Below are 144179 nucleotides of genomic sequence, written 5' to 3'. Positions count from 1 at the left end.
CGCCTTACACTGTTAAGATGGAAATATTCTCCAAACTGATCTACAGAGTCTACAAAATTCCCATCAGAAACCAAACTAACTTCTGTGTAGAAATTCAGAAGCTGATTCCAAAATTCATATGGAATTCTAAGGGACCCAGACTAGCCAAAACAATATTAAAAACCAAAAACAAAGTAGGAGGGCTCACACTTCTTGATTTTAAACCTATTACAAAGCAACAGTAATCACAAGGATAGACATAGCTAAATGGCATAGAATTAAGAGTCCAGAAATAAACCCATGTATCTGTGGTTAACTGATTTTCAACAGAATTCTTTCCCCATGAGGATGGTTCTGGGGAAACAATCGTCCTTTCAACAAATGATCCTAGGACAAATTGATAGCCACCTGCAAAAGAACAAAGTTGGTCCAGATACATAATTAACTCTTACAATTCTTTATCTAATACAGACAAATAACCCAATTTAAAAATGCATCAAGGAATAAACATTTCTCCAAAGATGACAAATGGCCAATAAGCACATGAAAAAATGTTCAACGCCATTAGTCATCAGGGAAATGCAAATAAAAACCATAATAAAATACCACTTTAACACCCACTAGAATTTCCATAATCAAAGAGACAGATAATAAAAAGTGTATTATTAGTCACCTAGAGCTACCGTAACAAAATAGCATAGACTGTGTGGCTTACACAACAAAAATTTATTTCTTATAGTTCTGAAGGCTAGGAAGAGTTCAAGATCAAAGTGCCAGCCAATGTGGGTGATGGTAAGGGCTCTCTTCCTGGCTAGTGGACAGCCACTGTGTTCACATGGCCTTTCACCAGTGCATGAAAGTGGGGGCAGAGGGGAAGCAAGCTCTTTGGTGCCTTTTCTTATACTGGCACTAATCCCATCATGACGGCCCCACACCCATGACTGTATCTAACTCCTAAATACTTCCCAAAGGCCCCATCTCCAATGCCATCACATTGGGGGTTAAGTCTTCAATGTATGAATTTAGGGAAATACAAACATTCAGTTCATAACATGGAGAAACTGAAAGACTCCTCTATTACTTGTGGGAATGTAAAATGGTGCTTCCATTTTGGAAAACAGTTTCTCAAACAATTAAACAGAGTTACCGTATGAACCAGAAATTCTACTCATAGCTATGTCCCCAGGAGAACTGAATATACATATCCACAAAAAACCTATACACCAATGTTCACAGCAGTATTAATCATAATGGCCACAAGGTGGAAACAAGCCAAATGTCCATCAACAGATGAATGATAAACAAATTGTGAAATATCTATATAATAGAATATTATTCTGCCATATAAAATACTAATGCATGCTACAACATGAATGAGCCTTGAATACATTACACTAAGTGAAAAAGTCAGTCACAAAAGACCACATACTATATAATTCCATTTATATAAAATGTTCAGAACAAGAGAATTAATACAGACAAAAAGAATAATGGTTGCCTAGGGCTGAGGGAGGGGGACAGGCCGATAGAAGGGTGAAAGCTAACAGATACGATTCTTTTTGAGGCGATGAAAGGGTTCTAAAATGGACTGTAGTGATGGCTGCACATATCTGTGAATATACTAAAAACACTGAACTGTACATATTAAAGAGGTAAATTGTATACGTGTACTGTATCTCAATAAAGCTGTTGATTAATATAAAGTGAACATAAATGGCAAAATAAAGCACTCTGAGTAACCCTTTCCTCACATAATGATCATCACTGCATTATTCCGAGAATATATGCCATATTAACTTACAGTTATTTCAAAATCCTTTCACGGGGTTTCTTTTCCTACTGCGTAGATTGCAAACTCACTGAAGTTGGACTAGAGTGTCCATTTTTTTATTTCAATTCCTAAGTTATACAATATGCATAACATAAGTGGTAATATAACATGGAGAGAAGAGAAATACGGACTATTCTAGGTTTGTTGTCAAGAGGAATCTATAATCTGTTTATGCAAAAATTCATAATACATTAGAAATAACAGGGTTCATAACATTAGAAATTGGAGAAATGGAAAATGTATCTGAGATGTGGAGCTTTAAAAACAGAAGTACATAAAGTAAATAAGGAAGATTTTTTTTTAAGTTTAAGAAATATATATTTTCTTTTTTGAAAAGCAGAATGTTTGATTTTCTATAAGGAAATATATTTCTAAATGGGTCAGAAGGAGAAATGTATTATCTTCATCATTTAAAAGTATCTTTTATTTCTCAAGTATCATGTATGTGCTATACTTGAAATGAAAGGTTTGAAAAATTTAGTTTTGGCAAACTGATGTCATTTGTTAAATTTATAGCATAGCATAAATCTACTCATAAATATAGACCAACAAAAAGTCATCAAACTTTCCTTTTTTCACTCATGAAAATTAAAATATGCTACTTAAAAATATTATAAAAATCATTTAAACCTTTTCAAGCCATTAACAAAATTGAATGATCCCTAGTGTTGATTTCCTTATTATTTATGGCTTTTCAATGATCTTCCAGTTATGAAACATTGTTTACTTATTCTAGTTTATTTTCTACACAAAATTAGAAACAAGGAAGACTCTGCATCTCTTAATAGCTGTTCTTCACTCATACAATACTTTTCTTTCTGAATATGCACTTCATTGGATGAAGACCAATCCTAAAATTCACTGGTGAATATGGATTAAAAAATATAGGAAAAATGTGGAATCTTGAAAAGTACTTCATAAAAAATTCTTAACAAAATAGTCAAGGAAAGCTTATCATCAACACAACAAAAACTTAATTATTGAGCTTAAGTCTGCCCTTTTTTTTTTGTTTAAATTTCAGAATATTATGGGGGAATAAACATTTTGGTTACATATAATGCCTTTGCCTCGTCCAAGCCAGAGCCTCTCTAATCATCAGGAAATGCAAATCCAAACCACAATGAGATATCACCAAATTCCAGTGAGAATGGCTTGTATCAAAAAGTCCTACTTTCTGAAAATTTGTTCTTTTTGTTGCCCTTAACATCTTAACATAAGACAGCAATGAAGGTTTTCCCCATTGACTGACTCTTTCTTTGGAGAAAGAATTCTCTGTCTCATGTGCTAATGTTTGATAGCATTTGACCCACTGTAGAACTTCTTTCAAAATTGGAGTCAGTCCTCTCAAATCCTACCACTGCTTTATCAACTAAGATGATGGAACATTCTAAATAGTTTGTTGTCATTTCAACAATGTTCACAGCATTTTCACCATGAGTAGATTCTATGTTAAGAAACCATTTCTTCACTCATACATAAGAAGCAACTCTTCATCCATTCAAGTTCTATCATAAAGATCACAGCAATTCAGTCACATCTTCAGTTCCCACTTCTAATTCTAGTTCTCTTGCTGTTTCCACCACACGTGCAGTTACTTCTCCCACTGAAGTCTGGAACCCCTCTAAGTCATCCATGAGGGCTGGAATCAACTTCTTCAAAACTCCTGGTTGTGGCGATATTTTGACCTCTTCCTATGAATCAAGAATGTTCTTAGCGACATCTAGAAGGGTAAATCCTTTCCAGAAATTTTTCAATTGACTTTGCCCATATCCATCACAGGAATCAGTGTCTATGGCAGCTGTAACTTTACAAAATTTATGTGTTAAATAAAAAGACTTGAAAGTCAAAATTACTCCTTGATCCATGGGCTACAGAATGGCTATTGTGTTAGCAGCCATGAAAGCAACATTGATCTCCCTTGCACATGTCCATCAGAGCTCTTAGGTGACCAGGTGCATCGTCAATGAACAGTAATTTTGAAAGGATTTATTTTTTTTCTAAGCAGTAAATGTCAACATTGGGCTTAAAATATTCAGTAAATCATACTGTGAAAATCCAGGCTTTGTTGTTACATTTCTAGAACATAGGCAGAATAGAATTAGCATAATCCTTAAGGGCCCTAGGATTTTCAAAATGGTCAATGAGCACTGGCTTCATCATAAGGTCATCAGCTCCATTAGCTCCTAACAAGAGAATCGGCCTGTCCGTTGAAGCTTTGGCCAGGCATTGACTTCTCTCCAGCTAGCAAAGTCCCACATGGCATCTTTTTCCAATAGGAGGCTGTTTCCCCTACATTGAATATCTGTTGTTTAATTAGCCACCTTCATCAATGAGCTTACCTAGGTCTTCTGGATAACTTGTTGCAGCTTCTGCCCCTGGCCCTTTTATGTTATGAAGCCAGCTTCTTTCCTTAAATTCCAAGAACCAACCTCCAACTTTTTTCCTGCAGCTTCCTCACCTTTCTCCACCTTCATAAAATTGAAGAGAGTTATGACCTCATTCTAAATTGGACTTTGGCTTGAGGGAATGTTCTTGATGGCTTGATTTTTCTATCCAGACCATTAAAACTTTCTCCACATCAGCAATAAGGCTGTTTCACTCTCCTATTATTCACGTATTCACTAAAGTAGTGTTTTTAATCTCCTTCAAGAAATTTTCCTTTGCATTCAAAATGTGGCTGTTTGGCGTAAGAGGCTTAGCTTTCAGCCCATCTTGGATTTCTTCTTAATTAATCTAAGCTTAATCATTTCTAGCTTTTGATTTAAAGTGAGAGAGGTATGACTCCTCCTTTCACTTGAAAACTCAGAGGCCACTGTAGGGTTATTAACCAGCCTAATTTCAATGTTGTTGTTTCTCAGACAACAGGGAGGTCCCAAGGAGAGGGGGAGACACGGTGGAATGGCCAGTTGGTGAAGAAGTCAGAGCACATATATTTATTAAGTTTGCCATCTTATATGGGCATGGTTCATGGCACCCCAAAACAATTACAATAGTAACATCAAAAACCACTGAACACAGATCACCATAATTGATGTAATAATGATGAAACAGTTTGAAACATTGTGAGAATTACCAAACTGTGACACAGAGACATGAAGTGAGCACATGCTGTTGGAAAAATGGTGCCAATAGACTTACTTGATGCAGGGTTAGCACAGACATTCAATATGTGAAAAACACAGTATCTGCACAGTGTAATAAAGTTATTAAAGCACTATTCAAAACAACAAAGATATGAAATCAAACTAAGTATCCATCAATGGATAAATGGGTAAACAAAATGTGGTATATATACACAATAGAATACTATTCAGACATAAAAACGAATGAAATTATGTCATTTGCAGCAACATGAAGGAACTGGAGGTTGTTACCATAAGTGGAATAAACCAGGCACAAAAAGACAAATATCCCTTGTTCTCCCTTACATATGTGAGCTAAAAAAATGTGAACACATGAAGGTAGAGAGTGGAAAAGTAGGTACCAGAGACTGGGTAGCGTGAATCAAGGGTAGGTGAAAGGAGAGCAGGAGGAAGAGAAGTGGGTTAAAGTGTACAGACATACGGTGAGATAGAACGAATAAATTCAATGTTTGATAACAGAGTAAGATGACTATATTTAGCAAAAATGTGTTGTACTTGGGTGATGGACACTCTAAATAGCCTGACTTGATCACTACACATTATACAGATGTGACAAAATTTCTCAGCTACCCCATAAATTTGTACAGAACAAAAATAAAATGAAGCGCAAACAAAACAAGCCATCTCTGTAATAAAATTGTGCTGAAATGAACATACTAATTATTTTGATTTAATTATGTACACATTAACAATGCCTCTTTTATTTTTTTCATTTTGGCTCTATATGGGATATGTGCTTCATTTTATAAATTGAAGATAATTTTTATGTGCTATGTGTTAGGTTTCTATGCTATTTCCTGGATGGAAAAATGTTATTCCTTAAAGTAAATCTAGCAAATTAAAATAACATATATTATGTTTAGTTGATGTTACTGGAATATTAACTTTTATAAGCACCAAATATTTTACCATTATTTCTATGCTATCTTAGCATTATACCATTATTGCTATGTTATCTTACCATTATTATCGAGATATGTAGGCCTATTTAAATATAATTAGGAGTCTACATTACCTGGTGTCCTTATTATCATACTATTTTTGTTGCCAATAGACAATCTGCATATGTGTTTAAGATCCACATAATAGGAATGCTTTAAGATCACTGAGCCCAATTTCCCCATGCTGTAGTCGGCTGGAAAATAAATAAAGCAGTATCTTCATGTGGCTTTCCCAATTAGGAATGAGTAATATTTTCCCTAACCACACATACCATGAAGATGCTTCTAAGGAATAGTCCTTACTTGTGTCGTATTTAACCACTATCCAGATATTTTCTTATTTATATGTGTTTAATAGAACATAAGATCCATGAATAGAGATCTTATGGTGTCTTTTTCATCATTACATAACTCAGTGCTCTAAATAATGCCTGATATATAACTGCTCAATAAATATATTTAATAAATGAGTAAATCCCGTATGGAAGCCTTTGCCTTGATGGATAGGCCCTGGTCCCACATACTCAGCTACTAATTGGACGCACAGCAGTGAGTCCAAACTCAGGTGATCAATAAGAGGTATAAAGGAAGGCTCTGTTGCCCTAAAACACACAAAATTGAACTTTCCAATTTTGACAGTGGAAACTGACATAAATGTACAGGTTTTTTGATAATCCTAAACAAATGACCAGCATTATCTAATCTAGTTGTAAGACACAAACAATAATGAAATATTGCCCGTAACTCTTTTCAGTGGCATGATAAAAGCTAATGCAAGAATAAAGCACACTGAGGGCTTCTTATCATTGCTTCCACACTACCGATTACTTCTTAGAGCTAAAATCAATAGCTATAAATTTTGTAGCTAATTCACCTGTCACTGCAGATATGCTCAAAACTTGCTTACATATATAACAAATATTGAATAAAATTCTTTGGCTTTAAAAATAAACATTTCAATACATACGGCCATTTCTTACTTCAACAAAAAGAAATAAGCATAAAAATAAATAAAACACATAAAAAATAGATTTTTAAATTCTCTCCCCTAAGTATCAGAAGAAGGAATCAGTGTGGAATTGATATACAAAATGGAAAACCTTTTCTTCTCCCTGGTCCTATTCTCAGTCTAGTCAATTCTGTTTAAGTGTGCATCACTTTCACACTTGCAGGACTCAGCTGCTCAGTATGCGCAACAGAATTCTGGGACAGCACTGCCCCTGACCAGGCTAGTAATAGCACTAATGAAACTCAATCTGTAGTTTGTTTTTTATAATAGTTTCTGCTATCATCAGGTATTCTACTACCACCATGACTTTTTTGGTCCCATTAGAACTAAGGAAGTCAGAAGCTGTCCTAAGACCTCGACAGGATTCAATTTCCAAAGAGCCAGGCTGTCTATGAGCCTAGACCTCCCCAAACTCCATGATGCATTCCATTCAAAGAAACCCTCAGACCTCCGAAAACTCAAGAAAGCAGTCAACTTGGAGTCCAGATAGAGTTTGTCAGTTTATTTATCAACTGAAGAGGAAAAAAAAGGAAGACAGTAAGTTTGAAAAACAAGAATTACGAAATAGCACACAAAGTACCCCTAGAGATTTAAAAGAAGAAAAAAAAGTTTCAGCATTAAGACACTAAGGAAAATCAACTGTGTTCCTCTGAGAAAATAGCCCTGGAGTGGAAGGTGGAAGTAAGAGCACAGTATGAAATCTAGGACAGTCATAATTTCCATAATGAATTTAGTTGCAAATAAGACAAAAAAAAAAAAAAAGATCCTACAGATGTATCCAATGGACATAAAAACAGAGGTATTCAAAAGAAAACAAGAGAACTCAGGCTAGTTTTTAAATAGTTCGGATTCTTTCAAGTGCTTATATAAACTGAAATTTGGAAGTCGGCAATCACTGATCAAATCAGCCTTATTTGTACTATGGCTCAAATGCTACATCTCACAGTTATGGACTGACAGTTTTCTCTCAAATTGGTGCCTTGCTAGATTACATAAACTTTTATATTAACAATTATTTTATACCAAAATTTAAATTATCATTTACATAAAGCATTTAAGATGTATTAAGTATTAATACATGCATTTTAAATGTTCATTTTGTGGCTGGGTCTAAACCAAAAAGATAAAGAAAAGCCATTATGTTCTGCTTAACCCCATGCTGCCTGCACACTCAAGTGATGTTTCAAATAAGTAATAATGTATAAATACTGTGTTTTCATGAAATGCATGTTAAAATTATGTCAATAAAATATCTCCATCCTAGAAGCGAAGTAAACCATTTTGATGTATGCTAACATAAGCCTTTATAAGGGATATTAGTCATATACTCATATTTAGTTCTGATTACAAAACAAAAATATGCTGCAAAGTCCATAAAGATCAAACTAATTAAGGTACTTAATTGCCTCTGACTAATTATGGCAATTGGCAAGCTCAGTAAGGAAACAAGCTTTTTAAAAGAGTTTATATTTTAAGCCATGGTTTCCTCAGCTTCTTATTACTGGGAGTCACTTGTATCATTTCGGATCTGATATTGCAAACTCTGTCCATAGAGAGTTATAAAGGGAAATGACTACATATGCATTCAGAGCTTAACTGGGACAAGCAGAGCTATATTCTCATACTTACAGCCACAAGTTGGGTTGGCACTTTCCTAGACAGCTATGTTGTACACTGTTTGTCATTAGCATGACTTCTCTCATTTACAAATTTTTTTTTTTTTCGTTGGGAGAGTCTTCCACAAGACCTATTTGTAGATCACTGAGGCCCTTATAACTCAAAGAGGCAAAATGCCTCAATCAAGTAACTGCAAATCTCTGTGAAATATTTGCCACGGAACGAAAGACTACAATTTCAGGCACAAAAGGAAGAACATAGACTCCATAATTCAACTGATAATGTTTTTTTAAAAGCCATTTCTGCCACTTAACAGTTATGTCTGTAAGAACTTGGGAAGTTACTTAATTTCTCTTGGTCTCATTTTCTGGATTTATAAAATGGAAATAACACCTATTTGCACTGTTGTCACAATAATAGAGAAAAATATAAGGTGACTAGCTCATTTATGGAAATAAAAGGTGCCCATAATTGGTAGTTAGTATACTTTATATTCAACAAAATACATTTTTTTAATATTATGAGTCACCACTTATTACAGGTGTATGAGCAGTTATGAAGAATCCAAGAGTACTCTGGGGTCTTCCTGTGACAAATTATAATTCTGCCTTAGGAATCTAAGAGAAATAGAGAAGAAAACAATGGAAATAAATCAATAAGTAAATGTTCTTCTATATTCTTTAATCTTTACCTTAAATTACTTGAGGTGCCAATTTCCATATAAAATGACACCCTCAAAGGTACCATTCTTTACAAAAGTTATCTTGTACAGAATTATCTATATACTACAAAGTACATATCAATAATTTGAAGACACTGACGGAATTATAAATATTCAATTTCTACATATTCTATTAAACAAGGATGAAATCTATTTTCTCTCTCAAGCATTGAAAAGAACTTCCCTTACCTTTTGCTTCTCTAGAGCTCTTGGTCTCACGACTGCTACAGAGACCATCAGGAGCAGTTGTAGCAAGCAGTTCTTACCAACCTGCCTCAAAGTTGGTGTAAAAACACTGTGAAGAGGAAAGTTGCTGTGCTAAGTAATGTTAGAACCATGATAGCAGCTGGACTTCTGGTGTTCCATCCAGCAAACCCCAGACACTGCCATTCAAAGGCTATGCCACCATTCAAAACTACCCATAGACGTGTAAAAAATGTGAGTGTGTGGGGATGTGTGTGTATGTTAGGAAGACATAAAACCTGAATTCCGAAGTATTCAATGGACAGAAACCACTATGGCCATACCCCCCGCCAAAATTATCCCACAATGGTATTTTTATGAATTTTGTATACAAAGATGTTCTCCTTTAGGCCCTATCAATAAGTATATATTAAAGTAAGAAGTCTCTGTCGAGATGATTACTGTTTTGTTTTTAAGTAGCTTTATTGTCGATCTGTACATGAATGCCATCACTGAATGGAAGCAGTCCGTGAGACTCCCATCACTCCCGCTAGAAGAGGAAGCTTCAGTAAATCTCTAAAGCTATGGCAGTGGTCCAGTCCCTGTGCCATATGGCATTCCACCTGTCCCAAGAAGTTTTATTAATGTCTTTTAAAGCTCCAAATAAAAATACTGAGACATAAACAATCAAGCCTGCTTTGCAGTTGGATTTTTTGAGCTCTGTGTGATAGCTGCAAAAATTCTCCATGCTGTGTGTGTTAATGAGCCCCTCCATAGGCACCAATGATAACATAAAAGCAATCACCCATATAGCTCACAGGCCTTTTCCTTCTGACTATGTGTGACTGTATTCACTGCATTTGGCAACTGGAAATAAAATTTACCAACAGTAATCAGTCTGGATTGTCAGGAGGCATGATGACTGAAGATCTGAAAGCAACAGCAAAATAAGAAAATATATAGGTTCTAGGCATGTTTCCTCCAAGGATTTATTTCTAAAGGAAACAAGCACTTAAACACAAAAATTTATTAAGTTCAATATATGTAAGTAAACAATTACCAAAACTGAAAACTCACTTTGAGTATATTCATATAGATTAGAATAGTATTAATAATAGAAGACTAAAATTTCTATAACCTAATGAAAAGAACAGCAAGGAGATTAGAGCTATTTGCCACATCCTTTTTGAAAGTCCAACCACTTTGTCATTCAATTCTTTATTTCAATGGAGGTAAGTATTTTAGAAGAAATAATGAGAAGTATAAACAGAAATGAGTGATTAGCTTGCTTAGCTTTTGGACACGTAGGGAAATATACTTTATTCTAAATCCCATGACTTGGTCCCCAATAGAAATCTTACGTTTTTTCATATCATATTCCCATTGTTTTATATATCTTGAAATATTTTTTACTTTAAACACTTCTTTGAAATTATGATTGTTTTTAGACCCAGTGACAGAGCACATAGATTAATACCACTGTGAAGAAACACATTTATAGTACATCACAAACTTTGAAATATTTTGCTAAATGTATTCAATAAAACTGGTTTGTTTTTTTTAATTCTATATATTTCTATTTTATGCATTTAAAAATGTATTCTGAGAAGATGTCTACAGGCTACAGTAGATTCCCACCAAAGCAGTCCATGCTGCAAAGAAGAGTTACAGTTACCTTTTCTAAAGGAAATGCCACGCAGAGACACAGACTGTGATGTCAAAGTATGTGCTTCTGGCCCATGATTGTCACATCTACAGTTATAGCCGTGGGACTGCTTACATCCTCCTGTCTACTCTGGTCTTCTTTATTCCTCTTTTCTGCCTAATATATATGTGACTATCATTCCACTCAATTGTTTTAAGCGTCAAGGGCCATATCTCAACTTTCCTCAGGCAGGTTGATGAGGAAATCAATTTCAATATACAACCTGAGAATGGTTCTTACTACCCAGTTCTTCAAGAATCTCTGGGGTTTGTGAATCAAGGACAAGGTCAGATCAAGGCAACACTGAGAAGAGGCCACATTTGTTTTTTGAAAACTCTCCCCCTACAATTTTCTGTAGCCTTTCCCTCGTTTTTCAGTTTTAACATCTTCTTATCTCCCTGACACAGTATAAACTAGCCTACCTACTAGGTAGTTCCGGGAATAGAATTAGTAGTATGCTTTTTTTTTTTTTTCTGCTAAATGAATATACTTTTCTACAGAGAAAAAAGACTCCAAAAGTATGAGTAAAATCGAAGTAAGCATTACTGTCATCTAGGACCACTGCACACATGCAGTGCATGGTACAAAGTGGAGTAAGAGAAGCAGGTAAGGTGGCATTTAGGAATTTAGCACCTTCTTCTTCTGGTCAAGGGGGTCTCAACCCTTCTAACAGTGGATCTGGGGAAGCAGAGTAACTGCACAGATGAGGGGTAAGTTCTGCTGCCTGCGGACAGGGCCCCCGGGCTCTCCCCATCAGGACCAGCTAACTGTAATCCTGGTACTCTGGAAGAGAAACCGGACCTTCGGGGACGGTATTACCAAAGCCCAAGTCACACACCTAACCTTCTAAAATAAACAGCTAGAAACCAATCACATTCTTGTATTTCAAACACAGTACTGCAGCAGGAATTCAAACTGCTATATTCCAGATAAGTTCTGGCCTTATAGTATAGAGCCTGTTGGAAATGAAACAGATCGAATACTGTGCCTAGCACGTAGTATGTTCTTAATAAATATTTTCTGAATGAATGAATGCTGTCAACAAAATTATATTTTGAGTAACAATCATTATCATAGCAACCACTTAAAAGCTTATCATATAGCAGATAATGTTTTAAGTGCATTACAAATACTAACTCAATTAATCCTCTACAAGGCCCACATGGATTATTTACAGAAGCAGCAACTGAAGCTCAGACACCTTGAATCATCTGCCCCAAATCACTTAGGCAGTAACTGTAGATCTGGGAATCAAATCCAGGCACTTTGGCTCCAGAGTCTGAGGCCTTAAACACTTCATCATACTGCTAAGTCACGGTAAGGTTTACATCTGTATTGATGACATTGTCTCTAAAGGGAAAATGAAAGTATTTTTAAAAAGTGGGCCAGGGGATGGAGGAAGCCAGGTTGACTTAGGACATGTCGGAGGACGAGAAGCATTAGTTGGAAGAGTTGGACCTGCCTGGCAGGGTCCCTCTGGAGAACAGCAGCAGAGGTCAATGCTGATACTCCCTTGCCAGCTCCTGCCTCTCTTGCTCCCTCTACTGTTCCTGTCAGCCTCTGCCACGGTGTGGCTTCAATTCTCTGTTGCTCTTTTAATAAAAGCTTAAATAAAGGCTGCATCCCATATGCGTCAAGTCAGTGCATGATGTACCTTAGTTCAGGCTCATGTTAGCAAAGTATCACAAACTGAGTGGCTTATAAACAACAGAAATTTATTTCTCACAATTTTGGAGGCTGCAAGTCTGAGATCAGGGTGCCAGCATGGTCAAGGTCTGGTGAGAGACCTCTTCCAATTTGTAGACTGCCCTCTTCTCGTTTTATTCTCACAAAGCAGAAAGAGGGAAAGAGACCATGCCTGAGTCCCTTTTATAAGGATACTTAGGTAATTAGGGCTCCACCCTCATGACCTAAATATCTCCCAAAGGCCCCACTTTCTAATATAATCATACTGGGGATTTGGATTTAAACACATGAACAAACATTCAGTCCGTAACAGCTTTAGATGGCTCTGCCTGTAGAAGTTGCGCCCTGTTGTTTAAGGAAAGAACTATTTTGTCCTGGGTGGATCCAGGAGTGAATCTCCCAGTCCAAGTAATAGCCGGGCACCTGTGCACAATGGAAAGGTACCCAGAGAGTGGCCATTTGACAAACTTGGTGTTATACTTCCCAAAAGAGGGAGACTTAGTTGCTCAATCACATTAGCTTGTAATTTAGCTATTATTCCTGTAGAATAAACATCTCCTTACTCAGTAGGAAGATTTCCTACCAACTAAGATATTTTTGAGCCAAGGACCTTATTCCAACTTAACTAACTTCATGGAAGACCAGACCTATAAAAATGGCTATAATAAAGTTCCTCAAGGTCAAGCACCATTCCAATATCATCAGCCAGCTCCACTATCACACCCACTAGGAGTATTGCTGAGAGAAAACTGCTCTCAAGTAGCAAACCAGAGCAAGATGTAGAAAGTGGCCTACATGTACCACAAGCTAAAGTGTGCTACTCAGAAGAAAGAAAATCCATGTGTGCTTTTATTGTGACCGCTCTTTAATCAAGGTTCTATAGTATTACAGTCTTTGAAACCAGAGCTTTCTATTATAGTAACAAAACCAACTGGGGGAAGCAAAGGGGCAGAGAGACAAAAATGTTCTCCTTTAGGCCCTATCAATAAGTATATATTAAAGTAAGAAGTCTCTGTCGAGATGATTACTGTTTTGTTTTTAAGTAGCTTTATTGTCGATCTGTACATGAATGCCATCACTGAATGGAAGCAGTCCGTGAGACTCCCATCACTCCCGCTAGAAGAGGAAGCTTCAGTAAATCTCTAAAGCTATGGCAGTGGTCCAGTCCCTGTGCCATATGGCATTCCACCTGTCCCAAGAAGTTTTATTAATGTCTTTTAAAGCTCCAAATAAAAATACTGAGACATAAACAATCAAACCTGCTTTGCAGTTGGATTTTTTGTCTAGAGCCGATCCCATCCCAGTCGCGGCGCCGCCGCCGCCTCAGCCAGCCCCGTTGCCGGCGGCCGCCAGCGCCACCGGCTCCTGCGCCCCAGAGCCGGTCCCATCCCTTTCGCGGCTCCGCCGCCGCCTCAGCCAGCCTCGTTGCTGGCCGCCGCCGGCTGTGGGCAAGTGGGCAGAACGGAATAGAGACACAGTGGAAGCTGCCGGCTCCTCAGGGAGCCGGACGAGGAACACCTTTCGGCGCTAGTCCCCTAAACAGGGAGAAATTGGGGCGTTGCGATGCGCAAGAAGAGGAGACCCACAATGCCTGAAGAAAAGAGAAGAAAACAGGAGACCGAAGAACGGGCGGAGGTGAGAGAACCCGACTACACCCAACCAACAGGGCAGAGGCGGCGCTGCTGGAGAAGAACAGCGCAGGGGGAAGAGAGAAGGGCTTCCAAAAAGGCTTTCCATCGCCGAGCCGGAGGGTACCGCCGCATTCGCTCTTACTTTCCTTACCTGACAACCCGAGGCAAAAAGAGGCCTACCACTGGACGCCAGGTCTGTTTCCTACTACCGCTCCGCGACACAGACGCCAACACGTTGTCACGGACTTCGCTCGGGGCTCTCGGCAGGATATTTATAGACTTCCATATTCAAATAAGGTTTTCTGGACTGTACATTCTGATTGGATAAAAAGAAAACCTGATGTCTAATTCTGATTGGATAGTCCAATCCAATCAGAACGGGTATTCTAGAAGAGGACGTTTGAAAAGAGAAACTCATAGACCAATTATGATTGGATAATGACACCCAATCAGAATGGGTATTCCAGAATACTTCATTTGAATACAAGAGGCTATAAATTCTCTGCCGCCAGCTAAAGCTGTGGCTTTTTTCGCTTGCACCTAGCTAGCGTGCGGCGGGTTTTCGGGGGTGTGGTCGCCCTCTCAACGTCGGGACTGCTGGTTTTTTTTTATGTTTTTGTTTTTTTTTTGCTCCGGTCGATTGATCTGCGTTGGTGAGGGCTTTGTGGCCAGAACCGCCTCCCAATCTGTTGGAAACAGAACGTCTTGTAGTGAGCAACACCCAGGAAAGGAGCGACCTGGGACGTGAGAGGGACTTCCAGGTGAACATCCGTTCGTGAGAGGCAAGTAAGCAAGGACTCACCTGGCACATGGGAGGGACTTGGTCCTTGGTAGTCAGAGGCTTTGCGGATCGGGAACGGGCGCCTGAGTGGGAAGGGGCACCGTGTGTGGGTGGCACTGTGCCCGGGTTCTGCTTTTCCTCCCTGTAGCGGTTTCTGTAGCAGCTGGGTGGAAGAACGGCAGGACCTAGATTAGGGATGATGTTCCCTAGGCCCACCCATAGGTGGGCCCCAGTTGTCGGCTGGTTTCCGGTGGAGTTTGCAGAGTGGTGTGAGGGCGTCAGGTGAAGTTCAGCCTCCGTACCGCAGATGTGAGGTGATGCACTGTAGCACCACCACGCTCTCCAGTCTGCTTTCATGCCTGGTGGGCTTAGGTTTCTGTTCCCAGGGATGCGCGTGCAATACAATGTGAATGATGGTGAGTGGCGGATGTCCTAGGCTTGTGCAGCTGCTGGCATTGAATGTGCAGAGGAACGGGAAGACTGTTCTGTGAGGGGCTGTGGGGCAAGGACAGGAGAAGGGTGTACAAGCACCGTGGTCGCCAGCCACACCCTGCACTGTACTCCTGGTGTCACCGACCCTTCACAAGCTGCCAGGTTCCAGGCAGTGTGGTAGAGAGGCGGTCGCCCCCAAGTCAGCAGCAGAAGTATTTGGTGATGTGTCCACCTGCGTCTCCCACCCAGCCCCAGCCCCCGCTTTTCCTGCTGTCACCCTTAGAGGGATCGATTGGCCCTTCTGGTCTCATCCAGGTGCCTGCAGTTAGTAGCGTCTGCGAGAGTAGGCTTCCCCCTACATCTGCCCTGTTGATATGGTATTCAAATTGTGGAGCTTCAGGAAAGTTTTTAAAGTGGAGATGACAGTAAGTTGGTAGGTGGAGGTTTGTGGAAATGCACTGATAGTGAAGTCAGATTCAGCGAATCAGCTGAGAGAGTATGTATGGAAGAGGAGGGCTTAGTGGTTTATGGAGGAGGTACGGAGTCACGGAGGACTAGAATGAGTGGAAATGGGAAATGTCACTTTCAGGCCCACTGGAAGTTGGGGATCACGAATTTATATCAAGAACAATCAAGATGAGTCTTTTCTACTGATATCTGTTTATTTCTTGTCTTGCAAATATGAATTCTGGAACTGTAGCCCCACACTGTGCTTTTCTTTGGGCTTTCCCATCATGTCTGCTGGGTTGTATTTGATTCTGCGAACTGCAGAGGCTGGGTAATTGTCTTTCAGGAAGGTTTTGGAAGACATTTTTCCCACAGGAGGGATTTGAAATACATGATCTAAGTAAGGAGTAGCTTAACTCTGAAGAGGCTGATGATATAATTTCTGCTTTTCCTCTTTACATATTCGTAACTCTATTTATAAATAACCATATTTTTTTAACCTTGACTGTTGGGGAATAAGGTATCAGAAATCATTATGGTAGTTTTACCAAGCAGCCCTTTCCTTTCCTATTAAAATGGCTGTGACCCCTGTTGGAATTGTAAAAAGGGAACAATTAAGGAAGAGGTTGACAACAGTGATTACTAGAAAACCTGAATCATCAGTGTGGGCTCTTCTCATTCTGTCCGAGGTCTGCAGTCAGAAAGCCTGCTCTAAATCGAACCTGCATTAAGGCTGTGGTCAGCTAGGGCGTGTTTATTTTCTTTCTGTCTGCATGGTATTTACTTACTGAATATTTCACACTACTTTTGGGATAGGATTTCTGAGTCCAAAACTAAAGACATGCTGATGACTAAACATTAGAAAAGCAGACCTCAGAATTAAGGAAGATCCTTACAAAGTTTTCCATGGTGAAATGAATCAATTTTATAATTGGTATAAAATCTAAGTTTACACAGAGCAAGGGTATTTTAAATAGCATTTAGTAGAACAGGGTTGCCATTAGGTAGTTCTGTGATCAATCCTTACTGAGTCTTAAAGAGCTTATGTAGGAATGTCATTTCATTGCCCGGTACTTTGGACTACACAGCCATGGTTTTATGCACAGCCTTAAAAATACTAATAGGGATTATTTATAACTTTGTCCATTATCTCGATCACTTAACTGTATTTTTCTGAGTAGATTTTCCATTCTTCTGTCAGGAATTCTCCTGCCACAGCAACTGGGCAGAGACTATGGTTCATCTGAGTAGTGAATGATGTTTAATCTCTTCTGCTTTATTCCTGCAATTTAAAGTATTAAGTCTAGTATTTGGTTAAATGTATTTTAGTCTCTGTTTAGTATATGGATATCTTTGAATAATTTAAAAAGTGCTCATCTAATAAAGCCAGCAGTAAATTTATTTTAATTATAAATTTTATTGAAGTTTGGCATATTCACACAAAAGTACATAAATCATAAATGTGTAGGTCAATCCATTTTCACAAAGGTAGTACACTTACGGTACCAATACCCAGCTGAAGAAACAAACATTACCAGAAACTCCTTAAGGCTTCCTTCTAGTTACACTCTCTCCCTGTCCTAAGGGTAATCATTGTGCTGTCTAATACCATACATTAGTTTCCCTTGTTTTTGAATTTTGTGTAAATATGATCCATGGAGAATAGGCTCCTTTGGGTCTGACTTCTTTTGCCCAACATGGTTATGTGATTCATCCATGTTATTTGAAGTTGAACCTGTTTTTATCCTCGATGCATAAGTAATCTACTCAAATACCACAATATTCATTCTACTTTAAGTGGACGTTTGGGTTGTTTCTAAGTTTTGGCTCAAAGAGTAGCTAATGTGAATGTTCTTGTACACATTTCTCAGTGAACATATGTACACATTTGTCCCAGGCTGAGGGGCGGCAAAGATTTATTTTTAACCATTAACTTGATAAAAATGTTAGGAAGTTTTCAATGATTTAATCAGAATAACATTCAAAGGCCATTCCAAGCCTAACCAAATAACCCCCAAAACTTTGGTTTTTAATGATTTTGGTATATTCTGGAAATATTTCTAGTAAGCTTTGTAGAAATACAATGTAATCGTGATTTTAATTTCATATTTTCAGAATGCTCTTTGGCCTAAAGATGTGTTCTATGTTTCAGTCTGCTGCTTTCCAGGTAGTTTCTTTTTAACCTTGCCCAATGTATTTTTCTGTTTTCTCACTGAGAAAATGGAAGTTCAGAATGATTTCTGTCAGGCTAGTAAGGAGACAGCATAATTGGAAAATAAAGATCAGGAGAAACCCCACTGTGTGTTTACAAGGGAGCATTTTTGTATACTCTTTTCCCTGAAACAAAGAACAAGGCAAGTTAATTCACATGCAAATTAAATTTCAGATTTTCAAATATGAAGGCTCAATAACCTAAGCAAATTTAACCATTACTTAAAATTATTTAGTAAATGGTGTTGGTTTACATGAAGGAAGCTATACAAGAGTTCCAGAAAGTTATTGAACTCTTGAAAAATCCACAAAAAATTTACTGTTGTTGGAGGTAAACCTCCAAAAGGTAAGATAGCTTCCCATTAGAATAATTTGATGTCAAAAAAATATACAGGAGGGACACAGTGTTTGGTGGTGTCATGGGGCCAGTTGGGGCTGGGTGGTCTAAGTCACAGCTAATGAATGGAATCTGGTGGTGCTGTCCCTTGTGCAGTCAGTGGGAGCCGCGTGCCCAGGAGAGGGCACTGAGATGAGTGTGGGGCCAGCCTGCTGGTGGGCCAGCCTGCTGGTGGCGCAGCACAGCCTGACAGCAGTGGCACTGCTGATAGGGCAGCCTCCTCGGGGGTGACCCAAAGTTAACATACCCCAACTCCAGGGCCTCTTGCAGACCATGTTACTTTCCATCCCGTTTCCAGGAAGAGACCAGCCAGGGCCCATGTTCAGATGGAGGTAGGAAGCCAATGAGGTAGCAAGAAAGGAAACTGTGTATGCTATCAAGATGGTAGGGATATTGTCATTAAGACAAGAAGCAAGTCTCCACTGCATATGTTTTTGTCTGTGTCATGAAGGGAATCCCCTCCTGGCGACTCTGCATCATGATGAAACCATAGACAAACGGTAAGGAAAAACTTAACCACTTCCAAAGAGCACAGCTGGGTCCAGAAGATCTTCTGTCTAGAAGCACTTCGGCCTGTGGTTTCTAGAAAATTCTTAAGCTGACTGCATTCACTGCATGAATGAGTTCAGCAAAGCAAAGGATGTGAAGGATGTGGGTACCAGGTGTCTTATCAGGAACATGTGTAAAGAGCACAGTGCTCCACTGTGGTGCAGGAGACTGTGGACCCAGGCATCCTGCCTCTGTACTCCACCCACCCAAACCAGGTACCCTCTCTACTGTCTCCAGAGGAGGATCTAAGGTCTGTGTAGTCATCTCCAGGAAAACTGGTCAAAGAGTCCCCTTCAGCTACCTCCTCCCCTGATCGGCTGACTGAAGACCTGCCACTGCATTTGAACCCTGGAGATGTGCTGATGGAAGCTGTGTTGGTGTTATCATCCTCCAGTGATGTTGGGGAGGCTGTGATGTCCTCTCCTGAGAAGCATCAGTCCCACAGGTTGAGGTCTGCAATGTTTGAGTGTGGTGCTGTCTTCCAGAAGAATAAAAAGGTCATGAAAAGACTGAAGTCAGAAGGTTGGCATCATTTTCATGGACAGTCTCAAGGCAGTGTGCAGTACTGCAGTTTTGTCATCAGTCTGGGGAAGAAGGGTGCCCTGGGCAGAAGGTCTGATGAGAGACTCAAACAGATGGCATCCTGAAGTTGTCAGGAACCAAAAGGGCTTTCTCTGTGCAAGTTTGGCAAATTCTCTGTATGCCACTGGGTTCTGCAGAAAGTTCCTCCTCCAGATGAACTGACTTGGGAACAATGGTCATGAGGTATAATCAGGTTGTGTCTCTTATGGATAGCAAAAAGACCTCAAAGCTGTGGAATCATTTTTCTCTTTGCTCTGCAGATTGAAGTCGTGTGATTACGCTGTGGCCAGATCAGCAGAGTCAAGAAGCCAACTACCCTGGGCACCCGTTGTCTTCTGAGACGTTTGTAGAGGTTCCACAGCAAGGCACTGAAGACCGATGTCTCAGAGTCAGTGCAGCCCTCTTCTCTGGACATCTGTGTGCCACTGAGCACAGAATTATGAGGACCTCCCTCCTTTGATGACACCAATGACACGTTTTATGATTCTCACCCAGTTGCAAAAGAAAGATCACAAGTCTCATAGATGAAATGATCATACTTGACCTTCCACCATCTTTGTAGACAATGTTGGCTCTAACAGACTGCTCAAATACTTGAAAACTCCATGTTCCTTACCCTCCCGTCTGTCTTCTCTAGAATACTATCCCAGGTATGTGTGATAATGTGAAGTAGATAATTGTGTCACTTCTTAAGAAAGGTGAGATTAGGATCCAATTCACTTGTGGAATATAGGTGAGTAACCAGACTCCAGAGGACCTGACCCTTCAAAGGCTCACTGAATCTCCTTCGAGTCATCAGTCTAACCACATTGTGAGGACCACTATTGTTCAGCACTTCATAGATGTGTCACAGATTGTGTCTGTAGCAGCAACAGCATTCAAAAGCAGCTGGAATGTTGGTGGGAAGCCTGGTGATGTTCCTTGGCCTTCAAATTGGTATTATGGTGACCGACAATCCAAGCATAGGAAAGACATTGAATAAAGGGGAGCACAGGAGTGTGCAGTGCTTCAGCCGCGTGATCAACATGATTGCAAATAGGACAGAAAGAGCCACAGAATGGTGCAGAACTTCCTGCACCACTGGTTATATAAAAACCACAAATCAGGTGCTGGATTTTAGTTTAGCATTGCTTTAATTGCAACAAGACAGCTTTTGTGCCTGTCAAATGAAATATGTAAATAGGAGGGTGGAGGTCAAGCTATCCAACCTTAGGAGTTTTTACTGCAGACTCTAAAGCTGTGGTCCCCAACCCTAGGTACTGGTCTGCCCCCGTTAGGATTGAAGCCACGCAGCAGAAGGTGAGCGGCAGGCAATTGAGTGAAGCTTCACCTGTATTTACAGCTGCTCCACATGGCTCACATCACTGCCTGAGCTCCACCTCCTGTCAGATCAGTGGTAACATTAGATTCTGATAGCATGAATCCTACTGTAAACTGCACATGTGAGGAATCTATGTTGCATACTCCTTAAGAGAATTTAATGCCTGACGATCTGGGGTGTGGCTGAGGTGGTGATGCCAGCACTGGGGAGTGGCTGCAAGTACAGCTTATCATTAGCAGAGAGGTTTGACAGCACAGAGACCATAACCAATTGCAGACTCACATCAAACTTTGTCAGTGAGGATATTATAATGGTATAACAATAGAAATAAAGTGCACAATAAATGCAATGCATGTGAAACATCCTGAAACTATACCCCTCCCCCAGTTCCCTGGTCCATGGAAAAATTGTTTTCCATGAAACCAGTCCCTGATGCCAAAAAGGTGTTGGAGATTGGCGCTCTAAAGTATGTCGAGGAGTACAGAGAATATTCTGGAAGGTAACTGTTTGCTACAATAGAGACAGGGCATTTGAAAACAAAACTAAAATTAGATGTATCATGGAGTGTCAGTTACATGGTTACTTGATCCCGAAAATTTTCCCATTTCAAGTTTTTGCGTTCAAATTTTATGTGGTCGGTTAACTCGCAGAGCTCACAACTGTTTAACATGAGCTCCTTTGAAACTTGCTGCAAGTCTGTCAATTCATGTTCGTTGTGTAGCCAGTGCTTAATATGACAGGTTTCCAGCAGATGGTCTGCTGCTTAAATCTCCACGCCTGATTTAGTGCCTCTATACTAACGAAGCTATCTTGTAAAATGTCTGTATTGATCCTCTTGTTTGTTCAAATTATATGTAAAATTCTTTTAAGAGAAGATGGCTTATTAACAGGGAAGAAGCTCATAAAACAGTTTTAAGAATAGACTTAGGTGTTTGGATTTTTTTTTTTTTTTAATGGGGGGAAGATTCAGCCATTGTTGGGATATTTCAGAATCCCAAGGACATTAGAATGAAGTGTTGATTGTCAGATTCTTTCAACGATTATGTCGTTGTTTTTGTTTCATCTTAAAAAGGTGGTTTCTCAATCAAACCAATTAAATGTTCTCCGTGAGACAAATAACTCATTTGCCTATGACCTTTTAGAAAAGTTGCTGTTCTGTTAAAATACTATAGCTTATGCTTAATCAAAATTGCATTGGCTTAGTGTATTTATAAATTATGAACTCGATTTCTGGAATTACTTATTTACAATTTCAAAAAATACTGTAATATATTATTAATTTAATTATGTAAGACTTCAACTGATAAAAAATTTAGTTCTTAATGACTTTCTTGACATACACACTCATTTTACAATGTCATTTTTGGAACTTAGAATTTTTATATAATTCCAAACATACAATGAAGTAAAACAATGCTGCAAAGGATGCTTCTCATACCCTTAACCAAGACTCACCAATTTTTACCATTTTGTTCCACTCACTTTATTATTTGCTCTGTAACTCTTTACAAACATACTTTTTTTTTTTAACCATTTGAGAGTAAATTGTAGACATAATCACCCCTAAGTGTGTATTTCCTAAGAATGGTTCTTTTTTTTTTTTTTTTTTTTTTTGAGACAGTCTCACTGTGTTGCCCAGGCTAGAGTGAGTGCCATGGCGTCTGCCTAGCTCACAGCAACCTCAAACTCCTGGGCTGAAGCGATCCTCCTGCCTCAGCCTCCAGAGTAGCTGAGACTACAGGCATGCGCCACCATGCCCGGCTAATTTTTTTCTATATATATATATATTTTTCAGCTGTTGAAATCATTTCTTTCTATTTTTTAGTAGAGACGGGGTCTCGCTCTTGCTCAGGCTGGTCTCAATCTCCTGACCTCGAGCGATCCTCCCGCCTCGGCCTCCCAGAGTGCTAGGATTACAGGCATGAGCCACTGCAAACGGCCTAAGAATGGTTCTTCTACATAATTCCAGAATAATTACTAAAATCAGAAAACGTGTATACAAAATAATCATGAAATTCACACTCCATATTGAAATTCTAGCATTTATCTCAATAGTATACTTTGTAGTGTCGCCTACACTGTGGTTCAGGACCTAATCCAGGACCACACATAATACTTTTTTCTCTAATATGAAACTGTAATTCAGCCTTTTTGCAGGGGCAGGGAGAAGATGATCTTTCATGGTCTTTAAAATTGTGAGGAGTAAATTGCTAATTATTTATAAAATATTCCTTAGTTTGGCTTTGTCTGACATTTTCTTACAGTTAACATAATTCTCAATGACTTTATGATTTAGCCTTCTAATGTATGGTTATATCATAATTTAACCATTTATATTGAACTGTTACATGGTTTGCAGGGCTTTTTTTTGGTGCTAAAAATAGCACTGTGGTGGTCATGTTAACTCAAAACTTTGCCCAAATGCTTAGTTACTTTCCTTAGAATAAACCTCTAGAAATGGAATTGCTGAGTTTTGGAATGATATTCCTTTATATGGTATGCTTTGATACTGACAAATACCTCTTCTGAGAGTTCAGCAGTGAGATAGTTTGCATGAACCTTTGTTAATTTGGGGCACACTTACTAAATTGATGCTAGTAGGTAACAGAGTGAGTGTTTAAAACCATAAAATTAGTTACACTCCTCTTTCTAATCACAAGGGGTATTTGGTAAATTTGTGGAAAAATCGTAAGGTACCAGATACAATCTATGGAAATCAATGTGATTTAAGCCAGATAGGTATGACTTAAACATGGCAGTGCTAGAATAGTTTTATGACTATTTTTCAGCTTTCCTTATTTTCTTATGTTAAAATACGGCATTAATACAACTTTGTTGTTTTCATAATGTTGCCTTTATATTTACTGGAAAGTATATATGAGTCATCTAATTCTGTTTTTCTAATAAGGCTACAGTCATGCCACCAGTGTCAACACTTGGAGGTGTAAGTTGTTTGTAGTTTTCTCTTTGTTTTCAAATAGAGGCTTCCAGAAATTTACATAGGAACTTGCTGATTAAAACATTTCTCAAAAAAAATGCAGCTACTTCGTATGTTTTATACTTTTTTATTTCACTTCCTGAATCATCTTCAAAACAGAAATGTTAGTGACATTTTTTCTGTTAGTAAAGAGTATTTTCTTAATATATGCTACATTATATATTTATATTATGAAATTTAGTTAAGTGATTCTTAAATGTATAATTGCTCTGCCCCCTCCCCTCCCCAAGAGAGAAATTACATGTCATAGTAACTGATTTAATAGCTTTGCTAAGATTTTTCTCGTTTGGTACAAGTTTCACCATTATACCATTCCAAATATAGACATTTAAAAATTACCGTGTGACTGGGTTGGGGAACAGTTCTATTTGAGCATTATCCACCTATTGGTTAAGAAAATGTACTTTTGCCTCATGAGGAATTTTCCTCCTAAATTGCCAGTTTTATCTTCAGTCACCCGATGGTCATCTATATATAATGTCTCTCAGCTTTCGACATCATGGTGTTAAATACTTTAGGGAGAGCTAAATGATACTGATAATGGTTTTTTTTTTTGGAGACAGAGTGTTACTCTGTTGCTTGGGCTAGAGTGAGTGCTGTGGCATCAGCCTAGGTCACAGCAACCTCAAACTCTGGGCTCAAGCGATCCTTCTGCCTCAGCCTCCCGAGTAGTTGGGACTACAGGCATGCGGCACCATGCCCGGCTAATTTTTTCTATATATATATATTTTAGCTGTCCATATGATTTCTATTTTTAGTAGCGACGGGGTCTCTCTCTTGCTCAGGCTGGTCTCGAACTCCTGAGTGTAAGGTTTCTTTAAAGTGGCCGGCACCAGAGAAAGACGAGCAGAGTTGAAAGGGATAAATAAAGAGGCTTTATTGGAGCGCTCCCGGGTGGGGGTAACGAGTCCCCAAGAGAGGGACCCAGGCGAGCCTCACGGCACCCGCGGAGTGGGAACCAGAGAAGCCGCCCCGCCCAGAAGCCTGAGTGGGAGTTGATGTAGGTTTTTAGGGTTGGGGGATGGGAGCTGCTTCGGTGGGAGGAGTGAGGAATTTCTATGTTTCAGCTTTGGGGCGGGTATTGAGGGGTAGGAGGGACTTCTTCTTTTTTCATTAGGGAAGGGAGGGGTACCTGCCACCAGCCTTACACTGAGCTCAAGTGATCCTCCCACCTCGGCCTCCCAGAGTGCTAGGATTACAGGCGTGAGCCACCGCGCCCGGCCGATAATGGTTTTTAATGTAACTATTTCAGAATCGTATCTGAAGTTGTTTCTTATTATTTTTGAATTTACTAGGTGTCCCTGTTGTCTGAGAATGTCAGGCAGAGTGAAACTAGAGCCCAGCTGCTTGTACAAATCAGTGCTAGTATGGGAGGAGGAGCGGTGGAGGAGTTATTTTGAACTGACCGTATTGTAACAGCTTTGCTTAAAAGAATGGTTTTAGTTCAAACTGTATTTGTAGGATTAAACATATACTTAAAATCTGAGAGGTGTGTGTGTGTGTGTGTGTATTTAGTCAAGAGGGGACACAGGAGGGGCCTCAGGGCCAAAAGCAGTCACAGTCAAGGGAAACCAGGGAGCCAGGAAAGGTCTCAGAGCCAGGAGGGGCCACAGAAGGAAGAGGAATTTCAGGGCCAGGAGATGCCTCAGAGACAGGAGGATCAAAGAGCCAGGAAGGGCCTAGACCAAGAAGGGGAGACAGAGAAAGGAGGGGACACGTGGAGAGGAGGGGCCTCCGGTCCACGAAGGATTACAGGGCCAGGAGAGGCCTTAAAGCTTGCTGTGGGCACTGAACCAGGAGGGTCCTTATAGCCAGGAGAGTTCACAGAGAAAGAGATAGCCTTAGGCCAAAGAGAGGACACAGAGCCAGGATGGATAATACAGGCATGAAGGGCCTCAGGTATGACCTCAGAGACAAGAGAGGACACAAAGGCATGAGGGTGCACAGAATCACCAGGGGCCTCAGGGCCATCTGAGGACACAGAGTTTGCAGGTGGCTCAGGATCATGACAGTCTATGCAGCATTTAAGGGACTCAAAGCAAGCAGGGGGCACAGAGCCAGGAGGGGCCTCAGGAGGGTTTATAGAGCCAGGAATAACCTCAGGGCCAGGAGGGGTGTTAGAGCCAGGAGGGAAGTCAGGGCCACAAAGAGACCTGGGTTGCTGTCAGAGAGCAAGGAGGGGCCATATAGCAACAAGGACAAACTGGGCCATGAGGGGCCTAATGCCAGGTGTGGATTACAGGGCCAGGAGGGGAGACAGGACCGGAGTAGCCCCACAGGCAGGAAGGGACAGAGAGCTGGGAGGAGTCTCAGAGCAGGAGAGTGGCCTCAGGGCCAGCAGGGGATACAGAGCCAGGAGGCAATACAAAGTCGCACGGTGCTTCAGGGTCAGGAAGGGACACAGAGCCTCAGAATGTTGACAAACTATGGAGCCAGGAGGGGCCTCAGAGACTGGAGGAGATACAGGGCAAGGAGGGGGCCATAGAGCCAAGAGCAGCCATGAAGCCAGGAGGGAAGTCGGTTTCAAAGGCAACCTGGGGTGCGGTCACAGAGTTAAGAGGGACCTCACAGTCAGGAGGATCCTTAAGGCCAGGAGAGGCCACAGAGCTTGGAGGTAACACACAGCCAGGAGAGTCTTCAGAGCCAAAAGGGGGGACATAAAGCCACTAAGTGCCTCATTGACAGAAAATGCCACAGAGCCAGGAGGGCACTCAGAGTTAGCAATGGCCTCAAAATCAGGTTGGGACACAGAGCCAAGAGGAGACACAGGACCAGGATGGGCCTCAGAGTCAGGGGGGATATAGACACAGGATTGGGCGTCAGAGTCCAGAGGGGACACACAGCCAGGAGGGATCTAAGGGCTAGGAGAGGCCTCAGAAACAGGAGGGTCAGAGAGGTAGGAAGGGACGCATCCACAAGGAGCCTGAGAGTTAGGAGGGGACACACAGATCAAAAGGGGCCTCAGAGCCAGAAGAGGACACAAAGCCAAGAGTAGCCACACTGCTATGACGTGACACAGAGCCAGTGCAGGTGACTTAGGCAGCAGGAGACAAAGCCTGGAGGGGCCTCAGAGGAAGGAGGGGCCACAGAGCCAGCTGAGAATACAGGTCCATTAGGAGCACAGGTGCTTTAGGGCAGCAGTCCCCAACCTTTTGAGTACCAGGGGCCAGTTTAATGGAAGACAGTTTTTCCATGGACCAGGTGTGTGGTGGGATCTGACAGAGGTAGCTCAGGGGGTGATGCGAGCGAAGGGGAGCGGCTGTAAATGCAGAAGAACTTCACCTGCTGCTCACCTCCTGCTGTGTGGCCTGGTTCCTAACAGGCCACGGACCGGTACCAGTCCACGGACTGGGATTCGGGGACTGCAGCTTTAGGGGACACAGAGCAAAGAGGAGGAGTCACAGAGCCAGGAGGGGCCTCAGATCCAGGAGGTAACAAAGAGTCAGGATAAGATTGTTAGGGCCAGGATGGGTCACAGAACCTAGAGGGGTTTAGGGCCAGGTGGTTTTTCAGGGCCTGGAAGGACCTCAGGTTCAGGAAGGGAAGGCATACATATCCTAGGTGGGGGACTGGGTGTGGGGGTGGAGTTCATAGATCTGCAGAGGTGACACAGAGCCAGGAGGGCCTTAGAGCAAGGATGGGACTGAGTGCCAGGAGTGGACACAGGGCCAAGAGTGGACAGAGTGAGGAGGAGCCTGAGATCCAGGAGGGACCTAAGGTCCTGGAGGGGGAAACAGGGCTTCTAAATGCCACTGGGCCAGTAGGGACCTCAGGGATTGGGGGAGCAGAGTCAAGAGGGGCCTGAGTGTCATGAGGGGCTTCAGAATTAGATGGGGGACACCAAGCCAGAGAGTGACACAGGGCCAGGACTGGTGACAGAGTCATTAGGGGTCAAGAGCCAGGTGGCCTCTCTGAGTCAGGAGGAGAGACAGAGCCAGCAGGTGCCTCAGGGTCAGGACAGGCTACAGAGCCAGGAGGGGTCTCAGACTCAGAAATGGCCTCAGAGTTAGGAAGGGACACAAGGCCAGGAGGGAACACAGAGCCAGGAGTGGCCTTACAGCCAGGAGAGGACAGACAGCTAGGCAGGAAGAACCTCAGAGTCAGAAGTCACAGCACCTGGAAGGTCCTCAGGGCCAGAAGTGGCCACAGAGCCAGGAGACTTCTTGAGGCCATGAAGGGGCACATAGCCAGGAGTGGTCACAGAGTCAGGAGTGGCCTCAGGCACAAGAGGAGACAACAGAGGCATCAGGTGCCTCAGGGTCGAGAGAGGCTATAGAGCCAGCAGAGGACACAGGGCTAGGAGGGTCCTGAAAGCCAGCAGGGACCCCAGAGCCAGGAGGGAACACAGATCCAATAGGGGCCTCATATCCAGGAAAGACCACAGGGCCAGCAGTGGCCTCTGAGTCAGCAGTGACCTCAGAGTCATGAGGGGGCATAGAGCCAGGATGGGCCTCTGGACAAGGAGGATCTTCAGGGCTGGGAGGCAAAACAGAGCCAGGAGGGGACAGAATCATGAGGAGCCTCCAGGTGAAAAGGGCATCTTGGGGTGTGACAGAGCCTGGAGTTCTGTCAGAGCAAGGAGGATAACTTGGGGTGGGGGCACAAAGCTGGGAGGGGCCTCAGGGTCAGAAGGGGAAACAGAGCCAGATTGGGCCTTACGCAGGAGTGGTCATAAAGCCAAGGAGGTGGTCACAGAGCCAGAAGGGGACACAGAACCGGGAGTGTCCTCAGGACCAAGAGGGGAAACGAGACGGAGTCACAATGGCAGGAGGAACTACACAGTCAATATGGCTGTCAGGGCCAGGAGGGTACCTGGGGCTGGGGTCCCAGGGCCAGGAGGGGCTGCAGAGCCAGGAGGGCCCTCATAGTCCATGTATTTATTATTTCAACCAATAGTTATCGAATGCTTAGCTATATGCAAGGTGCCTGTTAAGGCACTGGGGATTAACTAGTGAATAAAACAAAAACAATTCTACCCTTACAGATCTTACATCCTAGTGGAAGAAGATAGCAAAAAAAACCAAGTCAATGGGTCGTTCAGTGAATTCATCTTGTATGACAAATGATGATAAATGCTGGGGGTAGAAGGGAACAGGAAAGCTAGGCCTTAAGGTATGGGATGGCAATTTGTGTAGGATCAGCTGGGGAAAACTTTCGCTAAGATAGCATTTAAGAGAACATACCTGAAGGACGTGGAGAGCAAGCCAGTCAAAAGTATCTTGTGTCGCGAAGTAGGACTGAGCATGTAGCATTTAATAAATATTGAGGAGGACAGTGTGGTAAGAGGAGGGGGGAGCAAGAAAGAGATGGGAGGAGATTGGTCAGAGAGTTAAAGCGAGTCTGGAAGTCAGATCAGTGAGTGGCTCATGTTGTCAGCTCGTAGTCCAGGTAGGGACTTTGCCTTTCACTCTGGGGCAGGAAGCTATTTTGTCCGTTTGAGAATGGGTGTTACTGAGAACAGGACAAAACTGGAAGCAGGAAGACCTTTGAGGAGGCTGTCACAGTATTTCAGGTAGGATAGGATGATGATGGCTTGGACCCAAGAGTTGGTACAGCAGACTTGGGTAAGCAGTGGTCTCACAAAGTCATATTCTGCATAGATTCTGAAGGTAGGTCTCAGAAGAGTCGGGGATGGATTGGCAGATGGCTTTAGAGAAAGGTAAGATCAAGAATTCAAGAATGACTCTACATGCATGAGTCTGTGGGACATAGTGCTGAGTGAAATATGCCAGACACAGACTGAGTACTGTATGTGCTCACTTATCTGTGGAATGTAAAAAAGGTTCAACTCACAGAGGCAAAGCGTAGAACATTGGTTGCCAGGGGCAGGAGGGTTGGGGAAATGGGAAGATGTTGGTGAAAGGGTACAAATGTCCAGTTACAAGATGAATAAGCTGTGAGGATTTCATGTGCACATAGTAACTGTAGTTAGTAATACTGCATTTTTTTCTTGAAATTTGATAAGCGGCAAGATTTTAAGTGTCCTGAATACAAACACACAGAAATGGTAACTGTGTAGTGAGGGTTGTGTTAGTTAATCTGATTATGTTAATCATTACATAGTGCATATTAGTCATCATGTTATGTACCTTGAATATATCCAATTGTTATTTGTCAATTAAATACTTTAAAATTAAAAAAAAAAAAAAAAAGAATTCCTCTGTGGCTTTGGCCCAAGTAGTTGCCATTCTCCTGAATTGGGGGAAGACAACAAGGAAGTCTGGTTGGGAAAGGATAACTGAAATGGCAAGTGGAGAAGTCACTGTTTTCCTTTTGTACAAGGTTGAAAACAAACGGAAACAAAATGAATTCCTTTTGAGAGTTTATTTCAACCTAAATATTATGCAGCACTTTGCTTACACTTAAACATTTGTATTACATGAATTTGCTTAATTTACCTTATATAGGGCTAACCATCTTTCTGGTGTCTGTTTAAATAAGTCACTATTTAGGAAAAAGACAGGTACATTAGTGGGTAAATAAATAAAATTATATTCTCATAAATTGGTTTCCAAATACTAAATACTTAAAAAAGGTTCATTTATCATTTATTGAATAAATATTTATCAAACGCTAACTATGTGTGATCCTGTTTTGCCAACAGGGCTATAGTAACAAAAGCGACAGATAAGGTTCCTGCCCCCATGGAACCTACAGTAGGAGAGCCAGGCAATAAATCATCACCAAATATATACTAATACTTTTTTATAGGAATCAAAGACCATGAAGACAGAGCAGAGTATAAAGGTGGAGTGTAATCCTTCAAGGAAGACCTAAAGAAAGAATAAGTCTTGGGTGAAGATTTCATGAAATCTGTTAAGTGTTGGACAAGTAGGTATCCTATTGGTATATTTTTATTTTTGTTAAGGTAGTATAAGGACATCTCATATTTGAAGAAATAGTTGATGTTTATCTTTTTAGCATCCCAAAGAATCCTTTGCCTCAAAGATTGCTCTTATGTTTTTGTTCTTTACTTTTGATGAAATTTTGTAATGGAGTGGATATGCCCACATTTATTAATTTTACAGAGATTCAACATAGACAATGATAACTGCTGCCTTTTACTTAATGCTGCCTGTCTCAGGTACTTTTTATAAGTATTGGACATATATTATCTCTTAATCCTTTTTTGGTGAAGTGGTTACAATTATAAATTCTCATTTAATAAATTTCTCATGAGTAAACTGAGGCACAGGTCATCTTGCTGAAAAGTAGGAGAACTGAATTCGAACCTAGGCAATCTGTCAGAGCCTGTGCTCTTAAATTCATATAAATAATCACGAAGATATTCAGTAGTTATTTATTCTCTAATTTTGTTGAAAACAAATATTTTAAATATGTGTGTGATGGTTCATTTATAGCTTCCATGTGTAGTGTGTACAAAAGGATAGAGCCAACATGGACAACCTAAAAACTGTGGATAGAGAAGCCCTCTGACTGCAAGGTTACGCAGACAACCCTTACAATACACGCCAGAGTGCAAGAAGACTGAACACCGTGAGTCCTCAGTGTTTTTCCTTCTTTCATAAGTCATGAAGATAATTTGCCCTCTGAGATTTTATAGGCTTATACCTGAATAATTAGTTTCAATAGATGAAATTGGGCTGAGGTGAATGTTCATTAATGTGAAGGTTGTGTCCTCATTTTTACGAATGATTGACTTGTGTTTGCTATATATTCTGTGGAAAAATTGCCTTGAATCTTCAGGGGCTTATAAAAATTGAGTTTACACTGTTCAAAATGTTACTTGGCTGCTATTCATGTTAGTGAGCTTATTTGGCATTGTTCCCTCCCCCAGATACAGCCTCATTATTTTTTTGAAAATCATAAACAAACTACCACCAGAGAAGTTCTGGCTATTTAAAGAAAAAGCCAGAAATAAAGTGGTTGGTTGGTTGTTCTTGAAAAGAGAAACAAAACTCCAGGTTCTCAACATTAAATTGTGTCTTTTGCAAAATCAATTAGGTTAATGAATATTGGCTTAGATTGCCTCTGGTAGAAATAGAGAATTATAACATTTCTGTAACATCCTGGTTTAGGGGGACCAACCTGCTTAAAGTTGTAGTTCTCTGGCCACCCCGCTATCCCCAGATGATTAATATCTTAGACCTGTAATAGATTGATGGGACATTGTTGTGGTGGCTCAGAAGTTGGGAAAACTCTGGTTTAGAGCACCTAAATAATAGCAAAGAAATGTACATTTAAATATTTATGTTAATATCATCCTTGATTAGAAATGGAATACATATTTTATCAGGGTCAGAATCATCCAAGGTCAGTTATGTTCTGAACTGGCAGTAATGGGTAAACAATTTCTGCACTAGGTGAACTGATTTTCTGTGGTTGTTCCAAGTTGCAAATTTGTGATAGTTCTTTGACTAAAACCATGTGCATAGTATTTTCTCTGCCTATCATTATTTAGGTATTTATGCTTAATAGAATAAAGAGTATTTCCAGGGTTACCGTCAGTATTTTATTTTATTTTTTTATTTATTTATTTTTTTGAGACAGAGTCTCACTGTGTTGCCCGGGCTAGAGTGAGTGCCGTGGTGTCAGCCTAGCTCACAGCAACCTCAAACTCCCGGGCTTAAGCGATCCTACTGCCTCAGCCTCCCGAGTAGCTGGGACTACAGGCATGTGCCACCATGCCCGGCTAATTTTTTTTTTTATATATATATATATTTTAGTTGGCCAGATAATTTCTTTCTATTTTTTAGTAGAGACGGGGTCTCGCTCTTGCTCAGGCTGGTCTCAAACTCCTGAGCTCAAGCGATCCACCCGCCTCGGCCTCCCAGAGTGCTAGGGTTACAGGCGTGAGCTACCGCGCCCGGCCTAGTGTCAGTATTTTAAAAAGCCGCTTTAGAAGGCCAAATAGTGTCTCAAATATGGCTTATTTTGATACATTGCTAAAGTTATACTTGAAACAGGTATTACCAATACTTAAGTCTCATTGGGTATTGATGTTGATAGAATCCAAAACCATCACGGTTGTTAATGGATCTCCTTCTTATAATTACGTTATTGGTGGCAATGTCTCTGAATTCATCATCAGATAGGTTTTACTTCATTGTGGTAGCATTCCTTTGTCTATCCCCTCCCCAAGGAAATGTTTACGGGAGAAAACTGTCAAGGTATCTGTAAGGTTTCTTTGGAGTAGCCAGCGCCAGAGAAAGAAAGACAAACAGAATTGCAAAGGGGAAAGCGACGAGGCTTTATTAGGGTGCTCCCGGGCGAAGTTCACAAGCCCTGTGAAAGAGAGACCCAGGAAGTCGCGCCGCACAGAAGTTTGAGTGGGTTTACATTATGTCCTTAGGGTTGGAGGATGGAAGCTTCTTCAGCCAGGAGATGTCGGTGCCAGGAGTAAGAAATTTCTTTCAGTTTTGGGGTGGGCACTGAGGGACAGGAGGAGCCTCCTCTTTTTTATTAGGGAAGGGAGGGGTGCCGGCCACCAGCCTTACATTCCAGCCTTTTAGTGATAATAGGGCGCCGTGGTCTCTCTGGCTACTTCCTGCTTTTGAGGGGTGTAGTTGGGGCTATGGGCCGGAGTCGGCTGGTGGGGCAGTGACTGGAAGGGGAGAGTAGGGATGAAGAAACATCCCTGCTACTCTGGATAATTCCTGCAGACGGCGTTGGAGAAACTGTAAAAGACAGGGGGCAAAGAGAAGGCTTAGGCAAATGGTGACAATGGGTCCTATTAAGGGTAACAGCCAGATGGCTAGTGGGGACTGTATTCATCCGAAGGGGGAAGTAGTCCACCCGTGGCGATTGTGTAGCTCTTCGCTCAGGGTGTCGAGTTTGTTTATGTTTTGTTCTATAAGGCCTAACTCGTTGATGTAGCAGCAGCAGCATTCCTCGCAGAGGAAAATGCAGGTTCCTCCTTTTTCAGCTGTTAATAGGTCCAGGGCCCTCCGGTTTTGTAGAGCTACGTGAGCCAGAGAAGTCATTTGTCTCTGCAGAGAAGCTAGTGACGCGGACGTGGTTTCCAGGGATAGCTGTAGGCGATCTGCAAAGTCTTGGGCAGAAGTGACACTGTGGCCCAGGGCGCCTCCCGCAAGCCCTGAGGCTGCGATGGAGGAGACCACGCTGAGACCCACCATGAGCGGCAAGAAGATGGCTCGTTTTGAGCGGGGTCCCTGGAGAAGCCACCTGAATTCAGACTCACACTATAGAGTTAATTGAGGGACGACCATGACAGGGAAACGAGGACCCGGGGTGGATGTATTGACGTAGTAGGTAAGTGTTCTATTGCACCAGAGCCAAGAAGGTGGTCATGGTCACAGTATGGTTGGTGAGGCAGTGTCCATGAAGTTGTAGGTTGGGGTCAGTGAGGGTGGTGAGAAAGCACACGCGATCTGCATAAGGTTGGCCTGTGGGCTCAGGTTCCCATAGGGGAACTCGAGGGAGTGGAGTGGAGCATGAGGGACCCGATGAGGGAGTCCTCTGAGGGTTAGAAAAGTTTAGGGGGACAGCAGCCAGTAGGGGTCGCTGAAGAGAGGCACAGAGGAAACAGTGGGAGACAGTAGAGATTATTTTGGAGGAGTTTAGGAAGGTGAGGGTATGTTGAATAATATTTAGCCAGGAGGTAAGAGGGGGATGTTTAGGGTGGGAGGAAAGTTGCCCTGCTAGAGTTTGTTTTGCTTCCAGAATATTGATAGATATTTGAACCTGTGTCTGGTGGCCCAGGACGTATTCACGGCTGACGTGAATAGTCTCTGAAGGGTAATAGTCGTGCATTTTCCAGTATACTTTGCCTGTGACTCCAATTTCCCAACGCTGGTCCCAAGGGTCGAGGATGTCTAGTTGAAGTTTATTTTTGTCTGAGAAATAGAATGTGTTAGGTCCCCAACCATATTTCCTATAATAATAACCCCGCCATCCCTTTGGATATCTAGTATTATGGAAGTGGCATGACAATTGAGGGCACCCCCCCATACACGTCAGACTGCACCCGACAATAGTCAAAAGTTTGGTCATACAGGTAGCATAGAACCGGGAGTGGGGCACCGTCAACGGATGTCAGGGACGGGAATGGTAAGGGCCATTTGGCAGCCTTTTGGAGAGCAGTCAGCAGAGCCGGCTACACGGGTGTCTCCTGAGGGGCGGGTTTCGCGTACCTTAAATCTCCAGACATATGTTGAATCAGGAGCCGCTGTTGGAAGGGCCAGGAGGCATAGAAGCCCGCGTAAAACGGAGTTTAGTGGGACCCACCTGGTGGCAGGAGTAGGACAGGGAAGCATCTTGAGATGAGGACCTTTTGATGCGTGAGATGTGATGCCAACAACCGGTAGGGTTGTTTGGGAGTTTTACAGCCGTAGGTGTTGTCAAAATGACCGTATGGGGCCCCGTCCACCGGGGCTCAAGGGGCTTGGGGTGAAGACTTTTAAGAAGTACCGAGTCGCCGGGCTGTATACCTGTGAGAGAGATACCTGAGTCGGTCTCCGGAGGCTGAGGTAGGTATCTGTCCACGTGGGCCCGGAGAAGTTGCCTGAGGAGGGAGAGCTATGGGAGATACGAGGCCAAAGGTGGGGGCTGGGCTGGAAGATGGTGGTTAACGAGAAAAGGCCGGCCCTACATGAGTTCAAAAGGGCTAAGGTAGGTAGGATGCCGAGGGGCTGCCCTGATCCAGATGAGAGCTAAGGGCAAAAGGTCAAGCCATGATTGGTGGGTCTCAATAATGAGTTTGGTAAGGTGGTCTTTGATTAGTCTGTTAGCCCTTTCAACCTTCCTGAGGACTGCGGCCTGTAGGGAACATGAAGTTTCCACTCGATATTGAGAGCCTCACAGACCTGATGAACAACCTTAGAAATAAAAGCAGGGCCATTGTCCGACGGAATGGAGGAAGGAAGGCCAAAGCATGGGATAATTTCAGTAATGAGAGTGGAGGCAACAACAGCAGCAGTTTCACTGGCAGTGGGAAAGGCTTCAACCCATCCCGTAAAGGTATCTACCAGTGTTAAAAGATATTTGGAACGCCTGTGAGGTGGCATATGAGTGAAGTCGACCTGCCAGTCTTGTCCGGGGAGGTGACCATGCATCTGGTGGGTGGATACAGGGGGTTTGAAGCCCCTTTGAGGGTTAACAGAGGCACAGATGTCACAGTTGGAGCAAACAGTTTTGATGAGAGAATATAGGGCAGGGTGTGAAAATAGAGGCTGTAAAGTGGAAGAGGCCCTTAGTGCCAATATGAAGTGAGGAGTGGACCTGGCCAACGAGTTCCAGGGCCTGTGCCTTAGGGAGAGCCAGCTTGCCATCTTTCAGAAGGACCCACCCTTCGGTGGTGGTTGATCCCCCTTGGGCAAGAAGGCTGTCACGCTCCTCTGGAGTGTAGTGAGGCTGGAGGGAAGGAATGGGAAGGAAAAGAAGAGAAGCCGGACTAGGATGTTTTGGGGATGTTAGACTACGGGTAACAGTGTCAGCATAGTTGTTTCCCTTGGCAACGGGGGACCCGTCCGTCCGGTGTCCCTTGCAGTGTATGATAGCTAATTGGGTGGGTAAGTGAAGGGCCTCGAGGAGATGGGCGATAAGGGTGGCGTTAATAACTGGGGAGCCCTTGGTGGAGAGAAAGTCCTGTTCTCTCCATATGGCAGCATGGCAGTGAGCTATCATAAACACATATTTGGAGTCCATGTAAATATTTACACTCCTGCCTTGGGCTAGGTGTAAGGCTCGAGTGAGAGCAATGAGTTCTGCCTTTTGGGAGGTGGTGCCCTCTGGAAGTCGGGAGGCTTCTATTACCTGAGAGGCAGAGACAATGGCATAGGCTGCCCGGCGTTTGCCATCCTCACCTGTGACAGAGCTGCCATCAACAAAGAAAGTTAAGTCTGCTGTAGGAAGTGGCTTATCTGACAGGTCGGGTCTAGGGGTAGTGGAGGCTTCAACCATTTCTGAGCAGGAGTATGAGGACAGGGTTAGGCAGGGAATGGGGAGCAGAGTGGCAGAGTTTAGAGTTGGGGATTGAGATAAAGTAATAGTGGGGTTTTCAATAAACAACAGAGATGGAATTCCTGTAGTCTAGATGGAGTGAGGAGGGCTAAAGAGCGGTGAGTTAGAAGGTCCTGTAAACGGTGGGTGGAGAAGACATGTAAGTTCTGTCCCAGGGAGAGTTTCAGGGCCTCCCTGGTGAGAGTAGTGGCCGCTGCTGAGGCGCGGAGACAGGGTGGCCAGCCACGGACCGTGGTGTCTAGCTGTTTGGATAAGTAGGCCACTGGGGTGGAAATGGGAGTAGGTCCCAGAGGTTGGGCGAGGACGTCTAGGGGCAGGCCCTGGCGCTCATCCATGTAGAGGTTAAAGGGTTTTTCAGGATGAGGGAGTCTTAGAGGGGGTGCTTGTAGGAGAGAGTCGCGAAGTTTTAGGAATGCGCGGCAGACAGCCTGAGGGCTTAAGAGAGGGCCAGCAGAGGCATCATGTGCTGCCTCATAGAGGGGTTTGGCAAGGAGAGAAAAGTTAGGGATCCAGTGTCGGAAGAAACCAACAAACCCAAGAAAGGATAGAATTTGTTCTGCAGCGGTGGGAGGCTGGAGGTCGCGGAGGGCCTGCTGGCGATCAACAGTGAGATGATGAGAAGTGGGGGTGAGACTAAGTCCAAGGTAAGTGACAGTAGGCTTGGACAGCTGAACTTTGGAGGGGGACACCTGGTAGCCCTTAGAGGCTAGGAAGTTGAGTAGAGAGGCAGTTTGTGTGCGGCTGTCGGAGTATGAGGGGCTGCAGAGTAATAAATCATCCACTTATTGGAGGACAGTGCTTGGTCGTAAGGGGCATTGAAGAAGATCTTGGGCAAGAGCCTGACCAAAGAGGTGGGGGCTGTCCCTGAACCCCTGGGGCAGGACAGTCCAAGTGAGTTGTCGAGACATGTTCGTGTCAGGATCTTCCCACGTAAAGGCAAAGAGATTGTAGCTGGCTGGGTGTAGAGGAATGGTAAAGAAAGCGTCCTTGAGGTCCAGGACAGAAAAATGGGCGGTGGAGGGTGGAATATGAGAGAGTAAAGTGTAGGGATTAGGCACTACAGGGTGTATGGGGACAACTGCCTCGTTAATGAGTCTGAGGTCCTGGACTAACCTGTAGGAGCCATTTGGCTTTCTTACCGGGAGAATGGGTGTGTCATAGGGAGAGTCGATGGGAATTAAAAGTTTTTCGCGCAGAAGACGTTCTGTGATGGGTTTTAGACCTCTGCGGTGGGTTGGTGAAGTAGGGAACTGTGGCCGGGAAGGGAAGAATGAGGGGTCTTTGAGTCGAATGAGGACGGGGGTGTGGTGTGTAGCCACCACTGGGGTGGAGGTGTCCCAAACCTGGGGGTCTACGAGTTCAGGCTGGAGGGGGTACGTAGGACTCGGTAAAGCTGGAGAGGCTGTGGGTGGAGCTGAGGAATCTAGAGAGAGAGAGAGAAGAAGGAGGGTGGAAGTTCCAGAGGAAAAGTGGAGGGTGGTGCTCAGCTTGGTTAATAAGTCCCTTCCCAATAGTGGAGTGGGACAGGAGGGCATGATAAGGAAGGAATGGGTGATGGGACAGTCATCTATTAGACAAAGGGGACCGGTGGTGGGAGGTCGAGAGGGATTGCCATCAGTACCCACGACCAACACCTGGGAAGGATAAGTAGGGCCTGAAAAGGAAGGCAGGGCCTGAAAAGGAAGGCAGGACAGAGTAGGTAGCCCCCGTGTCAACCATAAAGGACACTGCCTTACCCGCTACCTTGATTGTTACCCTGGGCTCGGCGAGGGTGATCGGGGTCACCGAGTCGAGGCCTCTTCAGTCTTCAGCAGCCAGACCCAAAGCTGCCATCGGCAGGTCTAGGGATGGAAGGACTGACCCTCCAGACTTCTGTCCCAAGGGGCAGTCACTTTTCCAGTGTTCCTCTTGACCACATGCCAGGCAAGGATTGGTGGGTGGACGTGGCTGCGGACACTGTTTGTCCCAGTGGCCTCCTTACCACACTTGAAGCAGGTGCCTGGTGGAGCGAGGCTGGTCGCCTTAGACGAGGTTGATGATTTCGCAGGTCCCGCCGGCCTCGGCTGCCACCAAGGCTCGGGCCTGCAGGTGTGCCTTTTGGCGGACACGGGCCTCCCTTTGGGCCTCTACCTGTTCATCTCGGGAATTGAAGACTTTAAATGCCATATTCACCAGGTCTCGGATAGGGGTCTGAGGGCCCTCCTCTGCCTTTTTAAGTTTCTTTCTGATGTCAGGGGAGGACTGAGTAATAAAGTGGATTGCAAGGACAGTAGTCCCCGAGGAGGAGGTAGGATCTAGGCAGGTGTATTGGATAAGGGCGTCCGTAAGGTGGCTGAGAAAGGCTGCGGGGTTTTCGTCTGCGCTTTGAGTGATTTCCCTGAGTTTGTCATAGTTTACAGGACGGTGGGCGGCAGCCTGGAGGCCGGCAAGGACACACTGCAACATGCGGTCCTGTTGTTTCCTGCCCTCCTGGCCGGCCGGGGTGTCAGGTTGGTATTCCCACTCCGGCTCTTTCGAGGGACAGCCTCGGCCCCCACTGGCATAGAGCGGTCTGTAAGATGGGCGTTGTCAGTATGTTCCTGGGCTGCTGTCCAGACGCGCTCCCTTTCATCAGTAATAAGGGTAGAGGACAGTATAACAAAAATACCATGCCAGGTAAGGTCATATGCCTGTGTCAAGTAACGGGATTCTTTGGTGTAGGCTGTAGGGTCATTAGAAAATGAACCTAGGCACTTTTCAATCTGAGAAAGGTCAGAATGAGAAAAGGGATCATGTATGTGTCCTCGGCGCCTGCCCCCTCCCGTAACAGAGGAGGGGCTGGTCTGAGGGGTTTGGTGGGAGCGAGAGTGCTGGCTGACTGGAGACGGCGGCAAGCAGCTGGGTGGTGTGGGAGGACGGGCGGGCGCCTGTGAGTATGGTGGAGGTTGGGTGGGGGGAGGGCTGAGGGAGTCGGGTGGATCGGAGAAAGCAGAAGGGGCCTCTGAAGAGACATACAGTGGAGAGTTAGAGGGAGAAGAGGCAGAGAGGGGTGGGGGATCCAGCACAAGGAGGACTTGTGCGGGGTGGCAGGTCAGACAGAGAGAAGGACAGGAGCGCTAACAGAAAAAACCTTGGACATACAGGATCTCCGAGCATTTGCCATTCCTGCGACAAAAGTTATCAAGGTCTTGTAGAATATTGAAATCGAAAGTCCCATTTTTAGGCCATTGGGAGCCATTGTCTAATTTATACATTGGCCAGGCAGTATTGTAGTAAAGAATGAGGCACTTGGGCTGGATGCCTAAATCCAGGGCCTTCAGATTGGCCAGCAGACACCCCAGGGGTGTCTCGCGGGGAATTTTGGAATTTTGGTCACCCATGTCACCTCAACCCGGATGGGGAAACAGCCAGGAACAGTTTCCTGGAGGCAGCAAAAGTCTGGGGGGGAACGTCTCCACCCAAGACTAGTGTGCTGGCACGGAAAGGGGTGAGAGGAATTCAGGCGTCCCCGAATAGCCTCAGTCCCTGGAACGGGGGAGCCTCCGATGTGGGCCCGCGGTTGAACGGACAGGGAACAGCTTCCTGGAAGGAACGGAGGCTCCTGGGGGATCTGGGTTGGGAGAACACGGGGTGACTCACCCAGGCCGAGGTAGTCAATAAGGGACTCCTAAGCAGTCAGCGGAGGTCCCGGTCCGGAAAGTGAGAGTTCTCGGAAGGGGGTGGTGCAGCCAAAGGCCTCAGAGCGGGCGGCGCAGCCAAACGCCCCTTCTGGGTTTCAGCACCAAATGTAAGGTTTCTTTGAAGTAGCCGGCGCCAGAGAAAGACAAACAGAATTGAAAAGGGGAAAGCAATGAGGCTTTATTAGGGTGCTCCTGGGTGAAGTTCACGGACCCGTGAGACAGAGACCCAGGAAGTCACACAGAAGTTTGAGTGGGTTTACATATGTCTTTAGAGTTGGGGGATGGAAGCTTCTTCGGCCAGGAAATGTCGGCACCAGGAGTAAGGAATTTCTTTGTTTCAGTTTTGGGGTGGGCACTGAGGGACAGGAGGAGCCTCCTCTTTTTTATTAGGGAAGGGAGGGGTGCCGGCCACCAGCCTTACAGTATCTGAAATTAGTGTGAACTAAAATAAAATCTTAAGCCCTCCAGGTGACAGGATCGGTGCCCTCTTCGCCATGGTGACCCTAAAAAATCCCTAAAGCTGAGTTGCTGGTCTTGAGAAGGGAGGTCATACTGGACTCCTCACTCCCCTACCCCTTGTAACAGTAAGATAGAAATCGTTAAGAGGCCTAAGGCTACGGGAGACAACCGCTTGCACCATGCCTGCAAGTCATCAACGTAGTTAACAGATCACTTGAGTTTCAGCAAATGTCTGGTGGCTTCTCTATGATTAATAGACATCCTTATCTTAAGTTAAAACATTCCAAGCCTTTAGACACATCTTCATTTCATTAAACTATTACAAATCAAATAATCTTTAAACCCACTTATAATCTATAAGCCCTCCCTCACTTGAAGATGTCCCACCTTTTCAGGCCAAACAAGTGTACACCTTCCACATACTACTTTAGGGTCTTACAAGCAATTCCACTCTCCAGGCTTGTATCAAACTGAACTGTAACCCAGCTACTGCAGGCACATTTTCTCAGGACATCTTGAGGCCATGTGCTCCCAGCCTCCTTAAGTTATGTTACAGAGTTTGGGTCTTTTTCCATTACCATTAGTACCAATTTGTTTTAAAAGCGTGGATGGAAACGTTTTTGAATTTTAACTGCTTAAATGAACAGAAGCAGTGAACCTATGGTTTTTATATTCATCTCATCTTGTTCATATGTCCATTTTCAGTGTTAACAGATCTCTTGTATCAGTGTGCCTTGTGCCTCTAATCTGCTCTGTGTGTACACAGATCTCTAAATCATTGTGCCTGTGGGTGAATCTAACCTTTTCTATGAAGTATGAGCCCCAGTTAACTTCAACACTCAGGGCTTTCTGCTTGGGCAATTGCCACCTTTCGGTCAACATTCACTTTCTGAATCATCCTTAGATATTATAGAATATGCCATTTGTAGGTTGCACACTTTTCTAACTTTGTAATTGTTTTAAATTTATTGCTAAATAAAACCATTCTATAGTATCATAAGCTTGGAGAGCAACACAAGATAGTTGAAATCACGTTATCCTCAGTGCCCTCCTGGGTCTGCAGTCAGGAAATCAGAGGTGAGAGCGAGGGTGGGTGGCCGAGTGTGGAGGATGCCCCTAGTGCCTGCAGCCACCAGAACACAGGGTGGCAGCCGGGCCAGTGCCAGGGCCAGAGTGTCTGCAGGAAGGGCAGTGAGAGACCAGGCCAGCTGCCAGGATGGGCCTGTCGTGTGGGTGGTGGAGAGCAAGATGGTGTTGTCTGGGGCTGTTTCTGTGTGCTGAGAGGAGGAGGAGGGGACTGCTCATGTGTTGGGGGCCTCCAAGGAATGCTTCCCAGGACAATCAGTGTATCACATCAGCTAGATCCAGTGGATAAAATAGAACACACTCGTTACCACCCAGAATGAGAAATGGACCCTGTCCTTTGCTGGTCAACCTTAATGTTTTGTTCCCGGTCTGGAAGGCAAAACGTCCACCAGTGATAGAAGCCATTATTGTTGAGCAGCTGATGGAATATTAGGAGATTGCATGCTTGATGCAAAGCCAAGAAAAATTTCAGAAATTCAGTGTTTACATTATGAACAGAATATGAATGGTGCTGAGGCAATTTTGCACAGATAGTCCTAGATGTCAGTGTAAGGTTCACTGGCATTTGAGTGTTTGAATATACACCCAGATGCATAGTGTTTGGTCTTCTTGATACGCACTTGTACTTACAGCTCATTAGTGGACCTTCAGATTGATGACACGTAAAGGTTGTTGGTAACTGCAGCTACAGCAAACTGGTGGAGGAGGTCATAACTTGTAAGCATTCAGACATAGTGAGCTGGTTAGGGGAGGCTTTGTACCCAAGCAGTTCTAAATACCGCAGCCACTCAGCTGACATACCATAGATCATGTGAACTAACCTCAAGAGTTGAGGAAGGAGAACTTGGTATATTATTTCAGAATAATCATTTTAGCATCATGACCAAAAACAAGGGTCAGCTGTATTTACTGGTAACAGATCAGGAGTTTCTTAACTGAAGAAAAAGTTGTTTGAGAAAACATACACAATGTAGATGGTGATAGAAATTTCTGTGACTAAGAATTTCATCTGGGGCCTCCTTCAAGTCCTGAAGCTGTATACAAAGGACAACAGGATTAAATATACCAGACTTATCTCGTGGAATTATTTTTACAAGCACAGCAGAGCCAGGAGATCAACTGGGAACAAATTCAGGAAGGAATCACTGATGGGAACCAGCGAAGAAACTCCCAGAGCAGGGAGGCCAGATGGGCTTCTCAATGGTAGGAGGACCCCAGACAAGCAGCAGCTGTTCTGCTTCTACACAGGGCCAGGCCCACCCAGCATCAGCCTGTCCATCCAGTGTAAGACAACCTGGGTATAGTGAATGTGAACACAGGGGACCCTGGAGAAAAAGATAGAATGTAAAATAGCTCTGTCATTTTGTAACACGTGTTGGATTCTGTTGGAAGCTCCTATAAGTCTTGAGAAACAAAACTTGCAGGAGGAAAGCAGGAAAAGTAAAAACCATTAAATACTGTCTGTGTCTGGGTGCCCAATGGATTTTCTGCATGTTTTCCAGGGGAAAAGTAGTTATTCAGTTACAGTCACACGATACAGCGTTTATGAGTACAGTTGAATGTTACAAGTTGGAAAAGCTGTGTGTTGTCATTCATCAAAAATACCACACTTGTAGATAAATAAGAAAATTGCAGCAAATTTTGTCTCATAGTGACATTCATGACTCATATCAATTAGTTTTATTATCTTCTGTTTGGACAATGAATGGAGGTAATTGATTTAGTCTGACCCCTTCCTGAAATCTAAATATTACCACAATAGTTCCTGAAATTTTTATGCTTTTAAATTATATTTGATCTATGAGAAACCAGGGGTAAGTAAATACAGGGATTTGAAAAGGAAAAAATAGGCCAGGCGTGCTGGCTCACGCCTGTACTCCTAGCACTCTGGGAGGCTGAGGCGGGAGGATCGCTTGAGGTCAGAAGTTTGAGACCAGCCTGAGCAAGAGCAAGATCCCATCTCTACTAAAAATAGAAAGAAATTAGCTGGACAACTAAACATATATAGAAAAAATTAGCCGGGCATGGTGGTGCATGCCTGTAGTCCTAGCTACTCGGGAGGCTGAGGCAGTAGGATTGCTTGAGCCCAGAAGTTTGAGGTTGCTTTAAGCTAGGCTGACGCCATGGCACTCTAGCCAGGGCAACAGAGTGTGACTCTGTCTCAAAAAAAAAAAGGAAAAAATATTAAAAAAAAAAGCAGGAACAGTTCTAATTTAATAGTGAAATATATACATGGTATTTGTTTTTCTATTCTTGTGATACTTCACTTAGGAAAATAGTCTCCAGTTCGATCCAGATGGTTGCAAAGGGTATGAATTCATTTTCTGTGGCTGAGTAGTACTCCATGGTATACGTGTACCACATTTTAATAATCCACTCATCAATTGATGGGCACCTGGGCTGATTCCACCTTTTTGCAATTGTGAATTGTGCTGCAATAAACATTCTAGGGAAAATGTCTTTTTGATAAAGTGACTTTTTTTCATTTGGGTAAATACGTAGTAGTGGGATTGCCAGATCAAATGGTAGTTCTACTTTGAGTTCTTGGAGAAATCTTCATATTATTTTCCATGGAGGTGAGGTACTAGTTTACAATCCCAGCAACAGTGTGTAAGTGTCCCTTTCTCTCCATATCCGTGCCAGAATCTATTGTTTGGGACTTGTTGATAAGCCATTCTCAGCAGGGTTAGGTGATACTGTGGTTTTGATGTGCTTTTTCTGATGACTAGTGATGTTTAGAATTTTTTCATATGTTCATTGGCCATTAGTTTATCTTCTTTTGAAAAGCTTCTGTTCATGTTTTTCCCTACTTTATAATGGGGTTGTTTGATTTTTTTCTTGCTGATTTGCTTGAGTTCTTTGTAGATTCTGGTTATTAGCCCTTTGTGGGACATACAGCATGCAAGTATTTTCTCCCATTGTCTGTCCTGTCGATTGTTTTCTTGGCTGTGCAGAAGCATTTTAATTTAATCAAGTGTCATTTATTAATTTTTGTTGTTGTTATGATTGCCCTTGGGGTCGTCTTCATAAATTGTTTGCCTAGGCGATATCTAGAATACTTTTTTTCTAACGTTTTCTTTTAGAATTCTTACGGTTTCACATCTTAGATTTAAGTCTATTAGCCCTCTTGAATTAATTTTGTGAGCATTGAGAGAGATGGATCCTGTTTCAATCTTCTACATGTGGCTACCCAGTTTTCCCAGCACCATTTGTTGAATAGGTATTATTTTCCCCAGTGTATGTTGCAATATACATTGTCAAAGATCAGATGGTTTTATATCTGTGTTCTATGTTTCATTGGCCTATATTTCTATTTTTATGCCAGTACCATGTGTTTTGGCTACTGTTGCCTTGCAGTATAGTTTAAAGTCTGGTAAAGTGATGCCTCCAGATTTATTCCTTTTGCTTAAGGTTGCTTTGGCCATCTGGGCTCTTTTCTGGTTCCAAGGGAAGCATAGAGTTATTTTTTTCTAGATCTGCAAAAAATGATGTTGATGTTTTGATGGAGATTGCCTCGAATCTATAAATCACTTTGTGTGGTATGGGCATTTTAACAATGTTGATTCTGCCAATCCATGAGAGTACTCATGTGCACACTTCGAAGTAAAAGTGAATGGTAACCAAGCAGGTGGGAGGGATGAGTAAGACAGGGAGTAACTGGCAGGTGCCCCTTTGGGTATGGCACTGCTGCAGACAATGATCTGGGCACTTCTTTGTACATTGCTGTAGGCATTGCCTAACTAAGTCAGGAAACCTACAAGTAAAGTTTCAAATTGCCTACGAGGAAGCCTACAAGTAACGTTTCAGATTGCCCTGATCAAAACAGGAGGGAGTCCGGGCAACCTCCAACCAGCTTTAACCAAGATGGTGGAGAAACACCACCCGACCCGTGAATATTCCTCCCCCTATTCAGCTTGTTGCTTAAATAGAAAGGCAACAGGAACCAGGGGGCTGGTTCTCTTCTGCAGTGGGTGGCTCTCTTCTGTAGGGAGGGCCAGCCTCTAATCTGTCTGTAGAGTAGACTTTCTATAGTTTATGAATAAATCACACCTTCACTAAAAAAAGATGATGATGAAAGAAAGTGAATCCTAATGCTGGGAGCCACTTGAAGTCTAAGCCGGTCCTTGGCTTCCTGCAAGAATGAATTTAGGAGCGAGCAACAAAATAAAGTGAAAGCAAGAATTGCTTTATTGGTTACAGGACTTTTTTTTGGTGGTGGTGGTTGAGGCTTGCGGGTTTTCTATGTGTATGAATATGTCAACATCTGAAAACAAAGGTAATTTTACTCACTCCTTTTTTACTTGTATGCATTTTAATTATTTTTTCTTGCCTGACTGCTCTGAATAAAATTCCTAATACTCTATTAAATAGAAGTGATGAGATGTTGAGCACTTTTTCATATGTTTATTGGCAGTTAGACTGTCTTCTTTTGAAAAGTTTCTGTTTATGTCTATTGTCCAGTTTTTAATGTTTAATTTTTTCTTGTTGTTTTCCTCATTTCTATATAGATTCTATTTATCAGCTCTCTATTTGATGTGTAGCATGCAAATAGTTTGTTCCATTCTGTAGGTTGTTCATTTGCTCTAGTGATAGTTTCTTTGGCTATGCAGAAGCTTTTTAATTTGATCAGGTCCCATTTATTCATTTTTATTGTTGTGGTAATTGCCTTTGGGGTCTTCTTCATAAATCCTTTCCCTAGTCCGATATCTGTAAGAGTTTTTCCAACATTTTCTTCTGGAATTCTTACAGTTTCATTCCTGAGCTTTAAGTCTGTTAGCCATCTGGAGTTGATCTTTGTGAGAGGTGAGAGGTGTGGATCCTGTTTTAGTCTTCTACATGTGCCTGTCCAATTTTCCCATCACCATTTATTTAAATAAGTACTTTTTCCCCGAGTTTATGTTTGGTCTGCTTTGTCAAAGTGTAGATGACTGTATGAGAATGGTTTTATATCTGACTTCTCATTTCTGCTCCATTAGTCTATGTGTCTGTTCATGTGCCAGTACCATGCAGTTCTGGTTACTATAGCCTTGTAGTAAAAGCTTTCAGTCTGGTAAATTGATGCCTTCTAATTTGTTCTTTTTGTTTACAGTTGCTTTGACTATATGGGGTCTTCTATTGTTTTGTACTAAGTGTAGAATTCTTTTTACTAGGTCTGCGAAACGTGATGTTCATATTTTAATAGGCATTGCGCTGAATCTTTAGATCACGTTGGGTAGTGTATAGACATTTGAACAATGTTGATTCTGCCTATCCATGATCATGGTATGGTTTTCCCTCTGTTCACATCCTCTGCTATTTCCTTCCTCAGTGTGTTGTAGTTCTCCCTTTAGAGGTTTTTTTACCTCCTTAGTTAAATATATTACTAGTATATTATTTTTTGTTGTTGCTGCTTTTGTGAAAGGTATTGTGTCTTTGATTTGGTTTTCAGTTTGATTGTTGTTGGCGTATTTGAATGCTACTGGTTGGTGTACATTGATTTTGTCATGTGAAACTTTGCTGAATTTGTTTATCAACTCTAGTAGTCTCATGGCAGAATAACTGGGGTTTTCTAGATACAAGATCATATTGTCAGGCAAAGCATGATAGTTTGGCCTCTTCTGTCCCCATTTGTATGGTCTTGATTTCCTTCTATTGTCTGATTGTTCTAGCTAGGATATCCAGCACTATGTTGAATAGAAGTGGTGAGACTGGCAAACTGGCCCCAGTCCTAAGAAGGAATGCTTTTGATATTTCCCAATTCAGTATTAACATTGTCCTTGGATTTGTTATATATGGCTTTTATCATTTTGAGGTCAGTCTTACGTGTGCCTATTTTGTTAGGCATTCTTATAATAAAAGGGTTCTGAATTTTGCTGACTGCTTTTTCTGTGTCTATCGAGAGGGTCATATGGTCTTTCTTTTTACTTCTATTTATGTGGTAAACTATATTTATGGATTTGCATATATTGAACGATCTCTGCATCTCTGGTATGAAGCCCATTTGGTAATGATGGAACCCTGAATTAGGTTTGCTAGGATTTTATTGAGAATTTATGCATGTATATTCATAAGTGATACTGGACCTGTAGGGTTTTCTTTTTGAGTCCTTTCCTGGCTTTGGGACCATGGTCATGTTGGCTTTGTAAAATGTGTTGGGGAGGATTGCTTCTCAATGTTGTGGAATAATTTCTCATGGAGGGAAGGTTTGCAGGAATCCATCGCGCGCTTGCTTGGGGCCTGGGTCTCAGCCTCTTGCTCTGTTTCCTGTGCCTGACTGTATTCTGTTGTGTATGTGGGCTGTCAGCCTAAAGGGAAGAGGCTAAGGCACAAAATATAGTTTTAAAGAGCTTACTGGAGCCAAAGTGAGGACATCTGCCCGGAGGACTCAGACACAAGTGACCCTGGCTATGAGCCCCGTTTGGGCTTTGATACAACCAGGTTTTTAAAGGCAAAAATGGGGGATGGAGAGGGCTGATATGAAGTCTTTTGTCAGGAATTCTCATTGGTTTATAGAGATAACATCGATTAGTAAGTGGTATACATTGTTAAGTTATAGGCTGTGGGTTATAGTGCCCGAGCGGTATTATCAGTTTAATTTGTATCTACTTGTGGCAATAGCAAGCAGTTCCAAGAGATGATACACAGCTATACCACAAAATGAGGGGAGTAGGACATGATTTCTGCCTCTCTGGGCCTGATAATTTAAAATGACACACATTCCTCAGATAAAAGCTCTTTTCTTTACTCAGGGCACATTCCTGTGTTCCCCTGGGGTACAGGCAAGAGTGCTTCAGTCTGTGGGTCCCAGTGAACACTGAAACCCGGGTGGACTGCCCTCCAGGGCTGGGCCAAGGGGCTCAGGGCTCAAACTGGCCCCTCTTTCCTGGGCTTCTCGCTTCTCACTTCTCCCCTCTCCCTGGCTGTTAGAGGTGGACAGGTGTGTGGGCAACGTGCTGCTGGTTATGTTTGTCCACCTGGAACCTCTGAAGTGAAGACAGCAGGTCCCAGGCAAACCCAGACACCATGTCTCTGTAGATAGCTGTGTGCAGAGCAGTGCCCACTGTGTAAAAGCCCTGCATTTTGCCTGTGGATGTGAAAGAGGCACAGGACCCACTCAGGCAAAAAAAAGTTTAATTGTCATAAGCAGACAAAAACTGTGTGACCCCAGTTGTACTTCTTATATGTGTATGGACATGGCACCCAATGCAATTCAGATAGAGACTGATTGACAGACACACAGAGTAAGTGGAGCCAGGACTAAGGTCCAGACCTCTCAACTCCTGGCCAGTAGAAAATCCCAGGCTGCCCCTGGACACGGGTCCCCCACAGTCCAGGCACTGTTCCGACCCTGCCTTCCACAGGCCTCAGTATGACCCCCTGTGCTGTAGGTTTTTACTGCCCAGAGAGCAGTGGAGAACCCAACTTGTGTCCACGTCACACCTTGGCGGCTGCCCCCTGCAACCAAGAGGAAATGTTACTGAAAACTCAGCACTTGTTCCCAAGGCCACATCAAAAGAATGAGGACAAGTGATTTGAGGAGAAGGAAAGAGAGATTTATTAATTTGCCAGAAAATGAGGATAGAGACTACTGTTAAAAATGTCATCCTAATAATCAGAAATACAGGTCTTGGGCAGGAGAGGGCAGATGCTGTGAGAAGATTCCAGGGACTTGCCATTGTTTGCCTGGTGCTTTTCTCTCTGCTGTGGAAAACCACGTATGTCATCCAGGCCACTAGTATCCAGGGGACCCGGATCACTTTCTTTATCCACTTGGCAGCTTTTGTTCTGAGCCAGGGTCGTAAGCATGAGGGGACTGTAAACCCTGCCTTCCCGGCTTCTACTGCCCCAAGGCAGAGCTGAGGAGCCCACACAAATGTGTTTGCCATCCCCTGCAGAGCTAGATGTGAGTGTGTGGCAGGTGAGATTGCAGGATGTTTCCCAGCTTCAGCTCCACTCTCCAACCCTCACCCCTGAGGCTCAGGCCAGGGCCTCAGCAAAACACCCTCACTGAGCTTGGACCACAAGTATGGCATGGCCACCTGCTCTCCCTAGGAATTCTCCTGCCCATCTTCCAGGTGGCTCTGCCAGTGTTTGGTGGTGTCCCCAAGACCAGGACACTTTTGAGCCCCCTCTTCCTCCCTTTCTAGATTAGGGAAGAAGCCGGACAGAGGTTTAACTAGAAATAGCAAAGTCCAGTACAAGGTGTTCTGTGTCCTCCATGTCTCAAGGTACTACAGAAAGCTCCCTCCTTCCTTCTGAGAGCAGGGAAGTGTGTCCAGCAGGAAAGGAAGGGAATTCCTAGGCATCCAGGTTCCCACTGATGCTGAGCAAGGACGCCAGCAAGCGAGTGGGTGTGAGAACTGGTGCAGAGAGGCTGAGCCACTTGCTCAAGCTGGCTTAGCTGACAGGGGCCAGGCCCTGTTCTGAGACTGTAGAGCATGGCTGAGATGCTGCATCTGCTCTGGGGGCAGCAGCCTCGGCCCGCTCTCCCTAGTCTGTCCCTAGTCCTAGGATCAGGGCAGAGCTGCAAGTATAGCTCCAGGCTCCTTGGGCCAGTGGGTCCCTGCTGATCCCTTCACCCCTCTCCATTTCAAAGCTGTGGTGTTCTCAAGGTCTTTTTCATGGGACCCATTTGCATACAGTGCACTGTGCAAACAGAATTAACTAGATAATCTCACAGTGGATAACAGAAGAACCACATGCATCATACATATTAAGCTTCAATGGGGGCTCCTCCCAGCCCCGCCCCAGAAAGAGGACTGACCCCAGATCTCTGCTGAGTTAGCAGGTTTCATCTCAGCAGGCCATAGGAGCGCTCACCACGTCAGGCGCTAAGTGCTGTCCAAATATCAGCTCATGTGATCCTCGTAACAATTCAATGAAACAGGCACAACTACCACCATCCCTGTTTTACAAACATGCAAACTGAGGCACAGAGCATTTAAATAACTTCTGACATTCATTTAGTAGCAGAATCAGGATTTGAACCCAGTCTGGCTGACTCCCAGGTTCCTCTTTCAACCCCCACACTATGCCACCTTTGAATGGTTAGACGGTGCGATTTGAGATGCCCAGGAATTCTGCTATCCTTTCCGTTCATCTGGAGAAGGCGTTCTATCTCTCACATGACCAACCCCCTGAATCCTGTGATGCTCCCCCATTACCTGGAGATCAGGGGCTGAGTAAAGTGGGTCCCAACAGTTGTTGTGTCTAAATTACATTTCACTGGCTTGTACGTAACAACACAGGGCAGCCAGTTGTGGGTTTTTATAGTTATTGAGTTTAGGTTATTTTTAACTGATTTGGACACATGATTGTATTTTTGTAGAGAGATGAACTTTAGGTAGCGCTAAAAATATTTTCAGGCTAAAATTGTTACAGCCATTCTGTGTGACATAGAACTCTAGGGCTGGATGCATCTGCTAGGGCTGCCGTAACAAAAGACTGGGTGGCTCACACAACAGAAGTTTACTTCCTCCCAGTTCTGGAGGCTGCAGATCCAAGACCAAGGTGTCAACAGGTTTGGCTTCTCCTGAGGCCTCTGTCTTTGGCCTACTTGCAGATGGCCGCCTTCTTGCTGCACCTTCATATGGCCTTCCCTCTGTGTGTGCAGCCCTGGGGTCTTTGTGTGTGTCCACATTTCCCCTTCTTGTGTGAGGACACCAGTCAGATTGGATGAGTCCCGTCCAACATCCCCATTTTAACTTCATCACCCGTTGAAAGGCTGCATCTCCAAATACAGTCGCATTCTTGGATACTGGGATTAGGGATTCAGCATATGAATCTGGGGACACGATCTAGCCCATAACCAGGGCCTCAATTGCCTCTGGGTTGAGTGTTGGAATAAGCCCCATTCTCTTCAGGCTTGTGTTCTGATTGTGCTTCTCAGCTTCGACAAGAAGCCCCACTGCAATGGACACATTCTCTTTTTTATTTCTTACAAACTTTGTTGTTTCATTGTGTTGGGTGTGAGTTAACGGTCAAAATTCATTTTTCCCAAATAGATATCCAATTGTCATGGCACCTTTCATGAAAGAGCACTCAGGTTTGTCCTTCATCAAGCATCACATAGACATGTAGGTCTGTTTGGGAGACTCTCTTCTGTTCCACTGGCCTTGCATTCTATTTTTGCACAAACATCACCCTGGCCTAATCACCACAGGTTTATAATGTGTCTTAATGTCGAGTTATCTAAGTCCTTCCACATTGTTATTTTTTTAAAGATAAGACCATCTTCAAATGCAAGGCCCTTGCATTTCCATATAATCAGATCATCAATATCCACAAAGAAACTTGCTGGGATCTCCATTGGGATTGCATAGAAACAATTGATCAAAGAAATAATGTCATTACTTATTGAGTTTCCTAATCCTTGAACATGGCTTATTCTTCCATTTATTTATGTCTCATTTTATTTTTCTAGGCAGATGTTAATTTTGTTTCCTGAATAGAGACAGTATATATTTTGTTAGACTTAGTATTAAGTATTTGATTTTTTTATGTTATTGTGAATACTATTAGGTTTTAAAATTGTTATCTAGTAATGCTTTGTTAATTTAAAAATGCATTTTTTTCAGTTTTATTCCTGAAGTACATTTTAGGTAGGTATGGAATTGTAGCTTGACAGTGATTTTTTGCAGCATTTCAAAAATATCCTTCTGTTGCCTCTGGTTTTTATTATTCCTGTTGAGAAGTCAGATATAAATCATGTTTACTCTTCAGAGTTCAGTATCCTTTTTATCTTGTGCCTTTAAGATGTTCTCACTGTCTTTGATGTTTAGGAATATAGCTTAAGTTTTCTTCTTGTAGTTTTTCTTTGTATTACTTTTTTGGGGGGTTCTTTATCACTTCTTGAATCTGAAATATATTTCATCAATTTTATGAAATTAGCCATTCTATTTTAAAATATTTATTCTTCCTCATTGTTTTTCTCCTTTTCTTTTGGATATCTAATTACTAGCATGCTATCTGTTTTTATCATGTCTCTTGTACTATTCTCTGTGTTTTTCATATTTTTCTCTGTGCTTCAATTTGGATAGTTTTTAGACCCATAGTCCATTTACTAATTTTTTCTTCAGGTCTGTATAATCTGATATTAAATCATTGATTTATTTTAATTTTTGTTACTGAATCTTACATATTTTTTATTATTTTATAGTTTCCTATTTTCTGTTGAAATTCTCCATCTTGTCATTTATCAAACATGCTAATCATAGTTTAAAGTACATGTTATATCTGATAACTTTAATATTTGGATCCTCTGAGAGTCTGGTTTTTGTTTGTTTGTCTCTTGATTTCTTAGCAATGCTTGTTATTTTGCATGTCTGGTTATTTTTTATTAAAGAGTAGACACTGTAATTGAAAATTGTAGAGAAGATTTGCAATTCTGGATGCTGCTACCATCCTCCAAAGAGGAATTATTTTTATTGTAGAAGGTAGTTACCGTAGGTAATGCCATCACATTGGGGGTTAGGATTTCAAATATGAATTTTGGGCAGACATAACCATTCATACCATAACATCAGACTCTCAACTGTATTTTTTGAAGTGGCAAATGCCTTTAGGGGAAATGTGGTACCAAATGTGGAGAATGGATATCTGGATTTTCCTTCGCTCCATTCTTTTTTCTCCCTTAAGTCCTTGATTAAGTTCTCTGTTATTCAAACAGATGTTTTCTATATATTTTTAAAACTTTTCTTAGGAGAATTGGTCTGAAATAAGCTATTCTGCCGTTACCAAAGGTAGAAAAAGTCTTATTTATTTTTATCTCGTAAGTATATGTACTTTGGTAAACTCCCTCTTTCCTCTTTCCCTTTGAAGATGAGGTAGAGAGTTTTTAGTTAAATTTTTTTTAAGGTCATCTCACAAATACTAACCTCCCATCATTGTTGGTAGCACAAGGGCACCATGAAAAATACTAAGATAGACACCATAGGAAGAAAGGAAAAACGTACCCCCAGGTGGCAGAAATGTCAGGTACACAAGACAGTACCCCAAAATGCCTGGACGTTCACAATGGGAAGAAAATCCTTCTGTATGGGTAGGGTCAGAAGAACTTTATGGAAAAGGTGTGCTTAATCTTGTCAAACTAAAATAAAGGGTCAGAATCTAGTTTAAAGAGAAAAGATTATTCATGGCTGGGCACAGTGGCTCTTGCCTATAATCCTAGCACTCTGGGAGGCCGAGGTGGTAGAATTGCTTAAGCTCAGGAGTTGAAGGCCAGCCTGAGCAAGAGACCCCATCTCTACTAATAGTAGAAACAATCAGATGGATGTGGTGGCACACGCCTATAGTCGCAGCTACTTGGCAAGCTGAGGCAGAAGGATTGTTTGAGTCCAGGAGTTTGAGGTTGCAGTGAGGTATGACTACACCATTGTACTCTACCTGGGGTGATAGAGCAAGACCCCATCAAAAAAAAAAAAAAAAAAGCGACAGAGGGATTATTCAAGCACAAAATTTAAGACCAGCCACCTGGAAGGCATAGATTCCAAAGAATGGAAGTCAGTGTTCCTAAGTATAGAAGTTTGGGATCATTTATACAGACAAAACTTAGGGAGGCTTAACAGAATTTCAACATCTTTCTATGTAGGGCTTAATGCAAAGTTACAAGGACCTGATGAGTTCAGATAGTCTTTCTCTTTCAGGAAAGGTATATTTAACATTCCACATGGAAGACATAATAGTCATGGGCCCTTGGGGGCCATCTGGTCTGAGGTAGGGGATAATAAAGGAGGAAGGTAATCTATAACAAAGATCAGTGATTGGAAAGGGGGAGGTCTGGTCTCTGGTCTCTTCTAGTCATTTACAGAACAAGAACAATGAGGAAGAGGGTTAATCTATAATTTTAGAAGCAGAATTGAAAACATGCTTTGTAACTAGCTCTCTAGATCTAAATTTCCCTTTAGCATAGTAAATTTAGAGGGCCCTGAGATTTTATTTTCTTTTACAAATTGGATCTTGAGGATAAGTAAAATTTTGGTGGGTTGACATAGTAGTGGGAAATATTTAAAAATGATATTTTAAATTTAGATATATGTTTAATTCTACAGCCATGAATGCCAGGCCAAGAGTTCAGACTTTTCCTTGAAGTGTTAACAATGGAAGACTTCTTCAAAAGAGTTCTTAGTTAAGGAATTAATACAAAACATGTAAAGCAGATAGCCTTGGATTGAATGAAGGGTGAGGTCTCATGACTGCTCCTAACTGGTCACTCATTCACCCAACGAGACCCTGAGGCACCTCTGTGGAACCACAGGGCTCCAGAAACCCAGAATGCACTGGCACTTCAGTGAGCTGGACAATGAGAAGAGCTGTCAGGCTCCTAGCACATAGACTATGATGCTGCACAGGGTCTCAGCAGGGAGCTGAGAATGTTAAAAAGGGTTTGAACATCCAGAACCTGTCTGGGGAGGAAGGATATTTCATGTTTCATAGTTGTACTACCTCCCCTCTTACCTGCAATGGAAATAGTCCTCTCTCTTTTTCAACAGCCCTAAATTTCCTTGGGGGATAAACATGACTATGTTAGTAAAACAAATGCCAGCTTTCCACCAACTCGTTGGGCAAGCCCTGCTGTGGGTCCCCTGGACACCACGTGAGTGGTGACCTGCAGCAATATCAGGGTTGAACTTCAGATGAGTGTTTTTTGGTCTCCCTGAGCAGATATCAACCCCAACAAGGGCAAATAGGCTGAGTCACAGGGACCCCCCAGTCTACCACCTGGTCCCAGTCACCGCCTCTCTTCCAGAAGACAAATCAACCTGGACTGCTTTTGCCTTCCAAGTAAACCTTGAACTTACCCTTGCTCACCTTCCTGTCCTCCTGGCTTTGCCCATCAAATCCGGTCCATCCTTCAGGCTTTGGTGTGTGCAGATCTCTCTCCCCCTGTCACCTGGAGACAGCGGCCTGTGCCCATGCTTTGGGACTGTCCCATGGAGCTTTGTGTGATCATGTATGAGAATGTGGCCTCATGTACACAGTCTGGTGCTTTCGATGGCATCAGGAGTTCGTAGCCCAGGCTGCACATTATAGCACCCAGGGGGCTTTTAAAAAGGCTCACTGATAGGCTCTGTCCAGTGCTGACCAGAGCCCCCCACTCTGTCCAGGCCTTGCTGTGGAGCCCCCACTCTGTCCAGCAGTGACCACGGCCCCACACTCTGTCCAGCCCTGGCTAGCGTCCAGCATCCTCAGGGCCCCCAGCTCACCTGGCCCTCACTTTCCAGCAGCCTCTCGCTCTCACACACACAAATGGCTCTGCACTCTGCCTTCCTCTAGCCCAGTGGTCCTCACAGGGTGGTCTTTGCACCACCAACAGCAGCATCACCTGGACACTTGTTAGGCACATTTACAAGCCCTACTCCAGGCCCACTGAGTCAGAAACTCCAGGGGTGGGACCCAGCAATCTGCACGGCCACAAGCCCTCCAGGGGCATCTGAAAACCTCTCATTAACTGACCCCCACCACAAGTCTGGACTGAGCCGAGAGCCCTCAGCGTGGATGGGGAGCTGGCCCCGCAGAGCAGTCTGGGCATCTCTCCCTCAGGCCAACTGTCACTTCCTTGGGCCAAGGCCAGGGCCCCTACAGGCCCCAGGACACAGGCTCTCTTCCTCCCTCCTCCCCTGTGGCCAAGAACACCAAATCCCTGTTGGTATTCTGACTTCCCTCCCTCCCTCAGGGCTGAGTTGCCAGAACAGCCTCCTAAGCAGCTCCTTTCACTCCAGAGACCAGGACACCCTCCGAGCCACCCCCAGACACCTCCAGCCCCAAATGTTCCCACAGCTGCTCTGAGCCCTGTGAGCCTGACACACACTGAGTGGCCCCCCCTGGCCCCTGCTTTCACCCGCGAAGAGGTGGAGAGGCTGCAGGTGACATGGTCACACACACAGCACAGGAGGCAGAAGCAGGGCTACTGCTGACATAGGGTCCCCAATCAGAGCCATGGTTCACCTCATGGAAATCATCTGAACTCATCTCCGATTTTATCAGGCAAACTCCCTCATCCCTGAGAGGCTGAGGCTTCTCCTAGCGCCCCACTGCCCCGGCCAGTGGCAGGCCAGGCACAGGGCCTCCTGGCGAGTCCCAGAGTGGGTGTGCTGGGGACCCCCTGCTGGGGCACAAGAAGGAAATATCCAAACCACCTGCACTCATTTTTTTCTTCTCATTGTTTTTTCATTTATATCTTAATATATATTTTAAATACAGTATAACATGTTACATTTTTTTACAATAATTTGTTACTCTTGGTGGAGCAAGATCAAAAGTTTGGCTACCACTGTCCTAAAGAATTGTGCTGTTCAGATGGGCATGTGTCTTCCCTGAGTCGACCCCGGGGAAGGAGGCTGCAGCTCCCGCCTTCCTCCATCCCAGATCCACACTTCCAGGAGGCAGCCCAGGATACCGTGGGGACAGCCTCGTCTGATGCTGCTTTCTCTTGCAGACCTCCACGCCAGCCCGGAGAGAGGAGTGGCCTGTTCTCCTATTGCTCTATTCTGACCTCTGAACTGCCCTCCCTCTGCAGTGTCCTCCCCTCATCATCCTACTTCACAATGTCTCACCATCATCTCCTCCAGGAAGCCTTCCCTGAGTAGCTCCCAAGGGAGAACCCCAGTCATCTCCCCAAGGCAGCCAAGTTGTCTTCTCTTACTTTTGTGGGTTTCTTCTATCCTCCAGCGTAACTCTAGTCTTAGAACAGTGACTAAGTGATCTCAGAAAAGCCCAGCGCCCCTGAGGCCCTGCCCCATGTTTGAGGAATGTTCTTTGATGCTGAGAGTATTCCCAACCAGCCCTGTAGAAGTGCTGCAGTCCCTGAGTTCTGTTTGCCTGGAGATGCCTGCCTGGCTGTCTGTCACCCATGCATGTGTGTTCCCCCAGCAGCATGACTGTGCCTCCTTCCACCACCCAGCATCAGCATCAGTGGGAGGGGAGCTCATCTTTTTACCACTAGTTAACCAAAGTTGTCTTTCTTTTTATAACCTATTCTTTCAGACAGACTGGAAATAACAAAATTTTATCTTTTTTTTTTTGCACAGGATGATGCTTCACCAAAGTAGTTTTAAGTTCCATCCATTCAGGTTTTATGCATTTTTTATTCACTTAAAAAGGAATCGTTCAGAGGAAAGAAATTATTTTCAACAATTTCAGAACTGGTGGAAATTGGCTGTTTCACAGTAGCAGACAGTACAATCAGTATTTGCCAATGGAAGTTCTCTGTAAACACGTCCTTCCCTGTTCCGGTAAACAAGTCCCTTGTGTCTTGTGTCACTCCACTCCTCTTTCCCATAAGAATCGTAAGTCTCCCCACAGAGTCTGAGCCCATAACATAGTAATCAGCACAACTTAGGGCTGGGGTGCTGTAGCTGTTAGCATAGGAATCGCAACTCTGTTCATCATCAGTGGTGCCGTCTCCATCACCTTAGTCATATTGTCCTCATTTCTCTTATATTGGGGGTGGTGGTGGAGATCCCCACCCAGCTGGGGACACTCCTCTTGATCTTGGAGTGAGAAGTCCTCTTTTGCAACTCACTGGCTTTGGAGTGGAAAGGATTCTCCTAGGAGTTGGTGTCCCTCTTGGTACACGAACTCCACAAACTGGGCTGCGACTTCTCCCCTTCCTCTGGTAATTGCTGGGGTTGGTACATCTCTTGTATCCAAGGCGGGTTTCCCTCCAACCACTGGAAGATCTGCATTTTCTGAACCATCATTCAAATGTATTAATTCCTGGAGCTGTACTTGCCTCACCTCATCATTATAGTCAGGGATGAGAAACTTTTTTGAGTTTTCTGAAAACGTGTCATCCAGGCATAAGCTTCTGTAGGCACTTCAGTGACACAACATGGAGATGGAAGTACTTTGAAGTACTTTGGTTCTCCACTTTCCCCCAAATCTTCCTCCTTCACCTCGTCTTTCATGGAACCTTTTCCAAGGATGGACATTTTTGTCAAAGTTCCTTCTTGTAAATACTTCAGAAACTTGCCATGTGGGCCCAAAAGTTTCCCCACAAAGTTGAACTTAAGGAACTGTTTTACAGGAGTTAACACTGTGTTCCAGCTTCATGTTCTTGTTAATCACCACCTCAATGTACTTTTGTTCACCTTTGCTCTCTCCTTTTTGACACCCCCAGCCACAGAGCGTGCTTTGAAGGAGGGGTCCAGGGAGTCCCTCCGGCCATCAGCTTGGCCAAACACTTCTCTAAGCTCACTGGCTGCCCAAAGCTCAGCCTGGAAGGGAGCGGGCAGCAGCGGCTCAGCAACCTCCAAGGCGCCTCCCGTGCCAGTAGCAGAGAGACCGGCCACCTGCCATAGAAGCAGCCAAGCCTGCTGGACAGCCAGGCAGGTGTGGCTGCACAGAGGCTGGCAAGGGCTGCTCAGCCTTGATCCCCAGTGGCAGCCGAGGGCCCAGCACTGGAGACCCCTGCCTGTGGACTCTGGGTGAGGAGGAGTAGGCACGGGCTGTGCATTCAATCAGGCTGCTGGGCCATAGGCCCGGTGGGTGGCGCACTGGGGGATGCTGAGGCAGCCCGGGGCGAGCCCAGCCAGCCTGCGCAGGTGCATGACACGCGGGCAGTGGGGACAGAGCAGCCCCAACTGGCCACGCGGTCCAGAGAGCTTCATGGAGGGGTCAGTTTGTCCGTTGGCAGTTGTGCGCATGTGCAGTGACATCACATTCTGATGCGCATGCGCACTTGCTTTAACGGCTGTGCTTGGCTGTGCTTGGCTCTTCCTGGCAATTTATTCTTGTCAGTCATTAGAAACCGAGATTTTCCTTGGAGGTCATGGTCAGATCAGGTTGTCTTGATTGTACTGGGCTCCCTAGGTAGGGGATAAGCAAGAGGGTGGGGTGGGAGGTGGGGGTGAGCTGAGGTTCCTGCCAAGCCCGAAGCCGCCACCATGAGGAAGATCTTTTGCTTCGGAAGAAACAAGGTTGGGCTGCCCTCCGGCCCCTCCAGCAACCATGGCAAGACCAGAGTGGGCTTGGAAGGCAAGGCTGGTGACAGCGCCTTCCTACAGCCATGGTACCACATCCGGGAAAAAGATCTCAGCAAAATTCACCAAGCTGCCAGCGCTGGTGACTTAGGGAAATTGGATCAGATCCTTTCACTGAAGAAAAAGGCCTTGGATGCCAGAGATAGAAAGAAGAGGTAATGGGATGGCCATCCTGGGCCTGGGTGCCAGGCGGGTGTGGGGGAAACGCCCTTCCCAGACTGGCGGGAGGCCGGACTCCTGGCAGCGAGGGCGCCCAGCTGTCCTCCCTGCGGGCTCCGCAGCACCTGGGACATGGAAACCTTCTAGGCGTCCAGCGTTAAGGCCATCTTCGTGGGCAGCAGCACAAAAACAAAACCTAAGCTGGTTCCCCATCCACTCATGATTCCCCTTCTAGAACACTTTATTGCCAATTTTAGCTATTTAACTAACACAAGTATATACAGTGTTTTATTTTTAATGTACACATTTTAAAACATTGTTATATACATTATAGAAAGGTACATAATGAGAGTAATAATTTACATAATGTATCAAATTTTGGGCCAAAACATCTTTGCATGAAATTTAATATCCATTTTATGTCAATGTACATCTATGTGACTGTGTCTTTTACTCAGGGAACTTAGAAGGAAACTTTGGAGTGGGTATATGGTACCATAGTATTCAACAGGAAGACTCATTTTTCTGAAAATGTGAGCTCCTTCTATATTTATCAATTTTACATAAGCCAAAAGTATTAAGGTTTTCAAATTTTTGAGTTACACACGGTATCTCTCTTTTACTGTGTTTTGTAATGGAGTGAAGAAGGCTTGTTCGTCTAGATTTCAAAATGTGCTATTAATTTCCACAAATTAATCATTTATTAACAGTTGCAGAGACAGATAAATGAATGGAACAGAATAGAAAATCCAGAAACACCCAAATGTAGGAAAAAATTTAGAACTTGATAATGATGACAAATCCAACAAGAAAAAAAACTGGTAATTTAAAATTGGGCAAGGTACATTTTTTGCAGATCTACAAGTGACCTACACACATAGGGAAAAATAGTGTCCTAGCTAAGAGAAAGATTTTAAGTTGAAAGAGGAATGAGATACTGTTAATCTAGCCACAAAGTTTATAAGAATGAAGATATTAAATACTAATATTAAAAATTGAAAATAGTTATACTGGTGCTTATAGTTTATGTTGCTGATTTCTTTTCAAATAAACAGCTTGGTGGTAACTGAACTTAATGACACTGACATGCTGCCTACCGCACTAAGGAGGCCACTGTAACTACACATGTACAAAATATTTATGCCATTTACACATGAATTCCATTGTACTAAAATATCTTCAAGAAAGAGAGATCATACAATATGTTTTTCTCAGCACTTCCTAAAATAATAATGTATTAGGAGGAACACATAGGATGGATTTTATTTTGTGTCCATAGGATGGAATAATATGTGACCATAGAAGGTGGCATACATATGTATGTGTGCTGACAGGTAAAGAATATTTAGGTATATCAAGTAAGAATAAAAATTATTTTGATTATACATATACACAAACACACTGTGGTCATGTGTTAGGTGAAAATTGTACAAAATGTGATATAATCTGATATATCTGGGCATTATAAGTGAATTTTTTTGTATTATAAGTGAATTTTTTTCCTTTTTCTTATCTGTGATTTCTGCAGTTAGCATATGTGCTTTAAAAGTCCTAGTAAAAATTTACTATTAATGATATAATCCCTGGGAAGAGCAGTAATATGACTCTTTCAGAGACAGCAATAATTTCTTCATTTCTATTGATTTCTTTTAATTTTTTTGTAGATTGCAATCTTCTGCCAACTTTTAGCCCTTCAGAAATAAAGGGGATCTTTTTATCTGTAGCTGAAGATTTTGTTTTAGATACATTTGTATAATGTGCATCTATTTTGTTATATATTTATTACTTATATGTAAAAAGTTCAGATTAATATATTTTAGTTGTATAATTATGAAAATGAAGAATAGCAAATATAAATGATTGTTAGTTTTATAGAGTTAACACTTTATAAGAGTTTTCTTTAAAAATATTGAACTTTTCAACTCTATCCTTTCAATCCATTTATTCATCAAACATAGTGTGAATACCTATTATGTAGCAGCATATTCTACTATCTTTTAGGACACATCCATCCTTAAAAACTTCCTATTTACCTTACCAGCCTGAGCAATTGAGATATTAAAAATTGGAGTAAGCCGGGCGCAGTGGCTCACGCCTGTAATCCTAGCACTCTGGGAGGCCAAGGTGGGTGGATCACTCGAGGTCAGGAGTTCGAGACCAGCCTGAGCAAGAGCGAGACCCCGTCTCTACTGAAAAAAATAGAAAGAAATTATCTGGCCAACTAAAATATATATAGAAAAAAATGAGCCGGGCATGGTGGCGCATGCCTTGTAGTCCCAGCTACTCGGGAGGCTGAGGCAGTAAGATCGCTTAAGCCGAGGAGTCTGAAGTTGCTGTGAGCTAGGCTGACGCCATGGCACTCACTCTAGCCAGGGCAACAAAGCAACACTCTGTCTCAAAAAAAAAAAAAAAAAAGTATTAGGGCTTAACTTCAGTTAAAGCTTTTCCTCACTCCTTTCAAATGAAAGCATTTCTGGAGGCAGAAAATTATAAAAGATGAGCTTTAACTGCCCTTTTAAAATTTGTAACAGTATTAAATACTAATATTAAACATTGAAAATATCTGATTGTCACACATCATGTAAATGTGAATATTGAATAAAGGAGACATACCTATTCATTTGAGTCCTGGGTTTCCTTTGCTTTGAAGTTACTTGAAAATCAAAGTAAGAATTACTTGGTTTTAAAATTTTTGTTATTTCAACCGCCTTTTATCATAGCATTTCTTTTTATTATTTCAGCATATTACGGGGGCACAAATGTTTAGGTTATGTATATTGCCTTTGCCCCACCGGAGTCAGAGCTTCAAGCGTGTCCATCCCCCAGACGGTGCACACTGCACCTGCCCGTTAGGTGTGAATATACCCATATCCTCTTCCCCCCTCCCATCTGCATGACACCCAGTGAATATTACTACTATATGTGCACGGAAGTGTTGTTCAGTTAATACCAATTTGATAGTGCATGTGGTGCTTATTTTTCCATTCTTGTGATACTTCCCTTAGTAGAATGGGCTCCAGCTCTATCCAGGATAATACAAGAGATGCTAGATCACCATTGTTTTCGTGCCTGAGTAGAACTCCATGGTGTACATATACCACATTTTGTTAATCCACTCCTGTATTGATGGGCGCTTGGGTTGTTTCCACATCTTTGTGATTGTGAATTGTGCTGCAACAAACATTCGAGTGCAGATGTCTTTTTTAATAGAAAGTCTTGTTTTCCTTTGGGTAGATGCCCAGTAACGGGATTCTGAAATTTATATAAATGGCAATGATAGCAGTAGAACTGCCATAGACCTATTGTAGATGCCATATTTCACTTAATGTAGGGCACCATTCATTGTGTGATGCCCTGTTATTTTGTTTATCAATGAGATAATTTTTAAATGCTGCCCATTATAGTTGAAATAAGTCATGAATAAAAAGTACCATTCCAGTATCAGTGATGTTAAAATGTGAGAAAATGAGCACCCTAGCATCATTGAAATACAGTGTTATCTCTAGGCTTGAAAAAAAATACCTCACAAAATAGGTATAATTGTGTCATTTTACTTAATTAAAAGGTTGTCTTTGTTTAATAGTAGTAATAATTATATTATCTAACAATCATTGAGCTATTATTTGCATTAGGAAGTGTTCAAAATACTTTGTACAGATTCTCATTTAAGCATCATGGTGATGTCGTGTGAGATAGCTACTATTTTTTTGTGTGTGCCTATTTTATTGAAGAGGAAATTGAGGCACCGAAAAGGCCAGGTGATAGCTAGTAATTGATAGAGCTTAAAGTAGGATGCAAACCCAAGTCGAACTGACTCCAAAAGCCAAGCTCTTTCTCTTCAAATAGGCTGCTCCTTTATTAATGCAGTAGGAATAGGAGCTAATAAATGTTGTACTTTCTTCACAAGAAAATTAAATATTTGTTTTGAAGGTGGAGGAATAACATGCTGTTTAATATTTACACTTACCTGAATCTCTGTATATTTTAAGATAGTGCACTACAATTTCCTAAAAATCCCTCTCACTTTCATAGGACTGCTCTCCATTTGGCCTGTGCCAGTGGCTATCCAAAAATGGTTACTATCCTTGTGGACAGAAAATGTAAGCTCAATGTCCCCTGTCCCCGACAGTGAAAAAAGGACAGCTCTGATTAAGGTATGTAGCAGCCATCTATTTCAATATGAGATGAATTTGATTTCAATACACACAATAAGAATAAATTTATTTCATTTAAACAGAACTAGTTGGTGGAATCTGTGGAATGTTTTGAGTTCCTAGAATTTATGATGTATTTCTTGATCTGATACTGATAGGCGGTGCAATGCCAGAAAGAGGAGTGTGCCAGCATCCTGTTAGAACGTGGTGCGGATCCAAATCACAGTGACGTCTATGGCAACACAGCTCTTCACTACGCTGTCTATCATGGGAACCTGTCAATCACAGAAAAACTCCTTTCACATGGCGCAAATATAGAAGCAATAAACAAGGTATAGATCAACCAACTTTGTTTTCAAAATATAGAACACTGACATATGTAACCATCAATTTTCCATATTTGGAAGCTCAAATATTCCCTGAATGAAAATACTTTGAAATAACTTAATTGTCTAAGATTTTACTTTAAATATTTAAACACTTAAAGAAACATTAGAGGATGCAGCTTTCTTTTATACATTCATGGTTAATATTTGTGAAAACCTTCCGTGTGTTAAAGGAAAACTTGTTTTTTCAAGTTTTTTTCCAAACAAGTTTTTTTTTTTTTTTTCCCCCTAATTCATATAAAACAACCCAGGGATGCCAAATATGCCCTGGAAGTAGGCTTTATCTTAAAACTCATATCTAAAGCATTATACAGCAAATGGAAGTCTTGCTGCTGTTGACAAGTTCCCTAAAAATGTGATTTATATCAAAGTGACTTATCTCTAATTGGCAAGTCTTAAGAGAGAAAAATGGAAAGGGAAAAAGAGAACAATCAGAAATATGCCGGCCAGTTTGGAAATCAGGTAATTTAGGGAAAATACAATGGAGGTGTTTTTTGTATGTTTATTTGTTTGATTGTTCCCAGTTTATATGTTTAGACAAAGTGATCTTCAATTTTCAGAAAAATAATTCTCATTTTGGGAAAGAGTGGTAGTGAGTTGTAAACTTGCACAGAAATCAGACTGGCAGTGAATAGGTGGTGATGATGTGGGAAAGACTTCAGAAGAGGGAAGAGTAAGTACTCAACTGACTTCTTATCCTACTCTTGCAGAAACAGCCACTTAGACAAGACTCTACTAGAATTTCTTGTTGGGAAGGTGGGTGACACAGAGCTTATAAAAAGCAAAATCAGGCTGTATTTTGAGTTTCTTAGTCCCTGTTCTAACCCTGTACAGTAAAATTAAGTGGAGTTTTCAGTAAATAACTCCATGTTTTACTATTTCCTGTTTTTGGGCAGATCTCCAAATGATCAAGGGACTTGGCTATGTGAGAGAGATAAGACAGTGAAGTGATTGTCTACTCCACTGATTCTCAGCTAGAGTTGTATACCACAGTGACCTGGGAAAATTTTTTAAGAATCTACAAGTCTTTGCCAATCCCTGAAGACTTTGGTTTAGTAAATCCAATAAGGCCTGGACATATATATTTAAACAGATTTCCTCAAATCTGGCTGCAGTCATATATGCCTGTTGTCCCAGCTATTCTGGAGAGTTGAGGCAGGAGGATCACTTGAGCCTAGGAGTTCAAGCCCACCTGTGCAACATAATGAAACGCTCCTGTAACCAATGAAAAAAAATTTTCTTGAGATTCTGATGCACTCCTATTTAAGAATCACTGAATAAATAAATATAATATATATTACCATATTTCAAAAACTGAAGAAATCTCCAGAAGATTTGGAGTTTGATAGATGCTACTTCCTTCAAATCTCTCCTTTCTAATAATATCAATCTGACTTTATCTGCCTTTGTCTAGCTCTGTGGTTGAGCAGTTCAAAAGAATATCATTGGGAATATCTATCAGCTTATAAACTAACACCTTTTTCCTTCTCTTTAACAATCCTTCACTGACATTCAGAGAGTCTTTAGAAATTTGCTTTCAGACAGTCTTTCAATAAGTAGCAGCGGGCCCTTTCAGGATTTCACATTTCTTTGTTAACATTCAGGGGATTAGCTCAACAAATGTTTACTACAAGCAGGGTTTTCTCAAATAGAATGATAGCAAATCCTGAACCTTTTATTCAGGTACAGCTGTGTTAAGGACTATCTCTGTATGTCTGTTAAGTTCATAGAGCTTTGGCATAATCAGGATGGCAGTTTTAAACACTGAGAGCCTTGAAGTTCCTAAGAACATAGATACAAATTCTTTTTTTTTTTTTTATTTCAGCTCATCATGGGGGTACATAAGTTCAGGTTATATACATTGTCCATGTCCCGCCCATCCTCCTGACTCAGAGCCTCAAGCGTGTCCATTCTCCAGACAGTGCGCCTGGCACTCACCATGTAGTCATACCTTGTCGCGCCCGCCTCGCCAGCAAGGAAGACGCGGCAACAGGAGTTCTTCTACAGTGCTTTATTGGGGATCCCTCTACGCTTCAAGATGCGGAAGACCCTGAGCACAAGCTTTCACACAGTAATATACCCTCAGGGAAACAGGAAGTAACAGAGATAGGTCAAAGTCAATCACAAGCGGTCACCAATAGGCCGAGTCAGAAAACCTCATATGCATACTTATGTAACAGACCTACAGATGTACTACGCATGCGCCACACTTGTTTACCTCAGCCAAGCCACCGGAAATCGGCGCCATCTTGTAATGGCATCCGCGCTCCCCACAATACCTCCATTCCCTCCCCCCACCCCCCACCTCCCCTAGTCAGCACATTCGCATGACCATTCCCCAGATGGTGCACAACGCACCCATCATGTAGGCATACACCCATCCCCTCCCCCCACTCCCCGTCTCAGTCTGATATCCAATTGGTACCCTTCCCCCATGTGCATTTAGGTGATGATCAGGGAAACCAGTTTTCTGGTGAGTACTTGTGATGCTTGTTTTTCCATTCTTTGAATACATCACTTAATATAATGGGTTCCAGTTCTCTCCAGGAGAACCAAAAAGATGTCATATCACCGTTATTTCTTATAGCTGAGTAATACTCCATGATATACATATACCACAGTTTACTAATCCATTTGTGGATTGATGGGCTTTTGGGTTGTTTCCACATCTTTGCAATTGTGAATTGTGCTGCTATAAACATTCGGGTACAGGTGTCTTTGTTGTAGAATGACTTTTGTTCTGGGTAGATGCCCAATAATGGGATTGCTGGATCGAATGGTAGGTCTACTTGAATCTGTTTAAGGTATCTCCATAATGCTTTCCACAGTGTTTGCACTAGTTTGCAGTCCCACCAGCAGTGTATGAGTGTTCCTGTCTCTCCGCATCCACGCCAACATCTGTTGTTTTGGGACTTTTTGATAAAGGCCATTCTCACTGGAGTTAAGTGATATCTCATTGTGGTTTTGATTTGCATTTCCCTGATGATTAGGGATGTTGAGCATTTTTTCATATGTTTGTTAGCCATTCTTATATCTTCTTTTGAAAAATTTCTATTCATGTCCTTTGCCCACTTTTTGATAGGGTTGTTTGATTTTTTTCTTGCTGATTTTCCTGAGTTCTAAATAGATTCTTGTTATCAGTCCTTTATCTGATGTGTAGTATGCGAAAATTTTTTCCCACTCTGTAGGCTGTCTGTTTATTTTCGTGACTGTTTCTTTGGCTGTGCAGAAGCTTTTTAATTTAATCAGGTCCCATTCGTTCATTTTTGTTGTTGCTGTGATTGCCTTAGGGGTTTTCTTCATAAATTCTTTGCCTAGACCAATGTCTGTGAGAGTCTTTCCTACATTTTCTTCTAGAGTTCTGATAGTTTCCCACCTCAGATTTAAGTCTGTTAGCCACCGTGATTTGATTTTTGTGAGAGGTGAAAGCTGTGGGTCCTGTTTTAGTCTTCTACATGTAGCTGTCCAGTTTTCCCAGCACCATAAATTAAATAAGGAATCTTTTCCCCAGAGTATGTTTTTGTCTGCTTTGTCAAAGATTGGATGGCTATATGAGGATGGTTTTATATTTGGATTTTCTATTCTGTTCCATTGGTCTCTGTCCCTGCACTTGTACCAATACCAAGTAGTTTCAATAATCACAGCTTTGTAGTATAGTTTGAAATCTGGTAAATTAATACCTCCCATTTTGTTTTTGTTGCTTAAAATTGCTTTTGCTAAACGGGGTCTTCTCTGGTTCCACACAAAGTGTAGAATTACTCTTTCTATATCTGTGAAAATTCTTTTAATAATCCAGTTTTATCAGTCCTATGAGCTAATGCTAACCCTACATAAGTTAACCATTTGGTTAACAATCTGGGAAAAATGAACACAAATGGACAGTAAATGAACAGATGTTTGACAAATTCTTGAAGTGGGTATTATGAGTCTTAATAGCAACTTTTATTACACGTTGGGGCTTGGTATTTTGGTAAAACCTATGATACTAAAGAAAGGAAAGATTTCACATGTACGTATGTGCTTTATGCACAACTATTTGGAAACATCTTTAGCAAATTTGAGAACACAAGCACTATAGTCAAAATGCAGCCCATAAATAGGTTTAGTTTGTTTCCATAAATTGAGTCCACATGTAAAATTTAGGAGAAGTGGAGGAAACTGGGTTTCAGGCTTCCCCAAAGAATCAAACCTATTGTCCCTTGAGCTCATATGACTGTTTGCTGTGCTGTGCAGATCTTCCCCCTTTATACAAGGTGTATGTTCTCCAGTTTGCTCCTGTGCCCACCTAGGTGCTTCCATGTTCAGGTCACCTACTTTGCCTACATAAGCATTTGAGAGGAGAAATCTTGTTTCATAGTATATTTTGAAATGATTTCAAGGTTTTCAGGAGAGCTTATACTTGTTGATAATGTATGTCATCTATATTATATGTTAATCTATTTGTAATATGGTTGGATTTTAGGATATAGAAGTTCTTTTTTACAAAATCTATTTTTCTTTATATATACCATAAATAATCATTCTCCTATTAGCAAGCCTATAAGCTTTCTAGGTTACCCATGGTTATAGTTGGCTAGGCTGTGTATAATTCAGACAACAGCATATCTTTCTCCTCTGCCTAGACCCTGTGAAGTGCGAATGATTTAGTGGCTTCCATTATGTTAGCAATAATCCACACAGATCACCATTAGAACTTTTATTGATAAGCCATTATATTTTTATTTCTGATTTATATTTTGCATAAAGTAAAAATAACTTTGTAAGTACCAATTAAAATGGAAATCAGAATACAGGTGGAATATAATAAAGTAGATATGCATTAGCATCCCAGGATTGTCATTATAATTGAGGAGAAAAGTCATGCATCATCTTGTCATAGGAGAAACAACATGGATCATGTAATAATAAGGAATTGATGTTCATTTATTCAGAGCCCATTTCCTTAGTGACCCATTTGGGGAAGTAGTGCCTGACATTGGCACCTGGGGTCCTACACCACTGTTAGAAGAGAATCACATGAGTTTGTGTCACCTGGAGGAAACCTCCATATTTACTGGAAAATTCTCAAAACTGTATCTCTGAAGATTTAGTTCTTCACATGTTCTTTTGCAAGAAAAGTATTGTCACATGGAGATGAGGCAAAGTTTGAGAGATTTCTTTAATACTGGACATATGATACACAGCTTTGCACACTTTCTGTAGCATAGATGGTCATAGAATCTGTCTCTTGGGGTACAGTCTTTAATTGTGGTAAATAAATACTGTCTGCAATGTCATTTAAGAAACGTTGCTGTAGATATAATAATTGAGATCATTAATTCAATAAAAATACTTGAAGCATTTACTACTATGTCTTAGGGTTTGGGAATGTGGAGATAAAAGATACAACCCCTGCCCTCAAGAACTTCTTGGCTTGGGTAGAAAACAATAAAATACGTACAGTATACCATCGTAAATGTGATAGAAACAAAGATTCTTGGAACCCATAAATGTTTGAAGTGAATTTTGGAGGTGGCAGGAGCTAGCGTGGAGAGGGAGAGGAGGGGAGTTTCTAAGGGAAGGAGCAGCACATGGGAAAGCACAGAGGGGCGAGAGGATGAAACTACCTTTCATTTACTTTCTGTATGATATGTTTAAGTTCATAGGATCTTACATCAAATTTTCAGTTCAATTGGTAGATATGAAATTATGTAAATGATATATCAATTTTGCTGTATTACAGGATCACCTCACTCCACTTTTACTTGCTGTGAGTGGAAAAAAAGAGGAAATGGTAGAATTTTTGGTAAAGAAGAATGCAAATGTAAATGCAGTAGATAAAATGAACAGGTATAGTATTTAGTGCTTTTTTTTTTAAAAAAAAAATGTGAATGTTATTTTAGGGTAGTAAGAGTCATTCAAGTCAGAAGTATTAAAAGAACAAGAAGATTAACATAATTTTTGGGAGGATAGAGTGACAAATGTCAACACAAATCATCAGTTAGGTATAAAAGCAACTACGTGGACTGGGGAACCTAAAGAACAGTATGCAGTAGGATTTGTCATCTCTTATAATGCTGACTGATATTTGTTGTTTGTAATCTGATGTTTTTGATCATGTGATCTTATATCAGCTAAAGATGTTTCATACTAGTTTTATTAAAGTGTGGACTTTAACTTTTAGTTCACTTTATGTCTCAATATCGAAGTTCTTAACCCTTTTATAATATTTTTTAACTTTTTCTTCTAGAGTTTTCCTTCAAAAATGCTATATGAAACATAAATAGAAGTTGAAAGTCATTTTGTCTTTTTGATAACTCTTTGCTTTAAGTTGCTTTCTTTGAAGAATATTGATGTTAGGTGATTCCTAAAGGATTATTAATTGCTAAAGCAAGATACTGTGGGTTCATCAGTTTTTTTTACTGTTTTTATTTCTAACGTATTTTGATTTTTTTCTTTTTAATTGTTATGAGAAAAGGGAGAAAGAGAACTTTATTTGGATAATGTTTCTCTTTAATGAAGAAGATAAGCCATAAGTGGATGATAAAGGGAAAAGAGGCTTTCCATTCACATAAGACCGGGTTTAAATTCTAGCTTTCCCACTTGCTAAGTAAGTGTGTGACCTTGGGAACACTACTTATCACCAAATGTGTATTCTAACATGAAAAGGAGAATAACAATATGCCTTTCCAGGATGGTTGTGTACAAGTCAGATTATATAGAGAGCATTGAATTCAGTGCCCAGCGCATGCTCATCAGCATGATTAACTGAAACCAATATGACTCCTATTTTTATCATTATTATTGATGTTATTGTTTTAAGCCTGCAGATAGCTCCTATTTAACTGACCCCTGGTTGACTTTGAATTATAGTACATTATATCAAAATAGGGAGGACATGGACAGTACTTCAGTTAATACCTTGCTTACTTTAGATAAGTGATCTCAGCAAAGAATGACCAACTTCTCCTATGTTATACCTTAATGAGACAAAAGGCTACCTTTTTGTCCCTTGCTTTTAACCTTGGTGGTAATTTATAAAGATAAACACTTGAGCATCCAAGATGCTTGTGCCAGTTAATACATGTAAATGGTTAATTCTACACTAGTAGGCAGAATATTCAGCTGGTAATATATATTAAATTAGCATTTTAAATAACTTTATTAAAGTTCCTAGGCCTGAAGTTATCTCTCTGTTATTTTAGAACAGCCCTCGTGCTTGCTGCACATTGTAAATCACCAAGTATAGTCACTCTTCTTCTTGAGCAAGATACTGATGTTTTTCATGAAGATATCTTTGGATGGGCTGCAAAAGATTATCCCACTGCTAGTGGTTTACATAAGTAAGTATTTACATTAAAAGACTAATTAACACTAAACTGAGGTTTAAAATAATTATCAGTTTTTTCGCTCATACATCAGGTGAAATTTCATAGTGTGTTTCAGGTAGCATGGGAATGGCAGTGAGTTAGTTCAATTAATCAGTCAGAAATCAAGCAAAAGGCTAAAGTAGTTAAAAGTAGTAATAGGTATAGAATTCTTCATTTCAGGAGTTTTAAGACCATTATCTTTAGTGATATCAATGTTTTCCATTTCATTAGATGAATAACCCCTCAGCATGGGACAATAATCATGTGACATATTTGGTTCTTCTAATTAGTTATGTGGGTCTTGAAGTGTCTAGTTAACAGAAAATTTTGTACTGTCTCCTAGGGGCTATCTCCTATAGCCTCCTCCTTGAATTTCTGAAGAAATTAAAGTGTTCTCTAAGTGCAAAGAAGACAGCCATTTTTACAAGTCAGAAGGAGGGGAATGAAAGGACATTTCAATCATTCTATTACCTCCTTTGATTCTGTCGTTGCATTTGACACTGGTCTTGCTATCTGGAAATGATTGACCTTTGCAACCAGGGTGCCCTTACAGGTTCACATCCCTCAGTGTTCACGGTGATCCATACTTAGCCTTCAATGTCACATCTTTTTTGATTTCATGTGCATAGGCCCATATGCTCCACCATTGTTCCTAAAGCAGCAGTACCCTGCTCTGGCAGCTGGGCCTCCTAGCTATGGCCACACACACAGTCAGCAAAATGGCCCTCCCTCCACACTCAAAACCTCACATGGGGCCCTCATCTCATCCTGGACTTAGCCTAGATCTTCTTGGTAAGTTATCCTTTGATGTCCTTCTTTGTCTTCCCTCTAACAAATAGTTGGGATTGTTCTAAATAGTCAGAGAGTTTCAAATATTGTTGCAGGAAGATATTAGGGCTTCCTTTCTTCTTTGCTACTGGATTTGTGTGCTAAGCCCCCTTTTCCCCCTGTGTGGTGCCTTTTCTTAGGTACCGGAAAGTTACATTTCATCCTTGTGCAGAGTTACGGTCACAAACTTGTAGTTGGCCCCTCATGTGATCTGTTTCTCACAGTTAAAATCTCCCAAGCTATCAATACTTGCATCTGTACCTCAAGTTTATTAAATATTTTCAAATTCCACCACACAAGGAAGCCAGTCAACAGAATTCTCTGAGTCTAAAGTAGGTTAATTGGTTGACTGGCTGGCTCCTCTGTTGATTAAATAAATAAATAAATAAACAGGAGGTTGGTTGGATTCAATGGGGCCAAGCCTCATCCATGACTCATCAGTGTCCAAGTAGGACTTTGTGCTTGCTTCATCAACACTTACAGTAAAATTGAAAGAATATGGAGAAGATTATCATGGTCCTTGCCCAAGGATGGCATAAAAATTTATGAAGCATTTCATATTTTGTGCAGTCCTTTGAACATCATTTGACTAGTTGCTGACTAGCTCCAAGGAAACAGGGTGTGTCAGAGCAAAACAGGTGTCACCCAATATTAAAATTGTGATTTTCACTAAAAAGAAAATTGTGTAAAGTGATCTGTGAAATGACAGTGGAGTTGAGTATTGGACATGTAATGTTATCGTGCAAATATGTTGTTGGTACTTACCTCAGACATGAGAAAATGTTAACTAGCATCCCCTTCATTGAACTTAGAAAAAAATAAAAGTAACGTGTTGCTTTCCACGTCACTTGGAGAGAAACATGGAGAGTAAGCATCATGCTAACAAAGATCTGCTGGTTCAGAGTTTGAGTAGGTAGAGAAGGAACAGTAGCAGTCCAAACCAGGTCTTGACGTTTATTAGTTTTCTGCCCTTGGTGTGATTGATTAGGTCAGTAATGGGGGACATTTATATTATCTAATTTAAGGCTATAATATATTTATTAATACATTTTGTTACAAAGTATTAAATAGCTGAGATACCCTGAATTATGAGCCACAGAGAATAGGACAACTAATAATTGAAATTAGGACTTAATAACATTTCCTGAAAACTTTAACATCTGGAAAAAATACAGAATGGGTTTTAAATTTTTTTTTTTTTTTTTTTTTTTTTTTTTTGAGACAGAGTCTCACTCTGTTGCCTGGGCTAGAGTGCCGTGGCATCAGCCTAGCTCACAGCAGCCTCAGACTCCTGGGCTCAAGCCATCTTCCTGTCTCAGCCTCCTGAGTAGCTGGGACTACAGGCACTCACCACCATGCCCTGCTAACTTTTTCTGTTTTGGGTAAAGATGGGGTCTTACTCTTGCTTAGCCTGGGTTAGAACTCCTGAGCTTAAGCCTCCTGTCTTGGCTTCCTAGAGTGCTAGGATTACAGACATCAGCCACCACACCTGGCCTCAGAATGAATTGCATTTGGGATTCTAAAGTAATATCAGCAATTAAATTCAAGAACAAAATATTCCGTTACTTCACTATTTCTTCAAGCATTGTAAAAATGTTATATTGTTAGTATCAAATATATATGACAACCTATTAATACTGACAGAAGGCAGAAAAATTCTCATGTCTTAAAGACGTTGAGCCTAAGAAAAGCAACTTGTCAATGAACAAATAACTGTTGGTTATAGAGCTAAGACTTCTTTTACGTTCAGGACACTTTTCATTATGTCAAGCGTACTGTAGTTAGTTGACTGAACTATACTGCCCACACTTCATGAGGACTTCACCTTACCTTTTTATTCTTTAATTAGAAGCTTAATAAGAACTTTGCAGAGCTTACGGATTTGAAGTGTTGGGATAATTAAAGTTCTGATATTAGCTCTGATTTTGTTGAAATACTCTTGAGAATTTCATATATTTGGTAAATGTTTTCATATAAGCACTAAACTAGTAATATTATTTATTACATTTTTATACACAGTATTCACCACCAAACTTCAGAATATAAAGAAGAAAAGATACCTGACAACGCTTCTCAAAATAACAATGCAGGTAAAACTTCTAATAGTGAATTATTCTTGGTGGTTCTACCAGGGGTAAAAAATTAAGAGTAAGGAAGTTTTGAGCACAGAGGAGCAGTTAAAAAGTCAATCTGTAAATTGCATGTGTATTTTTAAAATTTATTTCTTAGTAGTCTAGAATTTAGAATTATTTAATAAGGTAGTTGTAGGGAGTTTATAATGTCAAACAGTATTGTCTAAAAAGAGTCTTCATTTAATTATGGTCCCTAAAATGCTCTATGATGTTATTGAATGTTATATGGTTCCTCTATGATCACATTATAATAAATTGGACATCTTATTAAAATGAGTTGTTTATATTTATATATCTCAGAAATGAATATTAATTACAGTTGATCTGAAGAATGCACAGGTTAGGGGCACCAATTCCCTGTTCAGTCAAAAATTTGTGTATAATTTCTGACTCTCCCAAAACTTTACTACTAGCCTACTGATAACATAAGCAGTCAGTTAACATGTTTTGTATGTTATATGTTGTATTATATACTGTATTCTTATAATAAAGAAAACTAGAGAAAACATCATTTTTAAGAAAATCATAAGGAAGAAAAACTGTATTTACTATTCACAAAGTGGAGGTGGATCATCAGACAGGTGTTCATTCTCATCATCTTCACACAAAGTAGGCTGAGGAGGAGGAATAGCAGTTGGTGGTGGTGTTTCTGTGTGGCAGAGGCAGAAGAAAATATGAGTGGATCCCTGCAGTTCAAATCCTTGTTCAGCGATCAAGGGTATTACATAGCGATTCCTGTCACTAAGAATGTAACTATCTTTAAAACTGGGAACTTGGCAATAGATTTGTGGTACCATAAACAAATAGCAATAAGAACTGTTAAACTTGGCCAGTGTGCACCAGTGCCAACAGCAGGTTATTTTTTAAAGATACTGAGTATAGAAGTCAGAAATGAAATTCCTTTTTGAGAAGCACAAGCTATCTTACACATTTTTATGCTAACATGGTCTCACTGTTATCGACCTCATTCCCTTAAATTGAAACTGGAAGAGATACATTTACTTCATTAAAACAAGATATATTGTTCTATCTGCCAGATAATGGTCATGATGACAGTAATTTTATCAGCATAGCGTACCCTGTTACCATTAGCCAAAAGATTATCATAGTCAGTATTGCAATAGAGTAATTTTGGGCTTAACAAATTGTAATAGAAGTACAAAAACATTTCACAGTGACCAAAATGCTGCTATGCTACGTAGGTGTGACACCTAAAGCACCTCCTAATCTGAACTGTATGATGACACCTTTAATTCAGTATGTATTTATCAAAGAACTTTTATAAGTTAGGTTTTGCAAGTTGCAGGAGACGATGATAGATGCAGTTTCAGTCTTTAGCGTTCTCATAATAAAATACAGCTGTATCTATATAATTTCTGTGTTTTTTTCAACAAAATTGTCAAAAATCATTTTTATTCATTTATTTCCTTGCCCAGTTAACAAATAACTATCAAGTGTCTTTTAGGCAATAAGCATTTTTGTAATGTTACAGAATACAAACATGTAAGAAATACACTCAGAAGCTTTATATTTTATTGCCATTCTTATTATTTATTACTTTATTCAGTGCCTACTATGTGTCTGATGCCCTCTGTGAGCTCATAACTATCATTTCTTATGTACTTACCACGTTAAATATGTGCCAGACGGTTTGAGTCCATGGCAAGGAATTCATGCTTTAAAAAATTGGGTACCATGTCAGGTAATCATGCCAGGTAGAGCGGCAGCAGAATGAGGCTTAGCAGAAGGAACATCTAACAAGATTGCATGTTTGGCAGAAGGAACAGTAAGTGCAAAATCTGAGATGCGTGAGTTAACTTTGCAGGGTGTGTGAGCAGTTAAGTTTTGCTTGTGCAAAAAGCATAAAATGGGAGTGGTTGGGAATGAGATGAACCCTTAGGTAAGGCAAGATTGCGGAAGACTTTTTAATGTTATAGAAATGAATAAATCTTACTTTAGGCCATGGAAAATTTCTCAGGTTCAATGCCTTTGGCTGCAAGTAATAGATAACCTAAGGAACAGTGGCGGAAACAATAGGAACCAAGTTGTTTTGGTGCTTCAGTGATGTCATCAGGATCCCATTTGTTGTCCCTTTTTGGGGGGTGCTCTTGGCAGTGTTATGCTTGTCTCCTTTCCTGGTTGGCTAATTAGCACCAGTTCCAATTATGATGTTCTCACAAGACAATATCCAAAGGTGGGAAGGGCTGCACTTCTTCATATGTTTCTTGTAACTAGGGAGAAAACTCAGAATGATGCAGTGGACTCCTGGTAACATTTAACATCTGGGTTACACCACATGCTCATTTTTAAAGCAGTCACTGGGAAACAGATTTAATTACTGTGATTAGCTTAGAATAATTATTTCTCTTTGTGGACCCATGGAGGGGGATTGGGATGATAAATATCCAAGTAGAATTGTGTTTCTTCAGCAAGAAAAGTTTGCTGTAAGGATTCATTGAAGAATATTGAGCAGGGGAGTCTGAAGATTGGATTTGAGTTTTAGGGCATTCTGTACATGGTCTAAATCAGGCATGGGCAAGCTTTGTCTGCAAAGGACCTAGTAGTGAATATTTAAGGCTGTGTTATCTCTTTCACGTCTGCTCAACCCTGCCATTGTAGTGTGAAAGCAGTCATAGATAATATGTAAACAGATAGGCATGACTGTGTTCCAGTAACACTTTGTTTTACAAACCATATGGAAGGCTTAATTTCACCTGTGGGCTATAGTTTGCTGACCCTTCATATAGGGGATAGATGGGAGTTAACCTGGGAGACAAAGGCAGCTTTTGCAATAATCCAAGCCATAGTTTCCTGGTTACCAGTCCTTGGATTAGTATCAATCTATGATGAGGTTTTCACCCATCCTTTGTGAAGTAGTTAGCAAGGTGGATTTATTCATTTTAAAATATTGTATTTTTATTGGTACTGGACCTTTTTCACTTCTTTTGCTTAAAATATATTTTTTTCCAGTAAGAAATAGTAATAATTGTTTGTGATTTTGTTTTTCTTTTCCCCGTGAAAGCCATCAGTTAAAAGCATTGCTTAACCTGGATCTATAAACATGAAACAAACTTAAGTAAAATTTAAGAAAAACATTTACTGATGTTTCTCATGGCAGTGGAATATAAAGCAGAGGCAGAAGGGGGAGGTACAGTTAATATGATTTAGTGATTACTGAATGTAAAAATTAGGGGTGGAGAGAAATCTCAGATGATGCATAGGTTTCCGGTGTGGACACTAACATTTAAACTGGATATGAGGAAAGAGTGAGAATTGTCAGGTGAATAGAGAAGAGCAGCAGGTCAACAAGGAAGATGAACATTTTTCTATAAATGTTGAGTTTAATGAATATTCGTATAGAGTATTTTCGGTTGGTAGTTGCATGATGGGTGTTTCTACCTGTCGGTGGAACACTGAGGTTGGCGATGCAGATTTGGAGTGATGTTGTTATAATTAATAATATTTATAGACAAAGTCCTAAGTCTAAATGAACTTGTCCACAATGGGGAAGATGTACAATGAGAGGAAGGCCCGTGACAAAACTTTGGGAATGGCCACATTTCCCAGAAGGAAAGGAGTTAGTGAAGAAGATTGAGAAGTGGCTACAGAAAAATAGGAGAGAAATCAGAGGAAATGACATTGGAAAAAAAAAGAAAAAAAGAAAGAAATGTGAGAATTTCATGCAGGAAGTATCAATTCTTCCACATAGGATTACTAAAAAGTAAGTTTGGTTGAACTTTTAAAAATTCTTTGGTGGTACCCTTTTCAACAGAACAATTTTGGAGTTGGAAGTTCTACTATTTATATGATTTATACTTCTGTTGTCCCAATTTGGCAGAATATATCTACTGTGATCCTAGTTAATTTTTTTGTAACTGCAGCAGCTATCTACAGAGTTAGGGAAAATCATCTAGACTGCTGAGTATACATGCTACCATTTTTCTAGAATTATCAAAATCTAAGGATCACATGTGAGGACAAACACTGTGTTTTTTATCTGATTCTTGTGGAAATGCTTGTTGTACTCAAGTCCTTGATAAGCTGTTCTGGATGCATTCAGAAACAAACATCTGGCAGAAACACCTGGAAGCCACTGTCAGACATACATACCCTCCCTCTTTCATGGAATCATAAAACAGCCTTCTTTTTTTTTTTCTCTTTTACAGTCAGCGTCTTGCTCTGTTGCCTATGCTGGAGGGTAGTGGCCCAAACATATTAATAGTTTACTGCACCCTTGAATTCCAGGGCTAAAGCAATCCTCTACCACAGCCTCTGGAGTAGTTGGGACTATAGGCATGTGCCATCATGCCTGGCTGATTTTTCTTATGTTTTATGGAGATATGGGGTCTCACTCTGTTGCCCAGTCTGGTTTTGAACTCCTGGTGTGATCCTCCCACTGTGTGATCCCAAAGTGCTGAGATTATAGGGGAGAGCCACCAGGCCTGGCCAAAGCCATGTTTTGCCAGAGTTTGAAGTTTTGATCAGAAATTGTTTACAGATAAGCAGTTTGGAGAATCTGACTTCTATTAAATACTTTATTGCAGAAAATAACATAATATCATAAAGAATAATGTCAGGTCATATTCTGAATATACTGGTTTTCACTATTTTAGAAATTTTGGTGACATCCGTAGAAAAGTCAGGCCCTGAATCTTTTTGTTAGTGCAGTTCTCTTTCTATTTGCCTTCTGGTATCTTTGCTCTTACTGTTTCCTTTTGAATTTCATCCAGAAAGAAAATCGTATTAAGACACATTTCTAACATATATATGTCTGCCAAATGGATATTATTTCATTTTAAGAGAACTAGCTACCTTTCTAAAGTATACCCAGTATACTTTTAGTTTCTGACTAAACTTACTTTCTTGCTAAACTTCTTTGTGTCACAATGACAGTATTTCTGATGATGATTTGCCAAGATTTTAAGTGTCTTCTTGGATGTCAGATATGAATTGTTTTATCTGACATAGTTTTCCTGTGAAGTACTTTTCTGGTATTACATTTCTTTAGAAATGGGTGATCTGTGATTTAACTGCAATATGTGGTGAATTGGGTTAGCACACTTTTAAGCATCTATTTATGAGATAACTCCCCTTTTCCTCCCAGTACTTAAAAGTCCTATTGATCCTTAATGATCCAAGCCACCCTTTGGGGAAGCAGTGGATAATTCATCCTATGCTTTGGACTGAAAGTTTTTGACCTTTGACTTGTTCTGCCAAGAATTGCCTTTAATGGATGAGCCATGTTTTTAGTTTTAGAAGAATTTAAGAAATATTTGAAATCAATAAAAGTAACTCTATGATCACTAGTATAGTATTATACTATATTATGGCCATGTGGTTTTCCACAATTATTCCAGTTACTTGAATGATAAAAAATGATTTTATGTATTCATTTATTTGTTGAGAGATGTGGTCTGCCTGTGTCACTCAGGCCACTGTCCAGTGGCTATGAACAGGTGCAGTCATGTTGCACTGCAGCCTGGAAGTCCTGGCTTCAAGGGATCCTTCCACCTCAGCCTCCTGAGCAGCCAGGGGTACAGTCATGTGCCACCACACCCAGCCTGATGTACAATTATTATAAAAATGAATTAATCCCTGCTGAATCAGAGAAAATTGACTGTTATCTTCTTAATTTTTTTCTAGAAACTTTCATAGTATAGAATATATCATCAATCATTAAGATTCTCTATTTTTTATTCTGGTAAAAGTAGGATTGTTGCTTGTTTCTCATTATTTTCTAGCTTCATTATTTCATCTATCCCTCGTATGCACATGTTCATAGAAATGCAGGAATATCCAAGGCAAATATCAAAAAAGGCAGATTAGGGATAATTACTCCATGAAATAATACAAACTTAAATAATAACCATTTATACAATGCAGTTGTGTCAGTGTTTCCCAAGACCACACCCAGGTTTGGTAATCTGCCAGAAGGACTCAGAGGACTAAGAAAATGGTCCTCCTTAGGGCTTTCATTTATTACAGTGAAAGGATGCAAAGCAAAATTAGCAAAAGGCAAAGGTACATGTGGTGAAGTCTGGAGGAAAGCAATCACAAGCTTCTATGACTCCTCTCCTGTAGAGTTACCAGGATGTGCTTCCTAGCCCCAAATTTTGACAACACTTGTGCAGTCTTATCTACCTGTACCAGAGTCTCATTAGAGACTCAGTGTCCAAGTTTTCTATGGATGGTAGTCACAATAGGCATTCTGTCCCTCACATGTACCAAAATTCCAGACTCCCAGAAGGAAAGTAGTTCTTCAGAGTGAGTCACATTGTTTATATGAAGAGTTTAGGCACAGTGTGCCACTCCTTTCACTTATGGAATGGTGGGAATGCTCTCAAATCCAAGGTCCCGGATGCCAGCCATGGGCCAGTCTCACAAGCATGCCTTTCTAATGATGGCAGTCTCATGCTTGCTATATGAAATATAGGACAGCAGTTATTGCCCAACTTAACTTTTGGTGGTTTTAAAATTTTATTTAATAGCGGATAATGTAATGATAGAACATAACATGATACTGGTTTCAGTTGCATGATCCATATTAAGTTGCAATGCTGTTTACTTTTATTGACTGTGAGTGAATATTTTACAGATATTTGTACATACGTTATTATGCCTATACAGTCAATTACAATCTGTCATCATCTGATCAAGTTTTCACTGAAATTTTAGGTAAAATAAGCGTATTGATTTCAGATTTAAAGTTAGAATAAGGATTGCCATTTATATTAATTATATGAATAGTCCAGTTTCAATTCTTCTTGTATTAATTCACTATTTGTAATTATGAAATAAAAAATAATCATTTTATTATTTATTTCCTTGTCTAAGTTGCAATTAAACTTATTTGGTTTATATATTTTTGTATATTTCAATTTGGGAAGTAATGCACATATTCTGTAACTTTGGTGGTTAAATATGCCTAATTTTCAAGGTGACTGCATTCTGCTATAATATTAATATATGGTAGTAGCAGGTTAACTGAATATCTATTTTTTCAAATAAATGAGTTTATTTTAAGAACACTTCTAGGTTCACAGCAAAACTGAGGACGGTACAGAGATTACCCACATACCCCATGTCTCTCATACATGAACAGCCTCCCCCATTATCAACATCCCTCCCAGAGTTGCACATTTGTTACAATTGATGAACCTCCATTGACACATCATTGTCATCCAAAGTCTATAGATTACCTTAGGGTTCACTCTTGGTGCTGTGCGTTCCATAGGATTAGATGACTGTATAATGACATGTATCTCCATTGTAGTATCATATGCAGAATAGTTTCACTGCTCTAAAAATCCTCTATACTGTGTCTTTTCATCCTGCCTCTTTCCCTGCCCATGAATCCCTGGCAACCGCCAATCATTTTGTTTTCTCCATAATTTTGCTCTTCCCAGAATAGTCACACATTTTGAATAATACAATAGATATCTTTTCAAACACTTAAAAACTTAAAATTCTAAGGTAATTAAAGGTATTCATTTAAGATAATTCTTTGTTCCTGACCCCCCCCCTTTTTTTTTGTTCATCAGTGTGGGTTCTGATGACATATGCTTTACATACTGAAGAAAAGCTTGCTTTCTGTAGATATTTGCCACATAATGGGGAGGGTTGAGAAGAATGACATCATGCAGTACTACACAGCACTAACTGGACCATCTTTCCATATGAGTTGGGTCCAGATAGACTCTCGCAGTGGAAGAGGGCAATCTCACAAGGTTGTATTTTATAAAACTTGGATGACAAATATTTCATACTTACCATGCAATTGGAAATGAGACCCAACAGTGAATACTCTAGGTGAATAAATATGTTCCATCCTCATTCTCTTCCTTTGAGGGATGAGTTTAACAAAGGTCTATGTAATTATAACAAGGCTCACAAACTAGATTACCAGTCATGAGGAATGCCAAGAGAGTCACACTGTTTTGCTTTACGTGAAGTGAAAAAGCATTTCTTTTCCTCCCACTATGGAGTTGGACAATTGTTGGCCCATTTTTGGAGCTTGAGCAAGTTAATAGTTTTAGCTACAGACATATTTTTTCATGTCAGGGAGCACTCCTTGGCAACTTACCATCATCTCCCCAGTATTCTGAAGCTTTCCTCTGAGTATGACATACAGTTCAGAGTGGATAAGCTATTGCCTGAGGGAGTCATCAATCCAGTGGTTCTTTCCATGAGAGATAAAAATGGCAGGTGAATGTGAGACTTGCTTGCAACATACATAGGGCAGAGAAATAGCTAGAAGTAAGTAAACTTACCAGCATCTGCCTCAGAAGATTAGTGAGAGTAAGTACATTGATCTCTCTTGAGCTCTTTTCCACTGCAGCCAACAAGTCTTTAAAGGACCCTTGTCTCTGGCCTGTTTACTGTTTTGCCTTGCTTCAAAATATAATGCCCCCATCCCTAGTTTTCCTTCAGTGGGATGTTTTATCCTAAACTGAACAGGAGAGGCTGTGTTGTGCCATAGCAAAATATGTACTATAGTCCACCCTTATCTGTGGATACGTTCTAAGACTCCCAATGAACGCTTGGAACTCTGAACAACACCAAACCCTATATATATAATGATTTCTCCTGTATATATACATATATATGATATATACACACATACAATATACATGTATCATAACGATTAATTTCTGAATGAGACACAGTAAAAGATTGACAATAATAACAATAAAACAGAACAATTATATCTCTACACAGTCATAAAAGTTATGGAAATGTGGCCTCTCAAATGATCTCCTTGTACATAATCACCCTTTATCTTCTAATGATGATGTGAGATGATACAGTGTCTACATAATGAGGTGAATTACATCGAATAACATAGCAGTTTTAGGCTACAATTGACCTTCTGACTATATATGAGAAAGACAAATACCTGCTTTGGATGATCCTGATCAGGGAGCCACAATGATGTTGATATCTGGATATCAGGAGCAGAGCATTCTAATGACTATTGGGTTGATGGCACGTCCAGTTTAGATATGCTGGACAAGCCAATGAGTCAGGTCCTAGACAGGGTGGAGTGGGGTGGTTGAAGATTTCATGATGCTACTTAGAATGGCATGATGAATGGCAGCTGCATTGCACATTTCTAAAATTTTCCACTTAACGATTTGAAACCATGATTGACTATGGGTAACTGATACCACAGAAATCAAAACAGGGAATGTGATATTGTGAAATATATATGTGGTCTTTTATTTGGTTTCCTGGCATACAACTCCTAAAATTTTTAGACTCTCCAAAGTGCTGTCTTTTTGTGTGTGAAGGATTGACTGATGGCTGGCATCTACCAGGTAGCTGCAGGATGGAGACTGGTCATCACAAAGACCAAAGCATGATTAGAGGATTGGGACTTGCACCCCACCTCCAACCTCCAGGGAGGAGAGTGGGGCTGAAGATAACTTGATCTTCAATGGCCCATGATTTAATTTGTCATATCTCTGTAATGAAGCTTTCATAAATACCCAAGGACTGAGTTTAGAGAGCTTCCAGATAGCTGAATATGAGGAAGTTCTTCTAGGGTGGCAGCCCTGGGAGATCACGGAATCACCCTACCCCTTCCCCCATACCTTGTCCTATGCATCTCTTCACCCACAATTTTTGGAACATGTTTTCCTGAGTTCTGTGAGCCATTCTAGGAAATTAGGGGAACGCAAAGAGGAGATTGCAGGAAGCTTGGCTTGAATGTAATCAGTCAGAAGTTCTGGAGGTCCATATTTGTGACCAGTGTGTGAAAAAGCCAGCCTTGGGGACTGAGCCTCAACCCATGGGATCTGAAGCTATCTCCACGGAGATAGTGTTGGAATTGAATCAGAGGAATCTCAGCCGGTGACTCCTGCAGAATGAATTGCTTGATTGTTTGTGGGGAACCCCCTGCACCACCACCACATTTGGTCACAGAAGTCTTTTGTGTTGATAATTGCTGTTGTGGTGTGAGAACATATAGCAACAAGGGTGACTGCTCTATACTCTGTTCTTATAGCTCCCAGTGTGTTAGTCCAGAAATCATGCTGTTTAAGTTTGACACTGTCTTCTTGTAATACTGATTCTATTAGTGAGACCATTTTCTGTCACTCTGGTAGGTTTCAGCTGGGATTATGATTATTGTACACAGCAGTTCACTTGTAGGTATCAAAATTTTGATAAATTCCAGTCTTCCTTACATTTGACAAAAATAAAAGGAGGGGAGGCAAGAGTTACTAATGCATTAATTGCCTACTAGTAGTACACATAATATTAATACTGGTATAGTTCCCAGGTATGACCCCGAAACAATACCTTGTAACAAAGCATCAGTCTTTTTCTTACTTTGGTACAAAGTCTAAAACATGTACAGAAGTGTGCATTATTTATTTATTTTTTGTGAAGGTGGAGTCTTGCTGTGTTGCTCAGGCTGGTCTTATTCCTGGGCTCCTCAAAGGATTCTCTTGCTCCAGCCTCCCGAGTAGCTGAGATTATAGGCACATAACACCATGCTCTTCTATGCTTTTAATGTTCTGTATTTGTCTACTGTTGATTTAAAAATACTTTATTTTTTTTCTTTAATAGTGGATGGAATTTCTGAAGACCGTACAATCAGGTAGGATTTTGCAGATTTTTAAAAACTGTATGTTAACTAAGGGAATGCAGAGAAAATAACTTAATATTTGAGTGTTCTATTCTGGGCTACACACCACATTATGTGCTTAACATTTTATATCATCTATAGTCGTCATAACTGCTTCACAAAGAACCCATGCTATTACTTTTTACTAATTAAGTAACTGTGGTTCCAAGAAGTTAATTAATTGCCCCATGATCCCATAGTTTGATTATCAGCCTGCCTGGCTCCCAAATCTGTTTTCTTGCCCCTTAGCATAGATCAGTAGAAACCTGTGCAGTAGTGGGATCAAGGTACAGGTACAAATAAGATCAATTCAGAAAGTCAGATTTAGTTATATGTTAATTCTCATCAAGAGTTTTTCTTAGAAGTCTGGTTATTCCAAGAGCTTGTCCTGACATATTTGACAATTACAGTTGTCCTTATTTTTAACATCGAATGTTTTAGGGCAGATCTCACTTCACTGTGGCCATAGGACCATAGGTTTTACATAAGCAAGACCAGGCAAGTCCTAGAGAGGAATTATTTTACTGTTAGTGAAGGATATCTACATCTAGGACATGTTATGTTAATTATACTTAGTGTCTATTTAGAAGTTGTTTCTAATTGATTTTTCTAATTGACTTCCCCCTTTGGTTTTCCCATTAGGCTGGTATCCCTGCCTAATCCAATGAACCTTTATTATTTTTTTTCTAGAGTCTTTTTTGTTGTTCCGTGATTTTCTATAATTTTGTCTTAATTTTTTTTTTTGCTTTCTACTTTGCATTTCTTGTTTTTTTATTGGTTTTCTTTTTTCATTTCTGCCAGTTAAATATTCCCCATTTTTCCACACAGAGAATCCAAAGCACAGAGAAATTCAGGATTTTAAGGAATCTTAGAGATTAATAAAAATATCCTCCGGTACTTTTATCTGTGTTTAACATCCTGGTCAAGTAGTTGTTCAGGTAGCACACCTGAAACTCTTTACTTTGGTAAATAACAAAAGATTGAAACCCAAAGATATTTAAGTGATTTATTTGGATATAGTGAATGGTAGAAATGAGATTTGAGCTCATCTTTCTTCATTCAAAGCCCAGTACTCTTCCTTCTTTATCATCCTGTGGGTGAGTGTTTTAATAATAGAAAGGGATGGAGGAGTGGGTCTAGTGAACCCAGTGGAAGAGAATAAGAAAGGAATTAGCTGCTGAACCCAGTGGCAGTGGATAAGGGTGGAATTAGCAGTGGAAGGCCAAGTTTGAAGAAAAACAATGCTGGGTTGGAGAGAAATACAGGTTTAAGAAAAGAGATCAGAATATTGGGGCTTCTGACAAGTTTGATAAAGACAAATCATATGAATGAATGAGTAAGGATGTTGGGATTTATCTAGCAAGGCACATTAAAATAGAGGCTTCAAGGGAGTTCTGAACACGTTGCTGGTTTTTTGTTTGTTTAATTGAAGGAACTGGCAAACTTGAAGTTTCTGTCAAAAGATGTTAAAAGAATATGAGCCACTGGGACAAGTCTCTATAGTAGATAGGAATGTGGTATCGTTTGCTTCCACTCCAACCTACACAGGGGTGGCTTACAGCCCCTTGAGTACTAGGAGGGTAGAGGTTGCTGAATTACATAGATCTGTGGCCCATGGCATGTGTCCCCTCACCTCTGCCTTTGTTCCCCTTTCACTGATGTCCTTCCCATGTACATGTAGAGTACAGCAGGGGTAAGATTTGCTGGGAAATCAGTCATGGAGCTGGGGTAGCTGGTAACATGCCTATCCTGGGAGAGGATGACTGAGACTCCATTTAGTCTGCTTATCAGGAGGGGGGAAATAGAGGGTTCCTGCTCTTGGTCATTTGAGCCTATTTCTTCAGGAACCTGTGCTTTATTAGACTGAGGATCGAAAGGGTGGAGACTGCCATGGAGCTCTGCAGAAGAGGGATCTGGAATCGGGAGCCCATAGGAAGAAGATACTTAGATAGTACTTTGGGAAATAGAAGTATGACTACCAGGATTCTTTTTTTTCCAGTAGTCTCTCTTCTTGAGTATCTGAGTGCCTATTAAGGTTTTTTAAGGGTTTGCTAGTTTATATAGAACTGCGTAAGGCTGGACCTATATAGGCAAAATAATTGGAAATTACAATTTTTTATTTTGTACTCTTTCTTGAAAGAATATCCCCAATAACAACATATAAATTTTTCTTTGACTTTGGTACATTTATCTTTCAAACATTTTAAATGTTTCAGGGGACTCCGTGTATGGTTTATAGAGTAAAGGGAAGTAATAGGGCCTTCTTAGGTGCTTTCCTTCCTGTAGAAGCAAGACTGCCAATTTTCTGAGTGATACAGATTAGTCTTTGAAACAGAGATATGTAATGGAGAAGGGACAGCATATTTTTCTACCTTGTTTTCTACCTCTGTCTTCCAGTTCAGGTAGGAGAAGTTATGGCAGTCATTAGGTGAATAGACAATTTGTGAAGACATATTATACTCAGGCTTTGCCAATATATTGGCTGTCAATATTTGTTATGAAACTAACAGTAAGTCTTCATTGACTATTTCATAGATTGTGAGAGGTGAAGACAGAAGTAAAATAACTGGAATATTTCTTAAAACAGAGACCAAATTTTATTAATAATTATATCAAGAAACATCATTTAGTATATACATAACTGACCTTTCACCTTGTTTTATTGTTTCTGGGTGGGTGCATTGGGATATAACCCTGCAGATGTTTTTATTTTAAGGAGATGAACTCACTCTTTTTGTTGTACATTTTTGCTCTAAAGGATTTCCAGCAACATCAGTATTGATGATTTACGACCTACATCATATGGTGAAGACTTCAGTGTCAATACCAAGGTAAAGTGGTTTCATGTGAAATTAATTTTGTTACTCTGAATCTAATTTTGTATAGTATTTTCTCTTAAAATTTAGCAGTGGCTTCCCTATAATCATTTTATGTTTATAGTAGAAAATTGGTCACAGAAAACCATTCTATACGTTTGATGAACCACCTGTGTTACCTCTGACTTGTTGTCTTCACCTCTTCCCAACGTAGTGTAGGGAGTTTGGTCCCCCAGCTTAAGCTCCAAGCTGGTGGACTGTACTTGTGCGTACGAATCCACTGCTCCCTAATGGCTTGAGATGGAAGGCACTGTGTTTAGCTATGGTGTTGTTTCTACTGTCATTGATTTTAGTTTGTGAGGAGGAGCCAGTTACTGAGCTAATCTATTGTGCCTATGGTAGGCTCTGGTCCCCCAGGTAGGGTATACAAATGCCTTAAGCTTTGAGAGGGGTCATGTAGCTCCCAGGGTTGCTTGGACCCTGCTCCCCCCTGAGGTGGGGGCAGGAGCAAAAGATGGATCACCTGGGCTTTGATTTCACCTGAACACCTGAAACTTTCTTTTCTTTTTGAGATGATCTGGCTTCTGATGTCTCTAGTCAGCCATCTAACCTATATCCACTCCATGTTTTTCCTAGTTATTTCAATAATAATTTTATAACTTCTATATTACTATGAGCTACTAGAAGTTAGGAAACGTATTTGTGTGTGTATCGGAGTATGTAGAATGCAATCTTGCATGTAAGAAGCATTTTAATATTTATTGGATGTGAATAAATGAATAGATAAATGAATTCTAGTGAAATAAAATGTTAGAATATTAATATTATAAAGGAATCTTAGAAGTAATATAATATTCATAATATAATTAATAATTGAATCTACTAAATTTCTAAAATATATTTTAAATTTATGTTCCCTTTTAATAATTAGAATGTATAACTTCAGGACAGTTATTATGAGAAAATATGTCATAAAAAGGAATAAATTAGAAACATATAAATAGGAAAGGGACTTATTTTCTAGTATTCTCCAACTAAAAGTTTACATTAGGATTTTAGATTAAAATTCCTTAAGTTTTTGTTATCTTCAACACAAGTTCTGTTAAAAATATCTTTTAAAACTGTACATTAATCTTTAAAATTCAGATTACTAGTTTTTTTCTCCAAGTACAAAATTGATGGAATATTTCTGTTTCTGATTTTTTATTTCTGTAGTAATAATGTCATAGCTTCCAGGTAGTGGAAGATGACCATGTTTCAATAATTTAATGTATTATTTTATGGTAATAAAATTCAATTCTTTTTTTTCCTCTCCAAGCCAAAGGTTTTATTAAATATTTGGGGTCACTTAAGGGCATCTCAAAGGAATACTTACTTCTTTCCATGCAAATACATCACACATCAAGTTGACATGCAAGGTTTGTTCCTAACTGCAACCTTACCAAGACAGTTAAGGCGGAAAAGTTAAAGTTTTATTTTTCTACTGCATTCTACCTGTCTGTGTGGTTTCTTAAAGAAATGGGGAGAGGCCGGGTGAGGTGGCTCACGCCTGTAATCCTAGCACTCTGGGAAGCTGAGGCGGGTGGATTGCTCGAGTCAGGAGTTCGAGACCAGCCTGAGCAAGAGTGAGACCCCGTCTCTACTAAAAATAGAAAGAAATTATCTGGCCAACTAAAATATATATATAGAAAAAATTAGCCGGGCATGGTGGCGCGTGCCTGTAGTCCCAGCTACATGGGAGACTGAGGCAGAAAGATCGCTTAAGCCCAGGAGTTTGAGATTGCTGTGAGCTAGGCTGACGCCACGGCACTCACTCTAGTCCGGGCAACAGAGTGAGACTCTGTCTCAAAAGAAAAAAAAAAAAAAAGAAATGAGAGATCTTCTAAAGCAAAAGCTACCTGGTCCCCAAATCATGGGTCCTGATTTTGAAAGGTTTGCAGAACGGAGATCTCAAATGCACATGAAAGCTGCTCCTGACTGTGCCTGGTGCATCCGAGCCTTTAGTATTTTCTTCACTGCTTGGGGTGCGGGGGAGGGGAGGAACTGTCATTTTAGGATGAGCGTCTTCTAGAACCAACATGCAGCCACATCAAGGTGGTAGAAAGCTCCCAAACTCCACTGGAGACAGAACATACCAGACTATTTTGATTTCCCCACTGGCTAGGTTTTGGCGACAGCTGCGCTGGTGTGAGGAGGGAGTCCAGCTCCCTGGTACCCAGGCAGTGGCTCTGGGCATCACCGCCTGGCCACCGCTATCCTCTCCCGCCTGCTTTGGGGTCAGGGCGCTGGGGCAGCCTGCGTTTCCAATAGGCGAGCAGAGGGGCTCCACTTTGGCCAAGGAAAGGCCATTGGGGAGGGGAAACCTTGGAGGAGAGGCCTCGGGAAAGCAGGGGCGGGCCGCGGGGCACAGGGAAGGGCTGCTGCCAAGGTACACAGCGCGGGCTGAGAGGACCTCAAGGCTGGGGCCCCGCAGGTGTCCCGGGAGCGCACAACTATGCGACCGCGGGCAGCTGGGAGCGGGAAAAGGGGTCCACCATCACCCTACCAGGGCAAAACCCCGCAGGAACCAGGGCCTGAGGATGCTGCCCCAAGGCGGGGCGGGGCGGGGAGGGGGCTAGATGCCTGGAGGCGCGTCCCCACCCTCCTGGAGAGGCTGAGCGCATCCCGTCTGCTGCCCCGTGCGCCCGGAAAGGGTCTGCAGGGAAGCTTGGGGTTTGGGGGAGAAAGCAGGCGGGCTCCCGCGCTGGGCAAAAGGCAAACTTGGGCAGAGGACTCCTGGGTTCCCAGGGTCCCCCCAGATCTGTCCGAGTCCAGGAGACACAAGCTGCCACAGACTTGAGGAGGAGGCAGACGCCCGCTGGGAGCCAACTTTGTGCGAGGCGGCCGGGGTCGGGGATGGGGTCAGGGGAGGCATTACGTGGGCACTGGAGCGAGGTCAGCGCCAGCAGGAGCCCGAGCGACGGCGCCCGGCCCGGGGGCGGCACGGTCCTCGGCGCGCGGTGGGCGCGGGGCTGGTCCTCTCGCGCGCCCGGCCCGGCCCGCGGCTCCCGGGAGCAGCCCCGGCGGCTACGCCCGGGCGCCCGGCCCGACTCGCTCCCGGCGCGCCGCTCCTCCCCAGACGCCGGCGCCGGCGCTGGCGGGGCTTCCTCGGCTGCGCCTCTGCGCGATCTCCTGGGCTCGGCCGTGCGCGGCCGGGGAGCCGGGGGGCCGCAGGAGGCCCGCGCCCCGCGCCCTCGCCCGCCGCCCTGCGCTTGGCCCGAGTTGCCCGGCCTCCGCCGCTGCCACCGCCGCGGCTCCTGCGCCCCAGAGCCGGTCCCAGTCGCGCCGCCGCCGCCTTTTTGTTTGTTTGTTTCTTCTTCCTCCTCCACCTTTTAAAAGTGATTTACCCCAGCCTAAAGTTCTCCTTGCAGAATACTTTTCCTCAGTTGTCTATCCTTTCAGTGCCTGTCTTCATTGTCATCGTATTTAGTTACAGCTTTTTATTGAGTAGCTCTTTGTGGCTTTCATTCAACAATCATTGCCTCACGGGGTTTATTTTTCCTTTTTCTCTCTTTCTTGGGAGAACCTGAATCTATACAATAATTTATCTTTAGCATTTTGACAAACATAATAGAAGCGATTTATACTATTTGCAAAGCCAACCCATTAAAATAAGTTATTACTAAAAACCAAACTCGAACATTTTCTCCGGCAAGAGATAATTCGTCCAAATGTGAATCATACAAACACATTTCACAATATAACTCAAAATTGATTAAGTATCTTAATGATAGTTATTTTAATAATCCTTTAAGCTGACTAGGTACATTTTTGTCCTAGGCTGTTTTGGTTAAGAATATAATCTAATGGATATTATAGTATTTGTAGAAGAATCAAGTATGGGTAAAGGGAGTAACATTTTGAGGACATTTGTATCATCTTTTCATAATCTTCACCCCATGAGAAGATGTAGATTAGTAAATGACAGAATTGAGGGTTGAATCTACATCCAAGTGACTCCAAATCCTCTTTTCTTTGTGTTAGATCATATAGCAATGGTCAATGTTATAATTATTTTACCAGTTTGATACTTTTTATTCTTAAAGCTATTGTTTTTTGTTCTAGGGTGTTCCACAACGAAGCTTAACAAACTTAATTACTGCTTCTCAGAGATCCAGGAAAAACTGTAAGCTATTTGAAGATAACCTATTCTTGTGTTATTCACTGATTGTTCATTACAAATATTTTCATATATTCTTTACTTCCTTTTTACTGTAGTAGAAGCAAAATATTGTACTGTGAGAACAGATGATGGAATCGTGTTTGAGGACAAGATCTGTGATCATCCAAATGAAGATGTGCTTGAATCCTTTCCTACAACATCAGCCAAAGTTCAGGGCTTTTCACATCCTTCCTTTCCATCACCTGATGCTCCTCTGAAACCTTCCTTTCCGTCATTGGAGAACTGTGGCCTTACAGAGGGAAGTTACGATTTTAAAAACTTTTCTCTTCTACATATTTTTTAGTATACCTCCTCATCCTCAGAATGCAGACAAAAATACTATAAAGAAATGGACCTCCTCAAGGCCATGATAGAAAACAAATGTAATAACAAAAGGAAGGATGTACAGGATTGGGATTTGTAAAAGTTGAGGGGAGTAAATCATTCATAGGTTAGAAATTGTGGAAGGAAAGAATTATAAAGCAACCCAAAAGAACAGCTCAACAGATAGGGAAATGAGGAGGGGGAAGAAGGGGAAGAATTCACTGACAAAGGGCAAGATGAATACAAAGTTTGAATAAGAGAGTCAAGATGACAGAGTATTATGAAAAGACAACAGAAATGAGTTAAATGAGAGCAGCAACCCTGTATATGTTAGAAATTATTTTCATGCAAATTAAGGAAAGAAAGGCAATGAAAAAGAGGCTCAATTTCTTTTGAATGACTTATAGATGGTTTTATGAAAAAAGAAAAGAGAAGGTAAGGGTGAGTATAATTAAAATTAATATATTGTACATTTAAAAATAGCTGTAAGAGAATAGTTGAAATGATTCTGCCATAAAGAAAAGACAAATATTTAACATGTCACATATCCCAATTACACTGAGATTCTATGAATGTATCAAACCACATGTCCCTTCAAATATGTATATCTTTTATATATCAATTAAAAACAATTTAAAAGGAAAAAATTAATCATCATTGAAAAAAAAATTATTGAAGTAATCTTATATTTAATCAAGTAAAACCCGTGTTTCCAGATAATGCAAAGTGAAATATATTTTAGGCCTTATCTGATTTTTATGAATTATTAATTTTTGACTCTTTCATTTTTTCTTTAAGGTTTCTAACTTGTCTTTTGTGTATCCATAACTTACTTAACTGATTTATCTTACTGTTTCATTCAATCTTTGCAGCCATTTTAGATCTGTTTGAGAATAGAGTGAGAGAAAGGAATAAGCATTTTATTTGATCCTTTTATTAATCAAAATTAAAATTTCTGGTTATATGAAGGAGGTTCTTAATCTGTATCCATTAAATAAGAACTAACCCTCTTGAAGAAATAAAGGTAACAATTATTTATTTCTGGAGGTATTCTGATTTATCTTGTGCCAATAATTTCTCCATATAATGGACACACCTATGTATACATCACATAAATGCAATCATAATTGATCATTGTTCTCTACAATAAGCTACTTATTATCATAGAATTATAAAGAAGGGGCACCTGCCAACAGAGTATACACAGTCATCCCTGGAAGATGATCTTTTACCTTGAAAAATATCTCCAGCATTGGGGACATTTTATATTATTCTCAGGAAGCTTTGCACATAAATGTGTGTTCATCTGTAAAACTCAGAAATCCTGTAGACTTGCTTTTGTAGTCCTCTCTCCACTCCTCATGTGAATATTGGGGCCTGATTGACAATTGTAGATGTGTTTGAAGATTCTTAAATCTTCAATTTGGGTAATCATAGCTTTATTTTCTTTATAATAGATGACATCCCCAATTTTTAACTACCTTCTTATATAATGTAAATACGAAATTAGAGCTATGAGTATGTTGCTTACGTGGGAGTAAGAAAACCATGTGAAATTTAGTGGAGGATTTTATGTTTCTTTCTTACATGATGGTAGTACTTAGAAATACCTCATAATTCTGCATCACATAAGCATTTCTCCTCTACAGTTTAAAATTTTAAGATTAGTTTTAAAAATAATCTTGCAGCATCTTAAATTGGCATTTTAGAATTAAATTTTTTTATTCAATTTAACAGTGCATATTACCATAATATTCAAGAAATAAATACTTTCACATATTAATACTATTGTATCTCATATCATTCAAATATTAAAAGGTATAACTGAAAAATTGAATCATATTTTTTCCTCCTCTTGTTTTCATTTTCAAAATTTCAGAGTTCTGTGTAGGTTTTCATTATTAACTTCTACCCAGTTTCGTATATCTAAGTACATTTTACAAATAGTCATCCTTTTTCTCACACTGCCCTGTCTAAAAACCCTTTAGGTCCTTTTCTAACACTTTGTCTGTCTTTCATAATAGGGCCATATACCTTGCAGCATTTCCTGTGCTTCCCAGGTAGAACTCACTGCTCTCTCCTTTGTACTCTTACTGGCAGCAGTGAATTATTCTTTTCTGTCTTTCTTTCATTTATCTGATTTCATATATCTCATACATTTCATGCATCTCAACCTCCTCTTGAATCTTATCAGCGTCTCCCAGGATAGTGCCTATGATTTGACAGACCCAGTAAATGTTTATTGTCTTACTGACTGAGTGAGCGAGTGAGTGAGTGAATAATAAGTACAATGTTTTCTGAAGTTGGGATTTTTTTTTTTAATAGGATGAAGCAACGAAGCCAGTATCCGGACAAAAGGAAAATGGTATTGGTATTATTGAAAATGCTGCAAGAGAGCAAAAAAATATTGTCAATTTCATATGTGTGCACACAAATAACAGAAGTGGTGAGTTAGTGAATACCCTTGACAATGTTTGATCTTTAAATGCCATCATGAAGAAAACATTGAAAGTATGTAGACCCAAGTATATTATTCATTTCTTTCAAATATTTTTCTTGTGCTGTCTTTCTTTATACCATCTAATTTTTCTTCCTAAAACTGGTTCAACCTTGAAATTATTTTTGCTATTAATTTTATTTTATTGAAATAAAAATGAATGGTGATAGACTTGTATATGAATTTAAAATTTACATTAAAAATGTTCTCATGAATGTATCTGTGAATAACGTTTTAGACAAGATGTCTGCATTGGGACCTGGACAAAATGAAGATGCAGGATCACCTCGGGATTTGGAGGTACCGCCTATTGTTATTATTTTAAAATATAAGTATCAAATGATGTTAAAACCTAAAAGGAGATGTTTTGACTTTACATTCTCACCTCTGCATATGCCCATAAGAAATTATTTTCTTATATTTTCAGCTCATAATTAAAAAGGTGATTATTATTACATAGTACAACTCTGCTCATTTGTGGGATTCATTTAAGAAACTACTATAGTATAGTGTAAAAAAATAAGGCTTAGAACAGGAATCAGTTTGGGTTCCGATGTTATGTTTATCTACAATCTAAAGAATTATTCCAGGTCAACCTGTGGTCAAATGAATCATTAGATGTGTGAAAGTCCTAATGATATTCAGAGAGAAACCATCTGGACTATTGCATTTTCCAGCTTGGAACATAAAAAGATAATATCCATAACTTGAAGGTGTTAGTGTAATTGGGTTGTCAGGTATAGATCTGCAAGCAACATTTCAGGAGAAGGAAAGGTATGGGAATAGTAAATATGTAGGACTGTAGTAACAGTTTGGTTTAGCGCTGTTTTAGTAAGTAGAATTCCTTTTTAAAAATAGAACACATTGGATATTTTTGTGGCACCCATGTTTGTACTAGTGTAAGTATAAAATAATGACACTGTACATTAAGGTGACAACTGTGGAAAGAGATGGGAAGGGTCTGATAGAAGAGCTGCTGCACGGTGGCACCAGCACTGAGTGGAAGACATGTTAGTGTCCTGGTACTGTCACTTACTAGCCATGGAATCTTGAAAGTAATGATTTATTCTATTCAGATATCAGGGACCTTCTTCGAAAACATGGTACTGACATCTATTCCTTAAGAATGTGTAATGAACCAATATGGTAAGAAATGTGAAAACATTTTGTAAATTGGAGAGTGTTTATACCAATGGAGGACCAAATGATTACACTGATATTCAGTGACTTAATAAAGCTTGCAAGTACTTTTTGCAAAACAGAAGGCAGTAGTGATAAGAAAAGAATGGAAGTTATAACAGGCATATGGATTCCTAATTTGGGTTATGTTAAGTTTGAGCAGAGTATTACTAAAGATGTCCTATAGGAATATAGTGATTTGATGCTTGAGACCCTCCTGAGGGGATTTTAAATGTTTCACCATTGATTAAATGTCTGTTATTGAGTGCCAACTACATACTGAGCAGTAAGACATTGAAAATACAAGATGAGGGACTATGCTATAGGAGTAGGAACAGAAAAATAAGTAAACAACAAAGACTTATAGATCACTATAAGTTCTGCATATAAATGAAACAAACGGTTTGTTTAGAAAATATTGAGGTAATTTGTAGTGAGGATGGGGATGGAAGTGGGAGTAGAATTCTGTAGTCAGAGAAGATCTTTCTGAGGGTGGTGACATTTTAGCTGCCCACTTTCACATGACTAGAGAAGGAGCCAGCCATGGAAAAGTCTAGGAGAACATTCTGGATGGAGAGCTCAGTGGATCACATCTCTTCATTTTACCCTTAACTTCCCGGAATGACCAGGAAGTGGGATAACTACCATCCTACTCATTTTTCTTGTTATTAAGTATAGGAAAAAATGTGGAAATCAGTGTCCGGCACATTTCAGATGCTTCATGAATAAATATTCTTATTCTTCCCTATTTATTAAGGCTTGCTATTCTTTTTTTTTTTTTTTTTTGAGACAAGAGTCTCACTCTGTTGCCCAGGCTAGAGTGAGTGCCGTGGTGTCAACCTAGCTCACAGCAACCTCAACTCCTGGGCTTAAGGGATCCTACTGCCTCAGCCTCCCGAGTAGCTGGGACTACAGGCATACGCCATCATGCCCGGCTAATTTTTTCTGTATATATTTTTAGTTGGCCTGATAATTTCTTTCTATTTTTAGTAGAGACGGGGTCTCACTCTTGCTGAGGCTGGTCTCGAGCTCCTGACCTCCTGCGATCCACCCGCCTCGGCCTCCCAGAGTGCTAGGATTACAGGCGTGAGCCACCACGCCCGGCCTTACTATTCTTTTTTGAAGTTTATTTTTCATTGTGAAAGATTTAGTTTGGGTATCTCTAATGTTTGCTTACTTTACTTTTTACATCTCTAACATTTGCTTGGTTTTATTGAAATATGACATAAAGAAATGTTTTTCTTACTACTTCATCAGTTTATTCAAACATTCATACTATTAGTAAAAATTTTATTAAAATATATTAGGTATCTGCAAGCCCTTGTTTCCAAAATAGCACAGCTTGTTAAATGAGCTATTCATCCTGAACTTGACATATGCTGATGTTTCTTAGCATGCTAAGTATCTTATTTTAACACTAAAAATTTCTATAGCTAAAATTATGTTAAATATTTAATTACCTAATTATTACAGTAAGTGTATTAAATATATTTTTTAAATACTCTGTTATTTTTGGTGGGGATTGCAAAACACAGTTAGGTATTTTGAAGTTACTTCCTTGTTGAAATGTGCATACCCATTAATATTTTGTCTGTGAATATACTCCCTTTCTCATCCATTCTTGGTTTTCAGAGTCAATAGCCATAAATAGATAAAAGGTAAGCTTGATCTAGATAACATATGTGAGGTTCCCTATTGAAATGTTTTTTGATTTTCAGTACATGCTTCTCTTATTTTTAAATCTAATTGCTTTTAAAATAGGAAATTCAGATATTTTTAAGAATGTGATTATGAAATCTTGATGGAACTCATTGTTATTTTTTTAATTAAAACTCATTATTGATATTACTTTTTACAGAGTATCTCCCTGAATTTTCCACAGAATCATGGTGGTGATTTATGTGGGTCTGAAGTTAACAAACAAAAAAATACAGCCAATGGACAAGTAGAAGGTAAGAACCATATTTTATTAAAAGAAAGTCATTTAAAAGACTGTTTATTTAAAAACATGTACACTGATAATATTCTACAATCCAAAAAATATCATCCAGCATCAAGAAGCAGGCATATGTAATCAAGGTTGTTCAACTAAAATAATTCTTCAGAAAAAGGAAGAGCAGAGTGTTAGAAAGGTGGGACCAATAGAAAGTGAGCTTCCAATACCAGAGTGTGTCAGAGAAATATAGCAAACATTTCTCACTCTTCTTATCTCCCTCACTGTTGGGAAGGTATGAAGGATTGAGGCACGTGAACCTGTAGAACTACATTTTCTGTCCTACAGAGGAATGGAACCATATATAGTCAGCGATGCATGTGTATAATTCAGTGTGGTATGAAACGGTGTTACTTCATAGGATAGAATTATACAGTTCAAGATAAAAGCATTGGAAAGAAGAAGAGAGTAGGGTCAGTTATGGAGAGATCAGGGAAGATAGAGGCTGATAAACAGCACATTTGAAACATTATGACTTGTAATGCAGTTTCAGTTTGGGTGACATGATAGGGAGGAACTGGAGGCTAGATTCCAAAAGGGTCAGTTCAGGTAGAGGAAGGTGGAAGCATACTCAGTGTAGACCAGAGCGTCTCAAACTTTCATCAGTCAGCTGGGGACCTTGTTAAAAATGCACACTCTGAGTCAGCAGGTCTGGGATTCCGTATTTCTAATAAGTTCTGACCTGATGCTGGTGCTGGTGGTCCTTGGGTATAGACTTCCTTTTAGAGAAATCTGGAAGAGGAGCCATTGGATAACAGTTTAGACATTACAGGATCGGGGAAAACATTATTTATTTATTTATGTATGTATGTATGTATGTATGTATGTATGTATGTATGTATGTATATATGTCTGAGCATGTTTGTAGCCAGAGGGGAAGGAGCCAAGTGATGAGGAAGGAGAAATTAGAGATGTAAGATACTACTGCTAAATAAAGAGGAAAGATGTGGTGGGAATAATACATCAAAAAATGTAGAAGGGGTAGAATAAGGACCACAGATCTCGAGATGACTGTTGTGAAGGAAAAAGGATTGTGAGGGGGAAGGAGGGAAGAAAGAAAGAAGTTAGGAAGGTGATTTTGGAGTTGATGAGGAAACTTGGGAGGATTTCAGATGACTTCAGTATGTTCACACTCAAACAGAAGCTTAGATTATTGCTGCTCTAAAGGTTCCTGGAAGCAGGAGGGAGTGAACAATAGTAACTTAATTTTCCTCCCCATAGCTGTCAGCCATCAAATATACACGTTGTATTAATATTAGTTAATCAAATGAGATTAATTTGAATACAGAAGCATCAGCTGCTTTTTTAACATAGCTGAATTTTTGGTAAGATAATTATTTCATAAAAGTCTTTTATTTTTTTTACAATTTTTTTTGATAAATCTTTTTTTTTTTAAATTTCAGCTCTTCATGGGGGTACAAAAGCTCAGGTTATATACATTGTCCATGTCCCGCCTATCCCCCTGAGTCAGAGCCTCAGGCGTGTCCATTCTCCAGACAGTGCGCCTGGCATTCACCATGTAGTCATACCTCCATCCCCTCCTCCCCCATAAAAGTCTTTTAAAGACTACATGGTAACCAAACTAATTTTAGAAAGAAAGCAAATTATAAAGTTCATTCCTTAAATTCTAAAATTGTTATTTCAATATTGAAAACTTATTATGCATTTTTTCTTAGATGTGTTGTTGTGGCTTCTTGCATAAGTATATCAAGAAAGTTTAAGATGACTAATCCAGAGGATACAAGAAATGTAGGCATACCAGTAGCCCATATAACTAATATAAAAAATTAATATTTTCATTAACTAGCATTCTACCAATGAATTCAAGCTGATCAGAATACTTTTTCTGATGAGAGATGAACTGTACCCTCAACTCAACTGCATTGCAACTGCATACTTCCTAAATCATAGGATAAATTGAAGGACATGACAAATAATTATAGTATAATGGTACAGCTAATTCTGATGGCTTGTGTTAAGATATGCTGTAGCATTCTGCCGTCAGCTTTGATGGTTATCCTCTCAGGGTCATGATTTTCTCCACTGATTAATGATCCCTTTTCCTCTCATTGATCAGCATGTTCACACAGATCTATGCCCACTTTTCTATTGAGTTGATAAAAATAGCTAATAGTTAATAGAATTTGTGAATGAATCTTTGAGATGTTGTATGCCGGGGACCAGGTGACATCTGGTGTCTCCCGAAGTGGTTTGTTGAAGGTTTTTTGTTTTTAATTAGAAGTATTTCTTCAAGAAGTATTCTATCACAGATTTAACTTCCTTTAAACTCTCAATTTATACAATAAAAATGTTATTTTCTATCTATTTCTATAAAGACTGCCTCTTACCTCACTCTTCTAAGTAGTCCATTTTAACTCAATGTGTGGATTTGTTAGCAGAAGAAGACCTAGAAGTGACATCGGAGGATGAGCAACAAAGGCACGAAGAAAGTGAAAATAATCAGCCACAGGTATGTAAAGATTGAAATCTAAGTTTCTGACTTAACATCATTTTTAAAATTTCAGCTTATTATGGGGGTACAAAAGTTTAGGTTATGTATATTGCCCATGCCCCAACATCATTTTTTTAATAATGCAACTGGACTAAGCTTTTAGAATAAATAGTTCATGATTTACTATTTTATAATTTTAAAGCATTTAAAATAGTTATAAAACTTAAAATATTCTTAGAATATCTAGTAACTTATAGCTAATATTTACCCTGGAATTGAGGCAAATGTATTTGAGAATTTTGTTTGCTCTTCCATTTTTATAACCTCCTTACATGATAAAGAGGGTGACATCAAATATTGAATTATAAGCAATAGAAATTATGAGCAATTTAACAGTGATGGCCAATGAGTTGGATTCATGTCAAAGGAGTAACCATTGCTAGTGGCTCAAAATTTTCAGTTTTATATTGTCAATCATTAATGCCGTGGTTAAAGATTTATTCTGTCTTATGGTCTCTGATTGACTTCATAGTCTATGTCCAGGGGGAGAATGGGGTCATAAAGTCATCTCTACTGTCTGTTAAGAGAATCATACCTCTAAGAAGGGGACCTCTGGTGTTAGGGCACAAAGAACTTTCTAATTTGTTTTAATGTGGGAAATCATGAAATATTATTACATTTTAAAAGTCACTGTCATTAGTGGATGTTAGACTGTTAGTGGCCTCAGGAAAAGAATTTCCAGATGGATCACATAATACAAGCAAGAAGCTTTTTGTTGAATGAAGCAACGGTGCACCCTCTCAAGAGTAAGAGTGGGGAGGCTTGAAAAGAGCATCCGCTTCAGGAGGAAGTGAATTTTGGTGTTTTCAAGTCTTACTAATTGAGGGGAGGAATATTCGTAACTAACAGACTGACTTGTGCTCAGAATTTTGGTAGTAATTCCTAAAATTGGGTTCACTCACATTTTAATACTTTATATGGTTGTCTTTAAGCTGTCCTGGTGATTTTAGGGGTGGAGCAATTTTAAAACCACAATGTAAATGACATTACATTGGCCAAAGTTCATGTAAAATGACAGAGAGAATAATGACAAGCTAGCTGAAGCTGGTTCTTGCCTGTGGTGAACAGCCCCTCTAGTTAGCTCCTGCCTAAGGGTTATTTACTTTAACCCCTGCACCCACTCTGCAGGCCCCCCCCATCTGATCTCAGCCCTGTCTCTGAAACTTCTCCTCTAAGGAAGACTATATTAGAACTAGTCTTAAACAGATCGTCCATCTGGATTCATGACATTGTCATATTATGGCATACGATTTGAATTAAAATGTAAGAAATTGCTTTTCTTTCTAATGGGTGCGTTGATTTTGGCTCCTAGTAATTTAGTGTCACACTCCCCAGTTAGCAATCTTTAGAAAAAGCACTGAAGTGCTACTCTTTCTATTTTCTCTTCATCAATTACCTGATCCATTCTAATTTTCTAATTATAAAAAGCTCATATGTAAAATGGAGTTATCTAAAGATACAATTGTATGTAGAAATAGATTATGTCTGTTATCTAAATGATAGGAGTTCAGAGTAATGTTCTCATAATCACTATTCCTTAATCAACCTAGGTTTCTGTATCATCCCTCTTCCAAGTGGCATATGGACCGGGAAGCTCATTTATCCATATACCACATAATCTTCTGAACAAGAATAAATGTAAAATAAGTTAATAAAAGTATGTAATAAAGTCTAGGGTTTTTTCACCCTTTGGTATCTTAAAGAGGAGTTACATTTATTTGAACAATAAAATGAAAATGGAATGGGAAGGAAGCAGTGACTGAAAAGACATTAATATGTGTCTAACCTTGAGAATTGCAACGAATACGCCCAGCCAAATGCATCTGTTTAAAGTGCTTTTATGTATGCAAGGTTTATCTGTTTGACTCAAACTGTTGGAACTTATAATTCCATCGTGACCACTTTAAATATTGTTGACCAGAAATACACATACTTCCACATAGTTTTGAAAATCAGCAGTCTCAAATGTTTGTTGAATCAAACCTTTACATTATATTGCTAATAAGGTATAAGATTTAACATGTATGAATTCTATCATAGAAGTAGAAAAATCCTCAGCCAAAAATTTAGTATTTCACCCCAAAGTGGAAAGTGTGAGTTCTGTACATTCAGTTACTTATACTGTACATCCTCCAGCTATAAAATTTTATGGTTACTGAATGTGAAATTTGGGAAGCATCTCATTTTTCAGAACTCCACGCTAGCAACTCAGCAGTTGCACTCTGCTACTTGTGTTGTGGCAAACTTGGTTCATATATATTAGTGAGTACCTTCATTTTTTGATATCTCTGTATCCAAATGAAAAAAGAATGATAAAAGGCAGTGAGCAAAAGATTAACTTGCTACAGAAAAGGGAAAGCTTCCTTTCTGTTCCTGAAGCCTTACAGTGTTGCATCCTGTAAATCTGGCTATTGAATGTAAAATGCAGGTGGTAGGACAGAAGAAGAGATATTTTATGTCTTTGTCTTTTTCTTTCTGTTTCTGGGGGTGGAAATTCCTATTAGCCAGAGAAGAGTGGAGGTGAATAACAGAAAAATTAAAAAAAAGGGCCCTTGTAGAAATTTTAGAAAATTCTGTTTTTTTCAGTCAAACACAAATGAACTAGACTTTATAAAAATTTCAATAATACTATAATTATAACTATGTGTAATAATACAATTAAAGTAACCACAAAATATTTAATAATTAAAAATATGACAGTTAAGGTGAGTCAAGGGATAAAATCAATGAAAAGAGAAAAAATTATTTTTATTGATAAAGTAATAATTATTCTTACTATCAAACTTTCATTAAAGGTCAATGAAAGAGAGAAGCACAAAAGCAATAAAATGGCAGTATCAGAAAACCTATATGATGGTGCTGCTGATGACGGTGACGATGATGCATTACTTCCAGAAAGAAAGAGTAGGAAAACTGAAAGTGGGCAGTTTCCTAGGATGGAGAAAGAAGTGTGTGATAGGTAAGCCTGTAGCAATATTTAACAGTAGATAATTTTATTGTACAATACAGTTAATTCTAATTAGACCAATATTCATCATTAACAAATTTTATGCATTTCTTGGGTATATTCAGCCTTACTTGGTGATCAGAGAAATGCACATTAACAATGAGATAACATGTTTTTCAATCATACTGGCATTTTGTTAGAAAAAGATAAGCAGTGTTGGCAAATATGAGGAGAATGCATTCTCATACACTGTTGGTAAATGAAATTGGTAACTTCTTTCTGAAGTGCAATTTGGTAGCAAGTATCAACATTTCAGATATGTCACTCCTTTAACCTAACAGAAGCTTCAGATCTGGGACTAGATCCTACAGGAAAACATGACTTGTGTAAACACACATGAACACAAGTTAAGTATGTTTATTCTATGTTATACATAACATACACAAAACGAATATATACATAGATAGCATTTTCTTTCTTTTTTTTTTTTTTTGAGACAGAGTGTCGGTGTGTTGCCTGGGCTAGAGTGCTGTGGCGTTAGCCTAGCTCACAGCAACCTCAAACTCCTGGGCTCAAGCAATCCTCCTGCCTCAGCCTCCCGAGTAGCTGGGACTACAGGCATGCACCACCATGCCTGGCTAACTTTTATATGTATATTTTTAGCTGTCCATATAATTTTCTTTCTATTTTTAGTAGAGAGGGAGTCTCGCTCTTGCTCAGGCTGGTATCGATCTCCTGAGCTCAAACAATCCTCCTGCCTCGGCCTCCCAGAGTGCTAGGATTACAGGCATGAGCCACCATGCCTGGCAGATAGCATATGTTAAGGATACATGATATGTGTGTTAAGAATATTTATACAAGTGCGTTAAGTATATACATGTATATGTATGTTAAAGATAGTTACTGTAACATCATCATATCAAAAACTTAGAGAAAGTCTAAATACCGTTCAATAAGGAAATAGTTACATTGTCATATCCATATCATAATGTCATATGCAACCATTGGAACAATGAGGTTGGATCTATAGTGTACTGATTATTTCACAGTTGACAGATATTTAAAACGTTTAGTTTCATGACATATCTTAAGCAAATTGTGTTAGAATTCTTGTAATATCTGCTGAGGTTCAAAAGGAAGCCACGTGCTACACTGCAGCTCTACCTTGTTCCCAAGAAAACTGCTAGTTATTCAGTTGTTGGCTTTTTGTTCTCAATGTGTGAATGCTGACCTATTGGACCGTCACATTAATCCAGATATTGCCAAAGGATTGCATATCTATATTCTGTATAAACATTTCCATATTTTGGGTAAAACTTACTAAAATACATCAAAGGATCTTTAATCTGCTAACCAGGTATTGGCCAACTCTTTCTGTAGAAAGCCAGATAGTAAATGATTTAGGCTTTGTGAACCACAGGGTCTCTGTTGTCGTAGTCCACAAACTGTCATAGACAGTAAGTGAATTGACATTGTAGTGTCCCAGTTAAACTTTACTTACAGACAGTAGGCTTGACTTGGCCCCAAGGCCCCTAATTTGCCGACCCTTGTGCCAAAACCAAGGTGCTCCTAAAGCAGTGAATTTTGTTTTTAAAGATACCCTAACTGCATGCCATTAACCTTTTTTTTTAAAAAGATAACATGTGTCAGTATGCATCCCACCATATTTTCAACAGTGACTTCACATTAAGTAACTTACAAAAATTCAGTTTAAAAATGAGATTATTTTCTGCATTTTCTCCTTTTATTCCTGTCGTTGAATCAATATTTTAGCATGGATGATTGCTTTGTATATTTGATGAGTGTAAAATATCTTGTAGTTGGATCATTTTTCTAAAGGCAAAAATACTGCTCTTGAACATTTTGGTCTTTCTGTGGTCTTTTTTTATAAGTATGAGCAAAATGATAATCAGCTTATATAATTGAGTAATGTTCAAGGTGTCTTGTATTTCTATAATTATTGCAAATCCATTACTTAATACCTTGGTCTGGCATTTTTAAAATGCCATATGTATATAATTTTGAAACCTATAAAGTGTGAAAATATACTATATAATTATTGTATAGTGATTGAAATATATAGCTAAACAAGAAGAACATTAGAGCATCCATGATCAGGCCACTTAGGTATGATGGCCTTGAAAAAACTGTCTCTGCTCATGGACTTGAATTTCTTTTCCCTTCATTCTTGAACTCATTCCAGCAATTTTCACCCACACCACTACTGCAAAGTTGGTTTTCTCAAAGTTCCCACTGATTTTCACTTTAATAAATCTCGATATAATTTCTTAGACCTCATTTTACAGAACCTATCAGCAATCTTTTCCCCAGTGAAAAGCTCTCTCCTCCGTAATCATTTTTTCCCTTGACTTTCAGGATATCACTCCTGGTTTTTCCTCCTTCCTCTCTAGTTCATCCGTCTTAGTCTGTTTTGTGTGCTTGCCCTCACACCCCACCTTCTGCACATTGAAGTGTCACAGGGCTCAGTCCTCAATCTTCTTTCTCATGACTTTTATTACCTTGTGTGTGCTAATGGTTTCCTTAATTCCAGACCTATATCCCAAACTGCCTACTTGACCCCTCTCTTTGGGTAGCTGTTAGGTATCACAAAATTACCAGGTTGAAAATTGAGCTTTGTGCAGTGGCAGTGTCATAGCCAAGGAGGTTTATCTGAGGCGCGATTATTGCTAATTGAAAACTTTTCCCAAATTTGAGCTACTGATGTTCTTCCTCATACCTCCCCCTCATGGAGTCTTTCCTACTTGAGTTAATGGCAACGCTTCCAGTTACTCTGACAAAGACCTTGGGGTAATCCTTGACACCCCCCCCTCTCTCTCTCGTCTTTGACATCTAATATCTAATCTCTCAGCACACCTTGTCAGGTCTTCCTTCAAAATATGTGCAGAAGCCATTCACCACTTGCCTGTCTAAGCCACCACCATCTGCTGTCTAGATGAGTGTAACGCACTGCTAAATGGTCTTTTTTTCCTAATCCTCTTTCCATCAATGCTTAACCCAGTGCTCCTATTAAAACAAGTCAGATGATGTCATTCCTCTGCTCAGAATGTCCCCATTGCCTCCCTTTTCAGCCAGAGTATATGTCACCATTCCTCCTAATACCTAAAATGCTGTGCATGATCTGACCTTTAGTACCTCTGACTTAATTTTTCATTTTTCTATCCCTTTAGCTCTGCTACTGCCTCACTGAACTTCTTGCTGTTCTTAAATTGTCCAGGCACACCTCTGTACTTGGTGGTTCTCTCTATTTTAAATGGTTTCTCTCAGATAGCTTCCTGGCCACTTTTTGTCTATTCCTTCAGTTCTTTCCTTAACAACCATTTTCTCAGCAAGGCCTTTTCTAGACATGCTAACACTTCCACCATCCCTCTTCTCCCACACATAAGCATTTCATTAACCTGCTTTACCTTTTCTCCTCTAATATGCGATGTAGTTTGCCCATCTATTCTGTTTGTTGTCATTGTGTGTTTCCTTCACTCTCATGATAGGACATTTTTGTGTTCACTGCCATATCCCTTATGCCTAGAAAACAGCCTAATATGTAACATAGTAAGGAGCTACTCCATAGAATTGTATTAACAGTGTATGGAGTTTACCCTGTGGATATTGTTTTAATCATCAGACTAATTCTCATTTAAAATCACAAGAATGGAAAGACATTCACCACATGTACTTGCCATCAAATTGGTACTAACTGTTCAACACTAAGGTGCTCACATGGTAGTAATACTCATTGGGTCCTGATCATGTGGAGGGTTGGGGGGATGAACCCACAACTGATGGAAGCAGAGCAGACTGTATGGAGGAAGGGCAGGCTTGTAGCCCTGGCTTGGGTGAGACAAATGCATTACATGTAACAAAAATGTTTGTACCTCCATGCTATCCTGAATTAAAAAAAAATAAAGCAGAAATATTTTAGGGATCATTTAGTAGAGTAGGATTTTTATTTTTGTGAGCATCACTAGATTCCGCTGTAAGATTTATAAAAGCCAAAATCCCTTCATTAAAAATATGAACATAAGCACATATACAGATATTTTGCATAAATGCTATTTTATTTCATTATGAACTTATTTTTTCAAGTAAGTAGAATATTAAAAAAATTGTGAATATAAAAGTGTGACATGGGTTCACTGTGACAATTTTACTTGGCAATTATGCATTTTTTGGATTCTTTTGGATATTTCTAATAAGCTATATTCTGTCTATTAATTTGTTTCCATTTAGGAAGAAAAGCCCAATAATGTGTTTACTCAGTATTATTTCTTTTACTGTAATTATGATCATTTTAAATATAGTAAGACAGATCAAAGGAATTGCAAACTGCGTTTGTGTTTTATTTTTTATTTTATTATTGTTTTTTTGAGACAGAGTCTCGCTCTGTTGCCCGGGCTAGAGTGAGTGCTGTGGCATCAGCTTAGCTCACAGCAACCTCAGACTCCTGGGCTTAAGCAATCCTTCTGTCTCAGCCTCCCAAGTAGCTGGGACTACAGGCATGTGCCACCATGCCCGGCTAATTTTTTCTACATATATTTTTAGTTGGCCAGATAATTTCTTTCTATTTTTAGTAGAGATGGGGTCTCGCTCTTGCTGAGGCTGGTCTCGAGCTCCTGACCTCGAGCAGTCCACCTGCCTCGGCCTCCCAGAGTGCTAGGATTACAGTCGTGAGCCACTGTGCCCTGCCTCCATTTGTGTTTTATTAAGAAAAGTGAAATGGAAGAGAGGTAAATTTAATGTACTTAAAAAAAATTCTTTCCAAAGGATGATGAGCCTTCAATATCTGAAAGAAGAAGATAAAGTTGGAATTTAATGCTTTCTCTAGTAAGAGAGCTATGCTGGTCAGGCACAGTTTCTTCTGACAGAGCAGCTGCTGATCTTATACGGGGTTTTTGGGAGAAGTGGCATTTGAGGACTGGCAGCCTCTCAGAGGAATACATAGGCTGACATGATCTGTACTGGCACGGTTATTTGAGTGACGCAGTGGTTGAGTGCTGGGCACTCCCAGGCATGTTTATAGGAATGAGTTTGTGTCTGACGGGCTGTCTTTCAGAAGCAAGTGGCTGACGTTGATTGGTGAATGAGGCCAGTGGTCACTGATGGATTGACTAGATTTAAAACTACTTGGGGGTGCCTACTTGTTACCATGGCTACAGATAACTCATTTTCTAAGTATGAGGACCAGATATTTTCTGTTTAAAAGTTGCCTTCTATGAACTATTTTCAAAATGAAAACTATTTGTTATTCTGGAATTGTAGACTTATTTTTGCAGTTTGAGTCGAGGCAATTGTTTAGTAATTGCTCTCAGGAAGATATTTTCCCCTACCACTTTGTTTTTGCCTGCTTAGTCTTAACCAGAGAAGTTATCTACATGATTTGTTTTATAGCTGTTTTATCTTTGTTTTTGATATTTTTAGAGGCTCATGCTCAACTCCTAACATAATCTCTTGCGGGAAATTTCAGTTTCTTTGTAAATGTATATAGGTATATGATAGTGATTTTCTTACACATGTGTTTATTGCACAAAAAAGGTAAATACACTTTTCTGTTGGTGAATCCAACTATTTACATTACAATTAGCTAGGCTAAAAGTATAAAAAAATCAATAAATTATTTTATTTTCAAACAAAATTATAGTTCATTACAATATTACCATTTTCAAACACTATAGAATGAAGTATAAGTATTCTAAAAGTAAAGATTTCCCCCAAGATATTTCCCGATTCCTTACATTCATGTTATATGTACTTCATGCTATTTTATAGCTTTTGAAATGAAACATTATCATATTTAAACAGAAAACCAAAAATATAGCACAAATCTAATTATGGCCCCTGTGCCTAAGAATCATTGCTTGTAGGCAGTGAGCTCCAGACTTTCAGGGTAGCATTCAAGGTTAGCGTAGCATTCACCTCTCATCATTTTCTTCTATGTCTTTTATACTTTTCCTTTCAAGTTCCTAAGAAATACCTAGACACCCTGTCCCTAATCTCTGTGCTCACATTCTTTCTTAAGCAGGTTGGCTTTCTCCTACTTTTTGCCTGGTAAGCTCCTTTTACATTTTGTCTGTTCCGTGAAGCCATCGTTGTGCTCAGATAGAACTTTGCTGAAAGATCCACTCTTATGTATCCCATTGTATCATAATTGCAATTTACTTGTTTTTTGAAGCAGGGAATATACATTTCCTTGCATGTTGTTGGTATTTCATAACTGTTTTTTGAATTAATAAATGAAATGGAGAAGACTCTTAATTTTCTAAAAATTGTCTCTATATTGTCAATATAACTATTAGAAAACATTATCTCTTTTATGTGTTTTTTTAAAGTATTGGTCCTGCATTGCAGTATAAGGGAAGTAAAGAAAAATGAAAATGAAAAATGGACCTCAGACGAATCTGTGATGAGCAGTGTATGAGAAAGCCAGTTTACTAACTGGTGGTGTGAATGACAGAACTTGAAGTGAAATAGAATGAAGGAAGATAAAATCTATAAGTCCTTTATGTCCTTGTGAAAGAATGTCAGCAGTGATTACTTTCACTGGAAATAGAATAGTGTAGTCTGCCAAAGCTAGAGAATACTCAACTGTATCAATGCTGTGGAATGATTGATTAAGATGAAGACAAGTGAACTTGGACAAGGAGCAGTTTCAATAAATGTTCGCCATGGAACCCTGACTGTAGTGGAGAGCATAGACAACTCTCGAGTGAAATGTTCCTGGGAAAGGCAATGGAGAAACGGGAGGTAACTGAAGAAGAATGTGGGATTCAAGGGAGTTTTCTTTCTTTATTTTAAACTGGAAGCTTTTAGAGAGTATATCTGTATGCTGTTGGGAATGATCCAGTAGAGAAGGACATGTATGTGAAATTTAATTTTGTTTACATGTCTAAGCACTACAAAGCTTGATACATTATGTTCTGAGCATTTGTAGTAAACGAATTGTCCTTAGAAGTTCTATTCATGTATGATTTTATAGTAGGATGTTATTTCTTCAGAATTGGTTCAGAAATGAAATAGTCTAATATAATTAAAGATGCCAATGATGACCTAAAAGTTAAACTATAATACATAGATTTTAAAAAGTGTAGTTATAAACCTACAAACACTTAAGCCATACTTGTTACAGTTTAAACATTCATTTTTAACTGTATATATTACAGTACCTTTGCCAGTAGCATAACGAATACCTATGATTTGGTAAGGTGCTCTAAATTATCAGGTATATGTGTCAACTTTATAATTATTTAGATTCTGGGGGGAAGGGGAAGTTTTTCTTTAAGTGCAATAAAAAAACAAACTCTTACTATCTACTACAGGTTATTAGTTCTGGATTATAAAGTTCTAAAGTATAAAAAACAGTTTCCTTGTACCAACAGTGTCATTGATATGTATTATGTGCTGAATAAGTATTTGTTGAATGCATGAATGAACATTTGAATAGATGAATGAATGCCTGTTGATGACTTTCTGTAGAAAAAATAAATTTTTAGTTTATTAAAAGTAGGTTTCCAAATTTGCCTGGGTATAAAACCTTTTGAGAAAACATTTACAAGATTCAGAAATCATTATATATGATTTTAGCCAGAAATGGAATGATAATATGGTTTTCTCTGCTATCCTCTAACCTTTTAAAAAATATTTATTTATTTAATTAATTTCAGGATATTATGGGGGTACAAACATTTTGCTTACAAGTGTTACTTTCACAGCATATGGTGAAAACCCATGCTTTGGAGCCAGAAACCTTGAGTTTGAATGCTGGGTCTGCTATGGACAAGATTTTTTTGTGTGTGTGTGGAGACAGAGTCTCACTCTGTTGCCTGGGCTGGAGTGCCATGGTGTCATGCTAGCTCACAAAAACCTCAAACTCTTGGGCTCAAGCTATCCTCCTGCCTCAGTCTCCCAAGTAGCTGGGACTACAGGCACGTGCCACCATGCCTGGCTAATTTTCTCTCTATATATTTTTAGTTGTCCAGATAATTTCTATTTTTTAGTAGAGATGGGGTCTCACTCCCGCTCAGGCTGGTCTTGAACTCCTGACCTCGAGCGATCCACCTGCCTCCACCTCCCAGAGTGCTAGGATTGCAGGCGTGGAGCCACCGCACTTGGCCTATGGACAAGCTGTGTGAGCTTGAGCAAGTTCTGTGGCCTTTCTGTGCCTAGCTTCTTCCTTTATGAAATACCTAATGTGTTATCTACCTCACAGGATTATGGTGAGGACAAAAATGAGTTTCCAGCGTGCACAGTGCTTAAAATAATGCAAAGTATCTGTATAGTAAGTCCTGAATAAGCTAGCTAATAACATGGTTAAAAAGGGATTTCCCTCATATAAGGACATAAGTATTATTTCCCAAATAGGTTTGGGTGCCAGTAAAAGCTTGTTTTTAGTGAAAAGGAGAATAACAACAATAAATATATCCTGGTATGTTTCTTTCTATTAAATAATGCAGATAACATGTTTTTCCTTTTGCTTTGAATGTCAGAAAGCTTGATCTAAATTTAATTCTTTGTTATGATATTATTAATATATTTTCTTTATCTTTTAAAATTACTTTCTATCATTTAAACTTCCTTGTAAAAATTATTATATTTTATATTACCCTTAATCTTTTCAATAGGAGAAATAAATTTACATATGAATTTTATTACATAAAAATTAGACATTTTATGTATAAAAAATTTTAGCTATTCTTTATATTTTACATATTTATTATTTGTCTGAAAGAAATTGTTTTATTTTTCCAGGCCTGCAAAGCAAACATCTAAGGAGAAGAACAAGGTATTTAAAAATAAATTATCAAAAGTATTATGGTTAGAATATAGACTATACAACATAAAACAAGAAAATAGAGAATATTTTATTGTAAAGACATTTACTTTGAAAAAGGGATTAAGACGCAGTAGCCATCGATAAAGGTATCCTTTGAACAAAAATCAGTTCGTTTTAGAAGAACCTGTGATTTTACTTACATAAATGTTGGAAAACCAGCACTTTTGTACATTTTGTTTATGCTATGAGTATTTTGGAGACATATTGAAGTAGTGTTATTTATTTTGCAGGTCAAAGAACAAATACATTCTATGGGTGACCATAATGACTTAACTTGGTCATCTGAAATGGCCCCAGAGGATTATGACTTGCCTTCCTCTTATTATCAGCATTTTATGTTGCCTGTTGAACAGCTTGGAATGGACTGTAAAGGTAGAACCATTGTATAAATCTAAGGCCTTCTTCCATATCCTTTAGTAACGTATATACCCATTGCTTAGCACTGCACCATATAGCACTGATGTATTTCAGTCACGTTCATCCCAGAAATATACTTTATGTTAATGTAGAGTTAGAACTAAGGTATATTGTACACCCTGAGCCGAAGAGTTATTATAATTCTAGTGTGCTTTTGTCAGTAAGAATGGCCCTCATAGTCTTTTTGTTGACTCTCTTTTCCACTGTACCTGTACTCAAGGGCAGGTTTCCATTAACTTCCCCCTGGAATACTGGAATAAACTTTAAACTGTTTCCCCTTCTACCCTAGCTGCCCCAACTGTGGTCTACTCTTCAACCATAATTATATATTTTGAAAAATAATATCTGATCATGGTCCTCTCTTGCTTAAAACACAGCTATCATTTCTCATTGCTATAACATTAAAAATCTCAATTCTCCAACATTATCCTCCGTTATTTTCTACCCTTCTTTCTGTCTGTGTCCCAGCCACTGTCTTAGATGCTTGTCGCTATAATCAATGGCTTTCATGAGGTATAATTAATATACGATAAACACATATATAAAATATACAATTTGACAATTTTTGACATATATGGAGACAAGTGAAACCATCACCACTGTCAAGGTAGTTAACATTCATCACACGCAAACGTCTTCTCATACCACTTTATATTCTTTTATTAAGACACTACTCAATTGTTTCCCAAAGTATTTCCACAATTTTCCATTCCCATCAGCAGTATCTGACAGTTCCAGTTGCTCGGTATTGTCGCAAACATCATGTATTGCCATTTTTTAAAATTTTTAATTTTTAGGCATTCTGATGCGTGTGTACTGTGCATATCATAATGGATTCAATATGCATTATCCTAATAACTAATAATGTTGAGCATCTTCTCATGTGCTTATTGGCCATTTGTATAACTTCTTTGTGAACTTTTTTTTCACTTCTATTGCCACTTAAAAAATTAGTTTTTGGATATTTTTACTTTATTAACAGTGTCTTTTTTTTTTTGCAAGAACTTTGTCCCAGTTTGTGGCTTGACTTCTCATTCTGTTAATAGTATCTTTTAAACAGAAAAAGTTTATAGTTTTGATAAAGTCCAATTTATCTGTTTGTTCAATTATAGATTTTCTTTTTATGTCATGTCTAAAACGTCTTTGCCCAGCAAAAGATCACAAAGACTTTCTCCTGTGCTTCATTCTAGAAGTATTATGCTTTTAGGACTTATATTAATATTTGGATCTATGTTCCATTTTGAGTTCATATTTGGTATCTTTCCATTTATGTAAGTTGTATTTAATTATGTCAGTGATATTTTATAGTTTTTAGTATACAGGTTTTCCTTATTTTACCAGTTTTATCCTGTATTTCATTGTTTGATAAAGTTGTAAATATTTTTAAAATTTTAATTTGCTTATTTATTGCTAGTATGATTTTTTTTGCAGCCTGGCTCAGGGGAATGGCCACTCTTCCTGGCTCTGTGTGAACACCAGGCATGGTTTCCTCTATTTCTTTTAACTGTTTTTCCCCCCTTGGTCTTAGGTAGTTTCCTAGCACACATGCACTGTTCATTACTCTGCTAAATACCCAATGGGGGATCTCTGCAGATCTCCCAGTTTCTTTCCCTGTGCTGCTCTCTCCTATCCAGTGTTTTGTCCCGTGATCTCTGTCTGCCTTGGTTTTACCAGACTGTCAGTTTCATCAACTCAACTCAGGGAGTGTGGGAGACTGTACCTGAGGTTTTTCCTCCCTTACTCATGGCCTGGACCGTGGGTCAAGGCAGAGAGCTGGGGCATTCATAAGGCTTACTTCACTTGTTTCCTTTCTTTCAAGGATCCTGGTCTCCATTGCCTGAAGGTCCACTGTCTTGAAAATCCTTGTTTAATGTACCTTACCTGTTTGGTTTTGGTTCTTTCAGGTAATAAGGACAGCCAGCACTTGTTACTCTAAGTTGGCTGGAACAAGATTGCAGCGGAGCTTCACCACAGTCCATAGAATGTTTTCCTTCTCTCATTTTGATCGCTTCTTTTCCATCCTTCCTTTCTCAGTGTAGCCACTTCTTCCTCAGGGAAAGCTTCCCTGGGCCCAGTGTAGATCAGTTTTTCTTATGTGATCATAGAACTCAGTTTTCTTACAGTATCTGTCTGAGTTTATAATTGTCACTTACTTTGTCTTTGTTCTTCACCACACTGGAAGCATTTAAATAAGAACGGATGTCTGTTTTATCTGCAGAGCTGAGCATAATGTCTTCCACTTTGTAGGCACTCAATATATGTTTGTTCAGTGTATGAATGGGTGAATGTTAAGCATACAGTGCTTCATATGCAAAAAGTACTCATATAGTTTATGTCTATCTTGTTTTCTCCCTAATACAAATACAGATTCTGCTAGCATCTTGAGAATGCAAGATGTGGTTCTTTCATGTGCTAGAGAAATAGAACTTAAAAATGTTCCGTGTGAAAGACTTACAAGAAAAAGTAAAAAGATAGCAAACATGGTTAGAGTACTACAAGAGGAAAATGAAAACATGTTGCTTGGCCAGCAACTGGAAGGTGCTGAAAACAAAGCTAATGATAAAGACAAGGCAGTCATTAATGTGCAAGACCAATTGTATGATAAAGTGAAAAATCTTCAAGCTCAGAGTGGAAACCAAAGTCTTCCGGTAGAAGAAAGATTAAATGCCTTAATCAATGAATTCAATCAAGTAAAAGAAAGACTGTATCGACATTCAAAATGGAAAGCAGAAGTAAGTATCAAGAAAGATACATACTTTTCAAACTTCTAGAAAGAAAATTTAAAGCAATATATTTGGTTATGGCCAAACCTTGAATCTAGTTGAATGTAAAAATATCTAGGTGATAAATGTATTTGCAATACCAGCCTGGAAATGCACCTTGTTTCCGGCTAATAAAAGTTAGAGCTGAGACATGCTTTACTTTGAATAAAGACATTGTGTCACCTATGAGATTTTTATGGGTTAATTTACAATTTTTCAGTAGATATAAACTAATATTAATAATGGAGACTTATAGTGCTGAAAATACCATTTTAATATCTTTATGTTGCTACATTTTAAGACCATGACGAAGGAGATAAATGGAAATGTTCCTATCTGAAATGAGGATTTTGAAGTTAAGATTCCATTATGCGGGCTATTTTGACAGTTGAGTCCAGGTTTTAGAGATGAACTGCTCCCCCTTATCTCTGCACCTTCTGCTTCCTGGGAAAGCATTGTGTACTTTTTGTGTGCATAGATTTGCCTGTTCTGAACATTTCATTAAAATAGTCATACAATATATTACTTTAGTATGGGCTTCCTTCACTTCGGATAATGTTTCAGGGATCATCTGTGCTGTAGCATGTGTCAACACTTCATTTCTTTTTATTGTTGATTAATATTCTACTGTATGGCTATACCACTTACCCATTCATTAGTTGATGGACCTTTAGGTTGCTTCCACTCTTTGGCTATTATGAATAATGTGAAAATGAATGAATATTAATTTCCAAGTTACTGTGTGGACGCATGTTGTTACTTGCCTGCCATTGGAGTTTATCCTCACAGTTAATTGGGCTGATTGCAACATCTCTCCACCATACTCACGCTGTCCTTTTGGCTTTTCAGTTTCTGTTCATCTGGCTTCATTTATTCAGACTTGGCACACAATTTTCCTCTTCTTCGTGAAGCTTTCTCCCTGACCTTACACTTCAGCACGGGTCTAGCCTATACAGAACAACATAGCCCTAAATATTCCATTGTTTTTATTTCCTCTCACACTCTTCTGGCTGCTCCCTAAATTACACTTGGGCTTGGGGAGGTTCAAGGTGTTCTCCCATGGCCTGGATTATGTGATTCCCCACTGGGAACGTGGACCACAGGAAGAAACTCGGTCACCTTCTCCTGCATCCTGGATTCACTACCAGTTTTCAGCTGGCCCCGGGCCTATGGGCTGCTTAGGTTCCCTGTGCTTCCCAGAATTTTTAATTTCCTTTCACTTTTCTGTTGAACTCCTGTGTTCCCTCTTGCATAATATATTCAAAGTGTGATTGTCTACACACGATTTTGGTTCTTCTATGAGGATAAGTGGTGTTAGAAATGCTTCTAGTCAGCCACCTGCAAAAACGTAACAGTGCTTATTGTCTTATTACTGAGTAATGCTTCGTTGCATGGATATTCCAAACATTTTATTGATCTTTTCATCAGTTGATGGACCTTTGCATTATTTCCACTTTTTGGCTATTATTAATAATGCTGCCGTGAACTTTCATATACAGTTTTTATGTATGCATATCTTTCCATTTCACTTAGGTATGTACTTAGGAGTCAAATTGCTGGGTCATATGAAAACTCTATTTGTAACCTTTTGCGGAGCTGCCAATATATTTTCCAAAGTGGCTGTGCCATTTTACATTCCTGTAAACATTGTACGAGGGCTCTAACTTCCCTACGTCCTTGCCAATACTAATTTTCCATCTGTTTGATTGAAAAAAGATTCCATCCCAGTGTTGTGAAATAATACCTCATTGTGGTTTTGATTAGTATTTCCCTAATGAGGAATGATGCTGAGCATTTTTTGATGTGCTTATTAGCCAGCCATGTATCTTCTCTGGGGAAATGTCTATTCACATCCTTTGCCTACTTTTAAACTGGGTTTTCTTTTTTATTTATGAATTGTAAGAGATCTTTATATATCCTGTATCCTCCCTCTCGGTGGTTTGCCTTTCCACTTTCTTAATGATGGTATGTTTTCAAGCACAGAAGTTTTCAATTTTGATGAAGTTGAGTTAATCTGTTTTTTCTTTTGGTGTTATGGCTAAGAAGTCACTGTGAAATGTAGTCACACCGAATTATGCTTCTGTTTACTTCTAAAGGTTTTGTAGTTTTAGCTCTTACCTTTAGCTGTTATATTTGGAGATAAATTTTAGATTTGGTCTTTGGAGGGAGTCCAACTTTATTCTAAGGCATGTGGATATGCAGTTTTCCCAGCATCAGTTGTTGAAGAGTGTACTTTTCCCATTTAATTGGTTTGTAACCCTTTTTGACGATCAATTGATTATAAATGTGAGGGTTTATTTTTGGGTTAATAATTCAAATCATTGATCTATGTCTATCCTTATGCCAACACCAAATTAAATTTTACAAGAGCTCTTTTCTTAATCATGTTGCGTATTTCCAGTTCTCTTACAATAGGAAGTCAATGTAGTGGAAAGTCTTTAACTTCATTTTTTGCTTTTTAAAGGAGCGTGTGGCCAGCTTATACCTTGCTGACTCCGTGACATGATGGCAAGTCAGGCTTACAAGGGCAGAGTCTGTTCTTTTTTTTGACTTTTCGTTCAAACTTTAGTCTGTGGCCTAGAGACTCCCTCTTGACTCCCATTTCCATAAAATCTGGATCACAGGCTCCACTGACTGAGTCTGCTATTCACTGCATTATGTTTTATTAAGTCATTATAATTTATAGAATCATTTATATTTTTTTGCTGTTTATGAAAGAGAAGGTTAGATCTGAGCTTCAGCTTTCCTCGTTGCAAACTGAGATAATCCATCACCTTTCAGTTCACAGTAGATGTTCCTCTGACCTGGTACCTGGTTCTTCTCTATAGCACTAAGAACTGATTTTTAGGACACACACCGCAGTGGCATAGGTATGTGTTAGTGGTGGCAGGGCGCTGATCTTTGGGCCTCCTTGTGGTGTACAGCAAACCAGTGATGGCAGTAGTGGGCTCCTGGGTGGCAATTGTATCACCAATTTTATGATAGCAGTGCTTGGCTAGTCCCTGGGCCCCTGGGTGGTACATTTGGGTGGACACTTATGGCAGTATGGTGGGCAGTTGTCAGCAGTGTCCAGCTTGACAGAGTTGTCCCTAGGCTCCTGAATTGTGTGCTGGACAGTAGGATTGTCCTCGGGCTCCTGGACAGTGTCCATGGGCACTGAAAGCAGCATGTAGGGTGGCCAATCCTCAGGCCCCGAGGCTGTGGGTGCCACAGCAGTGGTGACACATGGCATAGGCCCACCCTCAGGCCCAGAATGTGTGCTAGCCTAGGAGGGATGAACTGATCCTCAGGGCCCTGGAAGGTGTTTGTGGGTGCAGCTGGAGGAGCAGCAAAGGCAGTTTAGTTGCCCTTGTTTTCAGGCTCTCATATGACACATGCAGGTGCTGGCCACAGCAGGTTAGGTAGACTGGTTCTCAGGCTCCTTGATGGTATATATGAACTAGCCAGTCCTCGGGTCCCCTGAAGGTGTGCACAAGTGAACCATGGCCCTGCCTCTGGAGGAGGCCGAGTTGCTTTCATAGTCAGTGGCCTCAGTCAAGTGGCCCCCTAGCTCTGGTGCACATGCACTCAGGCTCCCTTTGTCCTTGGGCAGCTTCCCTCCTGGGCCAGACCCCCTAATTCTCAGGGGGTTAGGGTGGTGTGTGATGTAAAGTTTGGAGCCCATCTGCACTGCTGGGTTCAGCAGGTACACGATGTTGTAACCCTCTACGGGAACATAGTGGGATGTCAGTGCGGTGCCAGGGAGGACATGTGGCGGCTGTTGAGCCCCAGGGCAGGATGTAGCCCAGTGAGGATTTGGCTCTAACATGGCATTGTACTGCACCCTCTCAGAGGGTACGTGGGACTCGGCGTGAATTGCCTCTCAGGAGCTCCCTATGCTCAGTTCAGGGCCTGTGAGGGCTGAGGGGTCCCCTGTGGCTTGGATTGCAGGTGTCCTCAGGGGAATGTGGATCACTGGGGTTCATTCCCTTCCCTTTTCCCCACAATGGGAAGTCTGGCCTGGCTCTGAGCTGATCCCAGCTGGAGTGGCTTCTTCCCTTTCTTTTGCTTCCATGGTTCCATGGGTTCCTATTACTTCCCTGCTGAATTCCAGAGCTCTCTCTTAGAGGCTTTGTTCAAGGTGTGGTCATCTAATTGTTTTGGTTCTTCTCTGTGGAGGATACAAGTTCTGGTTGCCTCCCTCAGCTCTGTCGATGATGTCTCTGCCTATGGCATGAATATGAAAGAATGAATGGAAAAATGTTTTAAAACCAGCACAAGCTACCCTCTGGTTACAGTTTTTGTTTATATTCCTCCTACTTCAAAAATACATCAATTCCAGCTCAATAACCAGCCACAAGTGTCCTTTAATATGGCATCAGGCTCAGGCTTAAAGTGCAGGATCTACCACCATTCCAGATGAGTGTACTCAATGTATAACATTTTTGCACCATTTTAAAGTCACAAAATTGTGATCTGTACCATCATAAGTCAGGGATCATCTGTGTTTGGTAAATCGACATGTGGAGAGGCTGCAAATGGGAAACAGGTATTTGAATCCAGAAAGTCCTGGATCCTTGATATTTAATTTTCTTTAGCTTATCTCCTGCATTGATTTTACTTTCACCCGCTGTGGAGCAGCAGTGCAGTTTCCTCCATGTTTTAGTATCATTTTCTCCACTGTCCATGTAAGCCTTCCTGTGAGTCTCTTCAAGGGCCATCACGCTTCCACTGACAGTCTCCTTGGAGGCCTTTTGGTTTTCATTCTTATTCATGTCTAGGTCCTTTCAGCTTCCACCTTCCTCCTGGTGTAAAGGTATCTGACATGTTTTAACAGTTGTTGTTGTTGTTTTTTAATGGCAACACCCCATATTTAATATCAGTATCTGTATCAATTATCTATTGCTGTATAATAACCCACCTCAAAATTCAGTGTCTCAAAACGTTTACTTTGTTCACAATCTTCAGTTTTAGTGAAGGCTGAGTAGGGCCAGCTCATTTCTTCTTCATGTGACAACAGCGGGGGTGACTTGAAGCTGGGGACTAGACTCACTTAAAGGCATGTTCATTCATATGTCTGGCCGTTGAAGCTTACTCTTTTGCCTGGCACTCTAGGTGGGGCAGTCAGCTGAAATGTCTATACAAGGATTCACCATGTGGGTTGTGCTTCCTCACAATATTGTGGCTGGATTCGAAGGACAAGCTTACCCAGAGGGGAAAAGTCAGGTGGAAGCAGAATTACATTTTCTAACCTAACCTTATAAGTCACACAGCAGTTCTGTCACATTATAGTCACTAGAAACTGGTTACTAAAGCCAACCCATACTCTGGAGAGGGAATTTCATGGGAGTTATATCAAAAAAAATTTTAGACATGCCTTAAAAGCACTACTTCACTCACCTGTTATAAATCAAATCAGCATTCCATCTAAAGGAAAGTAATTTGTTCCAACTCAGTACCACCGAAATCCCAGCAAGTATTTTCGTTTGTTTTTGTTTGGTATGCTACCTTATTCTGTGTAAAGTAACAAAGGATTACAAGACAGTGCTGTAGAATCAAGGCATTTTTATTAAAAAGAGAGTATAGATCTTGTCATTAAACTTGTACAATGAGATATGATTGCTTTGTAACTCCAGGAATCATTGCTCCTTGGAAAGCAATTAAATTAGCGTAAAACCTTTGCAGTTCATAAAAATAGTTCAGTGTAATGTCCGTAAAATTTCTTTAGAAATTTTTTGGGAATAATGATGGAGGAACGGGTATAAGACTTCCTACTAAGCGAGTTTAAGGAAGAAAGAATTGAATTAATCATAGACAATGTCCTAAGATCAAGTGTAAATGTTGTGTGAAAGAGTAAAGTATGTATTTTGTGAATCCCAGTGGTTTAAACTTTGCTCTTGATTTTCTGAATCATTCAAATGTCCATCTTTGAAGAATCTACTACAGTATAGATAGCATTTTATTGCAGCTCAATGTATTTCAAAATGTGTTATTAGTTTTCTGATACCCTATTCTCAGCCTACTTCCTTCATTATTAAACTACATTATTTTATTCATGCAGGTTGATGACTTTATGGAATCATTGGAAAATGTATGTTCAAGATGTCGCTATCTGGATGCCAAGACTCAAGTTGATCAAGAGGAATTATTCTCTATGAAAGCAACACAAGAACAATGTGAGATGCTAGAGAAAGAGAACATGAAGTTGGAAAAAGAATTTTGGGACCTCAAAAACCATATGCAACAGATGGTAGATCTTGGTGAAATTAAAAAGTATGAGGACGAGGTTGAAGAAAGAGCAACACAGGATGTTGTAGAAAAAATAAAAGAAGTCAATCTATTTTTGCAGGTTAGTTAAGTGTGAAACGCACTTTCATTCATTTCACTGCAGATGATACTGTGATGTGTTCATTGTGTGTGTTTCCTCTACTTCCGTTATAGCAATTGGTTTTGTAGATTTCTAGAAGGAAGGTGGCATATGCTTCTCCCTTTAAATCTTTTAGTTTCTATCATCATTATAAATAAATTCATCTTTGAGAATATTGAAGCTCCTTAGACAATCATTTGATTATTAAGGCCAGTTAGCATAAAACAATACTATTAGGAAAAGAAAAAATTGTGATTTAGAAATTATACTGTACTCTAGAGTTTCTTTTTAAGTTACATTGCTCAACTTTTTAAATTTTAAATTGATTATATTACTCTTTGGATTATTAGAATTCATGAGTACTAATTTAGTAATGATTCAATTTTTTATAATTCTGATTAAATTATCAATTTAGTTGATAATTGATGTTCAATATATTAAACCTCAGCTTCTTTTGTCACATATTTAAAGTTGTTCTCGGAGAATGGGTGTCCTTTTAGCATTGTGGGTGGTCAGCCTGGGAGTATCACTTGAGACTACAAATTGGAGATAAGCCTGGGCATCGTAATAAGATACCATCTATACAAAAAGTAGTAAAATTAGCCAGGCATGGTGCTGCACATGTGTATTCCCAGCTACTGAGGAGGTAGAGGCAGGAGGATGGTTTGAGCCCAGGAATTGGGAGGCTGCAGTGAACTATGATCTGGCCACTGCACTCCAGCTATAGTGACAGAGACACTATCTCTAAAAGTAGAAATAAATAAATAAAAGACAGACACTGTCTCTAAAAATATAAATAAACAGACAAAATAAAATAGCTCTCTGATTCAAAAGTAAAGGAAACAAATATGCAGGAATTGTTCAGGTTAAAGGATACTAAAAATGTATCCTTTTTATGTGTTTCAGTCACAAGCGGCATCTGAAGAATACATAGAACAGATAAAAGAGGATCGTGTGGCTTCAATAAGAAGTCAGACAGAAGTGACAATTAAAAATCTGGAATCTGAAATCTCCAACATGAAATTTTCTCAAGGAGAAGTGGAAAAGTATAACCCCCTGTATCAAGGAGAATGAAAAGCTAGGAAATATTTGTTGAAGAAAGCAAAAAAGTAAGTCAAAATATGGAATAGAAAATAAATTAAGATCATTAATTTGCCTTGAAAGCATGCTTTTTAGTGAGATAGGTTCATGAGATTAGTGGGAAGTGAAAGCTAACTAGATAACAGAATTTTGGAAAACAATGTTAATAAATGAACTATCTTTAAAAATGGTAGTCCAGGGCAGTTTATGACTCTCCCTGTTGTTTGGTTATATATGGCTTTTTTCCCCCTTAATATTCTCGTGTAGTTAACCTTACCTGATAGTCTTTCCTTGAAGTATTTTTCAAGCCTTATAACTTGGTATTATTGTTATGCAATTGCTTGTCACCATTCTGCTCATAGAAATATTACGAGTTTAACTACTTTTTGGAAGATTACAACTTAAACTGAAAAAATAAAGGAGTACGACTACTCTTGGCACATTTTGACATTCAGTAAATTAACTTCTTTACATTGGTTTACTAAATACAATTATTTCTACCTTTTTTAGGGATAATCCTTTTATGATATATATTTAAAGAGTACAACATGATGTTTGGATATATTTGTACATGGAGAAATGGCTATTATAGTCAAGCAAACTAACACATTCATAATGTTCATTATCCCTTACCCTTTAAATACAAGTATTTCTAATGGAATCCTCAAGAATCTTATAAATAAGGCCATTCCAGGAGGCAGCAGGTGTTACCTGTTAAGCCATACATCATTGATAGAGATTTCTCTCCCTTCCTTGCTTTACTTGAATTACTTATTTTGTAGAAATTCTATTTATATATATATATATATGCATATATATAAACACACACATACTATATATATATACACACATACATACTTCTGTAGAACAATTGTAAAACTATAACTGCATACAGTAGGCATGCTGTGATGCATTTTCACAGTTAAAACACTATTTAATGGGAAATTCCATTTACTCTTATGGTAATTTTATAAAAAATGCCATCATTTAGGAAAAAATGAAATACTAAACATTTGTCTTTTGCAGTTTTCGCAGAACTCCTGAGCGACTAGCAGCGTCCAGTCGCAATCTTGTTGAGGAGACACAGGGGACTGGAACTTGCTTTCCCACTCGAGCTATGAAGAGGGGCACAGAAGCACCTTCTGTTGGAACTGTTCATAATGGCTTAGGTCTTCACAGAGAGTTTTCTTCAAGAGAAAACTCAATGTTCTTTTCCTCATTCCCATGGACTTCAGATGCCAACTTGGAGACCTACTTGACTGAGGTTAGTTATATTGTCTTCTTTCCTTTGGGTTTCAGATTTCTGATATAATTCTTGTTTCTCATTTGGTGAAATACTGTGTTGTTAAAATGACCTATGCATGATAAATAAAGGTCATAATTATCTGTGTTAATAAAGAGAGGAAAGTGAAAATTTTCCATTTTCTTCAAGTCCCTGCAGCTGTCATTTTCAAGAGATACCTGTATATTAACATTATTCAATATATGGAACTAAAATGACACGTTTGAAATTTCTTTAAAAGCAGCACTTAAGTTAGATTTTAGAGACTGAATCTTACTGCCTAACAACTAAAGGTATATTGCGAGGTGCTTTGGCTTACTTTCTAGTTGATTTTAGTTTGGCTATTGTTCATAACCCTTTTAAAGCTTTTTGTACCGTCTTGAATTTTCCACCCTTAATCACAAGTCAATGATTGCCATCCAAGCACTTAACCATAAATAGATGTTTATTATTAAAAGCAATCCAAGATAAATAAGTTTGAGGAATTAAATAAACCTATAGTATTTAGATTAGATTTTAAATTAAAATATTTGTCATTTTCTACGTAATAGTATATCTTTAATTGCTATGTTACTTACAGCATTTTTATCTTAATTACTGTAAAATTAGGCTATTGATGGGCAATTTCACAGCACTTTTTAAATACTTAAATCAAGCAAATATTTGAATTTTTTAATTCAGGATATTATGGGGGTACAAACATTTTGGTTACATGTAATACATTTGCCTCACCCAAGTGAGGGCTACCAGCATGTCCTTCCCCTATAATGGTGTGTTCCACTTCCGTTCGTTGTGGATTCCCCCCCAACCCCAGTCCCCCACCTGATTGGCACCCAATGAGTACCTTAGTGTTCCAATTCGATGGCGAGTACAGGTGGTGCATGTTTTTCCACCCTTGTGATACCTCATTTTGAAGGATGGGCTCAATCTCTATCCAGGATAGTATAAGAGGTGCCAGTTCACCATTGATTTTTGTAATTGAGTAGTATCCCATGGTATATATACAAACCACATTTTATTAATCCACTCATGTGTTGATTGGCACTTGGGTTGTTTCCACTTCTTGGCAATTGTGAATTGTGCTACTATAATATTTGAATGGAGATGTCTTTATTGTAGAATGTCTTTTGTTCCTTTGGATAGATGCTCAGTAGTGGGATTGCTGGGTCAAATGGTATTTCTATTTTTGGCTCTTTGAGGTGTCTCCAAATTACTTTCAACAGGGGTTGTACTACTTTGCAGTCCCACCAGCAGTGTATGAATGTTCTAATCTCTCCACATCCATGCCAGCATTTGTTATTTTGGGCCATTCTCACTAGAGTTAGGTGATATCTCATTGTGGTTTTGATTTGCATTTCCCTAATGATTAGAGTTGTTCAGCACTTTTTTTATATGTTTGCTGGCCATTAGTCTCCCTTCCTTTGAAAAGTTTCTGTTCATGTCCTTTCCTCATTTATTGATGGGGTTGTTTGATTTTTTTCTTGTTGATTTTCTTAAGTTCTATATAGATTCTTCTTATCAGCCCTCTATTGGATGTGTAGAAAGCAAATATTTTCTCCCATTGTGTAGAATGTCTGTTCATTCTAATGATAGTTTCCTTGGCTGTGCAGAAGCATTTTAATCTGATCAGGTCCCATTTGTTTATTTTTGTTGCTGCTACGATTGCTTTGGGGGTCTTCTTCATAAATTCTTTACCTAGGCTGGTGTCTAAAAGAGTCTTCCCAATATTTTCTTCAAGGATTCTTAAGCTTTCGTGTCTCAGGTTTAAGTCTGTTATCCGTCATGAGTTGATTTATGTGAGAGGTGGGGATCTAGTTTCAGTCTTCTGTATGTAGATATCCACTTTTGCCAGCACCACCTATTGAATAGAGATTCTTTTCCCCAACATATATTTTATCTGCTTTGTCGAAGACTAGATGACAATATGAGGATGGTTTTATATCTGGGATCTCCATCCTATTCCAAAGGTCTCTATCTCTGTTCCTGTGCCAGTACCATGCTGTTTTTGTTAGTATAGTCTTGTAATAAAGTTTGAAGTCTGGCAGACTGATGCCTCCCAATTTATTTTTTTTGCTTAAGATTGCTTTGGCTATACGAGGTCTTCTCTGGTTCCAGAAGAAACATAGAATTATTTTTTTCTAAATTTGTAAAGAATGATGGCAGAATTTTGATAGGGATTGCATTAATTCTGTAGATCACTTTAGGTACAATGGACATTTTAACAATATTGATTCTGCCAATCCAGAAGCATGGTAGGCATTTCCATGTGTTTAGATCCTCTACAGTTTCTTTTCTCACTGTTTCGTAGTTCTCCCGATACACGTCTCTCATCTCCTTCCTTAAATATATTCTAAATATTTAACTTTCTTGGATGCTGTTGTGAAAGGTGTTGGGTCTTTGATTTGATTTTCAGCTTGACTGTTATTGGCATTTATGAATACTGCTGATTTGTGCGCAGTAATTTTGTATACTGAGACTGAATTCGTTTATCAATTCCAGGAGTCTCTTGGTTGAATCCTTGGGATTTTCTAGATATAATAGTATCTCATCAGCAAAGAGTCAGAGTTTGACGTTTTCTGCCCCCATTCAGATGCCTTTCATTCCCCTCTCCTGTCTGATAGCTCTGGAAGGACTTCCAGCACTCTGTTGAATAGAAGTGGAGACAGTGGGCAACTTCGTCTGGTTCCTGTTCTAAGCGGGAATGCTTCAGTGTTTCCCCATTGGGTATGATATTGGCTGTGGGTTTATCATATATACCCTTAATAATTTTAAGGAATGTCCCATCTATGCCTATTTTGTTAAGGATTTTTATCATAAAAGTGTGCTGGATTTTGTCAAATGCTTTTTCTCCATCTATTTGGAGAATTATATGGTCTTTGAATACGGTTTCTATTCCCCCGTGTATATTATTGTCTGCTTTGTCAAAGATCAGATGGTTGTATGTGGATGGTATTATATCTCAGTTCTCTGTTCTGTTCCATTGGTCTGTGTCTCTGTTTTTGTGCCAATACCTTGCTGTCTTGGTTACCATAGCCTTATAGTTTGAAGTCTGATAATATGATGCCTCTGGATTTCTTCTTTTTGCTTAAGATTGCTTTGACTACTTTGGCTCTTTTCTGGTCCCAAACAAAGTGTAGAATTATTTTTTCTAGATCTGTGAAATATGACATTGGTATTTTGATGGGGATTGCATTGAATCTGTAATCAATGTAAAATGTATGGACATTTTAACGATGATTCTACCGATCCTATGAACATGTTATGCTTTTCCATTTTAAGTCATCTGCAATTTCTTCCCTCAGTGCTTCACAGTTCTCCTTGTAGAGATCTTTCACCTCCTTGTTTAAGTAAGTACATTTGTAGGTATTTTATTTTCTTTGTAGCTATTGCGAATGGTACTGAGTCTCTGATTTGACTCTCAGCTTGACTTGTTGCTGTATAGGAATGCTCCTGGATTTGTATTTTGTAACCTGTGACTTTGCTGAATTTAATTATCAATTCCAGGCATCTCTTGGTGGTGGAGTCTTTGGGGTTTTCTAGATACAAGATCATGCCGTCACCACAGTGGAATAAAACTAGATATCAACTCCAAGAGAAACACTCAATTCTACACAAAGTCATGGAAATTAAACAACCTGCTACTGAACGATCATTGGGTGAATAATAAAATTAAGACTCAAGTCAAAAGATTCCTCAAGCTGAATGACAAAGGGGACCCGAGCTCTCAAAAACTATGGGATTCAGCAAAAGCATTCCTATGGGCAAAAGTCATAGTCTTAAATGCCTACATCAAAATGACAGAAAGATCACAAATTAACAATCTAACACCAAGCCTCAAGGAATCAGAAAATGAAAAGCAAACCAAATGCAAAGCCAGCAGAAGAAAAGAAATAACTACTGTCAGGCAGAACTAAATAAAATAGAAAGTAAAGAAAAAACGAAGTATCAATGAAACAAAAAATTGGTTCTTTGAAAAGATAAGCAAAATTGAGAGCTCTCTTTCTAGATTAACCAGGAATAGAAGAGAGTGGATCCAAATAAGCTCAGTCAGAAATGAAAAAGGAGGTATTACAATGGATACCACAGAAATTTAAGGCCAAAAATGTCATCTGGAAATACTATGAAAATTTGTATGCACATAAACTTGAAAACATAGAGGAAATGGACAAATTACTGGAAACACACAACCTCTCAAACTCAATCAGGAAGAAACAGATCTCCTGAACAGACCATTAACAAGCAACTAGATTAAAGCAGTAGTAAACAATCTCACAACACCAACAGAAAGCACCGGACCAGATGGAATCACAGCTGAATTTTACTAGACCTACCAAGAAGAACAATTAATTCTACTCCATAAATTATTCCATAATTTTGAGAAGGAGAGAATCCTCCCCAACTCATTCTACAAAGCCAGTATCACCTTCATACCAAAGCCAGGAAAGGACAGAACAAAAAAAGAAGACTACAAGCCAATAGCCCTTATGAATACAGATACAAAAATCCTCAAGAAAATACTAGAAAAAACTAAATTCACCAGCACTTCAAGAAAATAATCCTGCATGACTGAGTGGGCTTCATCCCAGGGATGCAAGGATGGTTCAACATACATAAATCAATAAATGTGATTCACCACGTAGAAGGAAAAACAAAGACTATATATGATCATCTCAAGAGATATAGAAATTTTATTTTAAGGAAAAATTCATTAAAATGAAAAACTGTTCACACTTTCATAAACAGCAGGGTTTTGCTAAGAATTACAAAATAACAGATTCATGTGAAAATATAACTTGAATTGCCTGACCCTTGTACTAATAAGAGAAAGTGTCACCCTTCTGAAATGATGTATACTCAATATACCAATTATTAATTTTACTTTTTATGAGATTAATGTAAGCAGCATTACACATATACTCTATTAACTAAATGTAAAATAAGTAGGGTTTTTTAATTTATGTGATTATTTTTCTATTTAAGCAATTGTGAAGTTAAGTCTAGTTTCCACAAATATTTAAAGCCACATTATGTAAGTGATATATGATTCCCATGAAAATGTCTGTGGTTTACTTAAACATTCTAAATAATATTTGACTTATTTCAGATGACACACAAGTTGGAACAAAATATAAGTATGGAACTACAAGAAGGTATGCTGTGAAAATGTATGAATTAAATTGGCATTAATGACTTGATTTCTGAAATCGACCATAAATACGAAGTGGCAATCTTTTCTATTGTTTGGTTAATAGACACTACACTTCCTCTTACACACATGTAATGAAAGATGTGAAAACATTAACATTCATACTGAACAGTATTCTTATGCCACATTAATTCCACATGGCTTTAAAAAATCTCATGAACTTTATGTATCTTTTTTTTTTCTGTCTCTACACTTTATTCACTGCTGCCATCACTATGATACTGTCAGTCAGCACATGAAACAATTCTCTGAAAACCAAGGCATCATCAGCTTCCTGGGATTACGTTAGTGATTTAAGGCCAAAAGACCCCAGGCTCGTGTAGTAACATTTAGCCAAGTAGTGACAGTTCATAAGCAGTCACTTGACTGGTGACATTTTAAATCAATCATTTACTTTGTCATTAGTGTACTTTCTCCCTGAGGAAAAGTTCCATATTCCTTAACATGGGAAAAACACCCATATCAACTTGGTTCTTGTCAATGTATTCAACTTCATCTCTTGCCACATACCTTAGTCTGCCCCTTTGCTCTAGCATCTCACAAACTAGACTACTTAGAATTCCACAGTGCTCCTCCTTATTGCCCCTGCTTCCTCCTCCCTTTACCTGGTATGCTTTTTCCTTGCTCTTCAGCTATCAACTTGCATATCACCTCTACCAAAAAGTCTACAATATTGACACAAAACTTGGACAGATGGGCCTCCTGTGTGTTCCAGTAGTGCCCTGTTTTATACTTGTTGTGGTCTCTATGACTCTGCATGGAAGTGGCCTGTTTGTCTGTTTTTTCATGTTATGTTATTGTTGAGGACAATCATATATGGACTGTATCAACCCCACCTCGTAATTCCAGTGCTTGTCATAGTACCTCAGCATATGGTTGTTGAATAGGGAATGAAGAATGAGAAAAAACCAGAATCTCTGATACTTACCCACAATGATAATTACTAATTCAGTGTGCAACTGTGGGCAAATTATATTTAACAGTAATTTTGTATTGTCATTGTACATACATATTTCTCATTCTTTTTGATAATGATAAAGTTTCCAACTGTTTTTTACTGACTTACACTTAGTTCCTATGAAATCTTTTAGCTAAAAAATAGAATTCTTTTCCTTTTTCTTTTTCTTTTCAGGTCTTGCTGAATTAGAATCTGGATGCTCTTCTCTAGAAAAGCTTCTCCTCTAGGATCCACTGATGAGGCAGATATAAATCAAGATATACTTTGGACAGCATCATCACAATATGTACCATTTTTGAAAAATTCTATGATCTGAAAGACTTTTAAGTGGATCTTGCAAATAAAAAGCAGTTTTACCTCCTTAGACTATAGAAATATCAGGTATTTATTTTTTATTCTTATTTTTATTTTATTTATTTATTTATTTACTTATTTATTTATTGAGACACAGACTCACTCTGTTGCTGGGGCTAGAGTGCTGTGGCATCAGCCTAGCTCACAGCAACCTCAAACTCCTTGGCTTCAGTCATCCTCCTGCCTCAGCCTCCCAAGTAGCTGGGACTATAGGCATTCACCACCATGCCTGGCCAATTTTTTCTATTTTCAGTTGTCTGGTTAATTTTTTATTTTTCTATTTTTAGTAGGATGGGGTCTCACTCTTGCTCAGGCTGGCCTCAGACTCCTGAGCTCAAGTGATTCTTCTGCCTTGGCCTCCCAGAGTGCTAGGATTACAGACGTGAGCCACCATACCAGGCCTGTCAGGTGTTTAAACAGCCAAACAACCAAATTTTCACCAATACTTGGTTGGAGTAAATTGATGGTCGATTTTTTAAATTTAATTCAGGATATTATGGGGGTACAAACATTTTGGTTACATGTTATGACTTGGCCACACCCAAACCATAATTTGAGGCATGCCTTTTCCCCTGTACAACGCCTACCATGTCCATTAGTTGTGAGTTTACCCACCCCCAAGCTCCCAATCCCTGAAGAATATTACTACCATATGAGCACCATAGTGTTGATCACTCAGTGCCAATTTGATAGCGAGTACATGTGGTGCCTATTTGTCCATTCTTCTGATGCCTCACTTCGGAGGATGGGCTCAAGTTGTATCCAGGAAAATATAAGAGGTGCTAGATCACCATCGTTTCTTATAATTGAGTAATATTCCATTGTATACATATACCAAATTTTAATAATCCACTCATGAATTGACAGGCACTTGGGTTGTTTCCACATCCTTCCAATAGTGAATTGAGCTGCCATAAACATTCGAGTGCAGATGTCTTTATTATAGAATGTCTTTTGTTCTTTTGGGTAGATGCCTAATAGTGCTACTGCTGGAGCAAAGGGTATTTCTATTTTTAGCTCTTTGAGGTATCTCCAAATTCTTTTCCACAGAGGTTGCACTAATTTGCAGTCCCACCAGCAGTGTTGTATGAGTGTTCCTATCTCTCCACATCCTGGCCAGCATTTGTTGCTTTGGGATTTTTTGATAAAAGCGATGGCCAACTTTTATTTTACAATTTTTATCACTATGCAGACAGATATTTCACTATACTAGACAGATACAATGATACCTGTCTAAAGCTAGTGATTGACAGATTTAGCTTTAAGGCCAGGCATGGTGGCTCACGCCTATAATCCTAGCACTCTGGGAGGCCACGGTGGTAGAATTGCTTAAGCTCAGGAGTTGAAGGCCAGCCTGAGCGAGAGACCCCACCTCTACTAAAAATAGAAAAACTTAGACGGGTGTGGTGGCACACACCAGTAGTCCCAGCTACTTGGGAGACTGAGGCAGGAGGATCACTTGAGCTCAGGAGTTTGAGGTCGCTGTGAGCTAGGCTGACACCATGGCACTCTAGCCTCGGCAACAGAGCGAGACTGTCTCAAAAAAAAAATGTAGCTTTAGACAGATATCATTTTGTATGCTGGTACTGTGGTCATTGTCAATGTTTGGAGGTATTACAATTGTTATAGTGCCATTAAACTTATATAATTTTAATTTTAAGCACTGATTTATATGGCTATTTTTTCCTAGAGAAATAAAGTTTACCTAATAAATCTTTTCACTTTTTCTCTTTATTTGTCCATTCATTTGTATATTTTTAATTAACTTGTTGAAACAGTCTTAAAATTAGAAAAAAGTGCAAGTTTTAGTACAAAGAACATTTTCTCCTGCATCATTTCAGAGCAAATTGCTGATGTTATGCCATCACCCCAATAATCTTAGTGAGTATTCTTACAAGTCAAGACATTCTGCATAACTGCAATACAACCTTCATGATCAGAAAGTTAACATGAATACATTCTATCATGTAATCCTCAGATTCTTTTCCAGTTTTATTACTTGTCTGCAATGTCCTTTATAGCAAACAGATCCCATTTGGATGCATGGATGCATTTAGTTGTACTGTCTCTGAAAACCCTTTCAGTCTGGAACAGTTCCTCAGTCTTTCCTTGACCTTCATGACTTGGAATCCTTTGAAAGTAAAGTCCAGTAGTGCAGAATGTCCCTACATTGGTTTTTTGTGATGTTTCATTATCAATTAGATTTAGATGATGTGTTTTTTTAAGAGAGTGTCACAGAAGTGATCCTGTGGTCTTCTCTTTGTATCCTAGCATATGATGTACGATCTAATTTGTCGTGTTACTGGTGATGTTAGCATTGATCACTAACAGTGGCTGGTTTTGAGTTTTGAATTGCTGAATCAGCCAAGCATGATATCTTAAATAAATCTCACTTGGTCTTGTGTGCAATTCTTTTAATATACTTGGTGTATTCAATTTGCTGACATTTGGGGGTGCAGATTTTATTTCTAAGTCCATGAATGATATTGGTCTGATGATTTGGTTTTTTTTTTTTGTTTTTTTTTTTTTCACTATCTTTATCTGGTTTTAATGTCAGAATGATAACTGGCTTCATAAAACTATTTGGGAAGTGACCTTATTCTTCTATTTTCTAGAAGAGTCCATGTAATGTTGATGTTAATTCCTTGAGTGTTTGGTAAAAATTTCCAGTGAAACCATCTAGGCCTAGAGATTTTGGGGGAGAGGGAAGTGTTTCATTACAAATTCTATTTATTTCTTTTATAGTTACAGAGCTACTGCGGCTCTCTATTTCATATTGGCTCAGTTTGGGTAATTTGTGGTTCTTCAGAAATTGTTCCATTTGTTTTTTATTTATTTTATTTTTTTTATTTCAGCTTATTATGGGGGTACAAAAGCTCAGGTTATATATATTGTCCATGTCCCGCCCATCTCCCTGAGTCAGAGCCTCAAGCGTGTCCATTCCCCAGACAGTGTGCCTGGCACTCACCATGTAGTCATACCTCCATCCCCTCCCCCCACCTCCCACCTCCCCGAGTCAGCACCTTCATATATGGCCATTCCCCAGACAGTGCGCAAGGCACTCATCATGTAGGCATACACCCATCCCCTCCCCCCTCCCCCCACTTCAGTCTGATATCCAGTTGGTATCATTCCCCAATGTGCATTTAGGTGATGATCAGGGAAACCAATTTTCTGGTGAGTACATGTGATGCTTGTTTTTCCATTCTTGGGATACTTCACTTAATGGGTTCCGACTCTCTCCAGGAGAACCAAAGAGATGTCGTATCGCCGTTATTTCTTATGGTTGAGTAATACTCCATGGTATACATATACCACAATTTACTAATCCATTCGTGAATTGATGCCATTTGATCCAGCAATCCCATTATTGGGCATCTACCCAGAAGAACAAAAGTCATTCTATAGAAAAGATACCTGCACCCAAATGTTTATAGCAGCACAATTCACAATTGCAAAGATGTGGAAACAACCCATTTGTTATACCTAGTTGAGTTGATGAGCATCTCATTTTTTAGTAGTATTCACAAATTATTAAAAGGGTCTGCTGTGCTATTTAGTGTTTATCTCTGATGTTAGTGATCCCTTTTTTCTCTCTTTTAATCTTTCTCATTCTTGCTAGAAGTTTGTTGATTTGATTTGTTTATAATTTTTGAAGAACTAACTTCCAGTTTTACTAATTTTCCTTATTCCTTTCCTGTTTTTTCATGTCATTGTTAACTATTCTTACATTTACTGTTTCATCCTCGTTTTCAGTTTATGTTGCTCTTCTTTTTTACATTTCTGAAGATAGGAGGTAAGACTACTGATTTGAGCTTTTCCTTTTTTTATAATGTAAAGTAGTTAGTGCTACAAATATCCTACTGAGCACTAGTTAAGTAGCATTCACATAATTTCATATGTTATATTTTGATTTGCATTGAGTTTCACGTATTCTGGTTCCCTTTGAGCCTTCCTCTTCAGCCCATGGCTTGCTTGGATGAGGATTGCTTAATTCTCAAGTGCTCAGAGAGTTCCCCTTGTCTTTCTCGTTAATTGCTGTGTGCATTCCATTATTTTTAGTGACTGTACTTGTATGCTTTCCATTATTTTAAATATATTAGTGTGTATTTTATGACTATGGTCTATTTTGGTAAATTCATCATCAATTATTGAAAAAAAAGTTTATTCTGCTGGTATTGAGTGGACTGTCCTATAACTATCAAGTAGTGTGGGTTGATTGCATTATTCAGTTCTACTCCTGTGTTGATCTGCTGTCTAGGAGATTACTAGAGTGGGGTGGTGAAGTCCTCAGCCAAAATTGTGTTTTTATCTATTTCTCTTTTCAGTTCTATCAGTTTCTGCTTCTTGTATTTAAAGTCCATGTTTGGTGTATCCATTTAAAAACATAATGTTATGTTTTCCTTATTTGTGTTCCTTTTCATTTTTATGTAATGTCCCTGTTTATCTCTAGTAATTGTGTCTTGCTCTGAAGTCTACTTGATCTAATATTAACATACAGTTTGTTCCTTTTTATTGCGGGTAGTATTCCATGTTATCGATAGAACTGTTTGTTTATCCATCCCCGTGTTGAATGAAATCTTTATTGGTTGATTTCAGGTATTAGAAATTATGGATAAATCTGCTGAAATGGTTGCCTACGGCATTTTATTTGAACTTTTTTCTTTATGTTTTGGTAAATATGTAGGAGTGTAATGGTTGAACCTTAAGATAGAAATATGTTTTACTTTGTAAAATGCTGCCAAATTGCCTTGTAAGTGGCCATATCACTTTGCATTCCCACCAGCAATGAATGAGAGTCTTTGTTGCTCTACATCCTCCAAGCATTCAATATTTACAGGGTTTTTACTGTAATATAGGGTATAATGGTATCCCACTGTGGCTATAATTTGCATTTCCTTATTAATAATACTGAAAGTGTTTTCATGTGTTTTTCCCCATTTATCTATTTTATTTTGAGGTATATATGCTCGCAAATTTGCTGATTTTAAGGTGGATTGCTTGTTATATATTGCTGAGTTTTAAGGACTTTTAAAAATATATTTTGGACAAAAACCTTTATAACACATGTGACTTTCTCATATTTTCCCAGTTTGTCTTAGCTTTCTGTTTTCGTAACAGTATCTATTCTAGTGTGAACATTTTAAAATTTGATAACATCTGCTTTTTCAGTGTATTTTTTATGGCTCATGCTTTTGGTGTTTTAGCTAAAAAAGTCACCAACAAACTTAAAGTCATGTCTATTTTCCCCTATAATATATTACATGATTTTATAATTTTGTATTGTACACTTAGGTCTGTGGTCGGAGTCCATTTTTGTAAAAGGTGTGAAATGTGTATCAAGGTTCACTTTCCTGTATAGGGAGATCAGATTAATGTAGTGCCACTTATTGAAGACTTTGTTGTTCTTTCTCCTTGAATTGTCTTTTCACCTTTATCAAGTCAGTTGAATGTATTTCTTTGAGTTTGTTTAGGGAATCTCTATTAATTCCGTTGGTCTGTGTGTCTAGACTTTTCCCAAAACCACACTATGTTGAATACTGTAGCTTAATAGCAAGCCTTGTAATCAGGTAGTTTGTGTCTTCTAACTTTGTTCTATTTCAGAAGTGTCTTGGCTCTTGTAGTTCTTTTGCCTTTATGTAGTTTAGAGTTAGCTTGATGATAGAAATCTGCTAGGATTTTCAAAATCTGCAAATAGAAATGGGAGTGCTGGCTTCCTAGCAATTTTGAGACTCTGAATCCATGGGTATTTTATGCCCCTCTTTTTACTTAACTCTTCTCTTATTTCTTTCTTCCACATTTTGCAGTTTATAGCATACAGATCCTGCACTTCTTTTGTTAGAGTTATTCCCAAGTACTGAACTCTTCTTTCTTTCCTCCACATTTTGCAGTTTATAGCATACAGATCCTGTACTTCTTTTGTTAGAGTTATTCCTAAGTACTTCATTTTTTGATTTAATTTCAAATAGTAATTAAAAAATTTTTAACTGTTAATTTATGATACATTATTTTATAATTGCATATTGCATATGTTGTAATTGTATATTGGCCTTTGATATTAAAACATTGTTAATTTTAATCATTAGTTATAGAGGCTTTTTGAAATATGGCAGGTTTTTGATAAAACCTTTATGCTAATCACAAATAGAGTCAGTTGCATTTCTTCCTTTCTAATATGTATGCCTTTTATTTCTTATTCCTATCTTATTGCACTGTGCATGTCTTCTAGTACAATACTGAATAGGAGTGACTTGATTCTAGTCTTAGGAAAAAAATGCTCAATCCTTGCTATTAAGGATGTAGATTGTAAAATGTCCTTTATCGGGTTAAGAAAATTCTCTTTTATTCCTAATTTGCTGACAGTTTTTAGCAGAACTGGATGTTGAATTTTATTGAATTCTTTTTCTGCATCTATTGAGATTTGTGAAACAGAGTAGATTACTTTGAATTTTGAATAGTGAATGAGCCTTGTTTTTCTTGTTCATAATGTGTCATCCCAGGTAGAGAGATGTACAGGTAGCTCAATTCCATGTGGTAATTTTTAAAAATGTTTTCTCATCTTTGTACATAACTGATATTAATCTATGGTTTTCTTATAATACCATTTTTTAGTTTTCATATTAGTATAATTCTGGCCTCATAAAATGAGTTGGGAAGTGTTTCCTTTTGTTTTTCTAAAAAATATTGTGTACAACTGGAATTATCTTCAAATACTGTAGAAGTCAGCAAAACTTTTGCTGACTAGATTTTTTTTGGAAGATTTTGTTTGCAAATTGAGTTTCTTAATTGATATAGATCTATTCAAATTATCTATCTCTTCTTCAGTGAGGTTTGGTAGTATGTCTTGAGTCTCTCAAGGAATTTATTTTTTATCTCCGCTATCAATTTTGTGTGTGTAGAATTGTTTATAGTATTAAATTATTATCCTTGTGGTAATGGTAGAGTGTGTATGAATAACTTCCTTTTTACTTCTGCTATTGGTAATCTACACCCTCTTTCTTTGTTATTATTCATTCTCATCTGATCTTTTCATAAAATAGGTTTTTGATTTCATTGATTTTCTTTCTCTCATTTTTAATTTTGCTACTTTCTGCCCTAATTGTTTTTAGCTCTTTTCATCAGTTTCCTTTGGATTCAAATTGTTCTTCTGCCTCCAGATTCTGTAGGAAATATTTGAGGCCACTGCTGTGAGATCATTATTCTTTTCTAATATCTACATGCAATGCTATGAATTTCCCTCTAGGCAAATTTTTTGGTGCATCCCACAAATTTTGATATGTATTATTTTAACATTCATTATGTTTAAAATAATTTTTAATTTAACTTGAGACTTTCTCTCTGACCCATTGGTTATTTACAAGTGTGTCAGTGCCTTTCCACAATTTGAGAATTTTCCAGATATGTTGGTTATGATTAATAGTTTAATTCCATCAGGCTCCATGAATGCACTTTGCATTGGCTTTTATTCCTTTCAATTAGTTACTGTTTGTTTCATGCCTCAAAATACCATCTACCTTAATGATAATTACTCTATGTTAACTTGACTATAGTGTGTTCTGCTTGTTGTGTAGAGTGTATTAGACATGTTATTTAGGTCAAAATTTTTGACCTTGTTATTCAAATAAACTGTTTCTTTACTGATCTTCTGCCCGCTTGCTCTGTAATGTATTAAATGAGGAGTATTTAAGTCTCTTAGAACTATGAATGCATTGATCATCTTTTACGGCATGCATTTTAAAGTTCATCTGTTAGGTGCAGAAAAATAACATTTGTTCCAACACAACTAGGCTACCTCAACTCTGGATGAAAACTGGCACAGTATTACGAAAACAAAACTAAGCACAATTGTGTGTCCAGACCTGACACTGGCTCATTTACACACAGCCCTGGGGTGCTCTGAGTCCAGCAAAATACTGCTTCAGAGTCTCTTCCCCAGTCCTAGGATGACCCTCTTTCCCTCTGTGAGTTGCTCCCGGTCCCATGGTGTGAGCATTCCCTTACTGCAACAAGCCAGTGAACCGGAGTCTGTTGACAACAGATTTCGTTGAGGTAGCCTGATTGTGCTGGAACAAATGTTATTTTTCTGGATTTTGTGATGCTTGTAGTATTTATCAGCATTTTAAAATGTGTAACGGGCTGTGATTTATTTACTCTTCCTAAATAAACATTAACTTATGTGTCTAGTTTTGTGTTGGTAGTACTGTGCTAGTTTTCATCCAGAAAGTCCCCTAAATCATGTAAGCCTCAGGCCCCACAGTACCTGGGTCCCCCTTGGGTCATTGTGTGAGTGTCACCCACCCTGGAAAGACCACGCTGGCTGACTTTTCAGTCCTGCCATGGACTCATCCCTCCTCTGCCAGTGATTCATCTGTGTTGCAGTGAGGGGGTTTCTAACCTCTGCAGGCTCAATCTTTTGCCACTGACTTGTGACATTATTTTTGCTAAAGGAACTCTTAAAGGGGTATAATATTTCCCAAACTTGACCTGCTCAGGATCCTCTTTTACATGACGCGACAGACCCCATAGCTTCAGGACACAGTCAGTGCCCTTGGCTTAGTCCTGGAGTTGAACCTGCTCACCCTCGTCCTCTTCCCCCCATTACCCACCTAGGGAGCAGACACTCAGGGAGAAGATGGGGGGAGCCATGTGCACAGCCCCTGCTTCCCCAAGGAAGGGAGAATTGTATCAGAAAAAGGCCAGGTTTAGAGGAAACCACTGTGTCTGCACGGTAGTTGCCTGTGTCAAACTGAGGCAAAGCTTGAGCAGCTCCCTGACCCCCTGCCCTGGGCTTCTGAGCACCTGCCGCTTTGCCTGGGGCCCCTGGTCCCCACTAAGTCCATGAGGCCCCGTCCACCCCGACACCCGCCCAGGGTCACGCCCAGACTCAGACCTCCCCTGCTCAGGCCTCTGGGCGGTGCTTCTCTTCCCTCACCCCACAGACTTTTGTTAATAAAGGCAGGGCTGAGAGCCTTTGCCTGCAAGGTGGACATGGAGGGGAAGCGCATGTTACCCCCCTTCCTGCCCAGCCTTCCCGGTGCTGCCTTTGCTGATGCAGCACGTGAGGGGCCAGGCTGGGGGCTGTTTGCTGGACTCCCCTTTCTCATTTCACCTTCAGTGTTCACAGCAGTGGCCACAAGAGACCTTGGTCCCTGCAGCTGTGAGCATGCAAGGTATTTGCGAACCTGCCCCAGCAGGACCAGCCCTGAGGGCTGCACCCCTCTGCCCTGAAACAGCCAATGGATGGACACTGTGGGGTGAGCCCTGTGTGCATCGTAGGACTGTCACCTCCTGTTCAGGGCTGGGAAACAGCCACTGTTCCAGGGAATTATGCTGACTCCCAGGTGGTGGTCTTTGTGAGCTGAAATGTACTTCTTGGAAAAAGAACCTACAGCATGTCAGTCCCATTTGTGTCTTAACTTCTCCATCCCTAACGTGAAGCTTGATGTAAGGACTTGCTTTAAATCCAAGTCCAGAGAAAGGGCTGGTGGGTGTAACTGTAAAACTTCCTAGGGCACGACCTCCCCGTGTGGGGCACGACCTCCCCGTGTGGGGCACGACCTCCCCGTGTAGGGCATGACCTCTCAGTGCGGGGCACGACCTTCCAGTGTAGGGCACGACCTCCCCGTGTAGGGCATGACCTCTCAGTGCGGGGCACGACCTTCCAGTGTAGGGCACGACCTCCCCGTGTAGGGCACGACCTCCCCGTGTAGGGCACGATCTCCCAGTGCAGGGCACGACCTCCCAGTGCAGGGCGTGACCTCCCAGCATAGGACATGGCGTCCCAGTGTAGGGCACAGCTCCCGCATTGGACCAGAGCAGGCACTGCCTTCATTCTAGGATTTTCTCCACCTTTTATTCTGGCTGGTGTTTCCCACAACCAGTTACACACACACACAGAACTTTTTAGCCTTTGTTCTCATGTAGGGACCTAAATATTTCTGGGCAAAGAAGTGGACATAAATCACTATTTATTAGTCTTTAGGGAATTTGATGGGAGAAAGTCAGTCCCTGGAGTCTGACCAACTCTGCAGACATGGCTGGGATCTACTGCCTGGCCGGCTCCGCTGAGGGCCTCCTCCCCGTCTGACGTCCCTTAACGGAGCACCGCAGGAACAGGGCCAGCAGCCTGGGCACCCTGCTCCACGGACCCCTTCACCAGGGGCCGTGGTAACCGAGCACCTGGGCTGTAGCCCTCGCTGCTCTTGTCCCTCCTCTGAGACTCAGATACCCCTGAAGTGGCTGCTCAGTCACCTGATGGGCTTATCAGCTCCCAGGTGCTGGTTATCTGTCTAGAACCAGCAGGACAAGGAGCCTTTCCCAAAGGGGCTGCTGAAACCCTCCTTCTTTTGTTTTTTCTTCCTTTTCTTTTGAAGGATCTTGCTGTGTCAGCCCGGCTGGATGGCGAGCAGTGACAGGATCACAGCTCACTGTAACCTCAATCTCTTGGGCTCAAGCGATCCTCCCACCTCAGCCTCCCAAAGCACTGGGGTTACAGTGTGAGCCACCACATGGCCCAAAACCCTCCTCATGTGCACATCCCCAGGATAGGAAAAACTCAAGAAGGAGCCAATGCTATTTTTTTTTTTTTTAATTTCAGGATTGTTAGGAGCAGAGCGTGTGCACTGCAACCAGCAAATTTGAGAAGCGGTAGGGAGAGAGGAACAGGTAGAGCCATGTGGCTGTTCAACAAAGGCCTCCGAAGCCTTCTCCATTTGCCTCCCTCCCGGTGCTGGTGCACAGAGACCTGCGTCCGGGCAGGGCCTCCATCCCGGGCTAGGGAGCACTACAGGGAGCTGTGAGGTGTGGGGAAGAGGGGCCGGGTGCAGCCCAGCCTGGCACAGACCCCTAGACCTTCTCACAGCTGGACCTCGCCAAGGTCACTGAATCCTCCCAGGGAACACTGTAGATCTCAAAAGAGCAGAGCTTTTCCTATGAAAGAGAAGAGAGAGGGGTAATCCGTGCAGGTTACAGTTAAAAGGGAAGATGCCCAGCCATGGGATGTCAGGGTGGCGGTGGGCAAGCTTGGGGGTGAGACACTCAGCCCCCACCCACCCCCGCCGAGTCCCAGGACATGCAGCCTGACTGGGCAGTGACTGCTCCTTGGTCCTCCAGGGCTCCAAGAGCACCAGCTGGTGTCGTGTCCCCCACCTGGCGCACAGGACCCCCCAGTGTGCTGCCCCAGCACAGCCCTGGAAGCAGCAGCCTGTGCAAGGCCACAGGAGCCCAGAGGGTGGGGGGGGAGGCAGCTTGCTGCCCCCAGGCTCCCTCCACCTCCAGCCTCTGGGCCAGCACTGAGAGGGCCAAGGGGGAGACCCCAGAAGAAGGGAACTTCCATGAAAGAGCTGGGGCATGGGAAGTGGGTGACACGGGGAGTGTGGCTCTCCCCAGGGCAGAGACCTCACAAGAACCAGCCAAGTCCTTGCATCCGCTAATGTTGGGTGAGTGGGGTCAGCCTCGGAGGGCTTGGGCCACTTACAGGCCTCTGATTCCCTCTAATCTGCTCAGCGTGGCCATGGCTGTGGGCAGGTGGCCATGGCTGTGGGCAGGTGGCCATGGCTGTGGGCAGGTGGCCGAGGCTGGCACTGAACAAAGCCCTTCTCCCTCCCCTGCACCCACCTTGGAGGCTGATTCCTCCAGCACAGCAGGGAGCACCCCAGAACAGGCAGGGCTGTGCTCTCAGCAGCCCCATTCCCAAGCTAATGCCCTCGGAGCAATTCAAACTAGCCATGTGCACACACACCCCCCACTCCTCCCCATATGCACACAGCTGTGCATCTATGTAAACTCACACGCACCCCTCACCCACAGGCATCTGTGCATGAGCCCTCATGTTCCCCCACAGGTGCTCACACACACACTCCCATGCACCTCTCCCCACACACCCCGACGTGCGCACATGGACACGCGTGCATTTCCCCACACTCCCTGTGCTGGCAAACACTCATGTACACAGTCACCTCCGTGTGTACACACACACCCTCCTGAACACGTGCAGGATCTCAGGAACACACACATCCGCCTCTGCAGGGCATTACTGGCCTCTGACCCGCATCAGGCACATACCCTCTTCAGATGCGGCTGCTCCTGGAAGGGACAGTTGTCCAAGTTGGGCTGGGACTCGGTACATGTGGTCCGGCCGATCTCCATGTACAAGGAGTAGAGCGACCCAGCCACGAGCTACACGTGTGCAAGAGCAGGATTCCCCTGCAGCACTGCCGTCAGTTTCACACACACGCTGGTAGTTCGCTGTTGCTGGGTTACTGCGTGTGCCCAGGGGCTTCATGCCTGCACTCCTGAGCTGCCACACTGTCACCTGCAGGCCGTACAAGCCACCTGCTCCTCCTAGATGGCGGGGGTGCTGTACCCCAGGTGTTCCCTTCTAACTTATCTCCTCTGAGCAACTCCACCGAGGTGTCACATGCAGCAGGAGAGTGGATGGTGGAAGCCAGGCCTAACGCCCTCACTGCATTCAGGACTGGCAGGCGCGGCTCTGGGCAGCCAGCCCGGGTGGGGCCAGTGATCAGCGCGTGGTCTAAGCACTAGTGAGGCCTCCGT

At 40.2% G+C, this 144179-nt stretch overlaps 2 protein-coding genes, 1 long non-coding RNA gene, 1 other non-coding gene and 2 pseudogenes across 5 annotated transcripts; 5 read left to right on the top strand and 1 right to left on the bottom strand.

Moving 5' to 3' along the window:
* Positions 1-58425: 58425 nt before the first annotated feature.
* Positions 58426-59934, bottom strand: LOC123622812 (annotated as a pseudogene).
* A 13670-nt stretch (positions 59935-73604) lies between these two features.
* LOC123622924 lies at positions 73605-73711 on the top strand. The gene has a single exon (XR_006729666.1). It is a non-coding gene; the product is annotated as a U6 spliceosomal RNA (small nuclear RNA).
* Positions 73712-88689: 14978 nt separating this feature from the next.
* On the top strand, positions 88690-93318 carry LOC123622683. Its single transcript, XR_006729598.1, has 3 exons — positions 88690-88739; positions 92829-92889; positions 92982-93318. It is a non-coding gene; the product is annotated as an uncharacterized LOC123622683 (long non-coding RNA).
* A 2589-nt stretch (positions 93319-95907) lies between these two features.
* Positions 95908-116103, top strand: LOC123622811 (POTE ankyrin domain family member A-like). The gene is made up of 8 exons (XM_045529430.1): positions 95908-96046; positions 98784-98877; positions 101315-101388; positions 104226-104389; positions 113135-113168; positions 113450-113591; positions 116004-116035; positions 116086-116103. Exons 1-8 carry the CDS (start codon positions 95957-95959, stop codon positions 116101-116103), a joined length of 648 nt encoding a protein of 215 aa, XP_045385386.1. The 5' UTR covers positions 95908-95956.
* Positions 107008-107091, top strand: LOC123622988 (annotated as a pseudogene).
* Positions 116104-116135: 32 nt separating the features above from the next.
* On the top strand, positions 116136-131634 carry LOC123622667 (putative coiled-coil domain-containing protein 144C). Of its 2 annotated transcripts, XM_045529211.1 has the most exons (6): positions 116136-116368; positions 122439-122726; positions 123651-123853; positions 124851-125088; positions 130211-130256; positions 131445-131634. In XM_045529211.1, exons 1-3 carry the CDS (start codon positions 116150-116152, stop codon positions 123816-123818), a joined length of 675 nt encoding a protein of 224 aa, XP_045385167.1. In that variant the 5' UTR covers positions 116136-116149; the 3' UTR covers positions 123819-123853; positions 124851-125088; positions 130211-130256; positions 131445-131634. The 2 variants fall into 2 exon arrangements, with proteins under 2 accessions (XP_045385167.1, XP_045385168.1); XM_045529212.1 differs by lacking the exon at positions 130211-130256.
* Positions 131635-144179: the final 12545 nt, after the last annotated feature.

This window comes from Lemur catta, chromosome 17, assembly GCF_020740605.2.
Source record: "Lemur catta isolate mLemCat1 chromosome 17, mLemCat1.pri, whole genome shotgun sequence".
Taxonomy (NCBI): domain Eukaryota; kingdom Metazoa; phylum Chordata; class Mammalia; order Primates; family Lemuridae; genus Lemur; species Lemur catta.
The sequence above is the reverse complement of the archived record's forward strand: the minus strand, read 5'-3'. Positions and strand labels throughout refer to the sequence as shown.

Bases quoted from the DNA above. Each gene is read 5' to 3' on its own strand.
- LOC123622811 (XM_045529430.1), top strand. From the start codon at position 95,957: ATGAATGTATCTGTGAATAACGTTTTAGACAAGATGTCTGCATTGGGA. The intron at 101,389-104,225 runs GTATGTAAAGAT...CTTTCATTAAAG, and splicing joins GTGAAAATAATCAGCCACAG to GTCAATGAAAGAGAGAAGCA. The intron at 104,390-113,134 runs GTAAGCCTGTAG...TTATTTTTCCAG, and splicing joins GAGAAAGAAGTGTGTGATAG to GCCTGCAAAGCAAACATCTA.
- LOC123622667 (XM_045529212.1), top strand. From the start codon at position 116,150: ATGTTGCTTGGCCAGCAACTGGAAGGTGCTGAAAACAAAGCTAATGAT. The intron at 116,369-122,438 runs GTAAGTATCAAG...TTATTCATGCAG, and splicing joins ATTCAAAATGGAAAGCAGAA to GTTGATGACTTTATGGAATC. The intron at 122,727-123,650 runs GTTAGTTAAGTG...TATGTGTTTCAG, and splicing joins AAGTCAATCTATTTTTGCAG to TCACAAGCGGCATCTGAAGA.